This window comes from Tamandua tetradactyla, chromosome 15, assembly GCF_023851605.1.
Source record: "Tamandua tetradactyla isolate mTamTet1 chromosome 15, mTamTet1.pri, whole genome shotgun sequence".
Taxonomy (NCBI): Eukaryota; Metazoa; Chordata; class Mammalia; order Pilosa; family Myrmecophagidae; genus Tamandua; species Tamandua tetradactyla.
In genome coordinates, this window is record NC_135341.1 from 65,792,503 (window position 1) to 65,936,681 (window position 144,179).

Sequence of the window (144,179 nt, forward strand, 5' to 3'; positions counted from 1 at the left end):
CTTTATTGAGGTTTTTGCTGTATCTCTTTGTGTGTGTATTGTTAGTGGTTGATCCAAAGATTGCAGTATTTTTATCAATATTATTAATTAATTAATTAATAATATATTAATTATATGTTATTATATAATATTTTATTATATAATATAAACATAATTGATGTTATTAATTAATTATAATAATTAATATAAAATTAAGTTGTAATGCATTATGGCCTATCATAACGCAGTATACTATTTAGTGAATAATGTTAGAACCTGACAGTAGTAAAGTTCCTTTTATCCCCTTCCTATCTTTGTGATTTTTTCATATATTCCACTTCTATCTTTCATAAACCCCACAATTCATTGTTATCATATTTGCTTAAATAGTCAATAACATTTTAAAATTAAAAATATATATACACACACACACACACATATAAAAGTAAAGATAATAAAAATGTCATTTATAATTACCCATATATTTACTCTTTCTAATGCCTTTCATTTCTTTATGTAGATCCTGACTTCCAACTGTTTTCATTTTTCTTTATTCTGAAGACCTTATGTTAGCATTTTTTTAGTGTAGGTCTGGTGGAAGTGAATTATTACAGCTTTTGTTTGTTTAAAAGTGTATTTGCTTTGCTTTTTTTTTTTTCAAGAATTTTTCAGTGGACATAGACTCCTAGATTGGCCATTTTATCTTTCAGTGCTTTAAAAATGTTGTTCTGCTTTCTATTGTCCTCCATTGTTTTGGATAAGAAGACCACATTCTCATCATCGTTCTTCTTTAAGCAATGCCTTCTCCCTCCCCCACCTACTTCAAAGTTTTAAGTCTATCTCTTTATCTTTAGTTTTCAGTTGCTTGACTATGATTTGACTACATGTGTTTTTCTTTCTGTTTTCACTGCTTGGTGTTCTTTAAGTCTCTTCTATCTGTGAGTTGATGTTTCCCATTTATTTTGGAGAACTCTCAGTCATTATCTTTTAACTTTTTCTTCTGCCCCTTTCTCTTTCTCTTCTCCAGAGACTCGATCTACACATAGGTTAAATCCACATATGCTGGATGCTCTGTTTCTTTTTATTTTAACTCTTATTCTTTCTCTACATATCAGCTTAAATAATTTCTATTATATGGCTTCAAGTTCACTGCTCAGTTTTGCTGCTGTATCCAGCCTGCTGTTAAATCCATGGAATGAATTATTAATTTGTGACAGAATATTCTTCATTCTTAATTTCTTCTTTGTACTTTTTATAATTTCCATCTCTCTGCTGAAGTGCTGGATTTATTTAAATATATTAGTCATCTTTTCCACTATGACCTTTAATATTTTTATCACACGGCAACTTTAGGTCTGCTTCTACTGACAGTTTCTTGTCTTGTGCATGGGTCATATTATCTTGCCTCTTCATTTGTCTCATAATTTTTATTGTATGCTGGATATGTCATTTAAAGTACATTAGATACCAAAATAAATGATTTTACCCTCAGAAAAAGGTATATCTTTGTTTCTGTCATGTTTCTAACATGCTGCTTTAATCTAATTTATAATTGATTTTGGTTGGATTTAGCTCACTATTATCTTTAATTGTTGTGAAGGTAGAATCAGAGCTTTTCCTTTAGTAAGTCTTGGGATTTGAGTTCTAAGGAAACCCTGGAAATATCCCTCTGCTTTATAGCCTGGTCAATAGTTTTTCAGAAGTTGGCTAGTTCCTTTTGATCACCAGGCCTATTTCCAACTTTTTGCACTTTAGAAAGTCTCTCTTTGCCCTGATATATGCCTTGAACCTTCAGAGGAGTGCTGAAGTGCCTAGGAGGAATTTCTTTTAGACATCCCCAGACAAAATGCTATTGCATGGCCCTCAGTAAAAGCCTTAAAATGCCTTAAAGGGATTCATTTCACCTTATCTGATCTGCCATGTTAACGCTTCAGCAGTCTATATCTGGCACTTTTGGAAGGCCATGAACTCTGCAGAGGTCTATCTTAGCTCTTCTGCCTTTCCCTAAGCCTTTTAAAAAATATTTTTTTATTTTTACATTAATATTTTGTTTACTCTAGTAGATACATAATGTTATCATTTCAATATGTAATCAATATATATATAATTAAAGAGATATTTTACTTTTTTTGTATTGTCCTCTAATTTTGGTGTGTATTTTTTAAATCTTTCAATTCAATTTTATTGATGTGTTCATACACCATTCAATCCATCCTACTGGCTCACAGAATCATCATATAGTTGTGTATTCATCACCACAATCAATTTTAAGACATTTTCTTTACTCCTAAAAAAGAAATAAAAAGAATACCCCAAATATCCCTTACCCATTATTCCCCTATGATTCTTTTTATTTTTTGTCTTTATTTTATTGCTCACCTACCCATATACAGAACAAAAGGAAGTGTCAGTCACAAGGTTTTTTATAATCACGTCATATAACAAAAGCTATATAGTTATACAATCATTATCAAAGATCATGGCTACTGGATTATAGTTCAACCATTTCAGATAGTTCCTTCTAGCTATTATAATTCACTAGAAACTAAAAAGAAATATCTATATGGACTCAGTAGTCATAATCATTTGTTATTCCTGATTTCTCAGCTATACTTCCTCCCTCACATTTGATCATTCCCTCAATCTTCAAGGATATCTGGGAAATGCCATTTTAACTTCTTTGTGTTGGAAAGGGGTGTTAACATTATGGGGTAGAAGACTAAAACTAGTTGATATCTGGGAGAGAATGGTACCTCTGGATACAGGGCTTATCTGACATTGGAACAATCTGGAGGCCTTAAGTTTCTGAAAAAATTAACTTACTAAGAAAAGCTTTTTGGAGTCTTACATAGAGCCCAGGGTATTCCTTAGGGTTTTTAGGAATACTGTTGGTTGGGATTTGGCATACTTTGGCAATTTTGCAATATCTGGCTGAAGCTTGCATAAGAGTAACCTCCAGAATAACCTATTTACTCTATTGAAATCTCTTAGCCACTGAAACTTTATTTTGTTTCATTTCTTTTCCCCCTTTTGTTCAAGAAGGCATTGTTGATCCCATGGTACCAGCCAGCCTCTTCCCTCATGTTCCATGTTGCCAGGGAGACTTAAATCCATGGAATTCATGTCCTATGTAGCATGGTGAGTTTATGTGCAGAGTTGATTAGAGTGAGAGGCCACATCTGAGCAACAAAAGAGGTTCTCTGGGAGTGACTCTTAGGCATAATTATAAGTGGACTTAGCTTTGCCATTGCAGAAATAAGTTTCATAAGGTCAATCTCAAGGTCGAGGGCTTGGCTTATTAAATTGGGAGTCCCTAAAGCTTGTGAGAATATGAAGAATTCCCCAAGGGGGGGTGGTTAATAGGTCCACATTTTTTCCCAGTTCTTTAAGGGAACTTTGCAAATTCATTTTTGTTTTCTATCCCAAGCACTGTGGAATATATTGGGGTATTACCTTAGCCATACAGAATAACAAGATCTCATTCCCTATTCTAGGTCCAGTGTAATTATATTGTTTAAGTAAACTGACCAGACAGGTTAAATTAGATAATGTGCTACAAAAAAACTTAATTTTTGGAACAAATAAACATCTCTTCCTTTTGTCTCATATAGAAGTTGAGGTTTTAACTCAGATGATATCATCTTTTATGCTGTATTCTGATTTCCCTTAGTCCTGACCACTTCCATTTCATTCATATTTCTGATTGAATTCTGATCTCTTTTTCAGCTTCTTTAACAGTTGCTGTATGGAGCAATGCTGTGTTTCAGAACTGCAGAACTCTAACTCTGAGTCTCAGGTGTCATTCCCCAAGCTTTTGAAAGTCTTTCGTCCTGTACTCAGTGAAGACCCAAGGGAAAGAGTTGGTGAGAGGAAGAAGCTTGGCTCTGTAGCAGAGGCTGCTAGCCTTCTAATCTGCCATGCTCATCCATACATAGCCATTACAAATTTGACTTTTTTTTTTGTATTCCAGTCTATGGTGGATTTCTTCTACTTCTCACTATTCCTATATGAATGCAAATAAGTTTTGACTTTCTTCTCTGCTAGGAAGAGAGTCTTTATTAAATTTAGTTCCCTTTTGATTCTTTGCATTTTTATTTCTATGAAACTATAATCTTGAAGCATTTCTGGTTTGTTCTTGTTAGGACAAGAGAATCTCTTGAATCTCTCTACATGCTAATTGAAAGGCAAAGTCTTATGTCTGATTCTCTGAGACATAACTGGTAGGGAAAAGCATAGATGAATTTGGATTTAAGGCAAAAGATAGTTAAATCAGTGATTCATTTTTAAATCCTAGTAGGTGGCAGTACTGTTTTAGGCACTGGATATATAGGAAGGAACAAAGTAAATTCTCTACACGCATGACACTTTCAAGTTTTTAGGTGAGATAAGCAAAAATAAATGCTTTTAAACATTTAGTTTTAGATAATGGCAAATATACTGAAGAAAATAAAACAGGATAAATGGAGATATTAGACTTTTTTATACAACACCTTGGATCTACTCAGTGTTATCTGTATACCCACCCTGGATGTTGACTGCTTTCCTGGATTCTTTGTCAGCATTGGATCTATGAATAGCTTATACTATCCATGGGGTCATGAAACTACTACCATGGTTAGGAAGATGATATGCATGGTGCCAACTGAAAAGGGAAAGCCCCTGTTCATGCCTTACCTGTAATAGATGCTTAAAGTTTCTGGCTTGTTTAGCCTCTTCCTGGAAGAGCCATTTTATACAATCTGTAAGTGTGGGGGGGGGGAATTAAAATTTTGTCAGAATTCAAATAGTGATAAGAGAAAAAAGGAGCTAATAAATTCATTTCTTACTTTTTCCCTGCCTGTCTTCTCTAACTACAGTTGTTGCTATATTCAGTAATTCATATAGCCATTCTAAGTGCTTTTGTGAGTCCATGTAACCAGTTGTTTTATTTTTTTGAGTGCTGTAGCCAGTTGAGTAATACACCCCTTTCCTCTGGCATTCAGTGTTTTTCCATTTCCATCAGCTAATTTTGTGTTGCATTGAATCAAGTTTACTCTCTTACCTCAATCAGGATTGTAAGGCTTTTGTGCAAGCCCAGATAGATGTGAGAGAGGAAGGGGATAGTAATTTAGACAGTAAAATGCCTACCACCCTACATTTTCTGGAAGTGAGACAGCACAGAATCTATCTAAAGGATATACTTGTAATGGAAATGCAAGTGGAGTGAATAATGACCTGGAAGGGTGCTAACGAAAGAATTCCTCTGGCAAATAATTGAAATCAATGTGCTCACATTTTCCTGAACACTGTTGGTAAATTTGTTCAGTGTTATGTTTGATTTTATGATCCACATAATACTATTCCCACAAAAGCGAAAGAGTTAAGATCAGAGCCCAGGCACACAGTGTGAATATAAGTGATTTCCCAGCTGTCAGAAGTAAAGGATCACCTTTGGGCTACAATGTATTAGCCTTTTTCCATCTCTCAACTTTCTGAAGATCAATCAGTATTGCTGTACAGTGGAAACTATCTCATAAAAAGGAAGGTGGGATACAAAGCTACTTGTAAAAATATGTTTTATTGAAAAATAACATGCTCAGGCTTGGTAAATTAGCAGTTTAGCTTTTTAGTGCTGGCATATAAAAATAGGTCAAGAGACATATTAAAATAGATCATTGTGCAGGCTCTTTTCAATGACTGTTATGGATAAGCCTGCAGCAGCATGTCATAGATAATACAGATTTCTTTCTAGGAAGTTTCAGATAGGTTCAAAGTAGCAGTCATTCATAAACCTGTGGGTGAGTTTTCCTCACACTCAGTCTAGCCTGCTTCCCTCTTTATAGCCCCATTCATATTAAAAATCCACACCTGGGGAGGAAGATTGGTGGCGATATTGTAAGTACCTGCAACAGTCACTTGCTAGGCAGAGTGCTGGTTACAAAAGTTGCTGTTCTATCGCTATTCCCTGGACTATTTTGAAGGTCCTGGTATAAAGCTAAGGCAGTACAGCAAAATGGAATGAACCCTAAAAGATTAAATAAAAATATGTCCTCTACCCAGTTCAGTAATTTCAGAAATTGAATGGATTGCTCTTATTTTTACACTGGAAGATTAAATTTAAAAATCCTAAACTTCCAACTTCCCTTTAAGAATGAGAAATATGTAGTTTTGAAATTGCATTTCTTATAGGACCACAGTCAGCCGTTTTTATGCAGGGACTGCTCTTTGCGGAAAGGCTATGTCTTGACAAGGGCAAAAAAATTTCCCCCATCTGTTTCTTCCATACCCCTAGTTAGTTAGCTTTGTTGGTCTGCTTTACCTACCTTGAATCACAAATAAATTTGTGTTGAGGACATAAATAATAATCAATGTAAAATTGTTTTGTAAAGTGGAGGTGGCTGATCAGAATTCAGTTGTTGCTGTTTCTCAACCGTAAGCCTGAAATATGCAGAATCAAGTCTAAAATCGCTTTCTCCTCCCACCTTCCACTTTGTTCTGTTTGTAAGTTGCCACCATACAATACTTAATTGACTCACTCTAGAGAGAAGTAAAAAAAAAAAAAAGAATTGTGTAAAGGCATATTCCCCATGGGTATATGTCTTGGATGTGACCCATCCAAAGAACTTTGAGGCAGAAGCAAATCTTTTCCAAATTGTCACAACTTTTCTGGAGGGCAATTTCTTAAGGAGTTACCAAAAGCCTGACCCAGCAGTTTCATTCTTGGGAACATACTTCGAAGAAATAAGCAGAGATATTTCTCAATATCTCAATATCAGTATTGAGAGAGATAAGCTCAAACATTTATTGAGATGGTATTTATATTTGCAAAAAATAGGGAAGAAATTGAAATAGTCAACTGTAGAAGAAATAAAAATAAAATATTATGGCATATCCTTATGAATTCAAGCTGTGCAGCCACTGGAAGTCATGGTTAGAAAAATAGGCAATGATGATGTAACTGTCCATAATATAGAATAGAATAGACAAAAAATAGAAAGTTTCCAACTCTCTGAAACTCAGATTTGTTTGTAGATGCACCAAAAAAAGTCCTGAATGATTTCCCACCAAAATATTAATATTAATATTAATTATATATATTAGTGACTTTTATTTTTCTCTTCTTTTTTGTAACTTGCAGCTTCTTACATGAATAAATGTGGATTTTATGATCAAGAAAAAATGCTTATTTAAAAATCATTTTCTCCTTATTCCTTCTAAGTTCTCTCCAGATACCACTCCCTCCCACTCTTTAAAAACTGAAGTCATGGTGGCTGTGCAGGCAGAATTCTCGCCTGCCATGCTGGAGACCCGGGTTTGATTCCTGCTGTCTGCCCATGCAAAAAAAAACAAAAAACAAAAAACTGAAGTCAGAAGAAAAAACGAAAAGGACAAAATAAACACCATGTGATTAAAATGAGATACTCAGGAGCCAGGCTTACTGAATTCAAATTCCAGTTCAGATATTCTTTGGCTGGATGCGATTGGGCATGTACTTAGCCACTCTGTGCTTGTTTCCTCATCCGTAAAGCAAGTATATAGCAGTATTACATCAGAGAGTTATTGCAAGGATTAAACAAGTTAATATTTGTTTAGCACTTAAAATAGTGTATGGCATATAAAAGGTGCTCTCCCCGAGTTCACTAAATCAATCAAATATAGTAAGAGTAATTTAGGCAAGAGATGGCAATGGCAACATTTTAAAATAAGGGTTGTAAAGTTTTGAGGATATTATTTTATTTCCTATGGAATTTTGAAGTGACCAAAGACCACTGGAATCCACTGTGCTTTAGGGGCAGGCTGGTTTATTGGAAATGTGGTTGACACCCTGCTGAAGATGGCTAAAAGATTCTAGAATCTTCTGGAGCTTCCCGAGGGCGGGATAGGGCTCATGAGCATTACTAATGCTTGTTCACATTTTTGTAACACAGCTTTGACTGAGAGTGATGTAATTTAATAAATCATCAAAGTAAGGGAGGCCATAAACTCAGATCAAACTGCCTTACTGTGTATTTTGCCTATCTCAGAAGAATCTGGAAACTTGTCAGCTTAACTGCTAAGTGTTTCTGTTCTGGGATCAAAATAAAAAAAAAAAGTGTTGTTGGAAGTTTTCCTAACTGTATGTCAAATCCAAATGTGATTTAATTTATGTGGACCGGTTTAGGGAACGTAGGGAAGGGGAAATTTTAGTTTTAATTGAAAATGTGCATGTCCTTACTTGGAAGCATCCGCGGATCTGAGGCTTCCTGCCCTTGAGGAGCTTAGCCTTCCGTGGCTTTGCACCTGAGAAGCATCTGACACATTGTAAGCACCCAATAAATAATTCTTTTTAAAAAAGAGTGATACAGGATGGTGTGATGGTGGCTCAGTGGCAGAATTCTCGCCTGCCCTGCTGGAGACTCAGGTTGAATTCCCAGTGCCTGCCCATGCGAAAAAAAAAAAAGAGTGATGCAGTATCTAGAGTTGGTATTTCAGGTAAAAAATTAACTTTGCATTTTAGAAATTCTAGGTGTGTAAGTTCTAATTTTAGCATATTGGGCATTCTACCTGATTTCCAAGGTTGTGACAATTTGACCAATGTCCCTGCATATTCCCCTTCCACAGAGGGATAATTCTAACTTTTATATTCAATATATGAAATTAAATATAATTTTACCTTCTCTGCCTTACTATCTCTGTTGCAAATACTCACCTCTGTCATTGTAATGTAAAAACAGCTACAGATAATGCATAAACAAATGAGCATGGCTATAGTATCAAGCCCTTCAATCTCAAAACTAAGGTTTACCATCAACTTTTTAAAAAGTAGCTGATTCTTGAACTTACCCAACAAGTTGTTTCTCACATTATTTGCACCTGCTGCTGTCTCTGACTAGAATACCTCGTCTTCAGGAACCTGCATGGCTTTATCCCTCCCTGTCTCTGGTCTCTGATCAAGTGCCACTGTATCAATGAGAACATTTCCACTTATATTATACAGTATAAAAGTCAGTACCTTCCTCCACTCCCCGGCAATCCCTACGTTGCCTAATCTGGCTTCATTTTCCTCCATGGCACTTAGAATTTTCTTAAATATTAGATATTTACTTGTTTCGTTTTCTCTCTCTCCTCATTAGAAAATAAGCTTCATGACGGCAGGGATTTTATATATATAGTGTATTACCAGTACTTATTCCAGTGCCTGAGTACAGAGTGGATGATCAATAAATATACGATGAATAAATTTTTTTAAAATGAGTGAATTACATTTATCAAAAGCCGAATATGTTTTAATCACTTTTTTGAATATGTTATCTCATATTATCTTTACAATAGCCCTAACTGGTGATTATCCTTATCTCTGTTTTTAAGAAGAGAAAACAGACCAAGAGAGGTGAAGTAATTGCCAAAGTTCACACAGCTAGTAAACTGTGAAGCTACAGTTTTAGTCCAAGTCCATATGATTGCCTGTGATAAGCTGCTACAATTAGTTCGGCCCTCATTTGTCTCTGTTCTCATGTTAGCCTCTGCCTTTCTCCTGTCAGCTAGAGTCCCTGACATGAGGAGTTGTTTAGCCCCCTGATCTCTTTATCACTGGGGCCCACTGTTGCTTAGGTCAGTTGCTGTTCTGAAGGTCTAGATTCCTGTTTCAGAGCCATCTAGTGATGGGGACCTTCTCTGTAAGCAGGGATTCCCCCATGTTGACCATCTCTCTAGAGTTTAAATATGCCTGACCCAAGGAGGATCCTGCTCTGATTGTCCCCACCTCAAGTCAGACCCCAAATCTAGTAGATGGCTCAACTGACTTGATGTCTCAGGAACATTTACTGAACATCCTCCATGATCTACACTCTGGGCTTAGAGCCCAACAATCAGTGTCAACAAGACAGAAACAACCCCTGCCTTTAGGAATTCTCAATTTAACATTTAGAAGGGACATCTGTCATTGAATTAATGATTGCAGTGTCATGAGGATTCTTATCCTGAATAGGTCTACCGCAGTGGTTGGCAAACTTGTTCTGTAACAGGCTAAATAGTAAATCTTGGAAGTTTTGAGGGCCTTACTATCTCTGTTGCAAATACTCAACTCTGTTGTTACAGCATGAAAACAAGCCTAGACAATACTTGTATGAATGGGCAAAGCTGGGTTCAGGTAAACTTAATTTTCAAAAACAGATGCTGCAGAATTAGGACCAAGGAGCTAGTTTATTGACCTATTTTCTACTGTCATCATGGCTTTTGCTGTGAACTTACATTTCACAGAATGCTCTCCTAGGATGGTATTACGTTAGATTTGGTGTGAGATATTGAGAGGCAAAAGTGAAGCAGTATCCATCAAGCTCTGAAGGACTCTGATTGTTACAGATGGATAGAAATGGAGAGAGGTCAGGTAGGTTCAATTAATCCTCCCACTTCCTGCTTATCGGTCAGCTCTTCTTCATGATGGCCGGCTCTCTGACCAGCCATGACCCCAATCCACCATGAGACACTTTACTGGGAACCCACAGAAAACTTACACTTTCCATAGAACCAGCCCCACTTGCTTTTTCACTATAACATCTGGACATGCAAAGCTTCCACATATCCCTGAAAACTGAAATTTGTTCACTTTCAACCTGGATGGTGGATGACTTTTTTCCTCTCTTTAGAACTTCCTTTCATCCAGATCCTCCCACACTGTGTAAAATTTGATGCCTATAATAATGCCTTATTCCATAGGCCTCAGTGCCTTACTGTTAGAAAAGTCCAGAGGAATCTGGGTTTGTGCTCAGCCTTTGCCACTAAGCATTTCTCTCACTGACTGCATTTCTGTTCCTTCCTATCTCCTCTAGCTCATTATTGCTAACTCCATCTTTGAATGACCTTTATTTTTATTTTAATTACTATTTTATAAGTGTTTTAAAGCTGGAGATTGGTATGGTATTTTTTTTTTTGGGGGGGGAGGTGTGGTGGGATTTTTTGGTAAAAGAATTATATCACCAGGTACAAGAAACATACCCTTGCAAGTCATCTTTAAGACCAGGATAATAATTGTACCTTCCTGCCTGATGTATAATAAGCACTCAATCACTATTAGCAATTATTAATCTTAATTGTCTAAGTTTTGTCCCTCTCTTGGATGTGAATTCTCTAGGGAAAGATCTCTGCTTGGTTTATCATACCCTGTGGCTTTGATCTGTGTTGTAGATTCTCAAATCACTTTGCTGAATGAATAAATGTATGAATGCACTTAGTTTATTTTATCAGATAAATATGATTCGTTAGGAGGAAAAACAGAGCAGTGTGCTTGGATATTCTTGTTCCTGTAGACATGGACTAAAGATTGAAAACTACTTGTAGCATTTTCCATCCCTGTATGTTTGAATATTTAAAATCCCAAATTGACTTCTTATTGCCTCTTGCCTTCAGAACTAACTTCTTACCCATTCTGAGCTAATTCCTGCTGGCATCAGTCCTATAAAAGAAAATGAATGTACTTATTCCTAAATAAATGATGACACTGTTGCTAGTTTTCTCCACAAGGGATTCTTCTCTTGTCTTATTGGAACTGTGAGACACAGAGAGAAAGAGGACTTCAATGCTCTTTCCTTGAAATGAGAAGAGACATCTCAAAAGCAAATATTTTACATTTGTTTTGGATGCTACTGACACATGTCTTAATTTACAGTTAGGGGAAAGCTTTGGGTTACAAAGCTGATGTCTCAAGAAAACATTTGAAAGCAGGAAATTGACAATCTCTGCCTTTTCCCATTAACCAGTGGATAATAAATAATTCCGTAGTGCTAACAACCTGGACACCTGGTCATGGAAATAATTTTCTTTTCAAACATATGTATAAAAGTATATGCATATATGCATATTTGCATATATTTTTCTTTTCCTTTTATCTAAGTTTTATATAAAGTAGCTCTCCCCAGTGATATCTTAACGTCTGTAAGTAGGTGGGATAGCAGGTAATTTTTCTGGGAAACCTCTTCAGTCTTTACTTCCCTATTTGATTATATTATGTCCCATTTAAAGACAAAGTGGAATCTGATTTTAAAAGTGTAAATACCCATGTTGAGCTTCATTTTAAGTGTTTTATTCTTCAACTGATGCTTACAACTTTATGACTCATAAATAAATCATTGCAAAAATAGTTAAAATCTAGGAAATGTATGTACAATATGTCATCCATAGGACTTCCATTTCCTTAGGGAAAAAAAGCTTTATGTTGATGTAATGTATTTTTAATATTATTATTTTTATTCTTGTTTATGGTCAAAATTGTATTTTGACAGTATAATTCATCAACAAAGATTTATCACATTGATCTTTGACCACGTAGAATCATAGTGTATTAAAGGTAGAAGGGGTGCTTGGAGATCATCTAGCAATTTGGGTATTTTACACAGGGGAAACCCAGACTCTGGAGCTGTGTCTTGACTTAAGCTAATTACCATTAGAAATAACCAGAAGAATAATTCAGGGTAGCTATTTCTAGTGAATTCAGTCATATGGCTTATTTTCAGTGAAAACTGTCAGAGCATCAAGAAATTGCAGGTTGATAAGTTGTGATAACTACAACATGACAACATGATGAATATGAATGTAGGCACCAATGTCAGACTGATTTAGCTTTGAATTCCAGCTACTTTTCCCTAGCTGGAAATTAATTCTCCCTGGGTCTCTTTCTCCAACCTTAAGGAAAAAGAATAAAAAGTATAAAATGAATATTAAAGCCCTTTCCTAAGTAAATGATTTGGGAAAGTGACTTTCAGATAATAAGTACATGATAACTTTTAGTTGCATCTTCTATAATCATCATCAGTAGTAGTAGTAGTGTTAATGTTACCCTTATTAATAAACTTCTCTTTCTAGTACTAATTGATGTTGTCATGTTTATGGGATATAATCTTCTGCATTTGAGAGCTTATTCAGCTGGTAGTTAAGAGTACATAGGTCCTGAGAAACTAAACAAGCTGTGGAATATACCTACAATGGAATGTTACACAGCTGTAAGACCGAATAAAGTCATGAAGCATGTAACAACATGGATGGACCTTGAGGACATTATGCTGAGTGAGATTAGCTAGAAACAAAAGGACAAATACTGTACGGTCTCACTGATAAGAACTAACATTAATGAGTAAACTTTGAGAGTTGAATTTAAAAACACAAATTGTCAGGAGATAGAAATAGGGTACAGGTTGGGCATTTCATGTTGAAGGAATATAGATTGTACAACGGGACTGATTGTAAAAATTCTGAAATGGATAGCTCAAAACTACATGATTGTAGCACAGAATTATAAGTACACTGAATGAAGTTGAATGTGAGTATGATTGAGGAAGAAGGGCTGGGGTCCATATGCAACCAGAAGGAAAAATAGAGAATAAAGACTGACATGGTATAATTTAGGACTACTTAGATTGGACAGTGCTGGTGGTTACATTTATAAATATGAAAAAATTTTTGCATGAGGGAGAATAAATGAATGTCAACATTGCAAGGTGTTGAAAATGGATGGCATACAGGAAAAAGTACAACCGGTGCAAGCTAGCTGTAGTCAACAGTAACATTGTAATATGCCTCCACCAATGCAACAAAGGCATTATGCCAAAACCAAATGTCAGCAGTCATGGGGGGTGGTGGGAAGTCAGGGGACAGGTATGGATTCCTTGAGGAAGAAAAACAAATGTTTTCGTGTAGATTATGGTGGTGATTATGGCTATTTACTTAGGTTGGATTGTATGATGTGCAAATAAAACTATTTAAAAATGAAGAAAGAGAAACAAGTGCTAGAGAAAATGCAGAGAAAGAGATGTACCTATTTTCTGTCAGTAGGGAAACTGAGAGGTACAGCCCCTTGGAGGGCAATATGGTGGTTTCACAGGAGGCTAGGGGTGGAGTTGCCATATGATCCTGGAACCCTTTGCTCATTATACCTAGAGGAACTGAGTGTGGGGAAAGCAATGGACATTTGCACACTGGTGCTTATGGCAGCAGTGTTCAGGATTCACAATGGATGGAGGTGGCCTAAGAGTACAACGGGAAGGAAGGGGGAACTGTGGTGTATACATACAATGTGCCATTGAGTGGCCGCCAGAAGGAATGAAGTTGTGAGGCATGCAACTAGGTGAATGAAACTTAAGCACTGTATGTTGAATGAAATGTCAGAAACAAAAAGACAAATATTATTATACCTCACTTAGATGGACTAATGTAATATAAAAACACGGTGAATTGAAGTTGAGAGTTATCAGGTTGGAACCTATCATAAAGGGTCCTGGATTATAAACTCTTATAGCAGTTACATGTATTCAGGAGTTGTAACTGTCAGTTATATGTATTCAGGAGTTGTAACTGTTATTTCTAAACTCTGAGATACTGAGTTCTTTGCATATAACCTGGTCATTCCCAGAAACTTCGATTATTTATGTGACACCTGAGACTCAGAGTTAGAGCGCTGAAGCTATGAAAGTCAGCAGTAACCCATACAGGAACTGTTTAAAAAGTTGAAAAAGGAATCAGACTTTGACTAGATATATGAATGAAGCTGATCTGGATAGGACTAGGGTACATCAGAATACAGGCTAAAGGATGATATCATTCATATTTTAAAACTTCAGCTTCTGTGTGAGACCAAACAGAGAGATATTAGTACAAAATTTATATTTTGGGTAGAGCATTACCTAATTTAACTTGTATGGTCAGTTTAGTTGAACACCATAAGTACATGGAATCTTGAATAGGGTATGAGATCTTGTTAGTTTGTCCAAGTTAGTGTGATGCCCTGATAACATCCCAGAATAATTTGGGCAATAAATAAAGAAGGATTTGCAAAGTTTCCTTGGGGGACTGGAGAGAAAGGAGGAAATATTCAACTTGCCCATTTGGAGAATCTGTGATACCTTGCAAGCAGCAGGGACAACATGGTCAGTGTGCTGAGTCCTTGATCTTGGGATTTGCCCCTATGAAACTTAATCCTGCAAAGGATAGGCCAAGCCTACTTATAATTAAACCTAGGAGTCACCCCCAGAAAACCTCTTTTGTTGCTCAAATGTGGCCTCTCTCTATAAGCCAACTCGGCAGGTAAACTCTATGCTCTCCCCACTATGTGTGACATGACTCCCAGGGGTATAAATCTCTCTGGTAATGTGGGACTGAACTCCCAGGATGAGCCTGGACCCAGCACCATGGGATTGAGCAAGTCTTCTTGACCAAAAGGAGGAAGAGGAAAATGAGACAAAATAAAGTTTCAGTGGCTAAGAGATTTCAAACAGTCAAGAGGTTATCATGGAGGTTATTCTTATGCATTATATAGCTATCCTTTTTTAGTTTATGGTGTATTGGAGTGGCTGGAAGGAAGTACCTGAAACTGTTGAGCTGTGTTCTAGTACCCTTGATTCTTGAAGACAATTGTATAACAGTATAGCTTGTACAATGTGACTGTGTGATTGTGAAAACTTTGTTTCTGATGCTCCTTTTATCCAGGGTGTGGACAGATGATTACAAAATATATGGATAAAAAGTAAATAAATAGTATTGTAGGTAAGGGGTAAAATAAATTGGGTAGATTGAAATACTAGTCGTCAGTGAGAGGGAGAGGTGATGGATATGGATGTATGAGGTTTTCTTTCTTTCTTTTTATTTCTCTTTCTAGAGTGATGCATATATTCTAAAAATGATCATGGTGATGAGTACACAACTATGTAATAATGTGAGTCACTGATTGTACACCATGTGTGGGCTGTATGTATGCAAAGATTCGTCAATAAAAATATTTTTTTAAAAAGTACATAGGTCCTTAAGACCCTAAGGAAAATGCAGGGCAATCCTGGAGAGTATGCTACTGTGGAAGCAGTTCTGAGAAAGAGACTTTTGCTATCCTAAATTATTTCAAACACTATCAGGGCATCCGTCCATGTATCCAATAAATAATTACTAGGTGAATTCTGTGTGCCAGATCCCAAAGTCAGTCACAAAGGAAGAATTGTGACAGAAGAATATTTATCACTGGTATGAGTATTTTCCATTATTTGTTGGTCTCTAATGAAGGTGAGGAGAGTTGGTTTTGGATTTAGGAGAGGGTCTATAAGAGGGTTTGGTGTTTGGGTCGCAGATTATAACATCAGACCTCGCCCAGTGAATAATATTTCATGCCATGACTTGCCCAGAAAGAAGACATGCCTTGATAGTACCATGTCCCATATTTACAAACCAATTCAATTTGGCAGAAGCAATCTCCAGGAAATAGAAAAAAATATAAACTTTTACTTATTCCAAAGGCATTTACCCTATCTGATCTACTGAGGTTATCCAAGTGGTGGTGTAAAGAAAACTGAAAAAAATCTGTTGTAGGACTTTGTGACTTTAAATTTTTGTGAACTGGATCTCATTTTTTTTCATAATGATTCAAAATCTTTTAATGCTTTGTTTTGATAGATTTCAAATCCTTGAACTGAAAGAAAGCCTCTTAATACTAAAACAGAAACAAAACAAAAACATGAGTTAAGGAACAGAGTATAACAGAAGATATTTTGACATTTCCCCCAACCAATACTCTTTTTGTAAATTTATAAAGTAGATCAAATATATTCACATGACGAGAATAGAAAATAACAACAACAAAAAAACATGTTCAAGAACAAATGAAATGGTTTTAAAATCATGCCAAACAGTATATATGTACTATCAGCACTATAACCTAAATGTAACAAAACAAAGCAAAAGCAACAGTGAAATAAAGATGTTTTTCTCTGATTGTAACAGCTATAAGTGTTCGAAAACTCAAAAAGACCCATACAAAAAAGAAACAGCTCTAAATAATATTTCACTGGCTATATTGAAAATAATTAATGCAATTAACCAACTATCCAGGGAAAGAAATCTAAGAATAGCTATACCTGTAGTTATGCATTCCCACTTCCCAAATGCTCCAATACTTCCCCAAATTAAAATTTCCTATCATCACATAGGGGGTAACAAATAACAGATTCCAATTTTTACTTGAAATATATGGCATGCTGTGAGATTTCAAGAGATAGCATTTGATAGTGTTTTAACTACGTGGGGTGCTGTACTAATGAAAATATAAAGTAAAAAGTAAAATACAAAAAATTTGTAATTTATGGTCTTGTAGTTCTTTATTCTCCAGCCAATCAAGATGTTTTTTTTCTGTGTCTATAGCATCAACCACTTTTATAAAAGATGCTTACCCAAAGAAATGTGATCATGTTAAATAGAACCATAATATGCATCCTTTCTGTGACATAGTTACACTAAAATTTCTTTCTTTATTTTTTTCTGAATGGAACAACATTTTACTAACATAGAAAAGAGACAAAGGAAGATCAGTTTCACTAGTGGACATCAGTTCCCCATGGCAGTGGGTCTTAACGCTTTGGCCAACACAGGGAGATGCTCTATATATACCTTGTGTTTGTGTCAGAGTAGAGGGTCACCACTGCCTCCCTACTACAAATACATATGCCAGCAGAGGTGAGTCAGATGCGATGAAATGGACACACTTTAGCCAGACTTTCTTCTGTGAATGTTTACATATACTGAGGGTAAAAAGGGAAGGAATGCGCTGGCAGTCTGCTAACTGCTAGGTGAAATTTTTTACCTCAGGGGACTCCAGATAGGGGAGTCAACCCACATTCATCGTTTGTCCTAGGAGCCAAGCTAACGTGTTCTGAGTACAGGATTTTTTTGTGGGTCACAGAGAAAGCTGGCAGGCTGTGCTCAGACCTTCTCTACTATAATATTCAAAGCAGTAGAACTTGATACAACATTGTTGGTTTGAAGATGATTGTTGGGGGTGGAAGGGCACATGAGAAATAATGAAATGGCCTCCAGATACTGAGAAACAGGGACGTCAGACCTAGTTCCTTAAAGTGGATTCTTCCACCTGGTATGAACTTGGAAGCAGATTTTCCCCTAGAAGCTCCAGATAAGAGCCCCCCTTGGCTGATACCTTGATTTGGCATTTGAGACGTTAAGCAGAGAATGCAGTTGGACCCACATAGACTTCTTTTTTTTTTTTTTCCGTGAAAGAACATCCTTATATTTCTACTGTAACTGCAGTCATCTTTCACAACAGGTTTCACTGTATTATACAGTCCCATTACTGGTTTACCTTCAGTAATATACATGACCCATAACTTCCCCTTTCAACCACATTCACACACATAATCCAGCACTGTTAATTATCTTCACAATAATATGCTACCATCACCACTATCCATTCCCAAACATTTACGATCAACCTAATTAGGAATTCTCCCCAAATTAAGTAAGCATAATCTCCTCATTCTTTACCCCCATTCTGTCTCCTGGGAACCCACATTCTAGATTCTAACTCTATGAGTTTCCTTATTATTAGTAAGAACATAAAAAATATATCTTTTGTGTCTGGCTTATTTCACTCAACCTAATATCCTCAAAGTTCATCCATGTTGTTACATGCATCAGGACTTCTTTCATACAGCTGAAAAATATTCAATCATATCCATATACCACATTTTGTTTAGTCATGTCAGTTAATGGACATGTGGGTTGCTTCCATCTTTTGACAATTGTGGATCATGCCACTATGAACATTGGAGTGCAAATGTCTGTTCACATCCCTGCTTTCAGTTCTTCTGGATGTATACCTGGTAGCAGGATTGCTGGGTCATATAGCAATTCTATACTTAGCTTCCTGAGGAACCGCTAAACTGACTTCCACAGCAGCTGCACCATTTCACATTCCCATCAACAGGAAATGAGTGTTCCTATTTCTCCACATCCTCTCTAATACTTGCTTAAAAGAAGTTTTCTTTTTTTTAAATAGTGGCCATTCTGGTAGCTGTGAAATGATATCTCATTGTGGTTTTGATTTGCATTTCTCTAATAGGTAATGATGCTGGACCTCTTTTCATGTACTTTTTAGCCCTTTGTATCTCGTCTTTGGAAAAAATGTCTGTTCAGGTCTTTTGCCCATTTTTCAGTTGGGTTATCATTTATTGTTGAATTGTAATTTCTTTTTCTTTTCTGGATGTTAAACCTTTATTAAATATGTGACTTCCAAATATTTTCTCTGAATGAGTGGGTGCTTTCTTGACAAAGTTCTCTGCAGCACAAAAAGTTTTTAATTTTAAGGAGGTCCCATTTATCTATCCTTTTCTTCCATTGTTTGTGCTTTGGGTGTAAAGTCTAAGAAACCATTGCCTACCATAAGATCTTGAATATTCATCTGTATATTTTCTTCTAGGAGTTTTGTGGTTCTGCCTCTTATATTTAGATCTTTGATCTACTTTGGGTTAATTTTTATATAAGGTGTGAGATAGGGTCCTCTTTTATTTTTTGCATGTGGATATCCAGTTCTCCTAGCAGTAGTTGTTGAATAGACTGTTCTGTCCCAGTTGAGTGGACTTGCAGCTTTGTCAAATATCAATTGGCTATAGATGTGAGTATATTTCTGAACTCTCAATTCAATTCCATTGATCAATGTATCTATCTTTTTGCCAGTTCCATGTTGTTTTGATCACTGTAACTTTGTAATAAGCTTTAAAGATGGGAAGTGTGAGTCTGACAATTTCATTCTTCATTTTCAAGATGGTTTTAGCTATTTGGAGTCCATATCATTCCAAATAAATTTGATTATTGGCTTTTTCCACTTCTACACAGTAGGCTGTTGGAATTTTGATTGAGAGTGTGTTGGATCTAGAAATAAATTTGGGCAGAATTAACATCTTAACGATGTTTATTTTTCCAAACCATGAACATAGAAAGTCCTTCAATTTTTTTAGGTCATCTTTGATTTCTTATACCAATGTTTTGTAGTTTTTTCTGTGTTCAAGTCCTTTACATCCTTGCTTAGATTTATTCCAAGTTATTTGCTTCCTCTTGTTACTATTGTAAATGGACTTTTTTTTCTTGATTTCCTTCTCAGATTGCTAATTATTAATGTATAGAGACACCTTTTTTTTCGTGTTGATCTTGTATCCCACCACTTTGCTGAACTAGATTATGAACTCTAGTATCTTTGTTTTAGTTTTTTGGGGACTTTCTATATATAGGATCATGTTGTTTGTAAATCATGAGAGTTTTACTTCTTCCATTCCAATTTGAATGCCTTTTACTTCTTTTTCTTGCCTAATTGCTCTAGTTAGCACTTTTAACACAATGTTGAATGACAGTGGTTACAGTAGGTTTGCTTGTCTTGTTCCAGATCACAGAGGGAAAGATTTCAGTCTTTCAATTGAGTACAATGTTACATGTGTATTTTTCATGCATGTCTTTTATCATGTTGAGAAAGTTTCTTTTTATTCCTATCTTGAAGTGTTTTAACAAGAAATTATTCTGGAGTTTGTCAAATGTCTTTTCTGCATCTATCAATATGATCATGTATTTTCCCCCTTTGATTTGTTAATGTGGTATATTTCATTAATTGATTCTCTTGTGTTGAACCACCCCTGCATACCTGGGATAAATCCTACTTAATCATGGTATATAATTCTTTTAATGTACTGTTGGATTTGATTTGCTAGTACTTTATTGAGGTTTTTTGCATATATATATTAATTAGATAGATTAGTCTGTAGTTTTCTTTTCTTGTGGTATTTAATCTGCTTTGATGTTAGGATGATATTGACTTCATAGAATGAGCTAAGTAGTATTTGCTCCTCTTCAGTATTTTGGAAGATTTTGAGAAAGAGTAGTATTAAATCTTCTTGGAACAATTGCTGGAATTCACCTGTGAAGTCACCTAGTCCTCTTCTTTTCTTTATTGGGAGGCTTTTGATGATGGATTCAATTTCTTTACTTGTAATTGGAGTGTGTCATTTAACCTCCATATATATTTTTGAATTTTTCAGTTCTTCCCTTGTTATTGATTTCCACCTGCATTCTGTTATGGCTTGAGAGAATGTTTTTGCATAATTCTAATAGTTTAAAATTTACTGAGGTTTATTTTGTGACAACACATGATCTGTCCTGGAGAATTATTCATGAGCACTTGAGAAGAATGTACACTCTGCTATGTGGGGGTGTAAAGTTCTGTATATGTCTAAATCTAGTTCATTTATCATATTATTCAAGTTCTCTGATTCCTTATTGATCCTCTGTCTAGATATTCTATCTATTGATGACAGTGATGTATTGAAATCTCCAACTATTATTGTAGTGATGTCTATTCCTCCCTTCAATGTTGCTAATACTTGCCTCATATATTTTGGGCACCCTGATTTACAGGTGTGTAAATATTTATTATTGTTTAGTCTTCTTCATGAGTTGTCCCTTTTAATATAGTGTGTCCTTATTTGTCTCTTATAATAGTTATGCCTTTAAAGTGTATTTTATCTGATATTATTATAGCTACTTTTTGTCTGATATTATTATAGCTACTCCACTTCTTCTTCTTTTTTTTTTGGTTACTATTTGTATGGAATACTTTTTTCTAATCATTCACTTTCAACCTATTTGTTTCCTTGCATTATAGTGAGTCTCTTGTAAACAGCATACAGATTGATCATACTTTTTATCCATTCTGCCAATCTGTATCTTTTGACTGGGGAGTTTCATCCATTATCATTAATTATATTGTTGTATAGGCCGTACTTACTTCAACCATTTTATCCTTTGGTTTTTATGTCTTCTCTTGTTTTATCTATTTGTATCCTTTTAGTTACTCTTACTGATAATTTAATTTCTACTCTCTCCTCCAAATCTCTGTCCTATCTTTTCCTTTCAACTAAAGATCTCCTTTTAGTATTTCTTCTAGGACAGCCTCTTGTTGACAAACTCTGTTTCTGTTTATCTTTGAATATTTTAAACTCTCCCTCATTTTTGAAGGACAATTTTGCTGGATAAAGAATTCATGGCTGGCAGTTTTTTTCATTCATTACCTTAAATATATCATACCACTGCCGTCTCACCTCCTTGGTTTCTGATGAAAAATTGACACATAATGTATTAGTGTATTGCACTTGCCTTGAATGTGATGAATCACTTTTCTCTTTTTGTTTTCAGGATTCTCTTTTTATTTTTGGTTTTTGACATTCTGATTTGTGTGTCTCAGAATAAGTCTATTAGGATTTATTCTGTTTAGAGTATGTTGCGTTTCTTGAACATGTATATTCTTGTTTTCCATAAGAGTTGGGAATTTTTGGGCCATTATTTTATCAGATATTCTTTATGCCTCTTTACCCTTCTCTTCTCCTTCTGGGACACCCATGATATGTATTTTTGAGCACTTCATGTTGTCATTCAATTCCCTGAGGTCCTGTTCTATTTTTTCCATTCTTTTCTCTACCTGTTTTTCTGTCTATACGATTTAGATTGTCCTGGCTTCTGGTTTGGTAATTCTTTCATCTGCCTGTTCAAATCTGCTGTTGTAGGCCTCTAGTCTATTTTATTAAATTCCAACATAAAAAACAATTTATTATAAAGAGAAGAAAATTTTCTGATAAAAAATATAGAAATCTGTCCAACTTTGCCACAATCAATATGCATAAACTGTACAAATTTATACCAGTTCATTATTTACCAAATAAAAGATGAATGACAAAGTTCACAAAATAGATGGTAGTTTGTGGCAAAGTCTTCTACCCAATTACACATAAGCAAAGTTATAAACCTGACCTCTACTTTCTAAAAATAAGAAATTCAGGCAGTCTTAGAAAATTACAAGCTAGTAAATATGCAGAAAACTGGCTGTTACTAACCCCACAATCGAGACAGTGTCTTTTTAATACCCTGTTGCCATGGAAGATTCTGGTCATTTGATATTTAAAGGCCAAAAACACATTTCAGGGTCTGACCATTTTCCCAAGTCATGCTTACTGGTCTGTCTTATGTACATGTATATGTATTTAAGTACTAGGTAAAAGTCTTGTAATAAAATTTCCAATTCTACCATGTTTAAAACATCAAGTTTTCCTATTATGCTGCCAAAATATTTAACAGTAACAATTTTCCTGTATAACAGTACAGATTTACTCTGCAAGATCTACTGCAAAGAAAGATTCTTTCAAATACATGTTTGCATTAAAAGGATTATTATAAAAATCAGGTATAATGTCTGGGAGAAACTGAAACCACCCTAGAAAATAAAGTGATCATTTACTTGGACTCACGGGCTATTAAACCATTGAAAGCTACTGTCCAAATTATGGCACTGTCACTTAAAAAAATTTACCATACTATATTGTGCCAGATCTTCACAGTTGTGACTTGGTTTACATTCCATAATCTGTCCCCAAGAGGAGCCCACCCAAAACAAAATCAAATTAATACATCTCTGATAAGATGATTCATCCATAGACTATATCTTAACCCAATACAGTAATCATATTGTAGATTTTGGGAGGGCTTATTCTGCCCAAGAGAAGTTCCTCCTTACAGCTGATTCGCTGTCTACTATTTGCACAATGATGCTGTTTTGAGTGTTACCTCCTGCTGGTAAGACTTCATATAAAGTGCACAGATAGAGCTATCTTCTTCGGTTCTGTAGAATACTTCACAGTCAGCCCAAAGTGTGAGTTCACTTGGGAGAAGCCTGAGCAGCTTCTGACTGCTTAGTCTAATCTGTTGTGCTGCCAGTCAGTGGATCCATTTTAAGGTGGATGTGAATACAGTGGTAACTTGATCTATTGCACAACTTTTCAGAGAATGAGTGATGTTTATAATGTTCTGCCAGCAGCTCCTGTGAGCTCTGGCTGAAGGTCTGCAGCTGTCACTTGTTCGTGGTGTGGAAGAACTTGTAAATGAAGGGTACAAGGGTGTTGATCTCACCTACCATGTTGGCAGCCTGAGTGCAGACGGGATACATAGGGGTGGTGGTGGTGGGGTGGCCCAGGGTGGCTGGGGCATGGCAGAGCCACCACTCAGGACTGCCTCTCAAGGCAGAGAGCTGAGAGGAACAGAGGGCATGAGAAGCAGACAGCAACTTTTATTCTCCTTTCTTTTTAGTAAAAAAATTATTTTCAAGACAGGAGGCAGCATGAGAAGAAAGAGGTGAGGAATAGTGGCCTGTCACATCAATTGGGTCTCCACAGCCACCTTCACCTATAACTCCTCAGCCTCCAAGACTCCCAACAATTGTCTTTCCAGCTCTGAAGCGCAAAGTGCCTCTAGTGTATTTTTTTGTTTTTGTATGCTGTATGCCAGGGTCACACTTCATTATTTTTCCATGTGAGTATCCCATTGTTGCAGCAGCATTTGTTGACTTTTTTCTTTGTTTGTTTTTGTTGGTTTCTTTGTTTGGGAAGTACATGGGCTGAGAATCAAACCTGGGTTTCCTGCATGGCAGATGAAAATTTTACCACTGAACCACGCTTTACCCCGTTAGTATATTTTTAATCTCTTCTGTTGTACATTTCTTTCTCATAAATTGTAGCATGTTTCTTTTCATACTTTCAGAATCTTATGTATGTTCACACAGCATCTTCTTCAAATCCTTCATCTCCTTAGCCATATTTCCCTTCATCTCCTTGAATTGATTTAGGAGATTTGTTTGAACATCTTTGATTAATTGTTCCAAATTCTGTATGTCCTCCAAAGTTTTGCTCCTTTGACTGGCTATTTCTTCCTATTTCTTGGTGTGGCTTGTAATAATTTGCTGATGTCTAGGCATCTGATTATTTTGATGAAGTTACTCTGAAGGTCAATTTCTCTCTCTTGCCAAGGGTTTTATTGTTGATTGGCTTTGTGTTAATGCTCTTCATTGACATTTGGTTCAATTTGTACTAGACCTTTAGATTGCTGGTATTTAACTGATCACGTTTATTCAGCTCTTCTTTATTTGATAAATCTGCACTTTCCTGACCTGCCTAGGAGATGGCAGTCTTTAGCTAACTGTTTACTGCAGCCCTAGGGAGACCCTGCCTCTTTAAACCTCCACCTGCTTCACTCCTGTCAGTAGTGGGGTTGAAACAGTGGCCACAGTGCTCCCTCTCTGGGGCTGGCTGAGACAGTGCTTCAGAGCCAGGACCATGCGATTTAAATTCACTAATCAAAAACCATGATCAGTACTCAGTGTACCTATACCTGTTCTTGGGGAGGAGGGCTTCTATGTCCCTCTCTAGTTGCAGCAACCAGCCAAAGACGAGACCTAGGCAGCTCATTTTGTGAGTGGGGATGGGCACCCACAGCTGCTGAGAACTGTTACAGTTTTTTACCATCGTTTCTCAGACTCTTGATCCTGTTTTTCCCTGCATGTTGTACAGTGTACACTGACGTTCAGATCAGTTGTTTCAGACAGTTTCTGCCTGTCCACTGAACGTTTGTGGAGGGGAAGTGACTTCTGGAGCTCCCTACTCTGCAATCTTCTCCAGTTCCCTGTGACCTACATTTTATTGCCTTCCTTCTCTTCTTTCCTCCTGCCTTTCCTCCTTCTTTCTTTCCTTCTCTCCCTGCTTCCTTTCTTCCCTCCAGAGAAGAGATATTCATTTTTTAACTTGGGGAAAAATTGAAATAAGAGAGTACTCTAAAAATCTACCATTTATTGAACACTGTGTTGCACTTTTTGCATACCTGATCACCCGTGGGGTCAGCAGTATTTTAAGAAACCATAGTTTAGAGAAGTTAAATAGTGAGGGAAGAGTTGGGTCTCATGATTCCAAGTCAGTGACTGTATTCACCACTTAAACATAAATAGAGGAGGAAAAAGTCAAAGATGGATGGATTATTGCCTGCATTAGGCCAAATGTATTTCCCTGAAAAGAGAGCAAGAAATATTGCACCTCAAGTCTATTGTAAGACTATTTGAAGTTTAAGTTTTCCTTAAGTTTTGCTTTCTAATGAGAGGGAAAAATGAGAAAAGTAATTAGAGAGGACTACCCATGAAGGCAGCAGCTTATAGCATTTTGCTTATAAACTTGAAAAATGTGTTTTCTGCAGGAATGTGCAGACTAGTAGCTGGCTAGGAGACTTCCTGTGAAGACAAAGTGGGAGACACTGCAGAATACAAATTGTTAAGAGGCATTCCCTTTTATGTTCTCACCAACATTTATATTGCATGATCTTAGGCATGCAATGGCAATTCTCCAGAGTGATAACTGAGTAGGAGCTAAACATAGGAGGTGAGTAAAAACCAATTTTAGCTGCAGGGGCTTCAAAAGACTCTAAAGGATGCTACCAATTTTTCCTTGGGGCCTAGACTTTTGTATTCCATCCTGAGCAGAAGTAATGCCTCACAGTCTAGCAAACCAATAGCACCAGCAATTTTAAGGAGAGTACCTCTTTGGGAAGTTTTTAAACTTTTGGTGTTTTTTTTTTTTTAATTCTCCTTTTTTCAGCAGCAAGTTCTATATTTCTATATTTCAAGAAAATCTACTTCATTGCATGCACACTAGAGTTATTACACCATTCAAGTTACCAGAGAAAGGTATATCTCCTAAAGAAAAGGATGTCTAGTATAGTTTCCTTACTTGTTCCAACATTGGAACATGGCAAACATGGCTAAAGGTTTATTTTGCCAGAGGAAGCAGTTTCTGTTATTTTTTTTTTCAAGTGAAGAGTACTCAAGTCATCTTTATGTTTGAATTTTATCACCTAGGCCCTAACTGAAAAATAAATGGATAGAAAACCAAAGCACATATTTCTCTACATCGTATTGATTGAAGTTGTGTTAGATGCAGTTTTGAATTAGGAAATGGATGTATGTCTCCCTTTTAAGATCCATAAGAAAGAGCATTTATCGGCATCTATCTCTTTTCTTATGTACCCAGAGGGACCCATGTGCTGTATCCAGTTGGGCCAGGTACAAGTGAGAGGTCAAGAAAAGTTAACTGTGAACAGGTGTTGTATAATCTCGCTAAGGGACCATATGTTGATTGTCCTGAGTCCAGGGCCCCAAATTGTACAAGCTCTTCCATTCTTTACTTATCTGTACTTCAGGGTCTTCTCTCTTTAGAGGTTGTGTTCTTTGAAAAATGCAAGGATGGAAATTGTTTATAGGCCTTGAAACTTGAGCATGTTGGAATGTAACCATGCATGCTGAAGCAGGGCCAATGCAAGTTTTGTTTTTCTCTGTGTTTACAATAGTTTTCATTTCAGAAAAGTAATGTACTTTTATTGAAAATGGAAAAAATAAAAAAAAGTTTTTTATTTTATGCTACAAAGAGCATCTCACAAACACTGTATAACAGGAGGAGCATTGCAATAACATACAATGAAAAGATATCGAGTCAAGGTTTTTTTCCTTCAACAACTCTTTTATCGGTAGCTAACTAGGCTCTAGGCTCACAGTGTTCATGAAACAATCATTTTTGCCTGCCGACATGGAGCTTACCATCTGGGAAGATGGGGAGACTGAAAATGCAGAAATAAATACATAATAACAAATTGTGGTAAGAGGGAGTCAAGTTTTATAAGGCTAGCCATCTAACAGGTCATGTGGCCTCTGAACTGTTTTAACTACGCACAGTGAAAATACCGAATAGAACCTGTATATGTTTCCAGAGTCCAGAGTAGTACATGAAGCTGACAGCACTTAATTAGTTAGGGCTTCTAAAGTTGCAGCGATTCTGCAATGAAGTAGATTTTCTTGAAATATAGAAATATAGAACTTGCTGCTGAAAAAAGGAGAATTAAAAAAAAAAACACCAAAAGTTTAAAAACTTCCCAAAGAGGTACTCTCCTTAAAATTGCTGGTGCTATTGGTTTGCTAGACTGTGAGGCATTACTTCTGCTCAGGATGGAATACAAAAGTCTAGGCCCCAAGGAAAAATTGGTAGCATCCTTTAGAGTCTTTTGAAGCCCCTGCAGCTAAAATTGGATCTTGCAAAAAAATGAAATGAAGCAAACCACAACAAAAGAAAGGCAAACCAATCCCCCACCTTGAAGGAAGAAAAAATTAACAAGAAAGTCATCCACCCCATCTACCCAGTTCCTGATAGTAATGTTGACTCAACTGTAAGCCAGCACTGAATGACAGTCAAAATGGAAGCCAGCTGCAATAGTCCTGAGTTAGAAAGACTGAATTCCAGAGCCCAGATTCTCTCTGGGTTAATTAGTATTTCTCATTTTTCCTGAGACTACATTAATACCAGATGTCTACTAGATCCTAATAAATCCCCACTAACCAAATTTACACCACGTCTCAGTAAATAATTACCTGATTGAATAGTAAATTTCAGATGCAGAGGTCTGTCATATCCCAATTTTCCTCTCCTTCACATTTTTAGGCTTATATCTGGTGCTTGGAACACACCTGTATACAGCTGGGTTGTTGGTTTACTAGCAAGAAGATTGGCTTTTTTTCTAATATGGACTCTGTTTCAGTTTGCCAAATTGGATAGAATGCAATATACCAGAAATGGGTCAGCTTTTACAATAGGAATTTATTAGTTCACAAATTTATGGTCGTAAGATTGAAAAGATGCCAAAATTTAAGGCATCACCTGGACAATAACTTCTCTGAAGAAAGGCTGCAAGCATCTGGGATGCCTTTGTCAGATGGGAAGGAACATGGCCTACATCTTCTGGTCCTTCTCTCTTGGGTTTGGCTTCTGGCTTCAGTGGCTTTCCCTCTTAGCTTCTGTGGGTCCTCTCTTAACTCTTCCATGGCTTTTCCCCCCTCTCTCAGCTCTCTCTGGGTGTTTCTCTCTCTCTCTGAGCTCTCTGGGCCTTTTATGTCTTTTATTCTCTTAAAGGACTCCAGCAAAGGATAAAGACCCACCTTGAATTGGGTGGGTCACATTTCAATTGAAACAGTCTATTCAAAATGTCCTGCCTATAATAGGTCTGCACCCACAGGAATGGATTATAAGAACATGTTCTTTTCTGGGGCACATGCATCTTTAAACCAACCCAGGCTCCAAAATGTAGAACTGAGTCACCAAATCACAGGTTCAAAGCCCCCTTTTCCTCACGTGAAACAACTCAGTAAGATGGTGGTACAGTAAAACATTTTCTCATATACCATGGTGCTAATGGACTAGTCTCCAAAGGAAGGCATGGAAGGACAGCAGGTTGTTGTTTGGGGTTCCTTCCTTTTTAGCAAGAGATTATGCCCAGCTTTATTTTCTCATTCTGACCAAGGAACACAGACATCCTGGAAATTTGGTCCACTGAAGCCAGCCATTTGTGTGATCATCAGAAATATGGTGGAGAGGATAAATTTCATACAAAAGAGCCACACAACAGTTCAGAGGGAAGCAGAATCTGGTTCAGCTTCATTCCTCTCTTCTTGTCACAGCCTCTGTTGTCTTTTGAAGTTTCCATCAGAAGATTCATAGTAGGACAAAGACCACACATCCTCCATTAAGAGCTCCCCTTTTTTATGGGCCATACAGGTCAGAGGAGAAGCCAAGAAAAAGTCATATAGGAGAAGAGCCCAGCATTATCCACTGGGTACTGGTTTTGGAAGTGGTCTAGATGGACTTCAGACCACTTAAGCAGTAATGGTACTTTCCTTTGGGATGTCCTTCATCCAGGAATCTGAGCTGAGAATGCATGGAGACATCCAAGGAAAGACCCTAAACTTGGGCTGCTGTTTCCAAGATATCCTGGTATTCCAACAGATGAGTTTTCTTGTACTTGAATTCCTCATGTTCTCTGTGCTATTCTGAAGTGCTGGTTCTCTCCCTCATATTTCTATATGCAGAACTGGGAATGATACATTCTTTTCCTTTGTCAACAGCCTTTATCTTCTTCAAGTAAAGGTACCAGTGCTCACAGACTTTGGTTTCACTTCAGAATTTCTGTGCCCCAGCTCCCACAGGATTGCACCGGCTACTCAACCATGCTCTGGAGGATCATCCCTGGAGCAAAACAAGATTTTATAGCTTTGGCCACCACCTAGTGTACCTTTCTTTAAATGTTTTTTATTGTGAAATATAACAAATATATATACAAAGAAAAGAAAGTAATTTTTAAAGCACACTTCAACAAGTAGTTACAGAACAGATTCCAAGGTGTGTTATCGGTTACCATTCTACTATTTCAGATTTTTCCTTCTAGCTGCTCTAAAATACTGGAAGCTAGAAGAAATATCGATATACCGATTCAGTGTCATACTCATTTGTTAAATCCTATGTTCTCTGTTATAACTCCTCCTTCATATTTCCTCCTTTGCTTTTGATCCTTCTATATAAAGATCTATAGAGATCTTTAGTCAAAGCCCCTTCTGACTTTTTCATGTTGAGAAGGGATGTCCACACTAAAGAATAAAGAGATGTAATTAGTTGATGATCTTGGAGAGGCTGGTCCCTCTGGGTTTCAGGATTTATCTGGCCTAGGAGCCCTCTAGAAATTATAGGTTCCAGGAAAACATACTTAGCGCATGAAACTTTTATAGAGTCTCAGTTTGAGCCCTACATGTTTTTAAGAGTTAATATGAGTAATGTTGGTGGGGTTTAACAAACCATAGCAATTAGTTTTCACTTATGAAACTTATTTCTGTAGTGGAGATGCTAAGACTACCTATAACGAGACATAAGAGTTGCTTCCTGGAAACCTCTGTTGTTGCTCAGATGTAGCCTCTCTCTCTAAGCCCAACTCTGTAAGGAAAGTCATTACACTCCCCGCTATGTAGGACATGACATCCAAGGGTGAAAGTCTTCCTGACAACATGGGGCATGACTGGGGATACATCTGGCCCTGGCAACGTGAGTTCAACAGGGCCTTCCTGACCAAAACAGTGAAAAGAAGCATCATAAACTAAGGCATCAGTGACTGAGAGAGATCAAATAAGTCAAGAGACTATTCTGGCTGTTTACTCTTCTTCATGCTTCAGTTAAATAGTGCTAATTGCCATGGTTTGCTACTGTAGTTTTTTTAAAAAGCGGAAAAGGCATTCAGCCTGCCGCTTTAGGGTTAGAACCTCTACCTCACCGTTTTTGTAAGATTATAAGGGCAAACAGGATAAAATATAGGGGAAGTATTTTAACTGCAAAGCAAAGAGTGGTATTCTGGGAAGATCGCTTCTTTTTCCCAATTCCAGTGCCCTTTTCTCATGAGCCAACTGGCTGCTGGAGTTACGGAGAAGCCAGCTGCAAATAAGAAGCTCAGAAGGCCAAAAGGGAATTGACTGGGTGGATAGAGTCCTCCCTGCCTCTAAAACTATGAAAGGGAAAGCAGGCTAGGTTCAGGCAAAAGCTTCCTCTTGGTACCTTTGCAGAGGCCCATGAGGGACAGAGACCACTTAACTTTCCATTGTTTAAAGGTCTTAGGGTCCTCTAGTAATCCAACCTTAGATTCCATGATCCAACAAAGAAAAAATAAGCTTGAAAGTGCCCAGAAGCTATAGAGATGTTTATCATTTAGAGCAAAGAAGAACAGGCATCCAGTGAAATAGAGGAGGAGATGCTGGATAACTTGAAAAAAAAATAGTGAGTACTAAAGGCAACATAGGTGTATATTTTCTGCAGTTAAAAACCACTCCTGTATGAAATTTTTTTAAAATTTAATTAAAGGAGAAGATGGTCAGAGTTTAGATGGAATTTTTGGTCCAGGAAATCAATTACCTTGGACATCTAAATACATATATGATTAAAAAAGAAAATTTATCTGAGATGAAAGACAGGAGTTGGAATGAAAGGGTTTACTGTGGTTAAGGAAACATTGAGAGGAAGCATATATACTTATGTATACCCTGGAAAATTCCTGTACCTTAAGGATTTAAAAAAAAAATCTTACAGCCTTCTTGCTAGAAAGAACAAGTTACATTTAATGGGAAAGAGTTCAGAACTCTTATTTCTCATCTGTAGTATTGGAAACTAGAAGACAGTAGTATAATTTCTAGACACAATGCAAAGAAAAGGGCTTCTTTGAAAATCATTTACCCAGCAATGCTGTAATTCACCTGGAAGGCCCAATAATTCAATTAATATTTTATAAGAACTCAAGGAGCAAAACTCTAAGGAGAAAACAATAGATCAGAGGCAAAAAAGTGAAGGAGAAATGGGAAATCAAGCTAGGGAAATCGGAAATGGAAATTGTGTTGAATAATGACTTGGAATAAATGAATGCCTGTTTGTGTGTTTACTTAGTTGTAAATGGATAATGATGGACTGAGAATATGTAATATGTACGCTAAATAAAACCTCATTAAAGAGAGCGAACAAATGAATGGAATTCAATTAATGGTTAAGAATTAAAATTACTAAAATATCTTAATTATTTATTAGTCATTAGTTAATTAGTAGTTAGTTATTCTAATTTCTTCAACTTTGGGAGTAAGGGGTAAGGAAAGGAGGAATGCAGATATGCTAAAGGTGTAATCCTTTGGAGAAATGAAAACAAATGGGAAATAGAGCATTTTATTGAGAGGAAGAGTTTTTATTTTGGATTTAACTGAAATCCATATAGGATTTCAATTACAGAAGTAGGTTTCTGGTAATGAACAAAGGAAAAGAGGTTAACTGTTAAAGGATAGAACTGCATTGATAGAACTTCCAAATAAAATGGGAAAAGAAAAAGTGGATTGCAATATGATCAAATTAGAAAAATAAGACGAGAAGAGAAAAAATGAATGATGAAAGTGAAGCAAAGGAATAAAATCAAGTATGTCAGTGATCACATGAAGCATGAAACCTAAATTTTCTGCTTAAAGGTGTCTTACTTGAAAATATAAGTCTGTTGACTTATATTAGACTGCTATTAATAAAAAAACATTTAAAATTATTTAAAAATGAAAAGACAGAACCTTTCTATGCAAAGGAAAAATACAAAGAAAAAAGAAAGTATAAAAAACAAAAGGAATCTCGGATAAGGTAAAATTTTAGATTAAAAACACAAAATTATTCATGGAAAGGAAATAAATGAAAACACAGTTTATGAAAGACATATACCGTATAGAACTGGTATGTTCTGAACCCAATAGCTGAAAGCATAAAACAAAGCTGTTAGAAATATAAGAACTTGATAAAAATACATTTGTAATGGGTTATTTCAAGAAACCTCTTTGTGAATAGTTTATATTTTGTAGGCAAAATAAGTAAAAGTATAAACTATACTTTTATTGAAAGTATATATTGAAATTAATAGTTTTTTACATTTTTTTTCAAAATAGTATAATTCCATATACAAAGTCACAAAACATTTAGAAAAATTTATCATGTGCTTGGCCATAAAGAAACTTTGCATTTACAAGTGTGTAGAATGTTCAGACTACCTATTCTGATCAAAATGTAACAATTATTAGAAATTGAATGAAATAATTATTGGAAATTAGAATGAAATGATATGAAGGGAACCTTGAAATAGTACATTTGTAGCAGTTAAGAAATGAATTCCTAGAGAACCACTAAATGAAAGTGAAATTCAGAAGAAAATTGCAAATTATTTGGAAAGTGAAAATATGACACAGCCAAAACTGTATTAGAGGAAATGTGTGATCTTAAATGTCTTTCATATTAAAAAAGAAAGATGAAAATTAAAGGAATTTAAATTACTACCAATGTTTTAAAAATTAGAAAAAAAATTATAGAACTGTACTAGGGGATTAATAAGAATAAAAATGGAGCTGTAGGATAAAAACAAAATATAGGGAAGGGTTACTAAATCAAAATATTGATTTTTTAAAAGAAAAAAAAAACTAATAAAGCCACTTAGGATTCTACAGAAAAAGGCAAGAAATCAAAATTATAAAAATATGGAATGTAAAGGAACATGCATAGAGCAATTGGAAAAATCACAAGTGGATTATATATAGGATTTTAGTAACAATTTGAAAATCTAGAGAAAAATGATACTTTCCTAGCAAGTTATAAATTACCTAAAACCCCAAAAAAGTGGATAATTTGAGTTCACCACTTACTCTATAAAAGAATACAAGCATAACCAAAGATGATGGAATGTGCTAGATCTAGCCCTGGAAAAGGCACCAATCTTGATTGATTTCAAAGGTAAATTGTATCCAAGTTTGAAAAATAAATCATTTAAATTTATTTAAGTTAATTAACACCGGGAATAGTATGATATGGAAAATGCCCTGTTCTTATTTATGAAGAAGGCATAAAATTAATAGCAAGACCTGATCAGGAAACTATAGTCCAAAGAAGGAAAATTTCGCCATACTCACAAACAAAAAGGCATAATTTAAAATAAAACATCAACAAATAGAATCTATCAATTAAACAGAAGACTAAAATACTATACCCATATAGGGTTAACATAAGAAAATAAGTTTTCCAATTTTAGGAACGTTTTTAACATAATCCTATTAAGTATATAATTATTAGTTGGAGAAAAAGATCCAGTAGCCATTCCTATTACAATTATGTCAGAGTATTAGAAGGAAAATAAATATAATGAAAATCTGTTTACCAAAAAGCAATGGCAAATATAATCCCAGAGGTTGAAACACAATTAAACAGAACACAAAAATAATTAAAATCAGGATTAGACAGTTGGAGACCCATTATTTTTTACTCAATATTAATTTAGAGGTCAAAGAGAATACAGTAAGACAAGAGCACTGAAAATGAGCAGATAATATTATCCTTTTGTTAATATTTGATTGATACAGCACAATAACGTCTCTAAAATTCAATTATATAACAAGAAAACCATAGAGTGAAAGCTACTAAAACAAATTACTTTGGAAAGGTGGCAATAAGAACATTTTCTGTATTCCAGCAATTAGGTTTTAGAAGTGGACTCGGGATATTGTAGTCACAGCAGTGATAAAACCATACCATGTTAGACATGATTTTAACAGAAAGGCAGAGGACTTTCATGAAGAAAAGCAAAGAGTCTAATGTAAAGATATAAATCAAGAACTAGGTAAAAAAAAAAATTATAGAGTCTTCGATGATAAAAACTGAGTATTGTGAAAATTTTAATTCTCTCCCAAATAATTACATGAATTCAATGCAATTGAGTGGGCCATGGTGGCTCAGCAGGCAGAGTTCTCGCCTGCCATGCTGGAGACCTGGGTTCAATTCCTGGTGCCTGCCCATGCAAAAAAAAAAAAAAAAATCAATGCAATGCAATTGAAATTAGCATCACAACAAGGTTATTTTAGGAGAAATGTCCAAGTATTGCAATACATATGTGCATTCATATATATGCATGTATATAAATATACATATACACAAATGTACACGCATTAGTACACAAATATGTATATATATTTATTTCATTGTATATATATGAATATATGTATATGCATGTTTGTATGTATGTGCATGTATTTATATATTTTAAATATGTATGAAAAAGAAAAGTGAGCTGGACCTTGCCTTTCTGAGTTATTAGAATGTACCATAAATTCAGTTATCATTGTGATATTGGCATAGGAATGGAAAATAAATGTATGGGACAAAATAGAGATTCTAGAAATAGATTCTAGTTGTATATGAGAAAGGCAATATTTTAATTTAATGAGAAAGGTCAAATGATTTGATAAACTGTTCTGGTTCTATATCTTCTGTATATAGAAGAAAAATAATATTACATTGCATCTTGTGTTATGTCTGAAAATATATTCCAGATGGATTAAAGAAAACTATTCTCTGAGCCATTTGGAGGAAAGTTGCAGGCCATTAAATTCTTTTACCCTTAAATATTTCAATTGTGTTTCCTAAGAACAATCCTACTATAATCAAAATGACAAACAATCAGATTCAGGGAATTGCAGTTGTTAGAATATTGTTATCTATAGTACTAGGTCATTCAAATGTCACCAATTGTCCAAGTAATGTTCTTTTGAGCAAAAGTGGAAAAAGTGTCCCTTTTTTGTTCCAGGATTCAATCCCGCATCATATGTGCATTTGGTTGTCATGTGTCTTTGATCTCCTTTAATCTAGAAGAGTACCTTAGTCTTTCCTTGTTTTTTTTTTTTCTTCTGGGACTCTCCTTTGGCTCTGAAGGAGGATTTTTCTCTGTGTCGTGGGCTCGGCAGAGGCTGTCTTGGTTGTATGAGAGAACTATTTTCCTTGCGGTCCACAAGACTTGATGAGATAATCCACAGGGCTGGTGTTCAGGACTTGAAAAAATATGCTTTTGTTTCAAATACAGATTTATAACTTACTTGTATTCATTTTTAAATAATAGCTTTATTGAAGTATAGTTCACATACCATATTAATTTACCCATTTAGTGTGTATAATTCAGTGACATCTAGTATATTCAGATTTGTGCAACCTTTACCACCATCAATTTTAAAACACTGTCATCACTCTATGAAGAAACTCGATACACATTAACAATCATTCCCTATTCCCTTCCAGCCCCACCCCCTTTCCCCATCAATCCTTATCTACTTTCTCTGTCAATTCCAGGCATGTTTTAGGGGTATGTTTGTTTTAATTTATGAAATAACATATTTATAATTGTACTTTAACTATAAACCGTCATTTACAATAGGGTTAACTATATTTAACAGTCCATTTTTATCTTTTCAATTTTTGTTCTAATAACATATATACAATCTGAAATTTCCAAATATATAATTCAGTGCTATTAAGTACATTCATAATATTGTGCTCTCATCACCACCATCCATTACCAAAACTTGATAATCATCCCCAATAGGAATTCTGTACAATTAAAGGATTAACTCCTTATCCCCATACCAGACCCTGGTAACCTATATTCTAGATTCTGATTCTGTGAATTTACTTATTCTAATTATTATGTAACAGTGAGATAATTCTATATTTGTCCTTTTGTATCTGGCTTGTCTCACTCAACATAATGTCTTCAAGGTTCATCCATGTTGTTGCATGTATCAGCAATTCATTCCTTTTTATAGCTGAATAATATTCCATTTTGTGTATATACCACATTTTGTTTAACCATTCATTGGTTGTTGGATACTTGAATTGCTTCCATCTTTTTTCAATTTTGAATAATGTCACTGTGAACACCGATGTGCTAATATCTGTGCAAATCCCTGCTTCAGGGTATATATCTAGTCAGAGGGATTGCCAGATCAATATGGTAGTTCTATCTTCAACTTTTTGAGGAACTGCCAAACTATTTGCTACCATGGCTGCGCCATTTTACTTTGCCACGAGAAATGAATTTTCCATTTATCCACATCCTCTCCAACACTTATAATTTTTTTTTTTTAATATTAGTCATTCTAGTCAGTGTGAAATGGTATCTCATTGTGGTTTTGATTTGCATTTCCCTAGTATCTAATGATGTTGAACATCTTTTCATGTACTTTTTAGCCATTTGTATATACTCTTTGGAAAAATGTCTATTCAGGTTTTTTTTTTTTTTAGCCTATCCTTTGCGGGGTTATATTTCATATGAACAAATCCAAAGATTGAGGGCTTGGCCCATTGCTTTGGTTGTCTCCAATCCCAGAGTGATTGGAGATAAATCCCACAGTGATTTGAACAGTGAATGGAGATGTGTTTGCGGAGTCCCCTTGGGGGAGTGGCGAGAAAGGGGGGAAATTCAACTTCCCCATGTGGAGAATTCCTGATATTCTCACAAGCAGTGGCGACAACTATTCAAGTTTTTTGCCCATTTTTTATAAATTGGGATTTTTGTCTTTTTATTGTTGAGTTGTAACATTTCTTTATATAATTTGGACATTAAATACTTACTGATATATAGTTTCCAAATATTTTCTCCAAATGAATAAGTTGTCTGTTAGCTTTCATAATAAAATCCTTTGAAGCTCAAAAGTTTTTAAGTTTGATGAAGTCCCATTTATATATATTTTTCTTTTGTTGTTTGTGCTTTAGGTGTAAAATCTAGAAAACCATTTCCTACCACAAGATCTTGAAGATGCTTTGCCATATTTTCTTCTAGGATTTGAGTTTTATAATCCTGATTCTTATATATGTCTTTGGTCCATTTTTTTCAGTTAATTTTTATATATGGTATGAAATAGAGATCCTGTTACATTCTTTTGCATGCAAATATCCAGTTTTCCCAGCACCATTTGTTAAATGGACTTTCTTTTCTAATTGTGTGGAAAAGCCTTGTCAAAAATTAATTGACTATAGGGCGGGCCGCGGTGGCTCAGCGGGCAAGAGTGCTTGCCTGCTATGCCGGAGGACCCCGGTTCGATTCCCGGCCCCAGCCCATGTAAAAAACAAACAAACAAACAAAATATAATAAAATAAGAAAATGTTTAAAGATGTTTCCCTTTCTTCCTCCTTTCCTTCCTTCTATCCTTCCTTCCTTCTCTGTCTTTCTTTAAAAAAAAAAAAAAATTAATTGACTATATATATGAGTTTTTATTTCTGAAATCTCAGTTTGTTCCACTGGTCTATATATCTAATCTTGTGCAGGTACCATGGTCTTTTGACCACTATAGCCTTGTAATAAGCATTAAAGTCAGGAAGTGCATGTCCTCCAACTTCCTTCTTCATTCTCAAGATGAAGGCTATTTGAGGCACCTTACCATGCCAAATAAATTTGATGATTGGCTTTTCCATTTTTGCAAAGTAGGCCATATATATGTATGTATATGTTTTTTTTTTTTTTTTTTTTTTACATGGGTAGGCACCGGGAACCAAACCCAGGTCTCTGGCTTATCAGGTGAGAATTTTGTCACTGAGCCACTGTTGCGCTGCCCAGGCCATTGAAATTTTTAATGGGATTGCTTTGAATCTGCAAAGACACTTTGGGAGAATTGACATCTTCACAATATTTAGTCTTCCAATCAATGAGCGTAGAATGTCCTTCCATTTATTTAGATCTTGTTTGATCTCTTTGAACAAAGTTTTGTAGTTTTCTGTGTATAAGTTGTTTACATCCCTAAAATTAAATTTGTTCCTAGGTATTTGATTCTTTTATTTGCTATGGATTTTTTTTCTTAATTTCCTCCTCAGTTTGCTCATTACTGGTATGTAGAAACACTACCGATTTTTACATGTTGGTCTTGTACCCTGCCACTTTGCTGAATACATTTACTAGCTCTAGTAGCTTGGCTGTAGATTTTTGGGGAATTTCTATATATAGGATCATGTCATCTGCAAATAGTGAAAACTCTAACTTTCCTTTCCAATTTGGTTGCCTTTTATTTCTTTTTCTTACCTAATTGCTCAGGCTACAATTTCTAGAACATTGTTTAATAACAGTAGTAACAGTGAGCATTCTTGTTCCTGATCTTAGAGGGAAAACTTAGTCTTTCACAATTGAGTATGATCTTAGCTGCAGATTTTTCAAATGTTCATTGCCATCTTGAGAATATTTCTTTCTATTCATATTTTACTAGTGTTTTTGTCAAGAAAGGATACTGGATATTGTGAGATGTTGTTTATACATCAATTGAGATGATCACATTTATTTCCCTTCATTTTGTTAATGTGGTATAATTAAATTAATTGATTTTCTTGTGTTGAACCACCCTTACATACAAGGGATAAAACCCACTTGCCCATGGTGTATAATTCTTTTAATGTTCTGTGTGATTCAATCTCTGAATATTTTGTTGAAGATTTTTGCATCTGCAATCATAGGATAAATTGATCTGTAATTTTATTTTCTCAATTTTCTGATTTTGGTATTAAGATGATATTTGCCTCATAAAATGAATTAAAGTGTTCCCTCTTGTGTTTTTTGGAAGTGGTATTGATGTTAATTATTCTTGGAATGCATGCAGAATTCAGCTGGGAAGGCATCTGGTCCCGGGCTTTTCTTTGTTTAGAGGTTGTGATTACTGATTTAATCTCTTTACTTATAATTGATTTGTTGAGGTCTTCTGTGTCTTCTAGAGTCATTGTATATGTTGTTAGTATTTCTAGAAATCTGCCCTTTTTGTTTCGGTTGTCTAATTTATTGGTATATATACTTATTCATCATATCCTCTTATGATCCTTTTTATTTCTGTGGGGTCAGGAAAAATGTTACTTCTCATTTCTGATTTGGATTATTTACATCTTCTCTCTTTTTTTCTTTGTCTAGCTAACTGTCAATTTTATTGACCTTTTCAAATAGCGAACTTTTAGTTTTGTTAATGCTCTCTATTTTTTTTTTTAATTCTCTATTTCATTTATTTGTGCTCCAATATTATTATTTTCTTCCTTCTGCTTGCTTTGGGATTCATTAGTTCTTTTTTTTTTGGTTCTTCCAGGTGTGCAGTGCAGTCTTGGATTTTAGCTCTGTTTCTTTTTTAACATTTTAAATGCAAAAAAGTGATAAATTTAAAAGTACATTGTAACAAGTAGTTATCTAAACAGATTTCAAAGTATTGTATGGGTTGCAGTTCCACAATTTTAAGTATTTTCTTCTAGCTGCTGTAAGACACTGGAGACTGAAAAAGGAAAATACAATATAATGATTCAGTAGTCATACTCACTTGTTAAATACTGTTTTCTCTGCTAAAACTCCTCTTTCTCATTTGATCCTTCTCCCAATCTTTATTTGGGCAATGGCCATTCTAACTTCTTCATGTTGAAAAGAGGTGTTAACATTATGGGGTGGGGGGATGCAATTGATTGATGCTCTTGGAGACAACATCTGGATTTCTCTGGATTTCAGGGCCCATCTGGCATAAGAAAAATCTAGAGGTTTTAGATTTCAGAAAAATAAACTTAATGAGTGAAACTTTTATAGAGTTTCAGATACAGCCCCGGGTACTCTTTAGGGTTTTCAGGAATACTGTTGGTTGGGGCCTGGCATCTCATGGCAATTAGTAACATAAGCTTGTGTAAGAGTAGCTCCAGAAAAGCCTCTTGACTGTATATTTGAAATCTCTTAGCCACTGTTATCTTATTTTGTTACATTTCTTTCCCCCCTTTTGGTCAGGTAGGCCTTGTTGATTCTGTGATATCAGGGCTAGGCTCATGCCTGGAAGTCAGTCCCACATTACCAGGGAAACTTTTACCCCTGGACATCCTGTCCCACAAAGTGGGCAGGGTAATGATTTTCCTTGCAGAGTTGGGCTTAGAGAGAGAGGCCACATCTGAGCAACAGAAGAGGTTCCTCAGAAGTGACTCTAGTATGTAATTATAGCTTCTCTATTACAGAAATAAATTTCATAAGAGCAGGCCTCTAGATCAAGGGCTTGGCCTATTAACTTGGGCATCCCTAATGTTTTAGATTATATTTAAGGATAATTTATATTATCCTTAATGTTTTAGGGATTTCTCAGGTGGGAAAGTTTAATTATTCCATATTTTTCTCAAGGGACTTTGTCAATACTTTTAAATTATATGCCCAGTATATGCTATAGTGTATCCAGGTATTACATTAAGCTATACACAATTACAAGACCTCATTCCAAATTCTTGGCTCTGCATGTGTCCTAACTTTCAATTCAAATCCATTGATCAATATGTCTATCTTTGTGCCAATACCATGCTGTTTTGACTGTGCCTGTATAAAAAGCTTTACAGTCAAAAGGTGTTAGTCTTCCTACTTCATTCCTCTTTTTTAGGATGTTTTTGGCTATTTGAGGGCCCTTTAATCTCCCAAATATATTTGATAACTAATTTTTCCAAGTCTTCAGTGTTGGTTGTTTGAAATTTGATTGGTATTACATTAAATCTGTAGATCAATTTGAGTAGAATTTACATCTTAATGACATTTAACTTTCCTGTCCATGAACATAGAATGTCTTCCCACTTATTTAGATCCTCTTTGATTTCTTTTAACAATGTTTTGTAGTTTTCTGTGTATAAGTTCTTTACATCCCTGGTTATTTTTAGATACTTGATTATTTTAGTGGCATTTATGAATGGAGTTTTTTTTCATGATTGTCTCCTCAATTAGATTCTTGTGTGTAGAAACTACTTATTTTTGCACATTAATCTTTTATCCTGCCACTTTGTTGAATTTGTTTATTAGCTCAAGTAGCTTTGTCATCAGTTTCTCAGGATTTTCCAAATATAGGATCATGTCATCTGCAAATAATGAAAATTTTACTACTTCTTTTATGTCTTTTTCTTGTCTAATTGTTCTAGCTAGATTTTCTAGGTCAATGTGGAATAATAGTGGTGACAGAGGGCATCCTTGTTTCATTCCTGATCTTAGGGGAAAGGCTTTCAATCTCTCACCATTGAGTATGATGCTTGCTGTGGGATTTTTATTTGTGCCTTTAATCATATTTAGGAAGTTTCCTTCAATTCCTACCCTTCGAAATATTTAATCAAAAAAGAATGTTGAATTTCATTGAATGATTTGTCAGCATCAATCAGTATGATTATGTGATTTTCCCCTTTCAATTTGTTAATATGTATTATTATATTTATTGATTTTTCTTGTGTTGAACCACCCTTGCATGCCTGTAATAAACCCCACTTGGTCATGGTGTATAATTTTTTTAATGTGCCATTGGATTTAATTTACAAGTTTTTGAGAATTTTTGTATTTATCTTCATTCAGGACATTGACCTGTATTTTTCCTTTCTTGCAGTATCTTTATCTGGTTTTGATATTAGAGTGATGTTCATTCATAAAATGAGTGCTCCTTTTTCCTCGCTTATTTGGAAGAGTTTGAGTAGGAATGGTATTACTTCTTTTGGGGATGTTTGGTAAAACTCCCCTGTGAAGCCATCTGGCCCTGGGCTTTCCTTTGTAGGAGGGTTTTTAATGACTGATGAATCTCTTTACTTGTGATTAGTTTGTTGAGGTCTTCGTGAGTCAGTATAGGTTGTTCATGTGTTTCTAGGATATTGTCTGTTTCACCCAAGTTGTCTAGTTTTTGGTGCATAATTGTTCATTGTATCCTCTTATGATTTTTTTTTTTATTTCTTCAGGATCCATAGTAATAACACCCCTCTCAGTTCTGATTTTATTTATTTTGCATCTTCTCTCTCTCTCTCTTTTTTTTTTCTTTGTCATCCTATTTAAATGTCCTTTGATTTTCTAAAAGAATGTTTGGTATTATTGATTCTCTCTATTTTTCTCTTCTTCAGTTCATTTGCTTCTACTTTAATCTTCACTATTTCTCTTCTTTTATTTGCTGTAGGGCTAGTTTTCTGTTCTTTCTCTAGGTCCTCCAGGTGAGCAGTTAAGTCCTTGATTTTTGTTCTTTCTTCTTCTTTTTTAATACAGGCTTTTAGGGCAATAAATTTCCCTCTCAGAACTGCCTTTGCCATAGCCCATAAGTTCTCATATGTTGTATTCTCATTTTCATTCATCTCCAGTTATTTACCAATTTCTCTTGCAGTTTCTTCTTTGACCCACTGACTGTTTAAGAGTGTTTTATTTACTCTCCATATGTTTGTGAAAGTTCTTGTTCTTTATGGTTATTGATTTCCATCTTCATTCCATTGTGGTCAGAGGAAGTGCTTTGAATAATTTCAATATTTTTAAATTTAAGACCTGTTTTGTGCCACAGCACATGACTTATCCTGGAGAATGTCCCATGAGCACTAGAGAAGAATGTATATCCTGGTGTTTGGGGGTGTAATAATCTATATATGTTTGTTAGGCCTAATTCACTTATCACATTGTATATGTTCTATATTGCCCTTAGTATTTCAGGCAGACCAGGTCTCTTGTTAACTAATTCTCTCAGTATTTGTTTGTGAACATTTTAATCTCTCCCTCACTTTTGAAGAACAACTTTACAGGATAAAGAATTCTTGACTGGAAATTTTTCTCTTTCAGAATCTTAAATATATCATCTTACTGCTTTCTCACCTCCATGGTGCCTGTAGAGTAGTCCAAACTTAGACTTATGTGGCTTTCCTTTTATGTGGTGAATAGCTTTTCTCTTGCTGCTTTCAGGACTTTCTGCTTCTCTTCAGCATTTGACAGTTTCAGTAGTCTGTGTCTTGGAGAGGGTCTATTTGTATTTATTCTACTTGGGGTTCATTGGGCTTCTTTGATTTGCATATTTATGTCTTTTATAAGGTTTGGTAAGTTTTCCCCAATTATCTCCTCAAATAATCTTCTCACCTCTTTACACTTCTCTCCTTCTGGGACACCAATGATATTTATATTTGTATGTTCATGTTGTTTATCATTTCTCTGAGATCCTATTAAAATATTCCCATCTTTTTCACTATTTATTCTTTTGTGCATTTGAATTCAGTTGTCCTGTCCTTAGTTCACTTATTCTTTCTTCTGTCTCATCAAATCTGCTGTTGTTTGTCTCTAGTATATATTTAATTTGATCTACCATAACTTTCATTTCTGTAAGATCTTCTATTTTTCTATTTATTCTTTCAAATTCTTCTTTATACTCTTCTAGTGCCTTCTTCAAATCCTTTATTTCTTTAGGCAACCCATTGAAGTTATTTAGAAGGTTTATATGAACATCTTTGATTAGTTGTTCCAAATTCTGTGTCTCCTCCCATTTTTAATTTGGTCATTTGGCTGGGCCATATCTTCTTGTGCTTTGTGATTTTCTGTTGACTTCATGGCATTTGATTATCTTGACAAAGTTATTTTGAAAGTTGATTTCCCTCACTCATCTAAGATTTTGTAGTTGCTTATGTTTGCATGAGAGGTCTCCTTTTGCACTTGATTTGTCAATAATTCCCTGCCAAACCAAGGCCAAGACCTCATGCAAGAAGTGCAAGTCTATTTGAAGATCTGTTAAAACCTGGAGAGAAAGGCAGTTTGACAGAGTGTACATTCCCTGTCTTCCCAGAGCCACCTCTTCCCCTCAGGCCCACCTCTCAGTGTCAGCTAGCCAAATGGAATCGAGACCAGGTGCAAATTCAGTCAAGGCCACAGGTCTCAGTGTGTGCTGAGAGCCACTAACCCCAGGGCTGGGGGGTGGATAGTGTGTACCTTGGCGGAGAATCTACTTCTGGGCACTTCATGGGCCTGATACTCCCCAGGTTCCTGCATGGAATGACTTTGGGCTGTGGGATTAAATAGTTCAACTTCCCCTGCCCACAGCCAGCTGAGTGTTCCTGGCTGTGTGGTGTGGTTCACTCCCTCAACCTTTCCTCTCATCCCATCATGTGAGTGTTCCCGGCCTCTGTGGAGAAAGGCTAGAAGTGGCAGGATCCAGAGAATTTCTTTCACGAGCCAATTGTCAGATTGGCTCTGCTCTGTGTCCATCCCCCTCCAGATAGAAGGGCCCCCTAGTCTCTGCCAAAACCAGGAGCCTATACCAGCCTGCCTCCAGGGTTGGGGGTAGGCACTGTGCACAGGCAGGAAGGTCTTTGTACATAGGTAAACCAAGTCTGCTGGCTTTTGGGATCCTCATGGGAACTCCTGGCTGTGGAGTTGACAGGGAATCTCTCAAGCTGGCTGCAAAGGTAGGAGTGTAGGAGGACACCATTCCTTCAGCAACCACTCCTCCCTGCATGTCTCAGCCTGCCCCAGGTGCAACCATGACTAAGTTAACTTACTCCATATTCTCAATTGTAATTCCTCTGCTTTTTCATCTGTGCCTTCCCTGTATACTGTAAAGCCCCTCTCTTGTTATTTGTATCCTGGAACCAATGTCCCGGTCATTTTTCTCTCCTTCTCTAGTTGTTCCATGGTCCAGGGGTGAACTCAGCATATCCTATTCGGCCATCTTTGCTTTATTATTTTTTAATGTGAGCATTTAAGACTATAAATTTCCCTCTCAGTACTGATTTCACTCCTTCTCATAAGTTTTGATATTTTGTGTTCTCATTTTTATTCATCTTAAAGTATTTACTGACTTCCCTTTTAATGTCTTCTTTGACCCAATGATTATTTGTGTGTTATTTAATTTCAGTATATTTGTGGATTTTCCAGTTCTCTGTCTGTTATTGATTTCCAGCTTCATTGCATTATTGTCAGAGAAGATGCTTTGCATAATTTCAATCTGTTAAAATTTGAAACATGTTTTGTGACCCAATGTGTATTCTATACTGAACAACCACCCACGTGCATTTAGGAAGAATGTATATCCTGTTGTTTTGTGTTACAGTATGCTGTATATATTTGTTAGGTCTTCTTCATTTATCATATTAATCAAGTTCTCTGTTTCCTTTCTGATCTTCTGTCTAGACTATCTGTATATTAATGAGAAGATGTCTGTTTTTACCTTCAATTTTGCCAATATTTGCTTCAATAATCTTGGGACAGCCTGGTTAGGTGCATCAGTATTAATTATTTTTATTTCTTCATGATCGATTGCCCCTTTCATTAATGTATCATGCCCTTCTTTGTCTCTCTCTCTCTCTCTCTCTCTCTTTTGGCATGGGCAGGCACCAGGAATCAAACCCGGGTCTCCAATGGGAACTCTGCCACTGCGCCACTGTTGCTTGCCCCTTCTTGTCTCTTATAACAGCTTTTGATTTGAAGTGTATTTTGCCTGATATTATTATAGCTATCCCTATTCTTCTTGGTTACTATTTGTGAGAAATATATTTTTCAATCCTTTCACCTTCAATCTATTTATATATTTGGGTCTAGGGGAGTCTGTTGTAAACAACATGTATATGGATTACGCTTTTTTATCCATTCTGTCACTCTTTATCTTTTGATTGGGGGAATTTAATCCATAAACATTCAGTTTTATTACTGCGAAGGCAGTACTTACTTGAGCCTTATTGTACTTTAATTTTTAATGTCATATTTTGTTTTGCCTTTCTTTTAATTTATTGTAACCTTCCTTTCTGTATAGCTGATATTTTGTGATGTATCTGACTGATCCTTTTCTCATTTGTTTCTTAAATTTTTAAAATACTTCCTTTGTCATTAACTTGGAGTTGTATTATACAACCTATATCTATACTAATCTTAAAGTATACCAGCTTAGCTTCAGTAGCATACATGTTCTCTGCTCAGATATCCCTCCGTTTCCACTCTCTATGTGTTTTTGTCCCATGTTACCTCTTTTTATTTTACATGTCCATTATCAGGAAATATGCCTTTTTATTGTTCAATTGTATTCTGACCCTGACAATAATTAAAGAGTAAAATATATTGAGGTACAGTACTATTTTGTATTGGGTTTTGCAGTTACCCTTACTGAGGATTTTCATTTTTTAACCCTACTCCAAGCCACTCTCTCCTGTTCTTTCCCTTTAGTAATTCTTGTAGGGCAGATCTTTTGATGATGAACTCTCAGTTTCTGTTTATCTGTGAATATTTTAAACTCTCCCTCATTTTTTAAGGACAGTTTTGCCAGGTAAAGAATTTTTGGCTGGGAGTTTTTCTCTTTCAGTACATTAAATATATCATACTACCTTCTTACCTCATAGTTTCTGATGAGAAATTGGAGGTCTTATTGGTGAGCCCCTGTATGTGACAGATTGTTTTCCTCTTGTTGCGTACAGGATTCTTTTTATCTTTGGTTTTGGTTTCTGATTAGTATGTGTCTTGGAATAGGTTTATTATAGTTTATTCTGATAGAATGAATAAAAAAGCATGTTCCACATATATGTTGTTTACACAGACTAACCCTAAACCCAAAGTACTTTGTGCTTCTTGGTCATACATATTTATGTCTTTCATAATAACTGGGAAATTCCCAGTCATCATTTCCTCAGATAGTCTTTCTCCCTCTTTTCCCTTTTATTCTCTTACTGGGACACCCATGATGCATATGTTTGTGTACTTTATTCCATCACATCCCTGAGTCATGGCTTAATTTTTTCTGTTCTTTTCTCCATCTGTTCTTCTGACTGTGTGATTCAGATTGTTTGGTCTTCTAGTTCACTGATTCTTTTTTCTGCCGTCTCAAATCTGCTGTTGTATGCTTCGAGTATTTTTCAGTCTCCATTATTTTGCCTTTCATCACCATGATTTGTTATGTTTCTTTTTAAACTATAAAATTCTTCTTTATGCTCACACAGTTGTATTAATATCCATTAGTTCTATATCCATATTTTCCATTTTCTCCTTGAATTGATATATGAAATTTGTTTGTTCTTTTTTTAGTTGTTCAAAATTCTGTGCCCTCTCTGAAGTTTTAGTTTGTTTTCTTGATTGAGCCATATCTTCCTGCTTCTTAGTGTGGCTTGTAATTTTTTGATGAAATCTGGGCATCTGCTTATTGTAATCAGTTAACTCCGAAGGTCAGGCCATCCCTCTTGCTTTGTTTTATGTTAAGGCTTTACATTCAAGCTTGGTCCATGTTATTCTGGACTTTAGAGAATCCCATGTTTAACTGTTAAGATTTACTCAGCTCTTCTTCATCTGATTCTTGCCCTGGATATGTGGTACACTTTTAGGACTGCACTTATTTTTTTCAATTCTTTCACCTCAAGGAGGAAGCTTATTTTCTTCTCTTCCTTCTCTAAGAATTTTGATCTGTTCTGTTTGTTTTAGTGCAGAATTTTCTCTTCGGCTCCTGTGATTTGTTTAAATTCTCTCTGTTTTTTAGTGCTCCTCTCACCTTACACTTTTCAGTTTTGGGACCTGTTCTGTCTTACAGCAGTACAGTGCCTCTCCCACCTTTTGTTTGTTTGAGGCTTTTCTACCTCCAGTTTCTTAACTGTCATTGTATCCCACCCCTGGTCCCTAGATAGGGTCAATCCAGCAAGATGAGTCAATCTAGAAAAGTCCATCTTGCATTTAGTTAGTACAGGTAACAATAGCAGGATAGAGTGTGTGTTCCTCTTGCCAACAGTTCTGCCATAGTCTCTCTCTTTTTTTATTCCTCTGGGAACCCTTTTGTATACAGCACTTTTCAGCTGCTTGTGTTCTGTCCTGGGTCTCTTCAGATTTGGCTTCATGTGCCTTTATATGTGTGTGCTTCTAATTTGCAGCTGTGAGTGGCTTTATAGTCTGCATCTGTCACAGAAGGGATGTTGGCTGTGCTTCTTCTGCATGTCTCCCTAGCTCTGTGGGAGTGAGTGAGGTGGAATGGTCTGAACTGGTGGGTCTGGGAAAAAAGTCTCTTATCTGATCTTGGAAATGTTTTTATCTTTGATTCAGTATTCATAGAGTCTTTCCTCTGTCTTTAACATCTTCCAGAGTTCTAAGCAATAGGAATTTGTCCACTTATTACTTAATTCTCAGGGAAGATTTTTCCAGGATTTGTCTTACCTTGCCATATTGATAATATCTCTCTTTGACTTTTATAAGCTTTGATGGTTCATTCTGGTGTCAGTTTGGTCAAGTGATGAGGCCCAGTTGTCTGGTCATTGGCTTGACCATTGCTGCAAGGATATTTCATGGTTGGTTGATAAACTGGAAGGCTGGTACATTAAATCATCAGTCAGTTGATTACATCTGTGGCTGATTACATCTGTAATCAACTAAGGCATGTTTCCCACAATGAGATAATCCAATCTGTTGAAGGCTTTTAAGGAAGAGAGACTCTCATTGCTTCTTCAGCCAGTGAGCCTCTCCTATGGAGTTCATCCAGACCCTTCAGCGGAGCCGCCAGCTTTCCAGCCTGCCCTATGGATTTTGGACTCTTCCATTCCTATGGTTGCATGAGACCCCTTTGTAAATCTTATATTTACAGATCTCTCCTGTTGGTTCTTTTTCTCTAGAGAACCCTGACCAGCACAACAGCTTTGACATTTTTGATGGGTGTGGTAATTAGATTCAGTTGTCAACTTGGCCAGGTGAAGGCACCTAGTTCTGTTGCTGTGGACATGAACCAATGGTATATGAACCTCATCTGTTGCTAATTACATCTGCAATCGGCTAGGAGGCGTGCCTGCTGCAGTGAATGACGTTTGACTTAATTGGCTGGTGCTTAAATGAGACAGCACAACATAGCACAGCCCAAGCAGCTTGGCATGCCTCGTCTCAGCACTCACAGCAGCCCAGGCCTTTGGAGATGCAGAAACAAATCATCCCAGGGTAAGTTGTTGGAACCCAGAGGCCTGGAGAGAAGGCCAGCAGAGATTACCCTAAGCCTTCCCACGTAAGAAAGAACCTCAGATTAAAGTTAGCTGCCTTTCCTCTGAAGGACTAATGAAATAAATCCCCTCTTATTAAAAGCTAATCCATCTCTGGTGTGTTGCATTCCAGCAGCTAGCAAACTGGTATAGACCTGTTAATTGTGACTGTTTGATATAACTGAATAACTCTTAACCATACTTTTGATTTTTTTAAAATATTGCATAATTGTCTTCAAACCATGGTTTATAGCGTTGATCTGAGACTGTTTCCTGACTAAAATGTGACTGATGTCTGTTTCAGGGGCCTTTCTTTAAAGGTCCCTTGCTGTTAACAACCAGAATATCTGGCCTTCTGTTCATAGATCAGCCACACCCTATAGAGGAAAACCCATCATTTTCATTTTACCTTGATTCCTGTTCCACTACTCTTTTTAGATCCACATTGCTTATAAATGACAAGAAAAACTTTTGCCTACTTGTTGGCCTTAAAGGTAATCACATTTGAGGCAACATCCTTGTGAAAATCTCAGTCAACCAAGTAATAAAATTGAACACCCTGCTAAGCCAAGCCCTAACGACAAGTTCACTTAGGAAAAATAGTTTATTTTATAATTCTATTTAATTCTGCTGGCTTTTCTTGGATTGGCAGGTAGTGGTTGTCTTTGGTGTGAATACTAATATTTTTGGCCAGCTGGCAACAGTGTTCTATTTTGTGTAAGTTCTTTTGGACTTCTATCCCTTTCCAACACCTCAAATACACTGGAACATATTTTCACTTTGGTCTAAACCAACCTTGCCTTTAACATGTGTCATTTAATTTCCTGCCCATTTCTTTGCACAAATGTCAATACAGTAACATCTATCACATGACTTGTAAATTGGCTGCCTTGTGGTTGTGGACTGGTTGTACAAAATGGGCACTGCCCTGGGAAACCAGAATCCTGGTTTTCTCCTAACTTTTGATTGGTGTGGTTAAGAGTCAGGATTTGAGTGATATTTCTTAGATTACACCTTGTTTCTACCCCATTACCACATAGCTGTCCTTGGACAATTTAATTAATACCTCTGTATCTAAACCATCTCACTTGTTAAAAAACAATAATGATGTTACTTGTTTAATAGGCCATGATTTCAATGGGAGAAAGAAATTAAATGATGATGCAGGGTGTTTAGCATATATGTAGTAATAGTTAGTAAAGTTACCTATTGCTACAACCAGTTATGCTACTTTGGTAAATCATGTAAAATCAGTGTTCTGCACTTGTATGTTAGCATAACAAACCACCCAAACTGAGTGGTTTAACACAAAAATAATTTTATTATGATCATGATCTATGGGTCAGAAATTTGGACAGGGCTTGGTTGCTTGAGTCTTCTGCTCCATATGTCATCAGCTGGTGTCTGTCAGTGATAAACAGCTGCGAATTGGGGTGGTCTTGGAGGGTTAAAAAAGCCTCTACTTTGCTGGTAACTCAGTTGTCTGGTGGCTTAGGAGGGAAACTGGAAGGCTGCTATCAGTGTGACCTGTCTCTGCATGTAGTCCCAGGTCCTCTTCATGTGGTTTCTTCAAACAACTTACACAGCAATTCTGAACCCCAGGAGCAAGTTTTCCAAAAGACTAAGGGAAAACTGCAAGGTTTCTGATAACCTAGGCTCAGAAGTCAGTGTAACTTGTGCTGCATTTTTTTTTTGTCTTGTTTTACAAGACCAGCTCATATTTAAAGTGGTAGGGGGGCCATACAAGTTCACGAGTACATAGAGGTATGATTTATCAAGGGATCATCTTTAATGAATAATTGTGTTTCCTCTAGGGATCTTCAAGTAAACCTGTGTGCAACTAATGATCATGCACTGATTTGGCATGTATTCAAGGTGTTTAACTGCAGCAATGCTTGAAAAGGAACCTACAGATTCACTATGTGGAGTGCCTTGAACTTTTCTGATATTAGGTTTCCAGAATGAAATTGGCTTGGAATATCTAGCATATGAGCAGATCCCTCTTTAGAGTCTCATCATTTCCTAATGTTTCTTTTCTTCTAATTGAAATTATTTGAGCGATTCAGTCATTGCTCGGATTACACTGTGTAAAAGCTTACCCTATAATTTCAGTGGCTTGTAATAATAAATATTATAATAAATATTTCCTTTCTCATGCCTGTGAGTCAGCTGTGGCCCTTCTAGGCTTGGTTGGACCATTTTGGGTCAGGTGTGAGTGGAAAAAAAAGTCTGTTTCATATTTCTACTCATTCTGGAACTATGATAGAGTTCCATTCTGAACTCATGATAAAGTTCAGGATCTCCAGAGACTAAAGAAAAACACAAACACATTTTCAAACTTCTGCTTATGCCATACCCACTTAAATTCCATTATCCAAATGAAAGCACATGGATAAGCCAAAAGTCCATACAGCTAGGTAGTCTGTTCCACCCACAGGCAAGGCATGGAAGAAGGAATAATTGTGAACAACTAATACTGCCTACCACAGAGAGATTAAGTAGAGTGGACATTATATGCTAAAAGTGTCCCTAATTTTCCATCCTTAAATTTCTGTCTCTGATGCAGTAGATTAGAGCGTCCATTTTCTGAATAAGTTTTTGGTGTACTCAAAGTTCAAATCACACTATCCGATTTGAATTGTATAATATACAGAAATTACTGTGCTATTTCTGAACTTTCTGCTATTTATATTCATCTTCTGTTTATGAAGCATCAACACTGTATTCAGCTGTTGACAATATGTTAAGAAACTGGTCTCTGCCCTGAGGAGTTTATTTCAGAGCAGTTCAAGCTGGTTAAATCAGCATCAGGTTCACAGCTTTGAACAGACAGCTGTGGAGAGGAGATAAGCTTTTGAAGATGCAGCATAAATGGTGTTTGTAGAGGGAATAAAAGTGGGAAAGATGATAGGCAACCAAGAAATGGAAAGCGTATCTAAACTTGCAAAACGAACGATAGAGTAAGTGAAAACCCACATTTCTGTAGTGGAGCAGGCAAAGGTGAGGCTTCAATTCAACTTTATCCTCTGCATCTTCAGAAATCCTAGGGAATGTGGACGTCAACTGGATTTACCTTTGACAGATGGGCCTCTTGAAGTTTTTACTTCAGGTTTATCATTTGTTTCCATCACAGACTTGTTTTGTGCTGATAGCAATGAGTAGTTTTCCTTGAGTATGGTGAATTCCTCTCAGTCTTTGTGCGTATGTTATCAATAGAAGTATTGATCCAACTTAGTGATTCTCCAACTCAAGGTTATACTTGACCACAGACTGAAACAGTAACTCCTAATATATAATAATTTGAGGGGTTACCACAGACATTTGTGCCTACTAAATAATTTCTACAACAGATCTTACCATGTACCTAAATTACTTACCACATGCCAGTTACACTGCAATACAAGAATGAAAGATCACAGGGAAGACTGTGCTTCCTCACAGATACGGTACCTCATTAGGCGGACACATGACCAAGGATGATTGATGGGAAGGTCCTGGCTGTTAAAGAGCCCTTCTGCCACCATGAGCTGTATACTCACTCTGCACTCTCCTCTCTGCAATTTTCTCTTCAGCCTCTGTAGTGTAGTTTTTGGCTGACCAGAATTCATTGTCCTTTCTCAATATTATTGCACTATTTTCTTTTGGTGGATTATTTTCCTACATTCTGGTTAGTTTTTGGTAAGTCTTTAAATTGAAATTCCCTATTATGCTACTCTCTTCTGTGATGGTCTTTTGATGTGTCAACTTGGCCATTTTACAGTACTTAGCTATTCCATAAAACACAAATCTATGTGTTGCTGTGAGGATAGATTGCAGATGTGATTAGAGTCCATAATCAGTCATGTTTAAGTGAGGAAATTATCTTTATTAATTTGGTTGTGCCTGATCCAATGAGTTGAAAGACGAACAGCAGTGCTGAGGTTCCCTGAGGAAAAAGAAATTCTGCCTGTGCTCAGTACCCCAGCCTGTACCTAAAAGTTCCTGCCTGCCCTTCCTGATGGTTTCAGCATTTGGACTTGCTTAACCAGTCCTGACAGTTTTATGAGCCAATTCCCTGAAATAGAGAGAGATGGGGGGTGGGGTGGGGAGGAAGAGGGAGGGAGATTGAAATCGATATAGATATCGATAGATGTCCTGCTTCCCTCATTGAATCTTGACTGATAAACCTTCTCATTCTTTTATTCTCACTAAGGAAACTGAAGAAATTACCTTTAACCTTTATTCTCCTCCTCACCAGATCTTTCTTTTCTTTGCTATTCAAGCCAAGGATGGATATAAAGCAAAACTAGGCCAGCTATCAACTTTCAAAATGTCTTTCTTTTGAGGAAACAAATAAAAAATAACCCTTTATATTTTGAAGCTTTTTTCTTTCCAATAGAGGTGTGCTGACAAATGCTCCAATTGTTCTTTTTTCCCTTATTTTGTCCTGCCTCCAGAACGATATTTTTAAAATAAATTTTCCTGTTTGCTTGGCTACAGCAACGGTGACTTCCAAACCTATTTCTGTCACTTGCAACAATAAGAAATTAACTATATTATGAATGACTTAACCATACTTAGATCCCGTTCAAAACCTGAACTCCCAGAATACTTCCAAACAAATGCAGAATCCCTGAAAGAGCCCATAATTGGATTGAATCTACTTAAGCCTTTTCATTAAGGCATGGAGTAGGAACTCTATTAAAATGTCAGTGTTTTCTGGCACAGGTAATTTATTAAGCTATTATCCATCAAAAAATTTTATGGCAACTTAGCTTAACCATTGAGCCATGCATCCATGGAAATCCAAATGAACAGGAAAGTTTTGGTATAAAAATTGATAGGAAAAGGGTTGGAACATGAAGAAATCCATGAAATATGTCAAAAGGCCAATCCTAATGGAGGATTGTGGGAGAAGGGCGTGGGAGAAGGGTGTGGGAGAAGGTGGTGTTGTTTTTTTAACATTTGATATATTTATCTTTATTTCTCATTTTCAGTTATGTGTATATTTAGACCCAATTGTCCTTCTGTTACCAAATTTCTGCTTGGATTTTTTTTTTTTTTTTGCATGGGGCCGTTATTAGGAATCGAACCCGGGTCTCCAGTATGGCAGGCAAGAACTCTGCCTGCTGAGCCACCGTGGCTTGCCCAAAGGAAGTGTTTTTTAATGGTAAAATCAGGATGAGTGAGAAGTGAGAAATGGGATTGCCACACTGTTGCAGTGAACAGCCATGCTTACCCTATGTGGTAGGACAAATTATGGCTCCCAAAGATACTTACATCCTAATTCCTGGAACCTGTGTATATGTTGCCTTGTATGGCAAAGGGAAATTAATGTTGCAGATGGAAATGAGGTTGCTAATCAACTAATCTTCAAATACAGGTATTATTCTGGATTATCAGATGAGCTCACTGTAGTCAAAAAGGTCTTCAAAGGTGGAAGCAGAAGGCAGAAGAGTCAGTGTCAGAGTGATGTGATATGAGAAAGATTCAACTGATAATTCCCAGCTTTAAAGACAAACCAAGGAATGAAGACAGCTTCTAGAAACTGGAAAAAGTGAGGAAATGAATTATCCTCAGAGCCTTCAGAAAGGAATGTAGCCCTGCTGACACCTTAATTTTAGTCTAGTGAAACCCTGAGACCTGTGTTAGACTTCTGTCCTACAGAATTGTAAAATAGAAAGTTTATGTTGCTTTAAGCCACTGGTTTGTAGTGACTTGTTACAGTAGCAATAGAAAACTATTACACCTTATAACCCATGAATATAGTGGAAAGAATAAAGCACTTTAGCCATATGACCCGAGGAGGTCTGTCTATAGCATGAAATCAGAGCAATCATTTCCCTGCACTAATATGTCCTAGGAAGGTGACCCTGGACAAGCCACTTAATCTTTCTGAACTTCAACTTCATTACCTCTAAAATGGACATGATAACGATCTTTTTGAGTTTTTTTTTTTTTTTTTTTCCTGAAAATTAGAAATGGTTCATGACGTCTGAAATCTCTTCAGAGCTCCGAAGAAGGCTGGCCACTCCCAAGGTAGTACCACGCATTGCTGAGGGGTAGGGAGTTGATATTAGCAGGCCGTGAAACAAAGCACAAAGAACAAACTGATGTTCACAGTGCACCAGGAAAAATGAGGTCAGGAAACAGAACTGGTGGCATGAAACCCAAAGAGACAGGATAAGAGAGACAGTAGTACCTGGCTTTGAGGAGAGGGCTAGCAATCTGGCTTGGGGAAATTGAAGGAATGAATTCAAGAGTGCAAGGCCTGGAGAGAGTCCCAGAGGCAGGGATAGAGGCAGGCCTCCAATAATTCTGGAGAGGTCTCTAAAAGAGTTCAGACACCGGTTGCTCAATTAATACAGTTAACATTTTTATATGCGAAATAAAAGTTCACATATTTTATTCTATTCCTGGCTTTGCTTTTTCCTAGCTGTATCATCTTGGATATGTTATTTGATTTCTCAAAGTCTTGATTTCCTCAACAATTAAAGGAATAGGTTAAACTCTAGTAAGATGAAATTAATTCCAGTTGAATGTTATATATTTTATTCAGCTTCATTAAGATATAATTTCTATAGCACAATTTTTCCATTTAAAGTATACAATATAATATTTTTTGTTATATTCCCAGGGTTATGCAGCCATCCTCACATTTTAATTTTAGAAAATTTTAAACCCTCAGAAAGAAGCACTATCCATTAGCAGTCACGTCTTATTCCCTGCAACCCTACCCCACCCCAGCCCTGCACAACCACTAATCCACTTTCCATCTCTATAGATTTGCCTATTCTGAAAATTTCATGTAAATAGAATTATACAATGGGTGGTCTTTTGTGACAGGTTTCTTTCACTTAGCATAATGTTTTCAAGGTTCATCTCTGTTGTAGCATTTATCAATATTGCATTCCTTTTCATTACAGTATAATATTTCATTTTATGCATATAACATTTAATTTATCCATCCATCAGTTGATGGTTGTTCTGATTATTATGAATAAAGCTTCATGAACATTTGTATACATGCTTTTGTGTGGATATATGCTTGCATCTCTCTTGGGTAAATACACCTAGGAGTGGTTCTACTGGGCCACATCCTAACTTCATGTTTAAACTTCTGATAAATTGTTATTCTGTTTTCCAAAGCAGTTTGTGTCATTTAATATTCCCAAACAGTGTATGAGGGTTTCAGTTTCTCCATATCCTCATCAACATTTGTTATTATTTTTTGATTATAGCCATCTTAGCGGGTGTGAGGTAGTATGATGGCTTGGAGCTGTATCTATCTCAAAAAAAAACATGTTCTTTAACCTAATCCACTCATATGAGCATGAACCCATTGTAAATAGGACCTTTTGGTGAAACTATTTCAGTTAAGTTGTGGCTCACCTCAATAAGGATAGATCTTAATCTCATTACTGGAGTCCTTTTATAAGAGAATAAAATTCAAATATATGGAGAGAAAGCCACAGAAAGAGCAGTCAGAACCTAACTTTCATTGGAACCTGGAAGAGAATGGAGAGACCAGGAGACACTTCCATGTGCCTTGCTGTGTGACAGCTAAGAACCAAGAATCTCCAGCAGCCAATCTTCCAGGAGAAAGCATTGCCTTGGTGACACTTTGTTTTGGACTTTATTCCTAACCTCAAAAACATGACCCATTAAATTCCCATTGTTTAAGTTTACATAGTATTTGTTTGGCACTCAAATAAACTGAAGCAAGTGGTAAGTCATTGTGGTTTTTCTTTTCTGCATGGGCAGGCACCAGGAATCGAACCTGGGTTTCCCGCATGGCAGGCGAGAACCCTGCCTGCTGAGCCACCATGGCCCGCCCACTTATTGTCATTTTGATTTGCATTTTCCTGAGGGATAATTATGTTGTTTATCTTTTCATGAGCTTATTATCCATTTATATATTTGATATGGAGAAATGTCTATTCAAGTCTTCTGTAATTTTTCTTAATTTGGTAGTTTATATATTTATTATTGCTTTGCATGACTTCTCTATATATACTGATGCAAGTCCCTTAAATATGTGATGTGAAAATATTTTATCTTCTTTTGTGGGTTGTCTTTTCACTTTCTTGATGTAATAGTTTTTAATTTTGATGAAATCTAATTTATCTATTTTTCCTTTTGTTGCTTATATTTTTGGTATTAAACGTAAGAAACTAATTCCTAACTCCTAATCACGATTTGCATTTATGTTTTTTCTAAGTTTTATAATTTTAGCTCTTACATTTATTTAGGTATGATCCATTTTGAGTTCATGTTTAAGTATGGTGCAAGGCAGAGGTCCAACTTTATTTTGTTTTTGCAAGTGGACATTTTGTTGTCCCAGCACCATTTGTTGAAAAGACTATTCGTTCCCCACTGAATTACCTTGACACCCCTGTTGAACACTAATTGGCTGTAAAAGTGCAGTTCTATTTCTGGGTTCTCTGTTCCATTCCATTGATCTACATGCCTAACCTTGTGCCCAAACCATGCAGTTTTGATGACTGTAGCTTTGTAGTAAAGTTTTTGGAATTGGGAGTTGTGAGTCCTCCAGCTTTGTTTCTCTTATTCAAAGATTATTTTGGCAATTCTGTATCCCAAGCATTTCCGTGTGAATTTTAGGATCACCTTATCAATTTCTGCATAGAAGCCAGCTGGAATTTTAGTAGGGATCTGTTGAATCTGTGAATCAATTTGAGGAATATTGCTGGTTTAACAATATTAAGTCTTCTAAACCGTGGACATAGAATGTTTTTCTATTTACATAGATTTTTTATTTTTTCAACAATATTTTTTAGTTTTCAGTGTGTAAGTATTATACACTGTATAATAGTGTAAGTATTGCTCTTCTTTTGCTAACTTTATTCCTATTTTATTCTTTTTGGTGCTGTTGTAAATGAAATTGTTTTCTTAATTTCATTTTTGAAATGTTAATTACAATCAATATAAATACAATCAATTTTAAAATATTCATCTTATATTGTTCAACTTACAGAACTGGTTTATTAGTTCTAATGACTTTTTAGTGGATTCCTTTGGATTTTCTATATATAAGACCATTTCATCTGCAGATAGAGATAGTTTTGCTTCTTCCTTTCCTATCTGGATGCCTTTTATTCTTTTTTTTTTCCTTGCCTAATTGCCCTAATTGCTAGAACTTCAACGACAGTGTTAAACAGAGATAATCATCCTTGTCTTACAAGTGATTTTAGAGGGAAAGCATTTAGTCTTTCACCATTAAGTATGAAGTCAGTTGTGGGTTTATTACAGATGACATTGATTAGGATCATTGATTGATCATAAACCGGATTTGAAGTTTGTTAAGTATTTTTTTCTGTGTCTATTCAGATGGTCACATGTTTTTTGTTTGTTTTTTCTATCAATGTAGTTTATTACATTACTTCATTTTCAGACATTCAATCAAATTTGCATTCCTGGGATAAATCCACTTGGGCATGAGTATAATGCTTTATAACTGTTACTTGATTTTGTTAGGTATTTCTTGAGGATTTTGGCATCTAATTTGTAAGAAATATTGGTCTGTAATTTTCTTTTCTTGTCATATTTTGTTTTGGTATTGGTATCAGAGTAATATTCTCCTCATAAAGGAGTTGGGAAGTGCTCCTTCCTCTTCTGTTTTTTGAAAGTGTTTTAACTGGTATTTATCCTTCTTCAAATGTTTTAGATAATTTAGTAGTTAAGCCACAGGGGTCTGGCCTTTTCTTTGTTGGAAGTGTCTTGTATAATAATTTAATCATTTTATTTGTTATACAGTACATCCAAAGTATACAATAAATGGCTCATAGTGTCATCATATTGTTGTGCATTCAACACCAGAATCAATTTTAGAATATTTTCATTACTCTAAAAAATAAAAATAAGAATACAAATGAAAAAGAATACCCAAAACATCTCATACACTTTATCCTCCTCCCCCATTACTTATTTATTTTGCCTTTATTTTCTTACTCATCTGCCCATACACTGGGTAAAGGGAGTGTCATTCACAAGATTTTCACTGTCACCTGGTCATACTGTAAAAGCCATACACTTACATAATCACCATCAAGAATCAAAGCTACTGGATTGCAATCAACAGTTTCAAATACTCTGGGATGTATCAGGGCATCACACTAACCTCTCCAAAATAACAAGAGCTCATTCCCTATTCAATATTCCATGTAATTATGTTGTTTGAATAAACTTGACTATACAGGTTAAATTAGATAATGTGCTGCAGAAAATATAAATTTCATACGAAATAAATATCTCTTCTTGGGTTTTACGTAGAAGTTGAAGTTAAAATACAGTCATTATCATCCTTTACCCTGTATTCTGATTTACCTTAGTCCTAACCAGATCAGCTGCATTCGTATCTCTAATTGAAGTCTAATCTCTTTTTCACCTTCTTTAACAGCTGCTGTATGGGATGCTGCTGACTTTCACAAATGCAGAGCTCTACTCTGAGTCTCAGTTGTAACACAGAGATCCAAATTTCCAAGAAATGACCAGGTTATAACCAAAGAGCTCAGAATCTCAGAATTTAGAAATAACAGTTAAAACTTAGGAATAGAAGTGACCACTGTAAGAGCTTACAATTTAAGTTCCTTTTTTTTTTTTTTTCTTTTTTCTTTTGCATGGGCAGGCACTGGGAATCGAAGCTGGGTCTCCAGCACAGCAGGCGAGAATGCTACCTGCTGAACCACTGTGGCCTACACAGAGCTTATACTTTAGAAACCACTTTTCCAAAGAGGAAATACAAATGGCTCAAAAACATATGGAAAGATGCTCAACTTCACTGGCTATTAGGAAATGCATACCAAAAGCATAATGAGATATCATCTCACGTCTACTAAAATGGCCATTATCAAACAAAAACAAAGCCAGAAAACTGCAAGTGCTAATGAGGATGTGGAGAAGGAGCTACTCTTACTTGTGTTGGTGGGAATGTAAAATGGTGCAACTCTGGAAGGCAGTTTGGCAGTTCCTGAGGAAACTAAATATAGAATTATGATGTGATCTAGCAATCCCATTATTAGTTATATATTCAGAGGAACTGGAGGTAGGAACATGGAACTGGAGGCAGGAACATTTGTACACCAATGTTTATAGGAGTATTATTCATGACTGCTAAGTGATAGAAACGACCCAACTGTCCAACAATGGATGAGTGGATTTCATTTACTTCCATTTTAATCTTTATTACTCCTTTCCTTCTGTCAGCTTTGGTGTAGTTTGTTCTTTCCTACCTTAAGCTGGAAGATTAGATTATTGATTCAGAATCCTTCTTCTTTTTGATATAAGCATTTATATATGTAAATTTATCTTTGAGCATTGCCTTAGCTTTTGTTTGGGCACTTGAGAAAAATATGCATTCTATTGCTTTTGGGTGAACCGTTGTTTGTTTGTCTGTCAGGACTAATTGATTTATAGCATTTTTCAGGTGTTCTATTTTTTTCTTTATCTTCTGCCTAGTGGTTCTCTCCCTTATTGAAATTGGGTATAGTGGAGTCTCCAGTGGTTATTTTCAAATTGTTTCTTCCTTTGATTCTCTTAACTTTTGCTTTACATATTTTGGGGCTCTATTTTTAAGTGGCTAAATGTTTATGATATTTGTAACTTCCTGATGAATTGACCTTTTCATCATTATAAAATATCCTTCTTTGTGTTAATATTCATATTTAAACGCTACATTTTTAACTCTATTTTTTTTTCAGGTATTTCTATAGCCACTTCAGCTCTTTTATGGTTATTGTTTGTCCAGTTTACCTTTTTTTCATACTTTTAATCCATTTGTATCTTTGAATCTAAGTTGTATATCTGTATACTGTCCCTTTTCAATCTTGTTTTCTTATCCAATATAACAATATATTCCCTTTGATTGGCCTCTGTAATTCATATTTAATATTATTATTGGTAGGGTTGCGTTTATGGCTACCATTTTACTTTTGTCATCTGTATTTCTTATATCTTTTTGTTTCTCTGGTCATCCTTTATTGCCTTTTTTATATTAACTTAATATTTTACACTATAAAATTTTAGTTTTCAATGATTCTTCAATTATATTTTTAGGAGTTATTTTATTAGTGGTTGTGTTAGGGCTTACACTATGTATCTACACTTATCAGAATCTACTTATGGTTTATATTGACTTAGTTTCAGTGAACTCTGGAAACTATTCCTATGGAGCTATGATTGTTATACAATCATAGATATGATTGATATACAATTTCATTTATATGTTACAAATCCAATAATAAATTGTTATAATTATTACTTTATGTAATCCTATGTCTTCTTAAGAAGGTGATATAAGAAAGAAGAGTAAGTGAACATTTATAGAGTTTGTTATATCAACATTCTTATTTACATTTTCATATTTTGTTTGTTTCTTCCTGTGGATTTATGTTGCAGCTGATATCATTTCCTTACTTGGGTAGAGTTTTGTTTTCACCCACCTCCTCTTGTGTGATTATTGTGAAATATATTACATTATATATGTTATAGGTACAAGGCATTCATATAACATATAATACATGCATGTAAATGTTTATATTGTTTTACATAATTGCTTTTAAAAATCAGTTTTAAAAGAAAGAGGAAATGTGAAATTATTCTATCTGTTGTAATTACCTATACAATCACCTTTATAAGCACTCTTTGTCTTTTCTTGGTGATTTGAGTTTCTTCCTCGTATGACTTGCTTTCAGCTTGATTAACTGTTTTTAATTTTCCTGAAAGGAACATCTGCTAGTATCACATTGTGTGAGTTTTTGTTTACCTGGCAAGGCTTTATTTCACCTGCATTTTGGAAAGATAAATTTCTGTGTTTAAAATTTTTGGTTGACGGTCTTACTTTTGGTTCTTTGAAAATATAATCAATCTCATTACCTTCTGGCTCTCACAGTTCCTTTTAAAAAGTCAGGCAATAATCTAATTGGGTTCTCTTATATATGATGAGTTGCTTTTCTCTTACTGATTTCAAGATTTTCTATTCAACTTTGACTTTAATATTTTGACTATGATATGTCTAGGTGTGGATCCTTTTACATTTATCCCACTGGGAGTTCATTGAGCTTCTTGGATGTGTAGACTAGTGTTGATCCTCAAATTTTGGAAGATTCCAGCTATTACTGCTTGGAATGTTTATTTCCATATCTCTCTCCTCTCCTCTGATATATACATTGCATGTATATTGGTACATATGAGGGTGTGTCCATTTTTCCTTCATTCTTTTTTCTCCCTGTTCTCCAGATTTCATATTGATTTATCTTCAAATTTTTAAATTCTTTCTTATGCCAACATATCTACTGCTGAGCCCATCTAGTGGAATTTTTATTTCAGGTTTTATACATTTCAAGCTTGTCTGTTTGGTTCTTTTAAATAATTTCTATTTTCTTATTGATATCCATTTGATAGGACATTGTTATTGTACCTTCCTTTACTTCTTTGAGCAAAATTTCCTTTTATTCCTCAAACATTTTTATAGTCACTGCTGAAGCCTTTGTCTGACAAAGCTGCCATCTCAGCTTTTTCAAAGGCATATTCCCTTTTTTTTTTTTTTTGCCTGTTTATGGGGCACAATTTCCTGTTTCTTTGTATGTCTCATAATTCTGAGTTAAAATTGGGCATTTTAAGATAATGTATTATAATATCTCTTGTAACTGACCTCCCTTGGAGGTAGTTTTTGTTTTGTGTGCTTGTTTGTTTATTTGTTTAGTGATTTGGCTTAAATAATTCTTTGAATTTTTTAATTCACAAAATATATATATGATAATATAGTTCTCCAATATTATGTAGCTTCTGTTGTTGCTTTTCATGTTTTTTCCTTGGTTTTATCTTTTAAGCTGGCTATCTACAGATTGCCCTAGGTTCAGCATTAGCCACTTATTGGACAAAGGTTCTGCTTAAGCTTCCTTAGCCAGTTAGCTTTTTATCCTTTACTGTTGTGTATATATGATGCTAGGAGGCTGCTATCAAACTTGCTTATGTTTTATGCCATATGTTCAGCCAGGGAATCATAGCTTGGAGATTCTCTTATCACTCCCTGAGTGAGACTTCAGCATGCAAACAGTTTTTCATACAGTCAAGGAGGAGTGTGATTTATTTTTAATTCTGGCTTCCTAGGAGATTCCTGTGTGTCAAGGTGACTTATTTTTTAGTTAGTGTTTGGTCACAGGTTTTGTTTAAGCCCCATTTTACTGGTGGATCTGTGTGTACTTTGGAGAATGTTTTCAAATCTGTCCCATATCCTGCTCTGATGACTCTTGAATGGGTGTGCCCAATATATTCTCCCAGATTTTCTGATCCTCAGAGTTGACTGTGATCCTAAGAAGGCTATTGGCTGTCCCTTTCCATGGCTTTCTCAATTAAGTTTTTCGATGTTTTTCCACTCTGTATCACAAAGCTTAATTGTTCTTCAACATCTCCTTTGTTTTTACATATCAGGCATGAAGTTTTCCACTTCTCCAGGTTCTTTTCCAAATAAGTTTATTCCCCTACAATAAAGCTGCAGAACATGTCTTCCTTTTGACCTGTCTTTCTTTGTTGGCAGAATTCTTAAGCCAGTGTACCAGAGCTAGAGATGGGTACTCACATTTTCAGGAGCAACATCCCTTGGCTATGACTGGACATGGTTTGGCACACTCTGGTCTTGGCTTACTCTCCTTATGTGGAAACCCCATCCCTATGAGTGAGCTTTGGTGGGAGTGATTGGCTGCCAGAATTCTTGGCTTGTTGCACCTGAAGTAAAGCTTTCCATAGGGAGAAAGGACTGATCCTCTCAACTGGAATGTAGTTTCTCCCACATGGATGTGGGTGAGAAAAACCAGCATTCTATCCTTCTCAGGGTGAAACTGTAGTTACAGATTGGAGGTTGGTGGGAGAAGAAATCTTTGTATCCTTGCCTGTATCTCCCTGGACTAGAGTGTCTGTGTTAGAATTTCCTTAATACGAAACTCGGAATATAGAGGTAGGGAAGTGGGTCATGGCTCAAATGCCAAAGATTCTCATTATTTTTACTGAGATTTAGTGTATTTTCTTAAATGAATGTTTCTCTATTTGTCCTTAGGGAAAAAACCAGAGACTCTAAATAATTGTTGTTTCTTCCAAAAAATTATTTCAGCAGTTAAAGTTTTGTTTTATTGGAGAAAGTATCCACTGAGATCCTTACTCTGCCATCCTGGAACTCCAGTCTCCTATGATTATCCTATTATTACTATTGCTATTATTATTATCTGTGGTTGTGGTTGTTATTGTTTACATGGGCATTCGCAGGGAAATGAACCCGGGTCTCCAGCTTGGGAGCGAGAATTCTGCCACTGAGCCACTGTCGCACCGCCCTCCTATTATTATTTTTTAATTCTACAGTTAATTTAAGATGTCTTATTGCTCTATAAAATAAGTAAATGGAAATTATTTTTGTGGTGCCATCTCAGCATTGATGATTGAAAATTTATGACGTATGCCTAGCTTAGGGATGGAGATCATGACACCAACTTAATTTATCTTTCAGCAACAGTCCATAGTCTCTGGGAAACAGTAGTTTGAAAATTGGCCTTATATCTGAAGTACTACTTTCAATATAGTGATTGATCATGCCATCCATTTTGATATTTTTGGGATAGTCCGACTGAAGAATAGAGATATATAGGATAGGTGCCTCCCCTGCCAGACATATCTATGGGTATGTATTAGATTTTTTTTTGCCTAATAAGCAAACAATGATGTTAAATGAGCCAAAATATTATAGTTTCAGGTTTCAAGCAAAAGGATTAATTGTTAACCAAGTAAAACCAGGTAAAGTTAGAGTACCATTAGGGTTAGTAAGTGTGTTAGTATGTTGAACAAACACTTTTTAGGATTATTTTTTATTAGAGAAATTGTGGGCTTATAGAACAGTTATGCATAAAATGCAAGACTATTTACCACCTGTGCTGGTTTAAAAGGATGTATGCCCCCTAGAAAAGCCATGTTTTAATCACAATCCCATTTCATAAAGGTAGAATAATCCCTATTCAATACTGTATATTTGAAACTGTAATCAGATCATCTCCCTGGATGATGTGATTTAGTCAAGAGTGATTGTTAAACTGGATTAGGTGATGACATGTCTCCACCCATTTGTGTGGGTCTTGATTGGTTTATTGGAGTCGTATAAAAGAGGGAAACTTTTGGAGAAAAGGTGATTCAGAAAGAGCAGAGAAGAACGACATAGCCACAGAAGTAGAGAGCCCACAAGCCAGTGACCTTTGGAGATGAAGAAGGAAAATGCCTCCCAGGGAGCTTCATGAAACAGGAAGCCAGGAGAGAAAGCTGGCAGATGACACCTTGCTCGCCATGTGCCCTTCCAATCAAGAGAGAAGCCCTGACTGTTCACCACGTGCCTTCTCACTTGAGAGAGAAACCCTGAACTTCATAGGCCTTCTTGAATCAAGGTATCTCCCTGGATGGACACTTTGATTGAACATTTCTATTGACTTGTTCTAATTGGGACATTTTCTTGGCCTTAGAACTGTAAACTAGCAACTTATTAAATTCCCCTTTTTAAAAGCCATTCCATTTCTGGTATATTACATTCTAGCAGCTAGCAAACTGGAACACCACCCCATTAAGCTAACACCTTGTGGTGGTGTGGAACATTTGTTATAATATGGCAGCATGTTTTTATAATTGTGCTATAAACTGTAGCCCATGGTTTGTCTTAGGGTTCATGTTAGTGTAATGGAGTTCCATGCATTTTTAAAATTTTTATTCTATTACCATGTATACAACCTATTTCCTCTTTTCATCTCACTCAGTGCTGTTAATTAATTGTTTCAGTGCTGTTAGTTAAGTTCACAATGTTGTGCTGCCATTACCACTATCTATTACCAAAACATTTCCATTATTTCAAATAAGAACCCTATACATTTTAAACATAACTACCCATTCCCTAACCCCTCCCCTTCCCATGATAAACCAATATCATAGGTTCTAACTCTGTGGCTTTGTTTATTCTAATTATTTCAAATTAGTAAGATCAAACATTATTTAATCTTCTGTCTCCTTTATTTCACTCAACATGATGTCTTCAAGGCTCATTCATATTGTCACACATATCAGGACTTCATTTTTCTTTATGGCTGAATAATATTCTGTTGCATGACTATACCATATTTTGTTTATCCATTCATTGTTTGATGTAAAGTTGGGTTGGTAATTGTGACTAATACTACTATGAGCATTGGAGTGCAATTATCTGAGTCCCTGCTTTCAATTCTTTTGGGTATATAATTAGTAGTGGGATTGTCAAGTCATATCATTCAATACTCAACTTTTTAAGGAACTGCCAAACTGTCTTCCACAGCAGCTGCACCATTTTAAATTGCCACCAGCCAATAATGGGTGTTCCTATTTCTTCACATCATCTTCAGCACTTGTAATTTTGTTTTTCTCATTTATTTATTTATTGTTTTGTTTTGTCTTTCTTTATTTCTATTCTTTTTTCATAGAAATCATTCTAATGGGTATACAACTGTGTCTCATTGTAGTTTTGATTTTCATTTCCCTGATGTCTAATAATGTAGAGCATCTTTTCACCTGCTGTTTTCTGGTTGCTGTACTGTGTTCTACTGGCCTCTGGAATTTCAAAATTGTTTTTTTTTCAGATAGTTCCTACCCAGTCAATAGTTGTTTTGGTGGAAGGACTGAATCCTGGAGCTTGTACTCTGCCATCTTTCCACAATTCCTCCCATAAATTCTAAACAATCACTTTTTGAGACTGCTTTTAAGTGAGGAAGGAAGATAATTGAAATCATAAGAAAGAATCACCACAAATTTTTCATTCTTATCATTGTGCAAGAGTGAGCAGCAGCATTTTAGTGAACCTTCTAGTGAATACCGGGGACTTCAGATTCACAGACTCTTCTTTTCATTTTTGCGTATATAGTGAGTAACTGTGTTATATATACATGGAAGGCTCCATGAATTTTTATTGAATAAATGAATACAAGAACTGTTCATTACTGGATTAGTCAGTAGCCAGTCATGGAAATGGGAGCCACACAAGTTATTTTAATAGGGGAAATTTAATATAAATAATTGATTAAACATTTGGAGAACTGAAAGACCCAAATGTTTACTGGCAGGCACCATGGAGGTAGGAAGTGCAGACTGTTGTTAATATCATTTGAACTTAGGTGCTGGGAGGAGGGTCCCTCTGAGCTGGGATGCAGATCTCAGAGGAATAAGCCAGCATAGCTGGTATTGGTACCTCTGAGGAATCAGAATGAAGCTGGCTTTTAGAGTAGCAGAGCGGGGGACTGTAGACTGGAAACAACGGTGGAACCAGTAACAATTGCGAGAGTAAAAGTCTTTAGCTGAGTTTATATGAACAGAAACCATAGGTCAACAGGAAGGAGGAAGTCCTCCCTCCTTCTATACTACCAGTTCCCTTCAGATAGCAGAACCTAACAGGGAGCAAAGGAGAAATGCGGTATCCGGAGCTCCAGCCCCAGCATCATTAAGTAGAGTATAGAAAGATGGTTTGGTCTAATACTTCACGTGTTAATCTGTACTCCTCTATGCAAATCATATCCCTTTGAGTATTTCCTCCCAAGTCGTGGTGGCTAATGCAAATATCCTCTCTTTGGGGAGAATTTAAGGTTTACGTTGGTTTTCCAAGCTCTTGAAGAGTCAAGTGACTTTTAGATTAAGAACAGTTCTCTCAGTTATAATTTATTTTTGTAAAAAATCACTATTTGGGGTCCTCTCTATGCTAGACTTGATAGAACTGATATAGATCTAAACAAATGTTTTTCCATTATTTTGTTCCCCTTTGAACTTTGAACTTCCCCAGAACTGAGTTAGGCATAATGTTAAATTCATGGTACCATATCCTCATATACAAGTCCATTCAGGGTCTCTGTTTTATTTTATTTCTCTCCTTTTTTTTTTTTATCACCTATCTCTTTATTTCTTATGTCTCCACTTTAGTGTATTTAATGTACACCACATTATGCTTTATGTAGATTGTTTTTAGCCTCATTAATAGTGAAAGGAATTCAAGCTTAAAATGGCTACAAGGCAGTTTAATCTACGAAGAATAGACCCTGGATATGACAGATCAAGTTTGAGGGCAAATGTTCTATCTTGATAGTCCCAGTAGTGTTCTTAAAAATTATACTGCTAAACTTAGTCACCATCACCAAATTGTATCAGTTGAATCAGCAAAATGATGAAGATGGCAATGTTTCCTCTGCTGATAGGAGAAACAGACTGCTTTTGGTTTCTTAGATGCTGAAAGCAGATGCCATGAAATGGGCTGGCTTAACAAAGGGAATATATTAGCTTACAGGTTTTTTAAAAATATTTTTATTATAAACAATGAACAAACATACACACATTCTTGACACAGTTACAATCCATGGCTTACAGTATCATCACGTAGTTGTGTATTCATCACCATGATCATTTTTTTGAACATTTGCATCTTTCCAGCAAAAGAAAGAAAAAGTAAAACAGAAAAAAAAACGTATACATGCCATACCCCTTACCACTCCCTTTCATTGGCTATTAGTATTTAAATCTACTCAATTTACTTTAGCCTTTGTTCCCTCTATTATTTATTTCTTATCCATACCTTTTACTCATCTGTCCACACCATTGATAAAAGGAGCATCAGACACAAGGTTTTCACAACCACACAGTCACATTGTAAATAGCTTACAGTTTTGAGGTTGAGAAAAATGTCCAAAATAAGGCATCATCGAGGCAATGCTTTCTTCCTAAAAATTGGCTGCTGTTGATCCTTGACTCCTCTGCCACATGGCAAGTCACAAGGCAGTGTTTGCCAGTCTCTCTCTGTCTCTTTCTCCATTCCATTTATAAAGGACCCCAGTAAGAGGATTAAGTCCCATCCTGACTGAGATGAGTTACACCTTATCTGAAGTAAACTTCTCAAAAGGTCCTATTTACAGTGGGTCCATTCCCTCAGGAATGGATTAAATTTAAGAACATAACCTTTCTACGGTACATAGAGCTTCAAACCACCACACAGGCATACTCATGTACTACTCAAAGTGCTATAAATGGATTCAATGTTTCTAGATGACAATTCAAAAACATGAGGTAAGAATCATAAAGATAGCAGCCTTTGCCCTGGTATCACTACTTTTGGAAATATGTCCCAAGGAAGTACTACAGGAGAGACAAAATTGTACGAAGGCATTTCTGTATCTAAAACAATAACACCAAACAACCAAAATACCTGGAACAGTCCAAAGGCCAAACTATGGGGTTATAGCTAAATAAAGTGTCACCGACTCATTCAGGAAATAAATTATTATTTTGAAAGCACACTCCTAAGTGAGGACAAATTGTAAAATATAAAAAACATCATGTCTTCCAGTAGCATAAAACCTAATTTATATTCTCTCTTGTGAAATAAAACACTCTGAGCCCTAGCAGTGGTTCAGTCTTCTCGTGATCTGTAAGAAGGTGAGGTATGTGTGTGTGTGCGCACACGCATGTGTGTATGCATGTGTGTGTATGTGTGCATGTGTGTGCATACACGTGTGTGTATGTGTGTGTGCGCATGCATGTGCGTGTATGTGTGTATGCGTGCATGTAATGGGGATTGGGGAGGGAAGGCAGAGTAGCCATGTTCCCTTTGGGAACATCTTAGAGTTCCTGAAGAATGGTGTGCTTAGTTTGCAAACACTCCTCTAGCAATTTCTATAAACCCTCATGAGGAGAGAGAAAGATTAAGACCACTCCCTAAAATGTTGAATTAACATTAATTTGAGTCATAAGTACTTTGCATACATTAACTCATATTGCCCTATGAGGTGGTTTGGAAGCCAGGTATACTGGTTCCAAAGCCGATACGCATAAACACGATCTTGACTTCCCCCTCTTCTGTTTATCTAATGAAGATTCATGAATTATTAAGCCAAATTTAGAAACTGCGTCAAGTAGGAAAGACAATCCGGAAGAGAAAATAGATCTTTGAATATGGCCGGTATGAGAACAATGCAATAATTAAAACTGTAGTTGAGCCTCCATACCCACTGGTTTGGTATCCACTGATTCAGTTACTTATGTTTAACCAAGGGAAAAATGATAATAAAAGGAAATTTTGGAAAATTCCAGAAAATAAAAAAATAAATTATTCATAAGTTTCAAACCACCCACCAAGGGAGTACAAAGTTATAATACGGTGAATTCCATCAGCCCAGTGCATGGCTCATTTCCCTTTGTCTCCCCATATCCTCACTACCATGTGAAACTTTCCTCCATTCTGCCTCTGGTATTTTCACTGATAGTATTCCTTGTAGCATTATTGCAGTGCCCTTGTTTAAGAAAGCCCTTATTTATGTAATAATGTCACCCCAAAGCACAAGAGTAGTGGTGCTGTTCATGCTTCTAAGCCTAAGAGAAGCTATGAAGTACTTCCCATTAGTGAAAAAGCAAAACTTCTCAGTATGACTGAGAAAGAAAGAAAATTGTCTGTGGAGATTGCCAGGTCGTATGTCATGAACAAATCTTTGATTTGTGAAGAAATGAAGTATAACAACAAAATTAGTTCTAGTTTTCTTTTGTTCTTAGAACTGCAAAAATAATGACTATAGGAGGTGGTAGGGTGGTGATGTTTGCTTATATTTGTGGGTTTCAGCCATCCTCTGTAGGTCTTGGCACATATCCTCCATGGGAGTGGGGCCTCTACTGTATCAATAGAATAAATCAATAGCAGCTAGAGCAAAATTTGTGTCTTGTTGGAATTAAGTGCAGTTTTGCTACAAGATACCTGTTGCCTTCATCCTGATAGCTCTTAAATCAACAATCTATACACTTTGGTTAATTCACATATATTTTCTCATTTATTGATTATTTGGATTGTGCTATATACTTGCTATTTTTGATAATTGGATTTTTGGTTGTCTTTTTCCTACTCAGCAGAATATAATTTGCAATCATCAAATAAAGAGAAACAGCTCAGTTATCATCCCAGTTGTATCTATTGTTCTCATATTTTTCTCATGTACTCATCAACTGTACTAGCATTTTTTGACAGTATTGGTCCATTTAAAATTAAAAGGAAGGGGTCCTATGTTATCTCAATATACAGAGTGTGGTTGGGTATAAAGCTGGGCTCTATCTTCTTTCATCTTCCATATTATGAAAGTCTAAGTTTCTAGGCTTAACATTTTAATTACAGGGGTTTCATACATTTTCTCTAGCTCTTTGCTACAAATTTTCTTAGAAAATGCATTTCAGCATTCATTTCAACTTTTGTCCCTCTTAAATAAAATAATAAGACAGAATGTTTTAGTTATCATTCCTAATCCTATAATTGGTTTTATAGATAATCATATTAGGTGTAATAGAATAATATAGTGTCTAGCCAAGAGGGAAGACATAAAATATAAAATGAGATACTTGTTGCATATATAATTGGTGTCTAGTATGGATTCTAATACCTTCCCTGCATAGCCTTGGAGCTACCATCACCTCATTTTATAATAAATATAGCTGGGACAAAAATTATGTTAATTGATTTGCTCATGGTCACCAGTCACCACTAGCTGACATTTGGGAGTAGGTCCTTTAGGTCACTATTTTTTATTGAAAATAATCCAGGACTTCCCCATTGCTTATCAAAAAATTTTCAAACCTTGTGGCCAGTTTTGGGTTGAATAATATCCCCCCAAAAGATATGCTGAAGTCCTAACCCCTGGTGCCTGTGAATGCAATCTTATTCGGAAATAGGTTCATTGCAAATGGAATTAGTTAAGTAAAGTGAGGTCACGCTGGAGAAGGCCCTTAATCCAGTATGACTGTGTTCCTTATAAGAAGGGTGGAGGAAACACGGACAGACACACATGTAAGATAGCCATGTGAATATGGAGGCTGAAATTGAGTGATGCTGCCACAAGCCAAGGAACACCAAGGCTTGCTGGCCACCACCGAAAGACAGAAGAAAGACATGGAACATATTCTTCCCTTCACACTTTAAAGGGAGCTTGGCCTTTCTTGATTTCAGACTTCTAGACTCAAGAACTATGACACTATAATTTCTGTTGTTTTAAAACATCCAGTTTGTGGCATTGGTGATTTATTACTGCAGCCTTTGGAAATTAAGACACTAGGTATTCTCAAATGGTTCGAATCAGTGATTCTCAAACTTGAGTGTGTATTTGAACCACTTGGAGTACTTGTTGAATTGCACTTTGCCAGGCCCCTAACCCAGGAGTTCTGATTCAGTAAGTCTGAGGAAACACCTGAGATTCTGTATTTCTAAAAAGCTTCCAGTGATTCTGATGCTTATGATATGGTCACTGTACTTTGAGAACTACCGGCATGAACAGTAAAGAATTTTCTTACTTTAAAATGCAAGAAATTCTGGAATAGGGCAGATCTAGAATTGGATAATTAAATGGGTAAAATATTCTCAATTCATCAGCCTTGCCTTCATAACTCCCATTGTGGTCAGAAAATAGCAGTTGTTGTACAAAGTACCTCGTGCATAGAAAAGGATATCCAGTGGAAGTAGAGAACATCTTTTAGAGTGTGCCTCTTTATCTGTGGGGAAAGCCTCCCAGAAGCCCCTAGCAGACCTCCTCTCATTGGTCACAAATGTATCACATACCCAGCCCCCAACCAATCATTGGCAAGAAATGCTGTATTTAGATGAATTAAAGTTTCTCTCTGATCTGGGATGGGGTTGCCTTCATAGGAACATTACCCAGTGTAGGAAGGTGAATAGCCAAACATAATTATGTCTCTGCCAGCAAGTAAGAGCTGGGGAAGGGATTTGCAACTGAAAATCAATAGTATCTGCTCTACTAGATATTTATAATCTTTTACATTGTGGACTAATGATAATGTAAGTGCAATATAAGAAATAAAATCCAAAATGCTTCCATCTGCTACCTAATGAAGATCATAGTTAGTATTCTGACCTGTGATTGTTTAATGTAAGTAGGCTACTCTTAGAAGAACATAACTTCCCTAAAGAAGTAAGTTGATTTCTGTGATGGCTGGGTTCTGGTGTCAGCTTGGCCAAGTGATGGTACCCAGTTGTCTTGCCAGCCAACCACAGGCCTAAACGTTACTGCATATCAGACTAGAAGGCTGATTATATCTGTGATCAACTGAGGGCATGTCTCCCCCAAACAAGATATTCCAATCAGTTGGATTTGATCCGAACAGCTGAAGACTTTTAAGGGAGAAGAAAATTTTCACTGCTTCTTCAACCAGCAAGCCTCTCCTGTGAAGTTCATCAAGACCTTCATTAGAGTTGTCAACCTCACAGCCTGTACTATGGGTTTTGAACTCTTGCAGTCCCATGGTTGCATGAGATGCATTTATAAATCATATTTAAAGATATCTCCTGTTGATTCTGGTTCTTCTGTGAACCCTAATACAGTTCCCTTCAGGTGGAAATTGATTATACTTCTATTCAAAGCAACATCAAATGTAATTTAATAGGAACAGGGATTCTGAATTTTATTTACCCAGATGGAATTAGAAGAGGCAGGCACTACTTAAAGATATGTATGAGAATGTAGTGTCTGAAAAGGTCTGAGAGAGACAGGGTCACCAAGACTCATCATTTATGGAGAAAGATTTCTGTTTCACTTCTTCCCTGAGCACCTTTCTTCCTTTTCTTTTCTCTCCTTATATTTGTCCTACAACATGATACCAAAAGTGCTGGACCTTTAGATATTAGGGTCAGAGGGAAACTCCAGCAATACTTTTAAGGAGGAAATTATAGGTAAATCCAATATACCTCTAAGGAGGACATTATAGGTAAATCCAATATACCTCTATTTCTGAGCACCCATATTTTTCTAAGTCGGTCTTTGAGCAGTGTGGGAATTGATTTCCCTCTCTATGGTGTCAGAATATTGAGCCCATTGTGATGAAGTGAAATAAATCCTGGGTCTTTAAAGATGATATCTTAATACTGGTGAACTAGAAATATATAATAAAATAGTTGGGAAATGATGAGTTTTGAGGATTTATACATTTAAAAATATAATGTATTTAATTGCAATATTACAGAGCTTTATTTTTAATATTGATGTATTTAATTGACTCACAAACTTCCTGAAAATTTAATAGTTAGCTTTCATGAGCTGATATGAACAGCTCCAGTACACCAGTGGCCAAGGCTAGTGAACTTTTCTTCCTGGGACCTCTTCCAAGTTTCTGCTGCTGACTTGAGGGGTATGGTCTAATTGTATGCCACAGCTACTTCCAGAATGCACTCAGGTCCCAAGTTCTGCTTTTTCCTCAGACCCCATGCTGAGCCTGTGCTTCCATGCTCTGGGTATCCTAGGTAAAAATAAACTCTATTGAAAGCCATAACCATCCATGACAGGTAACAATATCAAACCCTACTTAACCCTTCTGCATATATGTGTACTAGTTCCTCTGATTCAAGGCTATACTACCCAGTAAGGCATTCACATCTATTGGCCAACAGTCATCTTTTGATGCAAACCAAAGCTTCCCTCTTAATGGTAGAGTCAGAACAGAAAGCGAAGAAAGAAGTTAAAGTCAGAGGTTGAGTTGAGGGAGAGCAGAGATTAGATTTGGACCTACAGATAAGTCTTAGTCTGATCCCAAAATGACTTTATGAAAAGTTATACATTTTTTACTGGCAACTGGCTTAAAAATACTTCATATTTTTATCCTCTAGTACATCAATTACCATATTTTGTCAATAAATAAGGCTGTTTCTTGAGGGCCAGAAATTGAGAAGACATTTTGAAATTGGCTTCTCTTTATTTGCTCTGTGAAGAAACTCAGCATGACAATCCCCTGTTTCCTATTGTACTTTCAAAATGTGGGAGTTGCATATGTAATGGGTTTTATGGGTGGGTCAGAGCACAGACTTAGAGAAGCCAGTGTGTAGGGTACAGCAATAATGCTGAACAATCATCTCTGTGATTGGGGTTATCAGCATGTTCAATAATAATTAAATAAGTATATAACTATATTTTCTGGTCTTCTTGAGGCATGAGTTTTGTGGAAAAGAACTTGAAACATGCCTTCCTTTTCAGTTCTGGCAAATAAAGACTTTCCAAACAGACTTATTTGGAAAGGTATACATCAGATTTCAAGAAGGGATAAATCCTAGGCAAAAGATAACCACTGCTGAAGAGGAATTTAGCATGGTGGTTTACACTCAGCATCAGTATCTAAAGGTCAAGAGAGAACAATGGTTCCAAATAGATCTGTTCTATGATCTACATGCTTACATGAGAAAGAAGGCTACATGTAAAATGACTGAAGTGCATCACTAGAAATCGAAACCACTTTTCTGGGAAACCCTCTCAAACTAAGAGGTTGAAGGGCAAAACTAAAAGTTTTGATTACTAAGGAGCCATGCAACTCTCCTGTTTGATACCCATAAAGAACTGGCCATAGAGGGGACATCAGGAGAAGGAGCAGGAAACAGCAGAAATCCAGAAACAGATTCATAACACAGCTTTATCTTGATGGAGGGAAAACCAGACAACCCATAAGATATTGCAAGCTAGGACAGAATTAGTGGTACTTGTCTCACATGAGTAGAGGCTAAGCAGTGTGATGGGTGGGTCAGTAAAGGTGTCAACAATGTGATAAGCAGCATCAGGCAGACATTGAAAGAGACAAATGGCAAGAGTGAGTGGAGGCTCTGATGAACCGGAGTCCATGGCAGGACTATTGTGTAAGATGTGCCCACTCCTCGTAGAAAGGGAGGATAGCTAAAATAGCTAGTAGCTCCTATGATCTTCCACCTATGTTATTTATGGGACTATATGTAGTGACACTACAATGACTTAACAAGGGGTAGGGCTGGGGTCCTGCTAACTAACAACTAGGGACAACTGATACAACATACATATGGAACATATTAAAATTCCCAATTCCTATAAGTTGGAAGACTCAAAGGGATATTTTTGTCACATATATTTTATTTAATGGCTAGTGGAAATAATCACAATGCTACATTTCTCATGTTACTGTGGGAATACATTATTTATTGCTCCCACTTCTTTTCATTATTGTTGCCCCTATGAACCAAACCTGTGTGTAGGTATAGTTACTGTGAACACATTTTCCAAGGCAAAAAGCTGAAAACACCTCTGGCAACAATATCATGCCACTTTGGGCAGTATGTGGTAGGCAAGGAGATACAGTTTGGATGACCAAATTGTGGAAATTTCAATTTGGGGTGGGATGGGGAAATGGAACATAATACATAAAACGGGGATTGTTCCAGAAAAACCAGATGGCGGAGACAAAATGTTAGCATTTCTTGTTTTTTTTAGCTTTGGATAACTGAGGCTGGGAGAAAACCCAACACTACAATTATTTATACCAAAATATAGTTCTAATCAAAATGTGTGCTACTGATTACGTCTCTAATTAATGATGCTCAGGGTGCTGCAAGTTTCTAAATCATAAAGCACCTGGATTAAAGATGTTATACTCACCACTTTTTTTGACTTTTGTGAATACAGCATAATGAAACCTGATAAGACTTCAGAGGGCATATGCTTCAATCTCTTATTTTGCAAATGAGGAAATTGAGGCCCAAGAAGTTGTACTCTCTTAAATGAGTCACCTTAGGTGGATACCAATGGCTGGAATAGAACGTGGATCTGTTCAATTCCAGTCTGCTGGCCTTTGCACCCTGCCATACTCTTCAAGGGTTCTTTTCTAAATACTGACTTTCCATTGTTGACAGCATTGTCCTTGGCCACTTTTTGAAGCTCCTGGCTGCTCATCAGTGAGTTCAGCCTTTTCCAGCCTGCCTATTGGAGGCAAAACTTTAATTGCTTCCTTGACACGCAGTCTCTTTTGAAAGGTAGGCTGGGAAGGGTACTCAATGCTGTCAAACCTCATGAGCCCTCTTCCTCAGAGAATCTCTATTCAAAATCAAGCGCTTTAATTAAAAATTTTTGTTTCTTTAGACTCATTTACCTCAGACTTTATTTGAACATCTTTCGAAAAAAGAAATAAGGCATGAAAATGGCTTTACATCAAAGCTCACAGGTTCTTCTTATACATAATTGATATGATTGGTGCTCAGAGGGATCTACATGACAAGGCATGTTGCGGGAGGAGGCATGGTATACATAATACAGAAGACAAGCTTTTGGAGCCAAATCCCAGGTCAATGATTTTGTATAAGCTCTGGACTACAGCTGCATCCATAACTTTAGGAAACATTTTTTCTCTGTAGCCAGATAACCTGATGGAGTAATTAAATATGTATTATTTTTCTGTAGGCAAATCAAGACAGAATGAGAAAGGAAGGGAGGGAGGATTATTGGACAGAGAAAACACTGTGTGTTCCATCTTAGAAAATCTCTAAGAGGGTAGCTCTCAGTTCCTGAGAAGTATCATAAAGATACCCCATCCCATCCAAAGAAGCCTTGAGAGTCTGGAAATGGCCCTAGCTCTCTTCAGATTATACACACTCTACCTGCGATGCTGAAAGCAGGAGGATCTCTTCCAAGGTGACAATCATCATAATCTAGTGGCCTTCAGAATTCTGTTTCCTTTTTGGGGATTCATCCTATTCTTCACTGGTCTGATTGATCCATATGCAGAGATGCCATTCTCACCTCTACATCCTGCTGACTTCCCTACTTAAACAATAAAGGAGTGATTTTATTGTAACTTTCTGTATATAGACATTTGTCAGACACACTAAAAATTCCTTTTGACTGGGGGTAGTTTACTCATTGTAATTTAGGAAACCCTTCCTCCTCCCCAGTGATCAATCTCAGTTTTAAAAATTTCAATTACGTTTTTCTGGAATCCCCATCTCTGCTCATAAGCAGGAAACAATGACTGCAGCAAAAATAATACATTTACGTTTGTCCATTAGAAGTAAATTAGCATCTCCTCATTTCAAATAGTCTTTTTTGAACTGTGTGTTCTAGTTTATGAGTCTGTATTCAATAAACTCAGTTTGGTTTTTGGTAGCATCTCAGTTATTCAATGACTTTCCCCTCCCCGTTTTCTTTTCCTCATGACATAAGGGTGTAGTGGAAGTTTTACCCAAGTTCATGTTGTTGGTTGTGGGGCTTCAGTTCCATGTCTTGAGCCTATTGATGGCCTTTGGTTTAAAAATAGCTGTGCTCTTTAGGGATTGTGTCTGTCCCTGCTGAACCTTCAGGTGACATGTTTGTGGCGGATTTTAACTTGTGCTCTGCAGTTCACCATGACTGCTTGTGGGGATGTTGGCTTCTCTCTCTTCTACCTGGTTCTTTCCCTCATTTCCATCAGGTGTTACTGACCCTTTTATGACTCATACAGGTGCTTCATTTGCCTGCCTGGTTTTTAACTCTGTGATTCTCAGCCTGGACTGTTGGAGTCCCTTGCTGTATACCACTGTGAAACCTTTAGTAGGCACATTGATTCATTTATGAAGTTGTAGGTTAACAGAAAAATCATGCACAAAGAACAGTGTTTCAATATACCACAAATCCCATAGATAGGTTTCCTTGTTATGGACACTTTGCATTAGTCCGGCATTTTTATTACAATTGATGAAACAGTATTATTATAATTATGCCATTAACTGTACTCCATAATTTGCATTAGGATTCATTGTGTCATGTAGGTCTATGGTTTTTAAAACTTTTTTCTAATAACCTAAAATTTCCCAATTTAACTGTTTTCAAATTACAATTCACTGGTGTTAATTACCTTCAGAATTTGTGCTGCCATCACCACCATCCATCACCATCCATCACTTGCCCATCACCCCAAACAGAAACTCTGTACCAATTGAATATTAGTCCCCCTTCCCTACCCCTACCTCAGTCTCTGGTAACCTGGATTCTAGTTTCTGATGCTATGAATTTGCATATCCTAATTATTTCATATAAGTGAAATCATACAAAATCTATCCTTTTATATCTGGCTAGTTTCACTCACATGATGTTTTCAAGATTCAACCATGTTGTCACAATTATCAGAACTTCATTTCTTTTCTATCACTGAATAATATTCCAATTGTATTTATATACAAACTTTTGTTTTCCATTCATCTGTTGATGGATATTTGGGTTGCTTCCATCTTCTAACAATTTTGAATATACTGCTATTGACATCAGTGTGTACATATCTATCCATCACCCAGCTTTCAATTCTTTGGGGTAGGTTTGTACCTGCAAGTGTGTTTTCTGGGTCATATGTCAGTACTTAATATTCGGAGGAACTGCCAATTTTTTTCCACAGCAGTTTCATCATTTTACATTCCCATCAACAATGAACTAGTGGTCCTATTTCTCTACATCCTCAATTTTTAAAACAGTAGACATTCTAGTAGGTGTGAAATGGTACCTCATTGTGGGTTTGATTTGCATTTCCCTACTGGTTAATGAAGTTGGGTATCTTTTCATGTGTTCATTGACCATTTGTATATAACCTTTGGAAAAATGCCTATTACAGTCTTTTGCCCATTTGTAAATTGAGTTTTTGTTGTTGAGTTGTTGGATTCCTTTATATATTCTAAATTAAACTCTTATCAGATATGTGGTTTCCAGGTATTGTATACTATTCTGTCAGTTATCTTTTTTACTTTCATTATAAAATCCTTTGATACAGAAAAGTTTTTAATTTTGAATTCCCATTTATCTATTTTTCTTTTGTTGTTTGTGCTTTGGGTGTAAAGTCTAAGGAACTATTACCTAACACAAATTCCTGAATGTTTCCCTATTTTATCTTCAAGGAGTTTTAGAATTTTGGTTCTTATTTTTAGGTCTTTGATCCATTTTGAGTTAATTTTTGTTTATGGTGGGAGGAAAGTTTACCTTTATTTTGCATATGGATATCCTGTTTACCTAGCACCATTTGTCAAAGAAACTATTCTTTTTCCATTTGGTAGACTTGGTATCCTTGAGAAAAATCAATTTGCCATAGATGTAGGAGATTATTTTTTAACTCTTAGTTCAGTTCCATTGATCTGTGTGTCTATCATTACGCCAATGCCACACTGTTCTGATACTGTGGCTTTGTAATAAGTTTTAAAATCAAAAAGTATGATTTTGGTTATTCAGGGTCCCTGACTCTTCAAATGAATTTGATGATTAGCTTTTACATTTCATCAAAGAAGGCTGTTGGAACTTTGATGGGGATTGCATTGAATATGTGAATTGCTTTGTATTAGATTGACATCTTCACAATATATATTGTACAAATCCATGTCAATGTCCAAGAAAACGGAATGTCCCTCCATATATTTAGTTTTATTTTTATTTATTTCAGCAACATTTTGTAATTTTCTGTGTAAAAGTCCTTTACATCTTTGCTTAAATTTACTCCTAAATATTTGATTCTTTCATTTGGTATTGTAAATGTGATTTTTTTCTTGATTTCCTATTCAGATTTTTCATTACTAGTGTATAAAAAAAACTGATTTTTGATTGTTGATTTTTTTAACCTGCCACTTTGTTGATTTTGTTTGTTAGATCTAGTAGCTTTGTTGTGAATTGTTCAGAATTTTCTATATGTAGAATCATGTCATATGCAAATGGAGAAAGTTTATTTCTTACTTTCCAATTTGGAAGACTGTTTTGTGTGTGTGTGTGTGTGTGTGTGTGTGTGTGTGTGTTTGCATGTGTGCCTAGTTGTTTTTCCAGTACATTGTGGAAATTCCACAGAAATTCCAGTACATTGTGAAAAACAGTGGTGATAGCAGGCATTCTAGTTTTTTTTCTGATCTTAGAGGGAAGGTTTTCAGTCTTTCACCATTGAATATGATGTTAGCTGTGGGTATTTCATATCTATAATTTATCACATTAAGGATGTTTCCATCTGTTCCTAAGTGTTTTTATGAACAGAGGTGTAGGGTTTTGTCAAATGATTCTACATCAAATGATATGATCATGGTTTTCCCCCTTTCATTCTATTAATGTTGCACATTACATTAATTAATTATATTATGTTGAACCCCTTGTTGCAAACCTGTAATAAATCCCATATAATCATGGTGAATAATTTTAAAAATATGTTATATTTCATTTGTGTCTGCTCCAATCTTTATTGTTTCCTTACTATGCTTGCTTTGGGTTTAGTTTGCTCTTTTTTTTTTCTAGTTCTCCTAGAACTAATTCTAGTTCTTCTAAGTTTAAGGTTAGGTCTCTCATCTGAGATCTTTTTTATTTATAATATAAGCATTTAGAGCTATAAATTTCCCTCTCAGCATTGACTTTGCTGCATCCTATAAGTTGTTGTAGTCTGTTTTTGTTTTCATTCTTCTTAAGATCTTTTCTAAGCAATTCTCTTCATTGTTTAAGGGCATGCCATTTAATTTAAGGTGAGTCTCTTGTAAACAGCATGTAGTTGGGTCATGCTTTTTTATCCATTCTGCTAATCTTCTACTGGAGAGTTTAATACATTTACATTAAAGGCACTCCTAACAACACTTGACTCCATTTTACCATAATTTACTGTTTGTAAATTATATTAGTCAGGGTTCGCCATGGAAGCAGAACCAACAGAAGTTATATGTAAATATTATGAGATTTTATAAGGATTGTCTCACATGACTGGGGGGAATCACATGTCCAAATTCCATAGGACAGGTGGCAAGCCAGGATCTCCAATGAAAGTTCTTGATGAATTCTCTAGGAGAAGCTTGTTGGCTGAAAAACAGTTGGCTATTTTCTCTTCTGATGGCTGAGATCATAACTTCCCCCCTTTAAAGTCTTCAACTGATTGGCTGAAACATCTCTCATTGTTGAAGGCAATCTCCTCATTTAATTGTAGATGTAATTAGCCACAGATGAAATCAAATCACTGATAACTTAACTCTGTGAAATGTTCTCATAGTTATAACAATGAGGCCAGTGCTTGTTTAACCAAGCAACTGGACACCATCATCTTGCCAAGGTGATGTATAAACCTAACCATCACATAAGTCTTATACCTTTCTTGTCTTTCAATTCTTCTATAAATGCCTAATTTCATATTTATTTGATTTTTTTGTAGCATAGTATTTTGCATCCCTTATTACTTTCTGCATATATATTTTTTCATGTATTTTCTTTGTGATTACGCTACAGCTTAAATTAAACATCATAAATCTGTAGAATTATGTTTGATTTGCTGCTCACTTAATTTCAGTAGCATATACAAACACCATTGCTATACTCATCTGTCCCTCCCAACTTTTTGCTGTACTTGTTACACATTATAGCTTAACCATAGATTCACCATTATTTTTGATGCATTTGCATTTCAGAACCTGTAATAGGTAAAAAGTGAATCACAAACTAAAAAATACAATACAATAATACTGGCATTTACAATTAACCATATGGTTACATTTATCAGAGTTCCTCATTTCTTTTATACTGCTTTGAACCACTGTTTAGTTTCCTTTCTTTTCAGTCTAAAAACTTTCTTTAGCATTGCTTGTAGGATGGGTCCAGTTGTGATGAACTCCCTCAGCTTTTGTTTATCTGGGGATGTTTTAATTTCTCCCTCATTTTAAAGCAAGTCTTACCAGATATAAAATTCTTGGTTGACAATTATTTTCCTTCCACACTTTGAATGTGTCATGCCACTGTCTTCTTGCTTCTGTGGTTTATGTTGACAAATTGGTATCTTAACCTTATTGGCAATCTCTTGTATGTAATGTATTGCTTTTCTCTTGCTGTTTTCAGCACTCTCTACTTGTCCTTGGCATTTGACAATTGGACTCCAATGTCATGTTTATCCTATTTGGGGTTTGTTGAGATTCTTGAAATTGTCTTTATGTTTTACCAAACTTGGGAATTTGTCTGCAGTTATTTCTTTGGCTATTCATCCTACCCTTTCTCTTTTTCTTCTCCTTCTGGAACTCACATAATGTGTACATTGGTAGACTTGATGCTGTGCTGTCATTCTCTTAGGTTCTTAGGGTCTATCTTATGTATTTTTCAAAACTCTTGTTTTCTTTCTGCCCCTCAGCCTGGATAATTTCAACTGTCTTTTCTTTGAGTTCACTGATTCTTTCTTCTGCCAGCTCCAATTTACTGTTGGGAATTTCTCATTTCAGTTATTGTGATATTCAACTCCAGTATTTCTCTTTGATTATTTTTTACAAGGGATAAAGAGTAATCCCTTTATAAAGACTCTAGTATTCTTAATTCATCATTTCCCTGCTATCCTTTAATTCTTTGTCTTTGTTTTTATCTCTTTGAGCATATTGGAGATCTTTTTTTTTTTAAGGTCTTTGGTTGGTCTGTTGAAAATATTTTTCTTCTTTGTTGAATGTTTCTGAAATTCTATCTTGTTTCTTTGGATCAACCATCATTTTCTTTTTTTATCTTTTAATCTCATTGCACAATGTACATTTTAATATTTAAAGTATTAACTGTAATTTTAATACATTTTAATATATTTAGTCCCTGAGCTGTCCATTCCTTAAATTTGTATACTCCCAGTGACATGACACACATTTCTTCTAGGGTGAGGACCTGTTTTGGTTTCACCGTGCAATGGGTTGTTTAAACAATGGGAATTTATTAGCTTGTGGTTTGCTAGTGAAAAGGAAGTTCAGATCAAAGAATTATGAAGGCAATGTTTTCTTCCGAAAGACTGGCGTTTGGGGTCTGGTTGTGGGGAATCCCTGGTCCTGGTATCCTCTTTCACATGGAAATACACGTGGTGGCCTCTCCTGGAAAACTCCCTTCTTTTCTGGGTTCTGTTAACCTTCAGCTTCTTGCTTCCTGTGGCTTTCTCTTTTTCTGTCTGAATTCTATTCTTTTTATAAAGGATTTCAATAATAGGATTAAGATGCATCCTGATTGGGTTGGGCTGCACATTAAGTGAAGTAACCTCATCAAAAGGTTCTACTTACAGTGGATTCATACCCACAGGAATGGATTAAGTTTAAGGACATGCTTTTCTGGGGTGCTCAGCACCAAACCACCGATACATAAAAACATATAGTCCATATTGTATGTTACTATTAGTGCTTCATTTTTAATATTTAATATTACATTTTAATTAAAATTTAAATATTTTAATATTTAGGTACATTCTATACAATAAGAGAAAAATATTTTCTCTAAATTATAGAACTGTTGTTGCTTCATAATCTGTCCTTGCTTGGATAACTTCCTTTGGTTGATAACGTATCTTCTAGGCTTCTTCTGGAAATAAAATATAAGACAAATGGTTCACAAAAATTAAATTTTTCTTTTGAAAAATTTGAATTAGGCTAGAAATAATTTTACATTAATTTTTCATAATCTTTTGTTATAAAATAAAAATTATATTAACACGGTTATTTAATTCAATAGAGTTACACAAATTGACTGCACTTCCCACATAGTACATGGCAACTTTGCCTCACATAACTTTTTCAAACACACTAAAAAGGGGACTAAACAAACTTTTCAAAAAGTTTTAGCATTATAGAATACATAAATAAAAATTATACTTTCTGGAGGGATGATGGTGTCAACAAATAAATATTGTAAAGCATAAAAAGGAATGTTAAGTGGATCCACTGAAAGTTTTATTCATTCAACATTGATCCCTCAGGGCTCCTAAAAGCATTTAATGGTTGCCCTCAAGGAGAGACCAGTGTACATCTTGCCTGACATTGAAGTCAGACATAATTTCTCTCCTTTCTCAATTCCTGTAACAATAGCAGTGATGTTTCTGTTGCACTATTATAAAATCCTACCTTAGATTAAGGTATTTAAGTCCTTATCTTGTATTTACTACCAGACTGCATATGCTTTAAAGTTAGGGATTGACCCTTATTTGCTACTGTGCCTCCTGATATTTTTGTTCAGTTCAGAACCTAACACATGGTATATACTTAATACTCATGGTCTGAACAATTATATCTACCAGAAGGAATCTAAGAAAGGAAATAGCGACTCCTTTTGAAATTTGAACAATACCTAACAGTCAACCAAACAGAAAAATATAACAAAAACTTGAATTTTATAAATGCTAATCAGATGTTAATTCAATTTCTACCATGACTAGCCTAGATATATGGAACAGTAACACAACAGGATAAGAAGACAGTCTTTACTCCTAAGCACTTTTTTTTTTTTTTAAACAGGGCCTGTTGCTAGTCTTGGTAAATTCAACTCCAAAGTATTTAACTAAACAAGCTAATACTTGCCCCCTTGGGAAATAATGACTAGACCGATATTTCCCAATAATGCCTTGCTAGAGCCTTGCAACTCGAAATATAGTCCTCTCACCAGTAGGTTAGGCCACCCACTGGGAGCTTGATAGAAATGCAGACTTTCAGGTATGACCAAGAGCTACTGCATTAGAATTTGCATTTTAACAAGTTCCCTGGTGATTTGTTTGAGCATTAAAGTTTAAGAAGTACTGGAGAAACTCAGACACTTGTTCAAAACACAGGCTTTATTCTGTAGATTTTGCTACAGTTAGTGGTCCCTGCAAACCCTTATTTTTAGCACTAGTGATATGGTTTTCTAATAGTAAAACAAATTTAGAAAATACTAAACTAGTCTATTCAGGGACAGAATATTTTAAATGATGGTCTAACAAGTTTGCCTCTCCTTATCCAGTTCCAAATATTATGTAGGTGCAAGGGAAGGAATCAAGAAAAAGAATAGATACCTGTTATGGAATTCTTGGGCTCCACACTGTTGAATCTAAATTTATGTTCAACATTTCTGAAGTGCTAAGTATGCTTAAAGCAGATACACATTAAAAAAAAAAAAACTTTTTTTTTGATGGAAATATTTTAACATGGCATTTTACACTTCCTTACTTTGGCAAAATAATTCCTTTCTTGAGGATGATGTCCTCAGTTTGATATTCAGGGCATCTCAGGTGTGTACTGCAGCTTACAGTTGGAAGGAATGACCAAAATAGAAAGAAAGTTTATCATATGTATATATATATGGTGTGTGTATACAAAATGAATATATATACACTTTGATATGTACATGTGTATATACAAATATATATATTGTAATATATGCCTACGCATATTTATTCACAACAAAATGCATGCATACTTTGATATATGTGTGTGTATATGTATGTATGTATGTAAACACAAAGCAAAATCACAGTTTACTAAAGTTATTGTTTTATCCAAACCTTGGAGGGAGAAATGGCTTCAAAGCCATTTTTTTCTTTTAGTTTTTATAAGCATTTCAAGACTATAGTGATAGATTTTAGGTATACCTATTGCCGAAATAACGGAAGTTAGGTCTGAATCAGATACACTGTAAATTTTCTTCCAGCAGTTTTCACAGTGAGAATAATTCCTTTCAAAGCAACTGGGTCGTGTTGGGTAAACAGGGAGATCCGGTGAGTCAGGGACCTCTGTGGGAAAGATGTTTGGAACCAAAAATCAGTTAGTGCAGAGAAGATACTGGAAGGTTTGTACAGTGCACAAATAATGACCTGACAAACAGACCACTGCTGAGAATGAATCCCTTTAAAATCAGCAACAAAGGCTCTGCGGAAACAATGCCAAATAGTGACTGTAAACAAAACAGTATCCTTCACCTCCTCTGTGAAAATTCTCGGCATTCTCCAGGTTCTCCAGTTCGCAATTGTCATGTTGCCAGAAGTGGCCTGTTAAGGAGTGCTCTGCTTGAGTTTCTGTTTTGGAATACTGATGATTTAAGGCTGGTATGGAAAATCAGCACAAAATCAGCACAAACTTAAAAATTTTCAATAAAATACTTCCATTTTTTTATCCACATGTAGTACTACTTGTCTGTATAATACATTCTCTACTTATAAACATTCTTTCATTATTCTGTGATTGCTTTTTTTTTTTTTGGTATAGAGAGGTTGTGGTCTGTAATTGTTTTTGATATATAAATCCTAATATTTCACCTCCCTGGAGTGGGAACCATATCATTTAAATCCCTATAAATACTACATAGGCTGTATTAAGTACTCAATAAATCCATTTTATCTAGATGTAATGAGATGGAGATATGCTACTTGAGGTTTAAAAATTAATTCCACAGTGTATTTATTCAGTCTCTACCATATAATGTGAACTGATTCAAGTGGTGGGTATATAAGATAGATGCGAATCCTCCCCTTAGAGAGTTTCATTTTAATGTGTAGATGGCCAAGTAAATAAGAACTAATGGAGAAGGGAAAAGGCAGATCAGCAACTATCCCAGAATTGGGTTTGAAGAACTTTTCTAGAGGATGTGTTCTCTAAGCAGGAATCTCAAGGGCAGCAGGAGTCAGGGAAGAGGCGGTAGAGAATTCCAGGCAGAGGGAAGATCATGTAACAGTCTCCTGCATTAGAGAGAACATTGCAAGTTCAAAGACCTAAAAGAAGCTCAGTGTGCTGGAGTGTGTCTCTTACAGTACTAACATCTAGCATTTGTTTCCCTTTAAGTTTACTAAACACTTTCTCATGCATTATCTAGCTTATTACTCACAACAACCTCAACTGACATAAAAGAAAATGAGGCTGATAAGGATGAAGTAAGTTCCTTGCTCAAAATTACAAATGAGTTCTAACCTTCTGATGAGGAGTTCACATTCCCTTTCATTGTTGCCTCATGCTTTCTAATTTATAGTAACCATTCAATGTACATAAATGATTAGATCATGCTCAGTTTGGAGAAATCTAATCTTTTATTCAGCAGTTACTTATTTTATCTGAGAAAACACCTTTTCCTCCATTTAAAAAGACTATTTTCCAGAGACTTTGAGATGCTCAAACATCAGGGGAGACACCTGGAGAGGTTAATTAACTCAGGATTGACAAAAATTAAAATCTAAATGATAAAAAGGAAACTAGTACAGGAAGTTTTATTGGGTTATAAATCTCACAGAAAAGTATAGATTTAATGGGTATCAGGAAATTGCAGTGTTTAGCAATTATTTAAGCGGGAAATCTTACCCTAATTATAAATTTATAGAACTATCAATTATAGAGTTTTATTTAGCAAATGATTTCGAATGATCTCTTCAGTTTTTGTCACAGATTGGTATTTAAGCACGACAAATAAAAACTTTAAATGGAAAACTTTAACCCTCATGTTGTTGCTTTGCTTTAAGAAAAATATTAGTGTAAGGCCGTGAGTCTAGTGGAAGGTACCTAGGCTTTGTAACTTCTCTGCTTTCTTGCACAAGGAGATTACTATCTTTGAGCCTCAGTTTCCAGATGTGGAAGGAAACCCTCATTCTAAGGTTATTGTGAGAATTAAATAAGTAAAATGTAAACATTTTATTTCAAATGTGTTTTCTGAGTAATACATTTTGGAATGTGTTGCATTCTTATTGAATTACCACGAAATTTCATTAAATTCTGAAGAAAAATTAAGACTGTTGATGTGAAAGCACTTTGTGATGTCTAAATTTTTATACAAATGTATCCAGCAAATGGAATACAATACAAATTCCTGGCAAATGGGAGACGTTAAAAATATTAGATGAATGAGTTCACCATGACCAGAAGGGCAGACTGAATATGTAAAAATCCAGAACATTAATTTTGAAAGAAAGCATCCTGGAAAAAGTGATTTCCCTACTTGTGATAGGAAAAATCACCCGAAATTTGGAAAAAAAATAAAGGGTGACAGCATGTTTTCTCAGTGTCATACTTTAACATTTAAGGATTATTTCTCTAGGAGAAGATATTTACTTTGATTTACTCTGTGAAGTTACATGTTAACTTGTAGATTTTTGTCTGGTATAGAAGCAAATTATACCTGGTACAGAGACAAATGAACAGATAACCCCAAGGATTACCATTTCCTTTTCCGTAAGACAGGAATCTGTGTGTCTAGCTTAGCAAACTATTTCAGCAGATCTCTGAGAGATCTGTTTTGTTTCTCAAATGCTCTTTAAACTTTACCATCTTGCTGGCTCCCTCACTAGTGAAATAAATAGATTTTTGCAAATATATTCATTCTACATTGGTAGAACGTTTTTAACTGTTTGAAAATTTACTTGTCAATTTTAAGGAAATATTACTTACTATTGGAAATTTCCAAGAAAAATATAGGGAAAAAAAGAAAAGGACGGACGTAGAGGCCCAAGTATTAAACACCATTTCCTTCATGAACAGGGTGAGTAGAAATACAAAGCATTACATTGAGGGATTTCTTAGGAGAATGATGAAATTCAGATGCTTCTATTAAAAGAGAAAGGTAAGAAATTACATCATTATTTTGAGTTAATAGTACAAACAAGATGATAATAATCAGTACATACTGATTATTGCTTAAACAAACAAACAAACACATAAACCTTGTAGTTATCATGTGTAGTGGAATGCACTCCAGAGAGTTACCTTTTACTTTTGTCTATTTGTTTTCCTTTGCTTTAGAGTGAGGGGCCAGAAAATTCCTTTCTGAAGGCAAGAATGGTAGAGATTATGGATGGTAGAGAATCTTGGAGGCATTTAGAATTCCTGTTAGTAGGAGGGTGGCCAGTGATCCCCACTGTCCAGGGATGTTTTGGATGCATAAGGTTCTACAGGGGAAACCTAGGCGGATGCTTGGAGAAGGAAAGCGTTAAGTGGTTCTAGGCTCTGGATTGATGACTCTGTGATCACCTAGCTCACGCTGATCCAGAATTCTGCAGTCAGCTTGTGGCCCCAGCTAGGATGGTGACTCGGAGGGCCTCAGGGAGTGGCTGTTCTGCCCGAGCCCAACGCTCTAATGAAGATGTGACATCAAAGCCCTAATCTGTGGACAGTGCATCCTCTTGTGGTTGCAGCAGGTACTGCATACTAATGCCTCTTTTTGAATGAGTGAGAATCGATGTCAGGAGCTCATTCTTTGATCAGGTTTAATGTAACTAAACCTGGGGAGGTGAGGTGAGAGGAAGTGGGGTAGTTAGAGAAATGCCATTGTGGTAAATACATTTTTGAGAAGTCAAAATTCTGGGAATGAATCGAAGTAGAACTTTAATAACTTAAAATTTTGGTTAGAGATGAACGAGTCAAAGATATAAAAACGATGGTGTGAGTGTACGTGTGTGTCTATGTAGCTCTCCGGGTAAGATGAATATAACAGGATAAAAACTAGCTTCTTGATCTAAGGATATATTTCTTATTTATGACAATAATGTATTAGCATTAGAAGTGGAACAGAAGCTTTACATGTAACTTCAGAATAATCTAATGAAAATATCTAGGCCTGTATTCATTTCCTATTACTGCAGATCACCACAAACTTGGTATATCAAAGCAATGCAAATTTATTTTCTTACAGTTCTGGAGATACAAAGACTGAAACAAGTGTCACTGGGCTAAACTCAAGGTGTTGGGAGGGCAGGGCTGTGTTCCTTCTGGAGGCCCTATAGGGGTGAATCAGTGTCCTTGCCTTTTCCAGCATCTAGAACCTCCACGCATTCCTTGGCTCATGGCTCCTTTCCGTTTTTAAAGCTAGCAGTTGTCAAGACTTATTCTTGCTACGTCAGGCTAAGTCTGACTTTCTGCAGATGCGTGTATATACACTGAGACCACTTGCGTGGTTCAGGGTAATCTGCCTATTTTAAGGTTAGCTGATTAGCAACTTCACTACCATCTGCAACCTTAATTCCACTTTGCCATGTAAAGCTTCTAGGGATTAGGACATGGACATGCTTGAGGCGATATTTTTCTGCCTCATACAGCCCACAAGGCATGAAACATAAGATAAAATACAAGAAATAGGAAACATGTCTCAATGAATGACAAGATAGCTATGCAAACTTTTCATTCTAATCCAGTGACTTCATTAACTTTTTTAGTGTCTTGTGAAGTTTGTAAAAAAAAAAAAAATCTGTGATTACTGCTGCTGGGCATTTTCAAGCCAAGTTCATTATGATTTAATATTTTTGTAAGTTAATTTCAGGTAGATATTTTAAAAAGTAAATTTAACTTTTATAGATAAAAATCACTTTGTCCTTTTACTGATTGTAAATAATACTGCCTCTTTTAAAAAGTTTTATAAAGACAATGAGGAAATACATAAAGAAAAATGTGTAACTCATTCATGATCCTATTATATAGATGTAACCCGAAGAGCATTTTAGAATACTTCTAAGCATTTTGGTATCCCTAAAAATATATAGCAATATCAGTTTTCTTCAGATAAGTAAACGGGGTTATCCTTTATTCATGTCCATAAATATGGGTCTGCATCATGATTTTGAATTATTGAATTCTTTTGTATGATGTGTTATTATTTATATGATCTCCTATTATTGGAAATTTCACCTGAATCCCATTTTTCCTATTTTTTTAAAACATTATGGTAAAAATAAAGTAAATGCTGTTATTAGCATTTTTATACATACTTATTTGTTAAATTTCCTGCCACTATCCTTAGGATAAATTCTAGAAATAGTTAAATGAGGTATTGGTTTACATCTTTTGTTCTTAATGATGTAAATGAATCAACCAACTAACAAGCCTAGAGAATAGAGATCTTATTATGGTAACAGTGGGTAATTTAAATAAACCTTTTTTTAGAATAATAAAAATATGTTTGAACTTAAGTGTTCACATATTTATTTGTCATATCTTCTCATCATATTTTAGATCAAATGGATTCTATTAATACATTTAAACCTCACTTATGTTCTTTCCTTGAGAGCAGTGCCATGGGTCCTGAGATGAGTAGATGGTGAGATTCTTACACAGGAGGTGAAAATGAGCTGCACAGAAGAATTCCACTCTATTTTGCAGAAGAGAAAAAAATAGCTAAGAGCCAGTTATGTGCCTTGTGTCACTTAGGCCACCTTTCTGGCCTTATTTGGCAAAGAATAGGCCTGACAAGGTGATGGGTTTCCTTCAGACACCAATGTTCATTCTATGAATCAGTGATATTCAGCCCTAAGTAAAATGTCCTTTTGATTTGAAGTTACTAGCTTACATTATTTATTTATCATCCTTATTTCTAAGAGGCTTGTAGCAACTTATAATATAACCTTGAAAATAATAAGGCCAAGAATCACTATATGGTAAAAGTCAAGTTATTCAATCTCTGTGTATTAATTTTATTGGTTGAAAGGGAATCTTAACTATATTATGCAGGTGTTGAGCAGATTATATGGAATTATGTGTACTAAATTTCCTGTGTAGCTCCCGATCTGTCCTTCCTATCCTTAGCCTCCCTAGGAAAAGAGGAAAAACGAAGAAATATTGTAACAAAATTCTGGTTCATAAACACTGCAGTCATTGGGTTCAAAAATTGACCCGAGCTTCTTACCACTTAGAGCAAAGAAGCTAACGTTGTCTGGTGGCACAACTGAAAAAGAGAGAGACTTTTTCTGATCATGGATTCTGAATGGATCTTCTCACGAAGTTCATTATAAATGACCCAGTATAATCCAGTGCCTCTCTTTAATAATAATCCTGTAAAATATTTTGTCCTATATAAAAGTTGATTTCAGATTTTTTGAATTCAAAATATAGTATCTTCCAGGAGTATTTTATTAGAATTTTATTTTTGAAATATTTCAAAACCACCTCTCACCAATAAGTTCTGTAAAATTTCTTAGAAACTGACTTTAATGAACAAATAAATGACTAAATAAATTCTTATGAGTAAAAAACTTTAATGATGTTGATATCATATGACCTTGTAATTTAGCTCCTAGGTAATTAAGCTCCTACTCGAAGGTTAGACCAAATAAAAAATATAGGGAAAATCTTAAGGCATTAAAATATTTATTATAGCATTATTTTTAGTAGATAAACAGTAGACATGGCCTATGCAAACTAAAAGTCCACATACACACATCCGAAATACTTTTAAGTATACATCCCAATGATGGTTCTGAAAAAATGTATAACTTTTGAATATGGTTCATGTTACCTGAAAAAGCAGGACAAAAGTTGCATGTAGAAAACCCCTCATTCAAAACATCTATGACTTGTGAATAGTTTTAATTTATACAATTGTAAACTGAATCTTTATTTCTGATAGATACAAAGTATGTATACTGTACCTAAGTTCTAGAAGCCCATTTAATACAGTATCAATATTAATTATAAAATAAACAGGAATACATTCTTTTAAATGAGTATTAATTATGTCTCAACAGGTGTTTAATTTACAAGGCACAGTATATTTATTATCTGGATAATTTTTTTGCACAAATTATTTGAGGCTTCTTAAAATACTAGGAAGTTTGTATTAAAGATGACTATTTCTTTTCGCTTATTCTCCTTGTAACAGATGTAAGCATTGTTTGTTATCCTGAGAAACTTTTTATTCATTCATCTCTTCAATGGCATGGCTACTTAGTGTTCCTTGTGGATACAGTGGTGAATAAGACAATGTGTCTATCCTCCTACAGCTTACATTTCTTCAAGGGGAAGATAGATATTATGCAGGGAATATATAAACACATGAGATAATGTTAGAGAATGAATGTTTCTATGAAGGAAATAAAACAGGAATTGTGACAGATGCAGGGGAGAGCTACTGTCTTAAATACTAATATTGTTAACTTTACATTGCATTTATAACTGGGGTAAAATTGGAAAGTTATTTCTTAGCTAATTTATAATTTACATGCCTAATTTTCTTTTGTCTTCAACAGTTCTTTGCTGTTTCATTTCAACAACGATTTCAGTGCTATGCTTTTCAAATCCAACAATTCAAGCAGTCTAAGAGACTTTTAGTTCTAGGTTATGGGAGATGTTTGTCACTGTTTTATGATATTTGGTGTTGCAAAGTCTTCAAAATCCTGGCCAAATTCAGGAGAATTTCCTTCAAATTCCTTTATGATTAGATTTAGCTTTTCCCTGAAGTACAATGCTAAGTCCACTGGTTCCCTTGTTCAGCTAAATGCATTTATGGTTTATTGACCTGATTGACCTAAACCTTATACTTTATTAAAAAATTAACTCAAAATGATCATGGACTTAAATGTAAAATGCAAAACTATAAACCTTTTAGAATAAAAATAAAAGAAACTCTTCAGTTTAAGCTAGGCAGAGATATACAAAAGCAAAATAGATTGAACCTCCTCAAAATTTAAAACTTTTGCTTGGTGAGATGCCCCAGTAAGAGGATAACAGAAAAACTATAGATTGAGAGAAACTATTTTCAAACCATATGCACAACACAAAGCACTAGTATCTAGAAAATAAACAGAACTCTCAAAACTCAGCAGTTAAAAATAATCCAGTTAGAAAATGGGCCAGATACCTGAACTGACGTTTTGTTGAAAAGATATATAGACAGTAAATAAGCACAGGAAAAGATGTTCCATGTCAATAGCCATTAGAGAAAAGAAAATTTAAACCACAATGTGATGTCAGTACAAACCTATCATTATGGCTAGAATAAAAAAATAGTGATAACACCATGTACTGGCAAGGATGCAGACGCTGCATCCCATCCATTGCTGATGGGGATTTAGAATGGTATAGGCAATCTGGAAAATTGTCAGAGTTTTCACAAATTAAACATGCAATAACCATGCAAGCCAGAAATTGCAGTCTTGGGCATTTATCTGAGAGAAATGAAAACTTATGTTCATTCGAAAACCTGCACGAGTGCTTATAGCAGCTTTATCTGTACTTGCTCCAAACTGCAAATAATTTAGATGTTGTTCAGTAGGTGAACGGTTTAACAAAACTGCATGTACATACCATGAAATACTAATCAGCAATAAAAAAGAATGGGTTGTTGATCCAGGCAACAATTTGCATGACTTTCCAGGGAGTTGTGATGAGTGACAAAAAAAAAAAAAAAAAAAGAATCCTGGAAAGCTACATACTGTTTGTGGAGCAAATTGCTGTAAGGTATGTCATGGGAATACAGGCTCAGGCAACAGAAAACTTTCTGCAAATGGCTGCTTTATGACTTACACAGCACAAGTGTCCAAAAGAGCAGGGGAAAGAGATCCCATTATTGCTGGTCTCTTGGGGAGGCCAGCTGCTTGGGTCAGGATCTATGGATGGCAGCTCTGCTCGCCTCACTTCCCATCAGAGAGGAGAGAGAAATCTGTGCTGTTTGAGTGTTGACTATTTATACAACACCAGGGGAAGGGACTCTGCCACTAAGAGTTCCTGCCCTGATAAGTAGCTGGGGCTGCTTGTTCCTGGCTTCCAGGTTTAAAGTATGGTCATGCCTTTTCATTACATCCAACATCTCTCCCTGGCTGCTGAATGGAAACATATTAAACATCTGTACACAGTAAAAAAGGAGATAGAGACTAAGGGGCAGGTGAGGGCTAGGAGATGGCTTCTAGGTGAGTCCGTGACTTCCCCAGAAATGTGTGATTCCATTTATGTAACATTCTTGAAACAAAAAAAGTTATAGAAATGAAGAATAAGTTAATAGTTGAGAGGAGTTAGGAAGGGTGTAAATTTAAAAGGGCAACACAGTGGACCCTTGTGGTGAAGAAATTATATCCATGACCATATCCAGGTTGTGATACTGTATTGTAATTTGGCAGCGTGTCATTGGAGGAAACTGGGCATGGGGACACAGGATCTTCCCATATTATTTTTACAAGCAAGTGCTCCTAAATTTATCTCGAAATTAAAAGTTTAATTTTAAAAAATGCATACCTGCAAAAGGCTGAAAATAAACATGACAGAAGATGCATAGTCTTAAATTCCAAAGGGAATAAATAATATCTTTCTGTTCTTTTTCCCATCAGAGAACATCTCTTCCTGAAAGAAAACACCAACTTGCTTATTAAAATGTAAGTGCCATAAAGTAGCAAATTTGGAAGATGCAAATTAGGAAGTAATAACCTTAGGTCCTGAATGATATGGATGTGGATTTAAAAAATACTATTGGGAAAATGAGGAACAAGAAGAGGGACCAAAGTTATATGTTTTTCAATTTGAATTAAATAATTCATGTTTTACTTTCACTGAAAGGAGAAAATAAAATTATCAAGATTTTTTTTTTTTTTTTTTGCTGCAGTTGTTTTTAATGCAGGTTGTAAAAACCAAACTATCCTAATGCTAAAAGTAATAGAAACTATTGAACTCATCTCCAACCGTCACATTTCACATATGGGAAAACAGGCTCAAATGTGATGTGACTTAGCCAAGGTTACATTGTCTTGAATTTTAGGCAGGAGTTCTTCCACTGCCTATTTTTTGGAGGGTGGCTCATTCTCCAGCTACAGGGGAGAGTTTAGGCTGGGCAGGGAGCATTCCACTATTCTATTCTTTGGCCTGAATTATGAAGAAAGCAGAGCTGGAGATGAATTTGTCTGTAACACAAATGTTGTTTTTTCCCTATTTTTATACACTTGAGCTGAATAGTTTCATTTGTTCCTGTTGTCCTTGATATTTTAATGTAAGATGAATGTTTGCTTGATATTTTAATGTAAGATGAATGACATTTTGATCTCCTTTTTATATTGTGTTTTTATTATATTCTGCTTCCGCTAGTCAGTACAAATTGTAATCATTTTCAGAGCTTCCTGAGTTCTCTTTTTTCCATCACAAAAATAAAGGCTAAGAGGCGGTTTATATCAGTTTTTTTTTTCTTTAGCCTTTATGAGAAACCTATCGCAGTGCAGGTCAATTGTCAGGAGCATTGATTTAGCTAAAGTTGTCTGTCTGAGCTGACTGAGACAAAAAAAGTGGTTGATTGAAAAGTCAATGCACAGGAGTTCACTACTTGGCAATCAGCAGGGTGATCAAAGGTGCTGGAGTGTTTTTTCCAGGTTCAGATTGCATTGCATCGTGCTTGTACACATGATTCTCAGTATTTGTAATTTAAATATTGCTGGGACAAAACGACTACATAAACATTACCTGAACCCTGATTGCCACCAAATTGGTGACAAAAACAGCATGTCTAAAGATTTTACAGTCAGCCTTGAGTTTTCTGGCTTTGGAGATGTGTATAAGATTCATGAATATAAATAAAATTTGAGTCTCACTTAAAATCTTTGTACATGAACAGAAGAATGGATGAATGAATGAATGAATAAATACAGGTATCCCTAACTATACCCATTTCATTGTCATGAAACTACTGTGCATAACTGACAGTGCCTTGTGCTTAAAGAAGGTAGGGGGTGAAACAGGTACATTTCGAGTCACGGTTGAAATTCAGAAGCCAAAAGTAATTTACTTTTCTATTTTTTCTAAGTTTTCTGTTGGAGATTGGTTGAGGATGTTGACCTGGGTACTGACGTGTTGCCTGAGGTCACAGTGCAGATAAACCCATTTAGTCATCATAATCATCGCCAGGATGATGATGACACCCATCGTCAGTTGTTTAATGAGAACCTACAAAAAAATAAACATAGACATAGCAGCAATGGTTTGAATTTGTAGATAGAAAGAACTGATCTTTCTGTAGGCTCTCATGGACGTGCGGCTGGCTAAGTTGCAATAGTCATGTGACCTTTCTGCACGAAGACACACACAATTTCACAAGGATTTTCTTAGAACATTTAATATGCACATATGAGCTTAAGTGTTGAATATGGTATTCAGGTCCATGGAGCTGACATAAACATAAATTAATAAATAAACTAATAAGGTAAAGGGGTAAGTATTCTGAAGATAATATAGAGGGTGGTCTCTGAGATGTGACCGAGGAGAAAATATTTGAGCTGAGTCTGTAGGACCTAGGGAAACATCCATGTGAATATCTGGGAAAGGTTTGTTCCAGGCAGAGGGAAGAGCCAGGGAAAGAGAAAGCTCTAAAAAGTAGGAACAAGCTTCAAATGTTAGAAGAACATAAAGGAGGCCAGCGTGGTAGGAGTATAGAAAGCAAGGAAGTGGGTGGAGGTTAGAGCAGCAGAGAGAGGGCTTCGGTCCAGTTGGGTTTGTCGGACATAGTGAGGATTCATGATGGCGCACCACTGGAGGGGGTAAGCAGGGGACTGAGATCTTATTTGTCTTTTAGAACTGTAAGGGACGGATTGATTATAAAGCAGCACGAATACATGTTCCATGAGGGCAGGGATTTTTATTGCTTTTGTTCCCTGCTATACCCAATGTCCCTAGAACAGTGCCTGGAAAATAATAGGTGCTTAATAAACATTTATTAAATGTATAAATAGTTATATGTGTCTGTTCTTATGAGTAATAGTTTTTTTTTCAGTATCCCTTTTTTCCCTTTAGAGTTCTTCCATCTACTTATTTATTTATTGAAAGGTTAACTTTGTTTTCACAAGGAGATTGATAATTTGTTTTTTGTTGTTTAGTTTATGCATTTCACATCTGCAAATTGGACTTCTGTGAAGTTCTGTGCAGGGACCTATGCTTTTTCTACTCTTCAATCTGCTATAAATTACATTTTATACTCTTTTCTCAAGGAAAATGTCACGGGGTGGGGAGAGGGAGAGTACCCATGTAGTTTTTCCCTCACAGGAGCTTGATATTTTGTTGTTGTTGTTAATTTAATACCTTAAGCATTAGAAACGGTCTGCTTAGTTCCTTCCACATTCACCTCTATTTTATTTGCTCATTTTCTCCTTTATTGTTTTACAGGACTTTGCATTGGAGTGTTTCAATTGTGCTTCATTGCCTTGTCTCACTTCTTTAGATACAGTTTACATTTCTAGAGAGGGCTATTTCTCCCTTTATTTGTCTGACAAAGGGGCTTATTGCTTGAACAGCACTTTATAAGCCTCTCTGGGGCAATGACTACACAGTTAATGGTGAAACTTAAATATTTATAGAGACATTACCTTTAAACTTTCTTAAATTCATGCCCTTATCATCTTCACTTGATGTATTTCAATAGCTTCTCCCTGACCTCATTGTCTCTTGTCCCTTCTCACTCCAATTCATCCTTCATTTAATGTCCCAGTTTTCTAAAACACTGGTTTGCTTGTCATTTCAACACTTAAAAACCTTTTCTGTTTTTTCTGCTCACTCTGATGTACAATTTGAAGCCCTTTATTATCTGTTGCTGTCTACCATTCCAGCTTCACCTCTCATTTTCCTCAACATGCTCCACCACCTCCCACCATCTGTACTTTGGTCATACTGGACTATTTGCTCATTTATTAAGCATACCCTGAAGCCTCATACCTTTGCATTTTCACATGTGTTTCCTTTCTACCAACATCTTTTCCCTGCTTTTCTATATCATCAAAATCCTACTCACCCTTCAGGTGTCTATGAGCTGTTCCCAAATCTCCTGGACTAATTTGATTGTGGCTGACTATGCTCATAGAACCTTGCAAATGGTGCGGTTTTAGTTCCAACTCTTAATGTCGTACTGAAATGGCTGCACACCTGTCTTTCCTACTGATGTATGAGGGCAGGCAAGGACTTGCTCACCATTTTATCACCAGCACCATACCATGTGAGTGCCTCACATACCAAGTGCCGGACCAATATGTGATGAATGAATGACTGAATGAGTGAAGGATTGTATTTGTAAGCATGGGCCCTTCTGCATGGCCAGTATCATACGCCATAATTGCAAAACTTTGATGTCACCTCAGGAATTCTGAGACACTCATGTTGGCAAGATGTGCAGTAGCTGAGTGGTTCACTTGGAAACTCCACCAGAGTAGTTAAGAAATGGTTTTGCCCATAAGTGTAAGGCATCTCCACTTTTATTCTTTTCCTGAAAGGACACTCCATTCATCCTATGAACAACATTTAAATAAAATTCGTTATTGAAATATGTTATATATACATACAAACCTACAAATCATAAGTGTACAGTGCAATGACTCTTCACAGGGATAACACAGGCAACGAGCACCCAGACGGCTGCAGCCATTGCTGCCGCTTTGCACTCTTTCCTGAGCCCACCTGAGTTCACCTGCACCTGGGCTGCATAGCCTCAGACACTGACATTTCCAACTTCAAGCACCTCAGGTCTTCCCTGGCACCATGGGAGCCTGTTAATGTAGGAGGGTGGTGGTTAACGTCCCTGTGGCAACCATCAAGCAATTAATAGGATGAGAATCTGGTCCTAAATGGCACAGTTTCCCTGTACTTCAGTGGAACAATCTTAAGATATGTTCCATGTGGTCCCAGCAGCAGAATTGAACCTATGTTGCCCACAGTGGAATCAGCTCATTATTTCAATCTTCCCTAGGTTTTCCCTCTCCCCTGTCTCACTTTCCCAGTTTCCTCACCAACGTGGGATTAACTCCAGAATAAATCACCTGCATCCAAATCCATGTTTCAGGGTCTGCTCTTGAGTAGAACCCACACTAAGACACAGATAAAGAAGCCAAATATTATCAGTACCCCAGAAGCCTGGTTTGTGCCCCCTGTACAATACCGTTCCCCCCTCCCATCGAAAGGTAACTACTGTCACTATTTCTAATACAATAGATACGTTTGCCTATTTTTGAATGTATATGAATGGAATTACATGATGTTTTCATTTGTTTCTGACCTCTTTCACCCAGTTTTATGTTTGTGAGATTGTTCCATGTTGTTTTGTGTGGAAATAGGGCATTCTTTTTTTACGGATAGCTCTCATTGTGCAACTGTATCCCAATTTAATGATGAGGATATTTGAATAATTCCAATTTGGCCATTCTTGTACATGTTTTTTAGTATACCAATATATGCATTTCCTTGGGGCACAGACCTAGCACTTTTTTGGTTTCACAAGTTGTTTTGCTCATAAGTTCACCTGTGCAATTCTAATTAACTAGAACAGATTTATAAATTGGATGCAGCTGCTTGGTCGATGACTGTGGTAGTCTGAGTAATGGTCCCTCAAAGACAACCTTGTTCTAATCCCCAGGGCTTTTACCTTATATGACAGAAGATTCTTTGCAGATGGGATTACAATAATGATCTTATGATGAGGAGAGGCTCCTGGATTTTCAGGTGGGCTGGATGTAAGGGTCTTTATAATAAGAGGGAAGCAGAACGATCAGGCACGAAGAGAGAAGGGGTTATATAATGATGATAGCAAAAGGTGAAAAGGCAAAGCAATGTGGAGCCTGATCCAAGAAACGAGGCCCACCTCTAGAACATGGGAAATGCAAGGACTGGATTCTCCCCTAGAGCCTCCAAAAGGGAACACAGCGCTGTTGCCACCTTGCTTTTAGTCCACCGAGACTGATTTTAAACTTCTAACTGCTAGAACTCTAAGATACCAGCTTTGTTTTAAGCCACTACATGTGTGGTACTTTGTCAAGGCATCAATAGGAAATGAATACAATGATCTGTGTGGAGTACAGAATTTATCTTCAGTTATTCATCATGAAATGATATCAGCAAACTCCTCAGTCAAATGAACACTCTGCCCATTTCTGTCGGCCCCAGCGGAAGATCTATTCCCTACTGTTCAAGCAATCAGCTTCCAGTGAGAAGGATCAGATTATGACCAGAAATACTGAGTTCCTCAGATAAAAGCAACTAAACACTTCTCAGTGACTCATACCCTGAAGCAGTTTACCCCCAACAGCTTTTTTACATGATGTACTTTCCTGGGCCATCATGAAAATTAATAAATAAAGATGCAAAGCAATCATCTGGGGTTAGAACTCTGTTCTTCTGACCTGCAGGCAGGATATAGGTCATGATCAAGGGTAGCAGTGGCAGCAGTTTTAAACATGAAAGAAGAGTTATCTGAATTTCGTCAAGCTTATATTACTTCTGGTCATGCTGATAAGTCACTTGACATTCAGAAAATACCCTGAGCTTCTTTGCTGCAGTAACATCAGCTCCTCCAGCCTGGTCTTCACGAGCCCCACCTGTGGGTCTGTTTAGAGGGAGGAGAGTGCCACAGAAGGTTTGGTTCCCAGCTCAGGGACAGGCTTCAGTATGTCCCTATATAGTCGTGGATCTGTGAGATGCTTATAAGTGCCAAATGGTCTGAGAATGAACGGCTGCAATTTTCAGTGTTCTTGCTAGCAGACACTTTGTTCCTGTAAGTTACAGGAGCCAGGCCAGCCTGATTGATAACAGCTGACTTATTTTTAATACCTTCTTGCCTCCATGAGGGTGACTGCTCTGTTGGTTCACGGAGATATTCTGTTTCCAGACAGTGGTGGGTTTTTCTCAGAGAAGCATGTTCTGATGTAATGAAGTGTGTTGATCACATAGGAGAAACCAGTGAGGTTGTCTCAAAGTAGAGAGAAAACCCCTTGGTGGCCCAGAGATAGGAAAGAGGTTGAACAGTAACTTTGCCAAAGATGGGGGGTGGGGGATAAAAGGGAAAGACGAGGAGATAGTAAAATACTATGTGTTACTAATCAATATATACGTTGTGTTTTTGCATAGGCACGTTGGGCTTGATAACTTGCTCCCGAGTTTTGAGTGAATTGATTCTGGGTAGAATTTTGGAGGCTTGAAACTTGCCTAGTCAGATTTCCGTCAGCTGTAAATAATGTTCATCTAAAATACAGTGTGAGAAAATGTGGTCAAAATTTCAGATGGATCATCACAGTACGAAAGCAAGATTGAAATTTATTTGAATCCCCTGGCTTATTTTTAAGGGTGGGTGGTCATTTGTTTTGCTTAAGTTTTCCTAAAGTGATCAGTGTCTGGAAGAGCAAACATAAAGTGGTCCTAAGAGATAAAGGCTAAACCTAGAAAAAGAAAATGTTGCATCACTGTTTTTTCTGCTTCAGGTACAAGAGTGCCCCAACACACCCATCAGAGAACTGGCTTCTTTATTTTGTGCTCCAATGACATCTTTAGTTCCTGATGAAACTAAGCATTCTCATCTTATCACTCTGTAGCTGTAGCATTCCTTTGTATTTATCTTTGCAGGTCTCCTCCAGTTTTTCAAGGTTTTAAGATTAGACACAGTCTTGTTAAGGTATGAATTGTTAGGAGGTTTTTTGTAGTTTGCCGTCAAGAAAAATAATGTATGGGTAATCCCCAATTCTTGGGTCTCCCATTTCAACTCTCAACATGGATAAGTTCCCAGTAGACATTAGTTACAAAATAAATAATGAATTATATATTAATCTGGCAATGTGTAAAAGGCATATATTGTGAGCAGATAAGTGATATAGATATGTGAAGAAAAAAATCTATTGCTAGGTGAATATTGTGTTGGAGGAATTAGTACCATGTTTTAGAATATTACAAACCATTATTTGATTTCTTTCGTACTCACTAACATGCTTGCTAGGTATGAAAGAAAATAGCACACACCCAGTGAATGACAGAGCTAAGTATTGAGCTGTGTTTTGGAACATGTCAGACATTTTCTGTTTTGACCATTGAAGACTGATGATAAGATTAAAATCTAGGAATGGGTTTCATCACTTTGAAAAGAGAAATCTACAAAGGTTAGTTAACTAGTACTTTGAAGAAATGATTAGAATTTATATTTTATTAATTAATTTGCATGAACATTTATGATGGGGATTTATTAATTAGACAGTTTCATTTTGACATGTTTAGCTCATATACAGAATTTTAATTCATGGGAATCATAGGGAACTAAGTATTACAATCATATGTTTGCATGAGGCTTTTGTTATTCTCTTATGTATTTTATCATTGTTGTTTGTTGCTTAAGCCACAGGAAATTGTTAGCACTCAGTTTGGGCTCCTTATTACCATTAGGTTTTGCTAAACATCGTATAATAACCAAAAGATTAAAAACCTTACTTTAAAAATTCAAGTCTTTTATTATGCATTTCCAGCACACACATTTAAAAAATACTTGATGCGTTTTGCTTTTATTATTTTCCCCTGTGTTTGTAATTACTTCCTGTACCAAAATATCTTTAACAGTCATTTTTTAAAAAAGATGTGCAAAGGCACGAAGAGTAGAATAGCAGGGATTAGTAGCATAATCGCATTAATTTCCGTCTCCTTTTCATATGGTTTATAACAGTTGCCAGGCTTTATCACAGCTATCTGTCTCCAAGGAACTATTTGATTTGAAACAATTTCAGACATGAAAGTTTCTTGACCTGAATGCTTGGCAGGCTGGAGTGGAGAAAAATAAGGCTTACAGTTGGAAACAGTGTTGTCATATTTTTCAAATGAAAAAAAACAATGCACATCCCACGAAGCCACCAAGGAGCACATTCCCAAAGATTTTAAACTCTACTTGTGTGTGTGTGGCGGGGGCTGGGGGTGGGGTGGGAGGAAGCTGTCTCTCACGTTTCCCCTTAACATGTATGAAGACCATATTTTGCCAATGGAAGTCAGGGAAATTTATTCACTTCTTACTTCCTGCAAGGGAGCTTTCTTTCATACCCAAGGAGCATACACTCTGATCCATTTTAGCCTTATCTAGGGGCCAGTGGAGACAAACTCAAAATTGTAAAAAGGATCATGTTAAATACCTCTCCCCTAGTGGGTTATCTAGCCTCCAGCACTTCTCCTGGGTAAAGGAGCAGGATGTATTGAAAAGGGATTTGTGTCGAAACAAAACCCTATTCCAATCCTTAATCTGCCACTTAGTGGTTGGATTAAATTGGGCAATTTAATTAACTGCTGTGAACATCAGTTTTCTCATCTAGCATCTCATCTAGTATCTGCCTTGCAGGGTGGTTTGAGAATAAGAAATCATGCTATACACAGAGTGTGGTATTTGGGCATCTTTGTCTTGTGGGAGCTGTTGTTATGGACGGCAATGCCCTTGACTTCTCCATTAAATCCCAGTCAGTCTGGGCTATGGGCGTACTATTCTGTGAGGTGGGGTTAATAGGGTCTAATGGGCCTGAGGGGATTGTTTAAAGAAAACCATCATATCCAGGGGAGAGACTACTTGGGGAATTTAAGGAAACTACGATTGTTTTTTTTTTTTAATGTGTAATTTACATAGAAGAATTGAACAGATCTAAAGTGTATTGTCCAGTGAATTTTAATCTATGTATGTGCCTGTGTAATCATCACGCAGAACTAGGTATTTTCAATACCTGGAAAGATTTCTCGTGTCTCTTTCCAGTCACTCTCCTCCCAGAGGTAACCACTATTCCAGCATCTATAACCGTAGGTTAATTTTGAATATTCTTGAACATCATATAAGCAGAATCATCCAGTTTGTAATCTTTTGTGTCTGGATTCTTTTGCTTCACATAATGTTTTTGAGATTCATCCATATATCAGTACTTCATTCCTTCTTCTCTTACTAGACATTTTGGTTTGCATCTTTTGACTATTATAAACAAATTTGCTATGAATATTCTTCTGCATGTCTTTTTGTGGACATATTGAGCGTATGCCAGTGATTATCCTTGCTGAGTCATAGGGGAAGCATATGTTTAACTATAATGGAAACTGTCACATTGATTTTTCCGACTTATATTCCCACCAGCAGCATATGAGAATTCCAGCGCTCATCTCCTCACTAACACTTGCATTGTAAGTCTTTTAAATTTTAGATATTTCTGGCAGGTTTGTTGTGGTATCTCATTGTACATTTCATTTACATTTCCTTTAGTACTCAGAAAGTTCATTATCTTTTCATGTGTTTATTGGTCATTCAGATATCTTCTTTTATTGAATTGCCTATTGAAACAGGAACTTGTTGGGCAATTGAACTTTTGGGTTTGTGTATTTGACAGGTGAGTGCTTCCTATTTTAAAAATAAATCAAACCAGTGTAAATACACTTTAATTTCCTAGATGAAGGCTAATCACTATAAAGACTTATGGCTTACTTGTTAAAAAGGGAAAGAAACATACTCAGGGGTCTCCTTCAGTTGATTCCTAAAAGATCCAGCAATAAGATGTTCCTACTGCTTTCAGCCTGGTGGAAAGCAGACATCACTGGGGAATGCTTTATTGCCATCCTCTGTTTTGTGCCTGGTGCTGGATAGCTGCTTGCACATAGCAGATATGATTAGGCATTTTAGCGGAAGATGACTCAGAAGGGAACTAACAGCTTCCCTTGCGTCTGTTGCTCCACTGAGGTGTTTAGAGGCCCTCAGGGTGACATTTGGTGAAAGGGGCGATTTAAGTAGAAAGTGTCTGGATAGCTATTATTTGGTGGCTGTTATTGAAAACATACTCAGGAAACAGAAAGCAGAAGTGAACATATGGCTCATAGACTTGTAGGATTTTAAAGTTAAAGGGGGCCCTAGAGGCAGTGGCTCTAAAAATTGGAATTTATGAATGAGGAAACTGAGGCTTTGTGACTGGACTTTCTCAAGGTTTTCAAAGCTAGTTAATGGAATATAGACTTTATAAGAATTAGATTAACTGGTGAGCCAGGAGATGGGGTCACATGTTTTGCCTCATTTAAAAGATACTGATGACCCTAGCGACTTCTATTTATTGGGTCAATACACAGAGGATTTTCCTTATGCCCCTGTGCTCCATAAGGCAAGAATTTGTCCAGGTCCTCTGTGTCTTCCCCAAGATACATACAAGGCCTGGCAGGAGGGCTGATATCGTTGTCCTAGGAAGGAAACTGCAGAAAGCAGGGGCCCTATCTTAGGCACAGCAAATACAATTGAAGAATAAGTACCAAAATTACGTATGAAAAAAGATTTTGCAGTCGGGGGAAGAAGATTGACCTTAAAGTTTGCAAAGTCAGGAGCTAGATGCAAATTTTGATTCAGCTATCTCTGAAGGTTATGACTGTACTGAGAACAATACATAAAATTAGGGCTTTGAAAGAAAAAAAGGTAGAGGTGGGGTGGGGGAGATGGGAATTGCACTTAAGAGCTGTGCAATTCTTCTAATAATAGATTATGAGACTTACGTTGATACCCATAAAAAATGACCACCGCAGTGGCATTCTTGAGGCCAAAATTGGTGTGAGAGCCATGAAAGGCAAAGGAAAGCACAGCCTTATTGGAATGTGAAAAAGATGGGGCCAGAAAAGAAAGGACACATAATAGTTGGTTCATAAATACTTGCTGAATTAACAAGAACATGTTTTATGGTTAGTTGGTTTCTTTTGAGTAATGATGTCAATTCTGCCTTTCTTAATCTTGTTCTTTCACCTGAAATCACACGTCATACCCTAACAGATACGTATTGGTTTTAATGAAACATCTTAAAAATTTGTGGATGAGAAAGGCAAACAGCTATAGATATTGGCCTTGCATTGATAAAAAAAATTTTATAAGCACAGGAATCATAAAATTATTTATTTCAAGTTCTCAAAACATAACAGAAAAATAAACATGGTTATACTAATTTAAAAGAAAAGATTGAATTTTATTTTCTTTTATTAAAATTTGATTTTTTCCAATCTTTCAAGTTCTATTAATGTCCTATAAAGCAATAATGAAAAATAAATTTTCATAGTTAAAAGTAAAATATAATGAATGTGTAGATTTTTAACACAGCTGCTACCATGAATAGTATCATTGTCAATTTCTATTGCACCATTGATTTCCCTATAATTTATTTGATAAATAAATTGGTTTTATCTTTATAGAGAGATTCTTTGTATAGAGATTCTTTACAGCATCCTTCTTCTGGAAAGGTAATATATGAATATACATGCTTTAGTCACCTGGACTTCATCTATTTCTGCCTTCTACGTTGTTAGCTATTTATCCATGAGGAAAATGAAAATGAATGCAGAAATAAATATAAAATCATAGCTAAAAGGCACAGTAAAAATTTTACAAACATTCTATTACTACTAAATCATGCCAGTAAGTTCTATTCCAAAGATGATTGGATGAGAAACATATACTGCAGATTATTTGCAGTTTTAGCTGGTACCTACTATAACTCTACCCTTTCTCTACCAGTCATGAAAGCATATTAAAATGCAAGTATCTGAGAGTAATAGTTTTCCAAGACTAGTCTTGAATCAGTACTAATTTATACAAACATCAATCTTCACAGATTCTGTATTTTGATTATTATCGATTGCAAAGTATTAACACACCTCCTAATCCTAATATTTTACTTGGGGTTTGAGAACTGCTGTACTTAGAAAACATAATAGTTTATTTAACACTAAAACTGTGGTATATCTTGTTTTAGTGTTGTTTTTATATTGAGCAGAAATTCACATAATATAACATTAAATATGTTAAATGGTGCAATTCACTGGCATTTAGCACATTCACAATGATGTAAGACCACTAACTCTATTAAATTACAAAACATTTTCATCACCCCAAAGTTTTAGTGGGTTTTTTTTTTGTCTCTTATGCTAAATTTACATAAATCTTGTCTTAAGTAAAGGAAGAGAGGTACGTAGAGAACATAGGAATGTTACTTTAGTGGAAAATGGGTACATCCATCTTCTGCAAAAGTAGATGATTTGGAGAAAGACCACTGCATTACTACATTTATTTGGCAAATTGGTAATTACCCCAATCAATATTAAAGTGATCTACATCACCTGTTCAGACAACTGAAATGAATAAGTCTAAATATACAAACATATACACACAAATGTCTTGACATGTTTACTCACAATGTGGAGATATCAGTCTGAACGTGGAGTAGGAAGATGGTTGGAAATTTGTATGCAGTTCTAAAATAAAGAATTTTACATTCTTCTGTGGTATAGCCATACAATAATAGTTATTCTGTAGGTTTTATTGCCAGTCATTGATACAAACTGACAACTCAGATATTTCATTCCCACTACTGTCTGTCAGCTGACCCAGCTTTTGATGTGTGATTATGATGACTTTTTATCAGAGATCCAGCATGACTATTATCTTCTCTTGTCCTTTGGTCATTGTTCCCACTAATGAAGTTACTGCTGTTTGAGTAGACTGTGGCTATTCAGGGTAAAAACTTTCAAATAGTGCTTTTCTAAATTTGTGTTGCATTTTTATTCACATATAGTATTAATTTTTTTAAAGCCTCATCTCCCATTAAATCAATTATTTTCCCTTTGTGTTATATTTAAATTTAAAATTCTTTGTAGTAAACAAAAGAAATAATGTTTTATTAAATTACTTACCCATGTCTTAGAGATTATCAACTATTTTTGTGAAAAATAAAAGATAAGTACTATTGTTTTGGAATTCCCTTACATATTTAAGCAGAGTACTAGAACTCTTAAAATTAATGTAAAAGAGGGAAAAGGAGGGGAGGGCAAGATTTTTAAAAGATCCAAAACATACTCACTACAAAGGAAACAATTTAAAAATTTGACAACATAAAAGCTGAAAACTTCTGTACAACAATAGACAGTATAAACAAAGTGAAAAAATATATAGAATTAGAATCAAGACTATAAAGAACTTGTACATCAATTTGTAAAAGTAAAATTACCCAATATGAAATGTGCAAAAGATACGAACAGATAGCTCACCTAAAAAGAAGACCAAAAGGCCCATGAAAATACTAAGCTCAAAATCATTAATAAACAAATATATGCAAATTAAAGCCAAAATGTAAAAATGCCATTTCAAACTGACAAGTTGAAAAAGACACGTAATACTAAGTGTTGGAGAAGAAGGAGGGAAGTATCAACTCTCGTAGACACTCATGGGAGTACAAATTTTCAGCCACCTTAGAGAGTAATTTAGGAATATCGAACATTATTGAATAGTCTCATGCCAAGTGTTTCTTCTCCTGTTTTTAATTTAAAGAAATCCAACACACATCACCAAAAGATATGCAAAAGGATGCACATTCCAACATTGGGAGCAGCATCAATATTTTATAAACAACTTAAATGTCAACCAAAAGGGAGCAGATAGCATTTTGCTTATAGTAATAGGGAAGATTAGATATTCTGAAGGCCTTTATGCTGAAATAGGATTTTGTACAGATTTTAAGAAATGTATGAGGATTATCAGGAAGGAGTTAAAGGAGATGGGAAATGTGGTCCAGATATATTAATCACAGCCATAAATATTAATTGATAAAACTTTTCTATTAAAACATAAGGCTACTAAATTGTATTTTAAAAAGTAGAAACCAAACCAGACAATATTAGAGTAGAAATAATTAAGTTAAATGCTATTTATACAAGCCACACTTTAAATATAAGGGCATGGAAAAGCAGAAAATACAATAATGTGAAAAACCAAAGTCAGGAGAATCTAAACAAAAAAAGCCAAGGTGGCTGTATTAATACTGGATGAACTAGACTGTCAGATCTCTAAATTTGTGTGCATGTAATCAAATATCTTTCAAATATATAAAGTAAATATAAATAGGAAGGTAGGGAGAAATTTAAAACTCTATAATTATAATGAGAGATTTTAAATCATTCATATGGTAAGTAGAAAAAAATTCATAAAGATTAGAACAACACTTTTATGAGCTTGATTTAAAGGACATATTTAGAGCCCTGCACTCAAAATTAGCAAATCCATGATCATACACTGAACCATAAAGCAAGTCTTAACAGCTTTCATAAATTTGTATAATATAGATTATTATCACTGCCCACAGAACAATCAAGTTAGAAATCAAACAAGAAGACAGTTAGTAAAACTTCATTCTTTGGAAGTCATTTCTAAATGATCCATGTTTTGAAGCAAAAAGTATTTCATGAAAAATTTAAAATGTATGTAATAGATAAATGGGACTGAATGATTAAATTCTGCATTTAAACCATGTGTGATACAGCTAAGGCAGAATAAAAAGGGAAATTTATAACAATTATTTAAAAAAAGAAAGCAGAAATTTAATCAATTTGTTTAAGAAGTTAGGAATAAAAGAAAACCTAGAGAAAATGAAATGAAGGAAATGATAGAAATAAGACCTAAAATCAGTAAAATAGAAAACAGACATCTAATGGAACTACAAAGACAGAAGTTATTGTTTTTTTTTCATAACATTTTTTCTTTATTAGAGAAGTTGTGGGTTTACAGAACCATCACACATAAAATACAGAATTCCCATATACCAACCCACTACCAACACCTTGCATTGGTCTGGAACATTTATTACAACTGATGATAGCACATTTTAATAATTCTATGGTTTCTTTAACTTAGAGTTTACTGTGTAATATAGTTCTTTGGATTTTTTTTTTCCAGCTGCATGGGCTGGGAATCGAACATGGATCACCCTCATGGCAGAACATTCTACCACTGAATCACCTGTGCAACCAATTCCATGGATTTTTAAAACGTTTTTATTGTTACCATATATACAATCTAACATTTCCCCTTTTAATCATATTCAGATAAATACTTCAATGCTGTTAATTGCATTCACAATGTTGTGCTATCATCCATTACCAAAACCTCTCCATCATTCCAAATGGAAACCCTGTACATTTTAAGTCTGAACTTCCCATTCCTTATGTCCATTCTGTCCCCTGGTAGCCCATATTCAAGATTCTGTTCTTTGACTTTGCTTATTCTACTTTTTTTTTTGTAATTCAAACAATGTTTTATGGTAAGGAAATACTGCATATAATTAATTATTTGTTAAGAAACATGTAAGGCATCTTTATGCGGAAACACAGAAAGCAAAGTTACATAGGATCGGACACCAGAGGCTTATAGGAATCTTAACCTTACGTTTCCCCTAGAAGAAATGGATCAGTATTTGCTAATTCAGTGTTTGCAGCAACTGTATAGAACATTAGCTACCATTTAACCTTTGGAAAAGTTATTGTTTTGAAAAAAAAATCAATAAAGTTGGGTGGGCCATGGTGGCTCAGCAGGCAGAGTTCTCACCTGCCATGCCAGAGCAGTTTGGTTCCCGGTGCCGGCCCACGCAAAAAAAAAAAAAAAAAAATCGATAAAATTAACAGTGTTGCCAATTCATATTTTAAAAAGTAAGTCAAAAGTAAACAGCATTAAAAAATGTGTGTAAAAGGCAACATAAATTTGCGTGAGTATAAATATAATAGAGATTAAAATAACAAGCCACTTTATGCCAATAATTTTGGAAGCAGAGTAAGTAGACAATTTCTACTTACAAATAAGTAATGTTGCTTAATTTATTTTAAATGAATGAGTCTAAACATACACTGTTAGATTGTTTTAAGGTAACAGATAATTCCTGTATTGAACAGATTTTTATAGAGATTTTTAAAACATGGAAACATTCCCCATTGTTTCAAAATCTGGCAATGACAGTACAAGAAAGAAAATTTTCAGACCATTATTATATATGAGCATGGATAGAGAAAACAAAAGAAGTTAATACAGAAAATCCTGTAGTAATTTATGAGATAATGTATTATGACCAAGTTAGATATATTTCAAGAATGTGATGGTGATTTGGCATGAAACCATTTGTTTTAGTTTGCTAAAGCTGGCGAAATGCAAAATACCAGAAATGGGTGGGCTTTTACAATGGGGATTTATTAACTTGCAAGTTTACAATTCTGAAGCCATGAAAATGACCCAGTCGGCATCAACAGGATGATACCTGGGCTCTGAAGACAGGCTCCTGGCCTCCTCATTGTCACATGGGCCTCCCATGTCTCTACTTTCTCTCCCAGGTTTTCTCACTTCTAGCTTCTCGCTTCAGTGGCTTCCTCTCTGAGCTTCTCCGTGTTTCTCTCTTTTAGGTTCTGTCTCTCTTAGCTTCTGTGGGGCTTTTTTCTATCTCCTCTGTGTCTTATCCTCTTATAATGAGCCCCAGTAAGAGGATTAAGACCCACCTGGAGCACAGGAATGGGTTAGCTGATCTTTTCTGAACATGATCTCTTCTGGGGTACATAGAGCTTCAAGCCATCATGCCCTCTCTAAAGCAACTTAACCATATTAACTAATTAAAGGAGATCATTTATTATCTCAATAGATATAGGAAAGCATTTGATAACAGTTAATTTGCATCTTTGATAGAATAATAACCACAACTTCTTAATATGTAGGGAAGTTGCCAAAAACCTAGAGCAAATACTTTAATTTATAGTTATTTGATTTAGGAAGAACCTCTAAAATAATCTGTTACATATTGCGCCCATGTAGTGTCCACCTAATTCAAGTCATTGGACATTGTTATCACCCCAGATACTCCCTCCATACCCTATCCCATCCACTATTACTCCTCTTCAAATGCAACCAATACCCTCTATCCTGACTTCTAAAATCATGGAACAATTTTGTTTCTTTTTGAACTTTAAGTGGTATCATTTAATACTCATTTATATCTGTGAGTTTCATCATTGCTATTGCATGTAGCAGTATTTCATTGTTTTTCATTTTTGTTCAGTATCCTATTGCATAAAAATATTAGAATTTCTTTACCTGTTCTGTTGATGAACATTTGGGTTATTTCAAATTTGGCTAACAAAAAAAAAGCTACTATGGGCATTCTATTCCTATCTATTGGTCCATCCACATAGGAATTTTTCCATTACAAAATATATATAATTATTGAATAATGACAATATAATTTGGTTAAATACCTCAATTAATATAAAAAGGTAAAAACCATAAATTAAAAAATCTGCTACTTATAAGAGGTACATCTTAAATTTAGGATACAGAAAATAGAAAGTAAAAGGATAGGAACAGATATATCCTGTAAATGCTAACCCAAAGAAGATGGTCATCAAGAGTAGATATTCCAGAGGTAAAGAAAAACATTATCTAATTATAAAGGGAGATATAGTAATTCTTTACATATCTATCTATCTATGTGTAGATATATATATAGATATATATACACCTAATAATATAGCTTAATATATATATAAGGTAAAAGTAACAGAACTAAAGAGTAAAATAAACAGATGCAATTAAAATGAGAATTTTAGTATGCGCCTTTTAGTAGATGATAAAATAGGCAGTTAAAATATCAAGACAGATGTTAACAATTTGAACAGTGTAAGCAGCGATTAAAATGCATAGTAGATCACATCCAACAATTGCAGAATATACATTCTTTTCAATTATAGTATTTCATTGCACTGTTGAAAATTTATTAACATTGGCTATGAATTTAACCAGATAGCAAGTCACAATACATTTCCCAAAATTATAGCTTAGAGAATATTTTTTGAAAATTGTGGAGATGAGCTAAAAATAAAAACTAAAATGATACAATTTCCAAATGATAAACAATGGGTTTCTAAATAGCTTATAGGTTAAAGAAGAAGACTAAATTTAAATTATAAAATAATTTGAAATAAATGAAAATGAATACATGACAAATGAAAACTTGAGGCAAAAATCAACCATAAATATATATATTAGAAAAGAAAAATAATTTTTCTTAATATCTGGCTCAAAATATTAGCAAAAGTACAGCAGTTTAACTCCAAAAAGGAAATAAATAAAAAAAGGATGAGTATAAATTAATAAAATATTAAATAAAATCTACAAAGCCAAAATTCACTTTTTTGGGGAAATACTAATATATTTGATAAAGCTTCTCAAGGCTGATCAAGAAAGAATTCACCAAAAAATATTAGATATATATTGATAAATTTGGGGCAAATTCCTAGAAAAATACAACCCAGTAAAATTGATACAAGAAGAATAGAAAATTTGAACTGTCCTATAGCAATTTAAAAATTAAATTCATTATTAATAACATTATCACAAGAAAATTCTAGTCCTAGATGGCTTTATTTGTGAATTTTCAAAAGATTTAAAGAAGAAAAACCTCCAATCTTAACACACTTTTTCAGAGATGGAAGATAAGGGACCAATTCCTAATCATTTTATAAGATGAGCAAAACATTGTTAACATACCCCCGTTAAATTTCTTGTCAAATTTCAAGAAAGTACAATTGGCCAATCTTTCTCATACAAATAGATGAGAAGATCCTACACAAGAATATTAGCAATCTAAATCTAGTGGTACATAAGAAGGTTCATTTATTGATTAAATATCAATATTAATTGAAAATCAGTTAATGCAAGTCACCCTATCAACAACAAAAAATCATATCATTTCATAACTGTAGAAAAAGCATTTGATAAATTTCCATACCCATTGATTATTTAACAAAAATCTTAGCAATCTAGTAATGAAAAATTTTAGAGCAATTGTCGTATTTAATGGTAAAATATTTAAAGCTTAGTAATGAAAAATCTTAGAACAATTGTCGTATTTAATGATAAAATATCTAAAGCTTTCTCCCTTGACAACAGGAATAAGACAGAAATATTGCTTCTGGGCACTGGCAGTATCTATTTCTTGAGCTTGGTGGTGGTTATATAGCAATGTTCTTTTAACGGGGTGTCATTGAGTTATGTATTTTTTTATTTAATGCACATTCCTTTTAGTATGCTATAGTTCAATAAAAAATTATTTTTAAATATTGTTAACTGATGTTAGCTTTTGGCAAATGTGTGTCTGTTAGATAGGTGTTATATACTTTTAACTATTTCTGAAATGATTCTTAATGATTTTTTAAAAAGAAGAAAAATAAAGTAAAACATGCAGAAAATAGAATTCCCATCTATCCACCCTATTAGTAACATTTTGCTTTAGTGTGGTAACTTTGATAGAGTTGATGAAAGCATATTACTACAATTATGAATGATAAATTTTTGTATTATAATTATTGTATATTATATATTATTGTATTATTGCATTGTATGATTATAAATTGTATTATTTACATTAGGTTTCACTGTTATGTTATACAGTCTCCTATAATTAAAAAAAATAATATGGTAATGTATACAACTTAAAATTTCCCCTTTTAGCCACATTCAAGTATATAATTCAGTGCTGTTAATTACATTTACAATGTGCTATTATCATCACCATCCATTACTAAACATTTCCTTGACCCTAAGCAGAAACTCTGTACCCATTAAGTATTAACTGCCCATTCCCTACCTCTGCACTCTTCCATGGTAACCTGTATTGTAGGTTCTGACTCCATGAATTTGCTTATTCTAATTATTTATATAAGTGAGATTGTACAATATTTTACCTTTTGTGCCTAGTTTATTGCACTTACCATGATGTCTTCAAGGTTAATCCATATTGTCTCATATATTAGAACTTCATTCCTTTTTATGACTGACTTATATTCCATTGTTTGTGTATACCACAATTTGTCCATTCATCTGTAAATAGACACTTGGGTAGCTTCCATCTTTTGACAATTATGAAAAATTCTACTATGAACATTGGTGTGCAAATATCTGTGCACATTACTGCTTCTAGTTATTTTGGGTATATACCTACAAGAGGGATTGCCAAGTAGTTTGGTAATCCTATACAGTTTGGCAGTTCCTAAAAATGTTTCCTCAGTGTCTGTACCATTTTATGTTCCCACCAGCAACGAATGATTGCTCCTATTTATCCACATCCTCTGCAACACTTGTTATTTTCTGTTTTTGTTTTTTAGAATACTAGCCATTCTAGTGGGCATGAGATGGTATCTCATTGTGGTTTTTATTTCATTTCCCTAATGGGTAATGATTTTGAGCACCTTTACATGCGCTTTTGGGCAATTTGTATATCTTCTTTGGAGAAATGTCTGAATCTAAGGTTTTTGTCTATTTTTAAAATGGATTTTCTTTTTTCTTGTTGACTTGTAGAATTTTTGTATATATTCTTGATAGTAAACCCTTATCACATATGTGGTTCCCAAATCTTTTCTCCCATTCTGTAGTTGTCTTTTTACTTTTGTGATGATGTGCTTTCTTATGCAAAGTTCTAAATGCTGATAAAGTCCCCTTTGTCTATTTTTTATTTTGTAACTTAAACTTTTGGTGTGAAGTCTATGAAGCCATTACCTAACATATGATCCTGAGGATGATTTCCTGTTTTCTTTTAGGAGTTTTATAGTTTGGGTTCTTTAGGTCTTTGATCCATTTCAAGTTGATTTTTGTATATGATATGAGATGCCTTCATTCTTTTGCATATAGATATACAATTTTTGCCAGAACAATTTTTTAAAGAGATTGTTCTTTCCCAACTGAGCGGACTTTCTACCCTTGTCAAAAATAAATTGGCCGGCCCATGCCCCACAGCAGCTGACCTGCCCGCCCTCCTTCTCCCCTCTCTTTCTCCGCCGGCACGCCGCGCGGCGCCCACGCCCCGCAGCAGCCGACCCACCCGCCCTCCTTCTCCCCTCTCTTTCTCCACCGGCCCGCCGCACGGCGCCCACGCCCCGCAGCAGCCGACCCACCCGCCCTCCTTCTCCCTTCTCTCTCTCCGCCGGCCCGCCGCGCGGTGCCCACGCCCCGCAGCAGCCGACCCTCCTGCCCTCCTTCTCCCCTCTTCCCCCTCCTGCTCCGGCGGCTCTCCAACCACCACGGTGCCCTCTTCCGCCTTCACCGGGTCCCCCGCCACCAGCCTCGACAGCCTTGCCACCCTCACCTTTCCTCCTCCAGAACAGCTACTGGGGGAGCGGAGACAATACAGAGCAGCTCCCGGAGCCACGATGGAGATCAAAGGGACAGCGTACCCCATCCTGGAACGGCTGACTGTCTGGGAGAACCAGCTCCGGTGAGAACACCGAGGGATGCGGGCTTTCCAGGGCAGGACGGCAAGCGGCCGGAGTCCCTCCCTTCCTCCTTCCCAGGCCAGCTGGCAGAATTGGGCAGGTGGTCCCCTCAGGCCACGGCGGCTGGCATCCCCACCATGCGAGGCCCCCCGGACCAACTGAAAGAGTTGGGCCAGAAATCCCCAGACTGCGGAGAACGGTGACCAGGGGGTCCCTTCCAAACACGTGACTCCCCGGTCCACCTGGGAACAGTGCACTCTCCTGGGCTGCGACAGCTGGCGCCCTTCCGCCACGCTTGGCACCCCGGGCCGACTAGGAAATTTGGTCAGGCGCTCTCACGTGCTGCGGCGGCCGGCGACCCTCCCCACGTTTGGACCCCCGGGCCGGCTGGCACTCTTCCAAGACGCTTTGGCTGCCAAACCTCCACTACGGCGAGAGTTTTCCAGAGTTAAAGGACCCACAGCAACTTTTACTGGTGGATCCCGTAGACAAACGTGTGCCACGAGCGCCACCTACTGGGCAGGATAAGAAAAACAGAACCCAGAGATTTCACAGAAAAATCTTACAACCAGTGGGGTCCAACACTCAGGGAAATCTGACTAAATGCCCAGATGCCAGCAGAAGATAACGGATCACGCTCAGAAAATTGAAAATATGGCCCAGTCAAAGGAACAAACCAATAGTTCAAATGAGATACAGGAGCTGAAACAACTAATGCTGAATATACGAACAGAAATGGAAAACCTCTTCAAAAACGAAATCAATAAATTGAGGGAGGACATGAAGAAGACATGGGCTGAACATAAAGAAGAAATAGAAAAACTGAAAAAACAAATCACAGAGCTTATGGAAGTGAAGGATAAAGTAGAAAAGATGGAAAAAACAATGGATACCTACAATGATAGATTTAAAGAGAAAGAAGATAGAATTAGTGATTTGGAGGATACAACATCTGAATTCCAAAAAAAAACAGAAACTATCCGGAAAAGAATGGAAAAATTCGAACAGGGTATCAGGGAACTCAAGGACAATATGAACCGCACAAATATACGTGTTGTGGGTGTCACAGAAGGAGAAGAGAAGGGAAAAGGAGGAGAAAAACTAATAGAAGAAATTATCACTGAAAATTTCCCAACTCTTATGTAAGACCTAAAATTACAGATCCAAGAAGTGCAGCGCACCCCAAAGAGATTAGACCCAAATAGGCGTTCTCCAAGACACTTACTAGTTAGAATGTCAGAGGTCAAAGAGAAAGAGAGGATCTTGAAAGCCGCGAGAGAGAAGCAATCCATCACATACAAGGGAAACCCAATAAGACTATGTGTAGATTTCTCAGCAGAAACCATGGTAGCTAGAAGACAGTGGGATGATATATTTAAGTTACTAAAAGAGAAAAACTGCCAACCAAGACTCCTATATCCAGGAAAATTGTCCTTCAAAAATGAGGGAGAAATTAAAACATTCTCAGACAAAAAGTCACTGAAAGAATTTGTGACCAAGAGACCAGCTCTGCAAGAAATACTAAAGGGAGCACTAGAGTCAGATACAAAAAGACAGAAGAGAAAGATATGGAGAAGAGTGTAGAAAGAAGGAAAGTCAGACATGATATACATAATACAAAAGCCAAAATGGTAGAGGAAAATATTATCCAAACAGTAATAACTCTAAATGTTAATGGACTGAATTCCCCAATCAAAAGACATAGACTGGCAGAATGGATTAAAAAACAGGATCCTTCTATATGCTATCTACAGGAAACACATCTTAGACCCAAAGACAAATATAGGTTGAAAGTGAGAGGTTGGGAAAAGATATTTCATGCAAATAACAACCAGAAAAGAGCAGGAGTGGCTATACTAATATCCAACAAATTAGACTTCAAATGTAAAACAGTTAAAAGAGACAAAGAAGGACACTATATACTAATAAAAGGAACAATTGAACAAGAAGACACAACAATCATAAATATTTATGCACTGAACCAGAATGCCCCAAAATACGTGAGGAATACACTGCAAACACTGAAAAGGGAAATAGACACATATACCATAATAGTTGGAGACTTCAATTCACCACTCTCATCAATGGACAGAACATCTAGACAGAGGATCAATAAAGAAATAGAGAATCTGAATATTACTATAAATGAGCTAGACTTAACAGACATCTATAGGACATTACATCCCACAACAGCAGGATACACCTTTTTTTCAAGTGCTCATGGATCATTCTCAAAGATAGACCATATGCTGAGTCACAAAGCAAGTCTTAACAAATTTAAAAAGATTGAAATCATACACAACACTTTCTCGGATCATAAAGGAATGAAGTTGGAAATCAATAATAGGCGGAGTGCCAGAAAATTCACAAATACATGGAGGCTCAACAACACACTCTTAAACAACGAGTGGGTCAAAGAAGAAATTGCAAGAGAAATTAGTAAATACCTAGAGGCGAATGAAAATGAAAACACAACATATCAAAACTTATGGGACGCAGCAAAGGCAGTGCTAAGAGGGAAATTTATTGCCCTAAATGCCTTTATCAGAAAAGAAGAAAAGGCAAAAATGCAGGAATTAACTGTCCACTTGGAAGAACTGGAGAAAGAACAGCAAACTAATCCCAAAGCAAGCAAAAGGAAAGAAATAACAAAGATTAGAGCAGAAATAAATGAAATTGAAAACATGAAAACAATAGAGAAAATCAATAAGGCCAGAAGTTGGTTCGATGGGAAAATCAATAAGATTGATGGGCCCTTAGCAAGATTGACAAAAAGAAGAAGAGAGAGGATGCAAATAAATAAGATCAGAAATGGAAGAGGAGACATAACTACTGACCTCACAGAAATAAAGGAGGTAATAACAGGATACTATGAACAACTTTACGCTAATAAATACAACAATTTAGAGGAAATGGACGGGTTCCTGGAAAGACATGAACAACCAACTTTGACTCAAGAAGACATAGATGACCTCAACAAACCAATCACAAGTAAAGAGATTGAATTAGTCATTCAAAAGCTCCCTAAAAAGAAAAGTCCAGGACCAGACGGCTTCACATGTGAATTCTATCAAACATTCCAGAAGGAATTAGTACCAACTCTCCTCAAACTCTTCAAAATAATCGAAGTGGAGGGAAAACTACCTAATTCATTCTATGAAGCCAACATCACCCTCATACCAAAACCAGGCAAAGATATTACAAAAAAAGAAAACTACAGACCAATCTCTCTAATGAATATAGATGCAAAAATCCTCAATAAAATTCTAGCAAATCGTATCCAACAACACATTAAAAGAATTATACATCATGACCAAGTAGGATTCATCCCAGGTATGCAAGGATGGTTCAACATAAGAAAATCAATTAATGTAATACACCACATCAACAAATCAAAGCAGAAAAATCACATGATCATCTCAATTGATGCAGAGAAGGCATTTGACAAGATTCAACATCCTTTCCTGTTGAAAACACTTCAAAGGATAGGAAGAATACAAGGGAACTTCCTTAAAATGATAGAGGGAATATATGAAAAACCCACAGCTAATATCATCCTCAATGGGGAAAAATTGAAAACTTTCCCCCTAAGATCAGGAACAAGACAAGGATGTCCACTATCACCACTATTATTCAACATTGTGTTAGAAGTTCTAGCCAAAGCAATTAGACAAGAAAAAGAAATACAAGGCATCAAAATTGGAAAGGAAGAAGTAAAACTATCACTGTTTGCAGACGATATGATACTATACGTCGAAAATCCAGAAAAATCCACAACAAAACTACTAGAGCTAATAAATGAGTACAGCAAAGTAGCAGGCTACAAGATCAACATTCAAAAATCTGTAGCTTTTCTATACACTAGTAATGAACAAGCTGAGGGGGAAATCAAGAAACAAATCCCATTTACAATCGCAACTAAAAGAATAAAATACCTAGGAATAAATTTAATCAAAGAGACAAAAAACCTATATAAAGAAAACTACAAAAAACTGCTAAAAGAAATCACAGAAGACCTAAATAGATGGAAGGGCATACCGTGTTCATGGATTGGAAGACTAAATATAATTAAGATGTCAATCCTACCTAAACTGATCTACAGATTCAATGCAATACCAATCAAAATCCCAACAACTTATTTTTCAGAATTAGAAAAACCAATAAGCAAATTTATCTGGAAGGGCAGGGTGCCCCGAATTGCTAAAAACATCTTGAGGAAAAAAAAACGAAGCTGGAGGTCTAGCGATGCTAGACTTTAAGGCATATTATGAAGCCACAGTGGTCAAAACAGCATGGTATTGGCATAAAGATAGATATATCAACCAATGGAATTGAATAGAGTGCTCAGATATAGACCCTCTCATCTATGGACATTTGATCTTTGATAAGGCAGTCAAGCCAACTCACCTGGGACAGAACAGTCTCTTCAATAAATGGTGCCTAGAGAACTGGATATCCATATGTAAAAGAATGAAAGAAGACCCACATCTCACACCTTATACAAAAGTTAACTCAAAATGGATCAAAGATCTAAACATTAGGTCTAAGACCATAAAACAGTTAGAGGAAAATGTTGGGAGATATCTTATGAATCTTACAACTGGAGGTGGTTTTATGGACCTTAAACCTAAAGCAAGAACACTGAAGAAAGAAATAAATGGGAGCTCCTCAAAATTAAACACTTTTGTGCATCAAAGAACTTCATCAAGAAAGTAGAAAGACAGCCTACACAATGGGAGATAATATTTGGAAATGACATATCAGATAAAGGTCTAGTATCCAGAATATATAAAGAGATTGTTCAACTCAACAACAAAAAGACAGCCAACCCAATTACAAAATGGGAAAAAGACTTGAACAGACACCTCTCAGAAGAGGAAATACGGATGGCCAAGAGGCACATGAAGAGATGCTCAATGTCCCTGGCCATTAGAGAAATGCAAATCAAAACCACAATGAGATATCATCTCACACCCACCAGAATGGCCATTATCAACAAAACAGAAAATGACAAGTGCTGGAGAGGATGCGGAGAAAGAGGCACACTTATCCACTGTTGGTGGGAATGTCAAATGGTGCAACCACTGTGGAAGGCAGTTTGGCGGTTCCTCAAAAAGCTGAATATAGAATTGCCATACGACCCAGCAATACCATTGCTAGGTATCTACTCAAAGGACTTAAGGGCAAAGACACAAACGGACATTTGCACACCAATGTTTATAGCAGCGTTATTTACAATTGCAAAGAGATGGAAACAGCCAAAATGTCCATCAACAAAAGAATGGCTAAATAAACTGTGGTATATACGTACGATGGAATATTATGCAGCTTTAAGACAAGATAAACTTATGAAGCATTTAATAACATGGATGGACCTAGAGAATATTATGCTGAGTGAGTCCAGCCAAAAACTAAAGGACAAATACTGTATGGTCCCACTGATGTGAACGGACATTCGAGAATAAACTTGAAATATGTCATTGGTAACAGAGTTCAGCAGGAGTTAGAAACAGGGTAAGACAATGGGTAATTGAAGCTGAAGGGATACAGACTGTGCAACAGGACTAGATACAAAAACTCAAAAATGGACAGCACAATAATACCTAATTGTAAAGTAATCATGTTAAAACACTGAATGAAGCTGCATCTGAGCTATAGGCTTATTTTGTTGTTGTTTTTTACTATCATTACTACTTTTATTTCTTTTCTCTATATTAACATTTTATATCTTTTTCTGTTGTGTTGCTAATTCCTCTAAACTGATGCAAATGTACTAAGAAACGACGATCATGCATCTATGTGATGATGTTAAGAATTACTGAGTGCATATATAGAACGGTATGATTTCTAAATGTTGTGTTAATTTCTTTTTTCTTTTTATTTTTTTTTCTTTCTTTCCGTTAATAAAAAAATAAAAAATAAAAAAAAATAAAATAAAAAAATTCTTAAAAAAAAAAAAAATTGGCCATAGATGTGAGATTCTTTTTCTGAACTTCTATTTTATTTCTTTGGTTTCTATGTCTTTGTTGCAGAACCATACTGTTTTCAGTACTATAGCTTTAAATTTTAAACTTGGAAAGTTTGAGCCCTCAACTTCAACCTTTGTTTTCAAGATGGTTTTGGCTATTTGGTGCACCTTACCCTTCCAAATAAATTTGATTATTGGTTGTTCCATTTCTATAACAAAGGCTATTGGAATTTTGAATGTGATTGTATTGAACTGTAAATTGCTTTGGGCTGAATTGTCATCTTAACAATTGTTAGTCTTCCAATCCATGAACACAGAATGTCTTCCCATGGGTTTTTTGGGCAGACTTTTGTGACATTTACAAAATAATTGTTTTGTAATTAACTGTTCACAAGTCCTTTACATCCTTGGTTAGATTTATTCCTAGGCATTTGATTCTTTTAGCTTTTAGATGAAATGTTTTTCTTTATTTTTTCTTCAGATTGTTTATTACTAGTGTGTAGAAACACTACTAATTTTTGTATGTTTGTCTTGTACACTGCCACTTTTCTGAATTTGTTTATTAGATTTGGTAACTTTGTTGTGGACTTTTCAGAACTTTCCTATATATAGGATCATGTATTCTGCAAATGTGGGAAGTTTTACTTCCTCCCTTACAAATGGGATGACTTTTTAAATTTTTTCTTGCTTATTCCTCTGGCCAGAGCTGCCAGTAATATGCTGTATAACAGTGGTGACAATGGGCATCCTTATCTTGTTCCTGATATTAGAGGGTAAGCTTTCAAGTCTTTCACCATTGAGTATGATATTAGCTCTGGGTTTTTCATGTATGCCCTTTATAATGATGAGGAAGTATCCTTCTATTCCTAGTTTTCTAAATGTTTTTATCAAGCAGGGGAGTTGGAATTTTTCAAATGCCTTTTCTGCATTAATTGAGATGATCATGTGTTTTTGTCCTTCACCCTCTTAACGTGGTATATTACATTAATTGACTTTCTTATGTTCATTCACTTTTGCTGCATGGGATAAGTGTACATATCACTGTTTAAATGTATTGTTGGTTTCAGTTTGCTTGTGCTTTGTTGAAGATTTTTGTACGTATATTCATAAGTGATATTGGTCTGTAATTTCCCTTTTTTTGTGGCATCTTTATGTGCCTTTGGTTTTGGGTCATGTCAGCCTCATAGAATGAATTCAGGAGTGCTCCCTCATCTTCCATTTTTTTGAGGATTTTGACCAGGATTGGCATTAATTCTTGGAATGCTTGGTAAACTTTACCTGTGAACCCATCTGGTCCTAAGGTTTTATTTTTGGCATGTTTTTTGAGTACTGATTAAATCTCTTTACTTGTTATTAGCTATGCCGAGGTTTTCTATTTCTTCTTGAGTCAGTGTCACTAGTTTGTGTGTTTTTTGAATTTGTCCATTTCATCTAGGTTATCTAACTTTTGGTATATAGTTGCTCACAGTATCCTCTTAAACTTCTGTGTTAGTTAGGGTTCTCTAGAGAAACAGAATCAACAGGGAACACTTGAAAATATAAAATTTATGAAAGTGTCTCACGTGACCATAGGAACGCAGAGTCCAAAATCCACAGGGCAGGCTGCGAAGCCGATGACTCCAATGGATGGTCTGGATGAACTCCACAGGAGAGGCTCACCAGCCAAAGCAGGAATGCAACCTGTCTCCTCTGAGTCCTCCTTAAAAGGCTTCCCATGATTGGATTTAGCATCACTAATTGCAGAAGACATTCCCCTTTGGCTGATTACAAATGGAATCAGCTGTGGCTGTAGCTGATGTGATCATGACCTAATCCTATGAAATGTCCTCATTGCAACAGACAGGCCAGCGCTTGCCCAATCAGATGAACAGGTACCACAACTTGGCCAAGTTGACACCTGTCCCTAACCATGACAACTTCTTTTCATTTCTGTGGGATTAGTAGGAATAACCCCCTGTTCATTTCTGATCTTAGTTATTTATGCCTCTCTCTTTTTTTTTTTCCGTTTTTGGTCTAGCTAAAAATTTTTCTGTTTTATCAACACTTTCAAAAACAACTCTTTAAAACCACTCTGTACTCTCTTTTATTTCTCTAATGCATTTGTTTCCGTTCCAATCTTTGTTATTTCCTTTCATCTGCTTGTTTTGGTTTAGTTTGCACTTTTTTGTTTAGATCCTCCAGTTGTGATGTTAGATAATGGAAACAGGCAAAATGTTTCTAGACCTTTGAACCACACACCATTGATCTGAAAGAACAGACTTAAGACGTTTGTAAGAGAAGTCATGTACTCTCGCAGGGGCAGTGGGTCAAGATGCTGCCTAAGGTTCAGTTTTGGTCTGTGGTTTCTGATATTGGATGAAGCCAAGTCATTATAACCTGGTGGTTATCCTTTTAGCTCTGAGTGAATTCCCGCTGAATGGAAGGATATATTTCTCTGCCCTTCTTGATGGTCTAGAGGTAGGGAGTTCCAGGTGAAAAAATAATCACAGCATGGCATTATGTAGTTGTAGTCTAAGAGTAGAATCTGAAGGCAGCCTCATAAAGTTCAGTTTTCAGGGAGGGGGACAATGAAAAGGCATAATCCAATAGATGTCATCTAACCTAGATGATTGAAATATAAGTAGGAATTTCCCAGGTAGCAAGGAGTAGAAAGGGAATAGAGTTGCTGAAATGATGCCATGGGAGAAAGGTATTCATGTAAGTAAAAATGCATTCCATTTTCATGATCCTTGGCTCTATTAGACCTTGAAATGTAATTAAGAGCCCTCTTTGGGTTCTTATTTTCTTTGTTCTATTCTAAAAGTTGATGGTGCCAAATGGAATTAATGTTCTCAATTTCCTAATCCATTAATCTTCAGGCGTTTTTCACATTTTCCATTTGAGTGACTACAGTAGACCCACTGACCTCTCAAAACGTTGGTAAAGCCAGGAAGTAAATAGCAGCAGACTCTGTGAATGGTGATATTTATAGAAAATATGAATTCACTTAGTGTAATTACTGAGGAAAATTAGGGGGAAACTATTGACTGAATGCCCATAATTTATTTGTTAAAAAAGTGTAATCCATGCATAATGGATAGAGATGCCTTTCTGAAGTAAAGCCTTCTGCCCTAGTGAGGCAAACCTCTGACATCAGGGCTTACTTGCATGCTGAATCACTCAAATTGTGGCTCAATGCCCAAAAGTCAATTTCTATTGTTTAGTGTCCTCTAAAGTCTGTTTTCTCTGAAATTCAACTTCTTCTGGCAGACCTTTGCCTGAGTGAATTTTGCTTGGTTTGCTCTTCCTTTTGGGTCTGATTAAAGTTTCCTACTCTCTTCAGCACCCCTTTGTTTCTGCTTCAAGGGAACAGCTTGTTTAGTTAGTGCAGTTTTGATTTCCCTTGTGGGTTTTCCCCCAGTTTGTTTCTCTATTGCAAAAGCCCTTGCAGATAGAAAAGTGGCCTCTTACACAGATAACATCAGCTCTTGTTAACTGACTAGTGGTAACTAACCCTTATGTAGTTCTTACTATTTACCAGACTCTATTCAAAATGCTTTCATGAATAAACTCAATCTTCACACACACAAAAAATGGGTAAATACTATCATTATTCTCGTCATGTAGTTATGAAAGCAGGCACAGAGAGTATATGGGTCTTGCCAAAATCCATAGACTTAGCAGGTGACAGAGCTGGAGTTCCTTGCCAGGAGTCTGTGCTTCTAACCTCTATGCTCTGTGACAGCTCGCTAAGAGCCAGGGACTTTATATGAATTAGCGCTGTTATTGCTTAACAGCATGTGGGATTTTAATCTCGATTTACATTTGAGAAAGCCAAGGTTCATAATGTTTATATAACTAGCCCAAGGACACACAACTGGTAATTGACTGAGGTGTGTACCAATTGCTAATTTGTCTCTAATGTCAAATCCTTTGCCCTTAACCATTAGTTTGAGCATCATTTTTTGCAAAGGTGTGACAAAGAGCTCAGTCCTTAGACATATATATCCTAGGTAATCTTATCTTGTTTTATAGCTTTAAATATCCTAATGATTCACAGTTCTGACCTCTTTTTGAGTTTTAAATTCTGTATCCCAAGGGTTTTCTGAAAAGCCAGTTAGTAAATATTTTAGGGTTTGTGGGTCATGTGTTATATCTCCAATAGTTTGAGCGACTTGAGGACAGGGATTGTATCTTGTTTATTTTAGCATACATAGCACCTAGGACAGCATCTGGCAAAAAAAATTCTCTGAATTTGCTTGTTAGATAAATTGATGAATGGACACAAAACATCTTGAAGGATGATGCTAAAAATCTTGCTTACAGAAACCTTTCCCTGACATACTTCCTAATGCACATTAACTGTTCAGTGCAAGGGGAGAAGTTTTTCCCCAAATCCTGATATCGCTGAAGGAAATGCGTTTTCTCTCCTCACTCCTAAATAGAATATTTTGAGAGTGAAATTGCTTAACAGTGAATGAAGTGGTCACATTGTTGTTATTAATTTTGATGTGCATGGTTGAATGGTATAGTATTAGGAGCCAGATAGAGCTGGGCTCAAATTGTAACATTGCCACTTCGTAGTTCTATGACAATATGCAAATCATTTAAGCTCTGTAAGCCTCAATTTCCTCTGCTGTAGTGATATCATAAATCACGTGACAAGTCATAATGCTACTGTATGATTATATAACCTATTCAAAATAGCTTCTGTAGTAAGTCACATTACCAGTTGCTCAGTTAATAGTAGCTGCTGCTACTGTTTGCCGTTCGACTGTCTAATTAGTGCCATCATCCAACATCCAGGCACAAGAAATCATGAGCACTTACCAAGATAGCAATGCTGGCTATGAAGTTACTGTTCAAGTGGTTCCTTGGAATGCAATATCAAATACTGGGGTTGTTAATATTGACCCAGGGCAGAAGCAGGTTTCTAGCACTCTTTTGAGAAGTCAGATGATCTGATCGGATCGGATCATCAATCAAAGGCACATTACAGAGACAGGTGCCAGGCTAGGCACTAGGCAATTGAAGAGGGGTGCCTGCTTGGAGAAGCCATATCACTTATTTAACAAGACATTGTACCCAAAGGGATAGAGTACACTGCGAGTTCTCCTCCAGTTGCTCATTGTAGAAAATGTACCTGATATTTCAGAGGACAAAGAGAACCCATCTGCTAATTGCATCTGCAATGGTTTACTTCTTCCGTACTGATCGTCATCCTAGAAGGTTTATCCATTGGTTTTATACAGTAGACAGTTAGGGAAGGGTTGTAGGTGGTACAAAGGAATATATTACCCCTCTCTGTTCCGAATTCCAAGCACAATGCCTGGAACACATTACATGTTCAAAAAATAGGTTTTATGAATAAATAAAAAATTATCATCCCAGAACAGGGAGGGGCCTAGAACTGCAATAATGTTGATTGACTCTCTTCTCCCCTTTACATTACATATTTTATTACCCAAAACCAGCTCATAGAAAAAGAAGAGGAATCCCAGTCAGCAAACACCTTGATCATAGGATAAAGGAACATTGGTAACACTTTAAGTAGATTACCTTACCAAAACTTAGAAGGAGCTTTGGGGGGGAGGGGGTTGAAATAAATACCTTTCTAGAGCCATAGAGTCTTACTTGATCTTTCACCGGAGGCAACATGATTTATTTTGGGCCTTAATCATGAAGGCTAATTATGCACACTGAGTGCTGCTCAAATTTTAATGTGCGAAAAGAATCACCTGGGGATCTTGTTAAAAGGCAAAGCCTGATTCAGGAGGTCAAGGGTAGGACCCAAGATTCTGCATTTCTTACAAGCTCCCAGGTGATGTTGATGCTGCTAGCTCATGGGCCATATTTTGAGCATCAAGGTTTGACTATCATCCAAAAGTACACAGCTTTTCTTTTCTTTATAGAATTTTCTGCTGGCTGTTTTGGTGCCCCTACTCCCATCTCTGCTAACATCAGTACCAACTCAGGCTTAAGTCTGTTTACATGTTGTAATATAAATTTCTCAGGTATTTTATGTCTATGGGGTGCTGTCTTTCCCTTTGTAAGGTGCCACAAAATGAATGCGCCCTCAGGGGGTTGTGTATTTGAGAGAGTTTCTGTGCTCTCTGGGATTATATATTCTATTACACAAGGTTTAGCCACATTAATATTGTAATTCCTCATTACAGATCACAGTTCCCGCAGGAATGTTGAAGGATTGCTTAAAAACCTTAAAGGAGGCTCAGAATTCTTATCAGACTCCACGGAGCCAAAAAGAGGTCAAATATAATCCTGTAACATTTTTGTGTTGCATCGAGAAGTAATATATAAAAAACTGAATGAGTGTTATAAGAAGCTGGGTGTAAAGTCAGATGTGAGCCTATGTGCAGTTTCTCAGGCTTTCTATAAGTAATTCTCTAGCTATAAGTTGGGTAATTTTATCTATTAAATTTTTCAGTAAGTCTTAGAATATAAATTAAAATGCGTATATTATGAAACATAAACAATTTGCAAAAATCCACTTGCATTTTTTAAATAAAAATAGATTCTATGTTACCTTTTTCTAGTGTTACTCCAGCATTTCACTTGGTATTATCTTTACCATCGAAGATATGCTACGCCATTATTTAAAACATTGCATTGCTTCACAATGTGCTATTTTTTAGAGAATAATTCTAATGTACAATGTCAAACATTTTCTGGTTTGAAATAGCTAGCAACGTAAAGTACTGAAAGAAAAAGCCACTTAAACATTACTTAAAGAGAAATGGAAAAATTTTAGAGCAGTACATAGTAAAGCTACTTTGGGGTAGAAAATTTAATTTTTTGCATCCCAAAGGCTATGTTATTGTCTAATAATAATGTGTTCTTCCCAAAGAGGGATTTTAATGAAGAATTTGTTGCCAGATTTAACTAGGAAGAAAATTAGGTCCAGGCCTCAGAAAAGGATCTTTCTAATTTCTTCCAAACTCAAAAGATCTCAGGTCACTAAATGCCTGACGGAAAGACAAAATCAGTTATAAAAATTGCACCAAACCAAACTTTGAGCTTTAGTTTGAAGAAATGGAAAAAGAAAAGGAGCATGTAATGATCTCTCCATTTTTTTCTTTCTTCCTCAGGTATTACTAGGTCTAATCCTAGAAATACTAAAAGACTGTCTTATATCAGAAATTAGAGACATAGTGAAAAATTGGGAACACTTCTACTACATGATGCTAGTATCTTGATGTTCCTAAAGCTTTATTTTACCTAGAACATTGAGGAAAAAAAAAAAAGAAAAGCAAAAACAGCAATGAAAAACATGCATTCAGTTTTCCATAGAGAAACAGTGGTTGAGCAAGTGAAATACGGAAGGGGATGTGGTATTTACAGACATACCTTTGAGATATTCCAGTTTGGTTCGAGCCCACCACAATAAAGTGAATATCACAATAAAGCCAGTCACATGAGTTTTTTTGTTTCCCAGTATATATGAAAGTTATATTTACACTGTAGTATAGTTTATTAAGTGCACAGTAGCATTATGTCAAAAAATACAATGTACATACCCTAATTAAAAAAATATTTTATTGCTAAAAAATGCTAACCATCATCTGAGCCCTTACTCTGAGTCATAGTCTTTTTATTCTGGTGGAGGGTTTTGCCTCAGTGTTGATGGCTGCTAACTGATCAGAGTGACTCTTGCTGAAAGTTGGGGTAGCTGTGGTAATTTCTTAAAATAGGACAGCAATGAAGAAATGCCACACTGATTGTCTCTTCTTTTCACAAAAGATTTCTCTGTAGCATGTGATGTTGTCTGATATCATTTTTCCCATGTTAGAACTTCTTTCAAAATTGGAGTCAATCATCCTCTCAACCCTGTCACTGTTTTATCAACTAAGTTTATATAATATTATAAATCCTTTGTTTTCATTTCAACAATGTTTGCAACATGGGTCCACCAGGAGTAGATTGTATCTCAAGAATCATTTACTTTGCTTATCCATAAGAAGCAATTCCTCACCTGTCAGGTTTTATCATAAGATTGCAACAAGTCACGCTCATCTTCTAATTCTAGTTCTCTTGCTGTTTCCACCACATTTGCAGTTACTTCTTCCACTGAAGGCTTGAACCCCTCAGAAACAACTGTGAGGGTTGAAATCCATCTTCCAAACTCCTTTGGATGTTGATATTTTTTTACTTCCTTCCATGAATCACAAATGTTCCGAATGGCATCTAGAAAGATGAATACTCTTTAGAGGGTTTTCAATTCACTTTGCCCAGATCCATCAGAGGAATCACTATCTATGGCAGCTATAGCTTTCCAAAAATGTGTTTCTTAAATAAGACTTGAAAGTCAAAGTCTTGATCCATGGACTGCAGAATGAATGTTGTATTAGCAGACATGAAAACAACATTAATTCCTTGCTTAAAAATTCAAGGTTCTGGGCAGGCCACTGTGGCTCAGCAGGCAAGAGTTCTCACCTGCCATGCCAGAGACCGGGTTCAATTCCCAGTGCCTTCCCATGCAAAATAAATAAAAATAAATAAAACTAAAAATTCAGGATTCTTTTTGTGGGTAAAGGGCCCTAAGAGATCTGTCTGTTGCCCACCTCTCCAGAGTCACTAGGGACACTTCTCTCTTCATTCATTCTATTCTGCTTACACTCATCTTTAGACAGTGTCCAAAATGCTATAGGTTCTTTCCCAACTCTAGACCTTTGCAATTGTTTTTTTTTTTCTTCCTAGAGTGCTTTTATCTCAGCTTTTCCCATGGCTGACTCCTCCTCATGTTTAAAATCTCAGTAACAATGATTTCTCAGAGAGTCCTAGCCACTCACCTCATTTAAAGTAAGGCCCCACCAATCTTGTTATTCTCTATTGCTGTATCCTATTAATTTCCTTCATAGTACTTAATGCAATCTGAAATTATTTGGTGTGTCTATTTATTTATGCATTGTCAATCTCCCTATTAGAAGAAACTTTCCATGGGGCCTATCATTTGTCATGATGTCCTCAAGATCTGTTTAAGTCCTGATAATCAATATTTCTGTTTCAAATGGATGAATGCATGAAGAGAAATGAGGGACGAAAAGAATGCAGATCTTGAAACACATTATCTTCAGCATAAAGTCCCAAAGCCTGTCATTAAAGAGCCTCTCTCTTAGAAATCCTGTTTACTTCTCAGCCCTCTTTCATGTCCATACTCAACTTCCATCTTTACTATAAAGATGTACTTTTTCTTTCCAGCTCTTGAGCTCCAGTCACCTTCTCCCATCTTGCACTTGTGCTATGGAATTGCTTTTTGTGTGTTTATATCTTATCTAGCCAACACTCATTTGTTAAGCAGTCACTCTGTACCCATTGCTGTGCTTGAAGTTTTTTAATACATAGTTTAATGATATTGAGGGTAGTGATACATCTTTGAAACTGCCACATTGATTTGGGGGCATTGCACAAGTAGACATTCAGTAAATAAATTGATGATTAATCAAATCAATCCATAATTTACATGGCTGTTAACTGATGGTATAACTTTTGGGGTAAATGTTTTAAAAGTCAAAACTGTAATTAAGATTTTTTTTCTGGAACTAGACTAAAGTAATTCTATATGTTAAAATAATTTTGAAAATTATTCTATAAGAAGGTAGATCTTTCTTTTCATAACTGCTCATGACTTTCAGGGCACTTACCCTGTCTCTGCTGTTCACTGGTTGTGTGACCCTGGTTGAGTTTTATAGCATGTTGTCTCTACGTTATCATCTATAAAATGTGCATGTGCAGGGGATTTAATGATACCTCCCTCATAGAATTGTTATGGGTTAGCCTATTTTCCCTGCTTAGTATTATGGCTGGTAGAATGTCAGTCATAAAAAAGTTTTTATTATTGCACACCTGCTATATGCCAGGCAACAAGAATCTGGAGATGAACAAGACATGGTTTCTGACCAGTAGTCACTCACAGTCTGTTAAAACTGATGGTAAAATTAAACAAATGATTCTGCACCGTGGGCCGCCTCTAGGTTGTGAAGTTATTCATTCCTTCTGCCAAATACATGATTAGAGCTGGTCAAATTATCAAGCCTAACGCCTTCACTACTCTGCTGTCTTTAGGAGAGTGTGGTAGATCGGGATGATCATAATTCTTTATTTCTCCATGTGATGGGTAGGTCCTGATGTCAACTTGGCCACGTGATTATGCCCAGTTGTCTGGTCAGGGAAGCACTGGCCTGACCATTGCTGCAAGGATAATTCATGACTGGTTGATTAAATCATCAGTCAGTTGATTGCATCTGTGACTCTTTCTCTGCTTTTTCAGCCAGTGAGCCTCTCCTGTGGAGTTTTTCCAGACCCTTCATCGGAGCTGCCAGCTTCATAGCCTGCCCTACATATTTTGGACTCTTCCATTCCCACTGTTGTGTGAGACCCCTTTATAAATCTCATATTTGCAGATCTCTCCTATTGGTCTGTTTCTCTAGAGAACCCTGACTAACACACACCTGAATCCACATCCTTTGCCATGTACCTTTGTAGTGCCATCCCACTCTGATGGTGGGCTTAGCCATGTGAATTAGCTTGGCCAATGTGATATTAGCAAATGAGATGCAAGTATAGACTTGAAAATAACTTGTGTAAGGGGGTTCTTCCTCTCTTACACTCCTGTCATTGTCCAGACAACATATCTGGGTGTGGCAAGCAGAATGTCCCAATCCCCAAAGATGTCTACACCCTAATCTCTGAATATGTGATTATATTATTATGCAGATGTAATGAAGATTGTAGACCTTAGATATGGAGAGGACTCTGAATTATATTGGGCCTGATATAATTACAGAGTCCGTAATAGGAGAGAATTTACTCAGGCTGGAGTCAGAGAGGTTGGCAGGGAAGGAGGCAGAAGAAGATGTGGCAGAAGGGGAAGGCAGAGAAATTCCAAATATGGGAAGGTTTCGATGCACCCTTGCTGGCTCTGAGATAAAGAAGCCTACATGTGAAAACCAGAGGGAAGTCTCTAGGAGGTACAGGTGGCTCTCAGCTAACAGCCAACAAGGAAACAGAGACCTAAATTACCATAAGGCAATAAATTCTGCCAACGACCTAAATGAGCTTGGAAGCAGAGTCTTCCCTGAGACTCCAGATAAGAACTTAGCCAGCCCATCTTGAATTGGGTCTTTTGAGATCCAGAACAGAGAAACAAGCTAGTCAATCCAGACTTCTGACCTACAAAATTGTGAGATGATAGATGGATGTTGTTTTAAACTGCCAGCAATATAAAACTAATACATGGGGTTTAAAATAGAGCAGATCCAAGAGTTGGTCCACTCTTCTCAGCTGAAATCAACCTAGCTCAGTTGACAGCCAATCCCAAGACATATGAGCTCAGCAGGACTCCTGACCAACCACCCCACACACCTGAGCAATAGTTAATCGTTGTACGCCTCTGAGTTTTTGTAGTTTTGTTATTCAACATAATTGTGGCAGTGAATATCTAAAATGGAGGCCAGGGGACAGATGCTTTTAAATGCTCTCTTAAAGAATGGAAGAATGGTGAGTTAAAAGAACCTCCTGTTTGGAGCGAGGCTCTATGATGTGTTCAGACAGAGGTATTTATTAAAGACAGGATATAAATTGTTTATCATTATTTTGGGTTGTTTTTGTACAAGAATTATTTGCATTTTGTTGAAAATGGAAAGTCCTAGCACTTCACTTATACTACAAACTTTTATTTCTTTCTTGTGTGGCCTTTTTGGTCCAAATAATCCTCACATTTGGAGGAACTGAACTCATAAGAAGGAAGCAGAAAGTGTCAGCCAAACTACTTTTTCTGCCAAACCAATAAGTAAACAAACGAATTCAAATGAAGCAGTTTAATATTTCATCTTAAATGAAAGAGAAACTCCGCAGAGTTAAATAAAGCATAAAATGGATATTTCCACTGACTATCTTAGCTGAAGCAGCTATTTTTTTAAACAAAATTAATGTAATTCTGGCTTAATTTAGTTTGTTTTATCAAGTCAGCAGACTTAATTCCATGTCAATAAAAATAGAACCTCAAGCTGTGCAAGTCATTTTATACTCTGGGAGTTTCTGAAGGAAACACTTAAAACATATCGAAATTGCACCCCAAGAACTATATGCACATTTAATTTTACATAAAAATGTGTCATTTGTGTTTCTTTGGGAATAAAACAGACTCAAACAAAACAAACCATACCATAATTCAGTGTTTGGGACACAGCAGGTTACCAACAGAAGAAATCCCTTCCCAGGCTAAAACAAACAGTGTTTAACATATCGTTCTTCACATCAGTACTAGGAGTGTGGCTGTCTGTTTTCTCTCTAGCAGTTTAAGGTAAGCATCCACAATGTTTTATGAATGAAGAGATTTGGACCCTGTGCAGGGCAACAGTTTAGAAGTCATTGTGCAAATTTCGGTGTGAGTTTTGACCCCCTGCACTATGTTATCTGGCCCTGGATTTTAAGGCAGCATTCATGGAGAGTTTCCCCCCGTGAGTAAATAATAACTGTTTAAAAAAACCAAAAGAGAACTCAATAGATCAGGTATGTGATTGTGTACAGAGCAATTTCACCCCTCACAGTAGTCTTTAAAAGGAAGGAAAAAGCAATTAAAGTTCATGTGTCATGTGCTTCCTGAAGATGAAATGAAAAACAATCATTTGTTTTAAAGATTGTTTCAATTGATTAATGCTTCTCCTGGGTTGTGTGTATGGGGAGTGGAGTGTAGTTTGAAATTCAAATTCTGATGAATCTACTCAGAGTGGCCCAATTTTACTCCTTGTTTTGAGAAGAATTGACTTCAAGTCTTTCCAGGAAAGGCAACTTCACAGTTGTCTCCAAGATGGAAAATAGAGTTGTTTTTAAAACTTTAATTCTGTCATCAGGACGGGGCTGGGATATGAATAGGAAAATCTGTAACTATGTGCATCTGTGTGTGTGTGTGTGTGTGTGTGTGTGTGTGTGTGTGTGCGCATGCATTTTCCTTGGTACAGAGATATGAGATCTGTGTCTGTGTGCATTTGTGTGTGCATTTTCCTTGGTACAGAGATATGAAGGAGACTTTATAAGCATGGCTGATTGGCTGATACTTTAAAGCATGCATTACCTGGCTACAGGAATGAAAACAACATGCACGTGCCATTCCCCTGTGGTGTCTCTGTGTGTTGCGACTCCTCCTACAGCTTGAGTGATCCTGCCAACTGACAGAATCTCTGGCTATTTTAAAGTGATTTTCTTTAAAAATACAAGATTCATTTTGTCACATGAGGATTAGATTGTGTTTTTGACATTATTATTTGCGTATTGAGTTTATTATCCATTCACTCATTGCATTTGTTAGGCATTTGTTAAGACACTGCCACATCTAACATATTTGATACCTGTAACAGGCCATTTTTCAATACCATTCTGCCCTTCCCTGCAAACATATACTTCAACATCATTTTTAGTAATAATCATGAAGTAAAACAAATACACATGTATAACTAAAATTTGCCCTTACTACACAAAAACATTGCATCTTTCATTTTACGTTTTGTGTTACATTTAAAACATAAATGAAAGCTCTCAAGTGGTCACATAAAATGATGGGATTGAGGTAACTCAAGCTCCATTTCTCTGTCTTTGCCATCACCATGTTATTGTCGTTTATTTCAAATCTAATGTTTAAATATAGGAATTTTAGTACCACAAGTATTGGAGACATGAATTGCACCTGAAATGAATTTAAACTATTCCTAAATACTATGAATTTACTCTTAAAATGAACACGCATAGCTGAGCCCACATGTGTTGGGGGCTGACTGTATAACTGGGAATTCTCCAAATTGGCATCTGTATGGAATATGTCTATTGAAAATTAATAATAAAATTGTGCTAATCAAGACTTACACCTATATGTGTATATTATATATTATATATAATTATACTTGCAGTTTATACTTGCATATTATAGATACATATGTATGCATGCATATATCTATATCTATATATAATTGCAATTAAATCTCAACAGTAACTGCAACAGTTTTTAGGACCTAAACAGAGAAGATATTTTTGGGGGGGATAGAGTATTTTCTCATGGTCACTGTTTAGGATTGCCAGAGCATGGTAATAATAAAAAGCTGACTGATATTTCGTTATTGTCATTAAATCTCTACAATGCTGCTCAATATTGTCTTCATCTGATCCATGTCCCACATTTGGTATCCCACTCTTTTAAGACACTGTGATTTAGAGGAAAGGGAATTATTGTGGTAGCCAGTAAACTCAAATATTAGCAGCAACCTTACAGCTGTGCAATCTCAGATGTCCTTCCAGGTAAGCCCCAGGTTCCCTTATCTCTAGAAGGAGACTGTTTAATAAAATCCACCCTAAGACTCTACAAATGTAGGCAACAAAAACTAACATCAGTGGAATGTGACTCTATAAAGTGCTTTGACCTATAGTATCTCGATCTTCACAATAATGCTGTGAGGGAGTTTTCACGTCGTTCCCATCCCATAAGGACAGTGATCCTTGCCTCTTTTGCATCTTAATGTTTTCTTAGTCTCTCTCACACTACCTGACTCTAGAAGGCTCACAGTAAGTCATTGTTGAATGAGTTATTTTTTTGAGATGATATAGATGGAGCTTGAGGAAATTATTTCTTATCTTGAATCCTTTACCCAGTAGCTATTCTGGAACCTAATTTTCTAATTCCAAGTTCTATGCAATATCATCATCATCCCATAATGACATATTATATTTCCAGCTATAGGACCCAAGCTTAATCAGTGATGTACCTTGCTTTCACACTCATTATCTAATTAAGCTTTATAGACACCCCCCTCCAGGAGTATATGAAATTATTCCCATTTTATAAATGAGAAACAGATGAAACAGAGAAGTATTTGGGGAAAAAACATTGCTAATGCAAACTAAGGACTACAGATAATAGTAATATTTTAATATTTCATCAACAGTAACAATTTACTACACCAATACTATGTATGGGTCAGCTATAGGGAGGATGAGGGGTATGGGAGGATTTGGGCTTTATTTTTTCTTATTTATGTTCTGGAGTAATGTTCTAAAATCAATTATGGGGATGTAGGTACAACTATGTGATGATACTATGAGCCAGTGGTTGTACACTTTGATGGTTTGTGTGGTGTGTGAATGTATCTCAATAAAATTGAAAATAAAATTTTAAGACAGAAAGCTACAAGTGCTGGAGAAGATTTAGAGAGAGAGAGATGTACCTATTCACTGCTGGTAGGAAAGTAGAATGCTGCAGACCCTCTGTAGGGTGGTGTGGTGGTTCTACAACAGGCTAAGCATAGGGTTGCCATGTAATCCTGCAGCCCCATTATTAGGTATAAACTTTGAAGAACTGAAAGCAGGAACATGAATAGACGTTTGGACACTGGTAAATATGGCAGCAGTATTCATGATTTGCAATGGATGAAGGTGGCCTAAGGGTAAACTGACTGATGAATGGATGGGCAAACTGCTATATACATACCACAGAATATTGAGCCGCCACAGGAAGGAATGAAGTCCTGAGGCATGCAACAAGGTGAGGACTTGAGGACTTTATGTTGAGTGAAATAAGCCAGAAACCAAGGGAAATATTTTATGGTCTCATTAATATAAACTAATCATAATTAGCAAACTCTGAGAATTAAATTCAAGAGCGTAGGTTATCAGGAGATAGAGAGTGGGCAGAGATTGGGCAATTGATGATTGAGGAGTACAGAATGTTAAAAAAGGTTCATTGTAAAGGTTCCTAGAATATAAGCTCTTATATTTAATCCTGAGTTTTAATGTTATCTCCAAATTCTGAGATGCTGTGCTCTTTGTGTATAACCTGGTGGTTCCCTGGAACTTTGGGTATCTGTGTGACACCAGAGACTCAGAGCTCGAGTTGTGCAGCTATGAAAGTCAGCTGTTATGCACCCCATAAAAGGTCATGTTCTCTTAATCCATCCCTGTGCGGGCAGATACATTGTTGAGTGAGACCTTTAGTTTAGGTTGTTTCCATGGAGATGTGACCCAACCCATTTAAGGTGGGTCTTAATCCCCTTGCTGGAGTCTTCTATGATAGGATAAGAGACAGATGCAACTCAGAGATATCAAAGAACTAAGAGAGAAATGCTCAGAGACATTCAGAAAAAGAGAGAACCATTTGGAACCAAAACCCAGAAGGGAAGGACCAGCAGACGTTGCCATATGCCTTCCCATGTGACAGAGGAACCTGGGTGTCAGCCTATCCCCGGAGAAGTCATCTTCTTCCTGACATTTTGATAGTCCAAGAACTGTAAATTTATAACCTAATAAGGCCCCATTGCAAAAGCTAACTCATCTCTGATATATTGCATTCCAGCAGCTTTAACAAACTGAAACAATGAATAATAAAGACAAGCATGAAAATAATAATAATAATAAATAATTAGGGAATATGAGAAAAATACCCCTATGTAAACTATGGACAATAGTTAATAGTATTATTTTAATAATCTTTCATCAATTATAACAAATGTAGCTACTGTTAAATAAATAGAATGACCAAAAAATGTGCTATTAATTGTAACAAATTTTCTTCACCAATGAAAGTGTTGGTAGTGGGAAGTTGTATGGGGATCCTGTATTTTATGCATACTTGTTCTCTAAACCCACAGCTACTCTAATAAAACATTTTTTTAATTAAAAAAAAAGAATTACAGGGTAACTTTAGCAACAGGGATAGAAACAGGGATAATGAGCAAAATTTGGGCAGGAAATAGGTCTAGCTGTTCAGAAGACACTTACTGGAAAATATGAAGGAGAGTGGAGCAGCTCCAGAGTTCTTGATGCTGCAGGCATTGAGCTGAAGTAAGGGTGGGCGTTTATCGGCTGTCTCAGGTCTGCTTCACAGTCCCTGTTGGCTCAGGTGTCTGTTACTCAGATTTACAGAATAAGACATTCAATTCTATGAATTCACCAAGAGGTAATCAGTCTCTGGCAAGCTGATTCATACTAACCAAATCATAAGAGAATAGCTCATAAATCAGAGTTATTTCATAATGGTAGGAAATCTGCTTCACCTGAGCCCAGGACCTGATAGTTGATGGAAGTGTGGAGATTAGGTGAGGGGGTTGGCAGATATCAATACTGGGAGTTATTTCAGCTCAGGAGATAAAATAAAGGTGATTTCTACCCACATACTAAATCTCATCAAAGAGAACTGATATCCTTTCTGGGTAAGGTAAGCTGATAAATTGCTCTTCTGGACTCCAGAACTATCTATCTAAAGACCTGAAGCCAGTCTTTTCAAAACATCTCCAATAGCTGCTATGGAATTAATGCTTGTTTTTCTTAACGTTGCATTCTCCTTTTGAATAGCATTAATACATTCTTATTTGAATGTATTTTCTTATGTTACAATCCTTAACTTTATAGTTGCAAAGCCACTTCAGAGCACTGGGCTAGGAGGCAATAAGCCCATTGTTCTAGTTTGCTAGCTGCCGGAATGCAATATACCAGAAACGGAATGGCTTTTAAAAAGGGGAAATTTAATGAGTTGCTAGTTTACAGTTCTAGGACCGAGAAAACATCCCAATTAAAACAAATCTATAGAAATGTCCAATTTAAGGCTTCCGGGGAAAGATACCTTGATTCAAGAAGGCTGACGACATTCAACATTTCTCTCTCAGCTGGAAGGGCACATGGCAAACATGGCAGCTTCTGCTGGCTTTCTCGTGGCTCTACCGAAAAGAGACTCTCTCCAAAATGTTTCCTCTTTTAAAGGATTACAGCAAGCAACTCCACCTTCAGTGGGTGGAGACACATCTCCATGGAAATCATCTAATCAAAAGTTACCACCCACAACTGGGTGGGTCACATCTTCATAGAAACAATCAAAATGTTCCCACCCAGAAATATTGAATGAGGATCAAAGGGCATGGCTTTTCTGGGGTCCACCACAGATTCAGACCGGCACACCCATGTTTAAATATCAGTTTGTCAGTGATTAGACAGTGAACTTGAGCAGGGCTCGTCCTTATTCAGAAGTGGGGAGTAGTTGATGATGAAGCTCATGTGCTCCTCTAAGGTCCTATAACATATTTAAAATAGCTGATGGGGCATATTTGTTTTTAAAGTGAGTTTCCTATAGTGCATCTCTGTTGTTTTCTAACTGTGCAACATCTATTCACCGTTCTTCCAGGAACAGCCTCAGACTTTTCTCTGTGGGTCCTGCTTTCCCTCACTCTCAGTCCACGTGTTTCTGGTGGCATTCATTCCAATTGCTGCCTTCAGAGTTGGGCCTGAGTGGGCCAAGGCACAGAATTGCCTCACTGCAGAGATGCTGCAGGGCGGAATTATGTCCATCCGAGTCTCTATGACGCCATAACACATTTTCAGGAAGAGAGAACCTTATTGGGAGTTGCTGCTCCCACCACTTAAAGGGACTCCTGCTTAAGACATGAGCCAACAAGGAAGAGAGCAAAGCAGATGGAAGAGAGGAATGATGTTAGGCTGCCCTTTTTGAGACACTCATGAATCTTGGCCCAAGATGTCCCTACCCTTGAACTTCTTCTAGTATGTGAACCCTTTTGTTCAAATCACCTGTGAACTGGGTTTCCCTGCCAATTATAAGAAAGAATCTTAACTGACCCTTCTTTGTCACATGACTTATACGTCATAATCTTTTTCTGCTCTTTGTTTCCTAGAGCTTGAAGTCTATAGTCTTTGTTTCCAGTTGCCTGCTGGAGCCTTTCTGCATTAGCGTCTTATAAGAATTTTATTTGTTTATGTATTTTTTGCATGGGCAGGCATCGGAAATCGAACCTGGGTCCCGGCATGGCAGGCAAGAACTCTGCCACTGAGCCATCATGGCCCACCCCAATAATTTTACTTTTAATATGAATTTTATCTCCACCTATTTAGCTTATTCTTGTAAATTGTTCAATGGGTACAAATAAATGTAGAATAAATATGAGAGTCTTGCACTGCACATATGGCTCTCTAGGCCCATACCCACTCATATTCCCATATTCTTTTCCAGAGATAAAGGTATCCAGACGAAGTTTGAGATAAATCATTCCAGATTTACTTAGTATGTGTGTATATATATGTACGTATATATTTATATACACACATATATGTATACACACATCTATAAATATTTTTTCCACAAAAACTGAATGAGTTTTTACACTTTATCTTGTGACTTGACTTTTTCATGTAATAATATGATTTTTCTAAACCAGCGTACATAGATCTATCTCAGCATAACCCTGTCTTGCTGAGCCTGAGAATTCTGGTGCACTTGTTAAAAATACTGACTTCTAGGCAGTATATACATACAATGGACTATTTATTCGACTGTTAAAAGAAATGAAGTTCTGCAGCATAAATGTGACAAAATGGTTGAACCTTGAAGACAACATGGGAGTGAAATAAGCCAAACACAAGGGAAAAATAATGTATGATCTCACTGATGTGAAACACGCAGAATCAGCATATCCATGAAATCAGGAACTAGAATACCAGTTGCCAGAGACCAAGTGGGAGAGGTGAACAGGTAGTTAATGTTTAATTGGTATGGAGTTTCAGTTTGTGGTATTCAGAAAACTTTGGCAATGGATTACAGGGATGGAGACACAACTTTGGGTATCTAATTAACATCAGTGAATTATATATTCAAAAATGGAATAAAAGGTAAACTTTAGGTTGTATTTAAGTTACCACAGTTGCAAAAAAAACCCCCACAGAATTGTACAGTACAACCTCAACAGTGCACTAAAGTTAGTAAACCAAATATAATATTGTTTCATGAATTGTTACAATGGTACACTAATGCAAAATGCTAATCATAGAGAAAACTTTGAGTGTGGAGGGGGTATATGGGGACTCTGTACTCTTTGCGCGATGTTTCTCTAAACCCACAACTGCTGTAAGAGAGAAAAAAATGTTAATTTCTAGGGATCATTTTAGTCTTAATCAAAAAGTTTGGGGGAGTTGCCGGAAAATCTGCATTTTAAAACTGGGTTTCTTCTTTTTCAAAGTAGCACATTTATGTAATTTTAAAAAGGCAAGTCTTACAATGAAAGAAAAGTTTTTTCTCTCCCTAAGGCTTATTCCCTTCTTAATGACCAGCTCACAGCTGCAAGGTCAGGCTCATGGAAACAATTGCTGGGAGAAAACCCCTCATACAGACCCATTATTCTTCTGTTCATTCTTTGTTCTTCTCTTATTTATGTTTTTAGATTGAGGACAACTGAGAGACAGCTCCAATTTCACTTTAACTCATTTTACTATTTTTGCTGGAATTTACCTCCATATAACCACTATCAGTCTGACACTGTTTCTTGATTTATCAATGTTTAAAATAGTCCACTGGCTTCCTATTATATAAAAGGAGAGTTTAGCGTTCTTTCATCAGCACTCCCACACACTTTTCCTTAAATCATTCTCCCAATATAGTAATGTCATAATTTTTTCACACATTTATTAAATCAATATTCAGTATGTACATAATGATGATGTACTTTGTTCTTTGCTGACCCAAGTAGTATACTATGATTATCATTTCTTTCTTGACAAAAATTTTTGATGAAGTTGACAATTGCCCTGTTTTTTTGTTTTAATTCATCTGCTTAATTTTATAGTGTGACTATATCACTGATTACTTATTCAGATACCTCCCTATCTAAATTAAATTTCCTCTCCTCCT

At 36.1% G+C, this 144,179-nt stretch overlaps 2 pseudogenes; both read right to left on the minus strand.

The window, feature by feature from the left end:
- Nucleotides 1–23,234: 23,234 nt before the first annotated feature.
- On the minus strand, nt 23,235–23,734 carry LOC143658024 (protein BTG1 pseudogene; annotated as a pseudogene).
- Nucleotides 23,735–28,837: 5,103 nt separating this feature from the next.
- On the minus strand, nt 28,838–97,641 carry LOC143656847 (ATP-binding cassette sub-family C member 5 pseudogene; annotated as a pseudogene).
- Nucleotides 97,642–144,179: the final 46,538 nt, after the last annotated feature.